We start from the raw sequence: 144,179 nt of genomic DNA on the forward strand, positions 1-144,179 counted from the left end.
TAATGGCGTTCGCGTAAAGCTTTTAAGAGATCATCTCGAACCCAGGCATGGGACAACCGCTCCTTACGTGAGGACGGGCGAAGGGAGCTTTCAGAGTACGCTTGCTTCCTCCATCGGTCCTTTGCTGTAAGGATGCCTCACGTAAGGTTAGGAAGCGCTCGAAGGAAAGGAACGTTTCATTGTTTGGACCTAAGAGTGTTTTTCCGAGCGTGAAAGAAGCCTGCGAATACATGCAAGGTGCCTCGAGCAGCCAGTCGTGCGGCAATTTTGAGTGTATTCGCGGGCTACTTTCACGCTCGAAAAAACACTTTTATGTAGCACGTATTGAGCAACAGAAAGCGTACCGGGAGTTTTTCATGTTGCTCTAGAATTTTCTCATTGACACTTTTCATGTAAATATGATAACTGAGAAGTTGAATAACCAATTAAGACTAATTATGTAATTAGGTGCAATGCAAAAAGATTACTTGAGCATCTCGAAGCGGCGGCAAACAAGTTTACCTAGGTTCGGACCAGCTACGCGGCATTTACATATTTTTAAAGTTTGGCTCACGTTACGTGAAACGCCCTGTATATACCTTGACAGTAAAAAAAATGTAAGCATATTGTTACGTAGGAATATGTTATGTAACATATTTACAACGTAATACGCCACACTTGGCCAAGAGGCAACAGCTCACGCTAGCCTCCAATCGTCGTCGTCGTCTTCTCACTGCACGCCTCTTCGTCATTGGAAATACTATTCCGTAGCACTACCCCCGGCGGCAAAAGCGCCGTCCCGGAGCGACTAAAGGCCGGATACGGAAGCAGTGTAGTAGGCCTTGAGCCTACTGACGTTCACGACATCACTAGATGCCAGAGTAGATGACGAGGTTGAGCTCACAGGAGCAATTTCGTACGTCACAGGCGTCACCTGGCGCAGCACGCGGTAAGGCCCTGTGTATCGCGAAAGGTTTTCTGAAAGCCCGACGTGACGAGATGGCGACCACAGGAGCACGAGCGCACCAAGCGAAAACTGTACGTCAAGGTGGCGGCCGTTGTCCTAAAAGACTTGCAGGAGTTCGCCTTGCCACATCTTGATGATGTAGCCATATTTTCGTACAGCTGGGAACAACACGTATCGCACCTCAAACAGGTGTTCTCACGGTTGAGGGAAGCCGGCTTAACCATGAAAGCGGAAAAGTGTAGATTTGGTTGTTCGCAGGTTACTTATCTGGGCCATGTAGTCGGCCAGGGCACGAGACGGCCGGCCGAGCTGAAAATAGCCACCACGATTGGAGAATTTTCTCAGCCGTGCACGAAAACAGACCTTCGTTCATTTTTGGGACTTGTGGGGTACTATCAGCGGTACATTCCGAATTACTCGCAAATGACAAGTCCATTAACGGACGCCCTCCGAAAGGGAGCACCGAAAAGTGCACACAGGGATAAGGACAAAGAGAACGCTTTCCGAAGTTTGAAAACGCTATTGGTTTCTCGTCCTGTGCTTCGCGCGCCAGACTACAAAAACGAATTCATAGTTCAATGCGACGCAAGCGACAGAGGTATGGGCGTGGTACTTAGTCACGTCGGCGACGATAACGAGGAGCATCCTGTCCCCTATGCCAGCTGTAAACTAAATGTAAGAGAGGAAGCATACAGCGCTTCAGAGAAGGAACGCGCTTGTTTAGTTTGGGCCGCCCAGAAGTTGTCGTGTTACTTGCACGGAGCGAAGTTCATCTTCGAGACGGACTACTGTCTTCTGACGTGGCTCAATCAAATGTCGCACAAGAATGGCCAGTTGCTCTGATGGAGACTCACTCTCCAAGAGTACAACTTCTCCGTTAGATATAAGAAGGGAAATTTGCATAGCAATGCGGATGGTTTGAGCAGGCTAATTTGAATGCTGCGTTTAAGGGTTTCGCCTAAATTTTAGGGTTATTATTGTTAATTTTGTTAAGCCAAGAAGATCCCCTCTCATTTAGCAGGATTCCCTCCATGATTGCTGAATTTGTCAGCACGAAATTGCTTCAAAAATTGGCATAGCAAAATGCAGCAGTTTTTGTTTCTGCACTTATGTTTTCTTTGAAGTCTAGTGGGTCTAAAGTGAGATCCAAGGTACGTCATCTCGGCGCAGAGCCGTGTTGTCGGGTTCGGTTTGTAGTTGCCTGTCCTTGTTGGAGGTTTTGGGGCAGTGACATCATTACACAGTGGTCGCTGCGAACCAAGGCTTCACCCCCTGGCCACCAGCCGTTCTCTTCCTGCCCAGCGGTTGTCAGCGCTGTCAGCGCAGTCGAAATTTTCCGGGCCATGGAGGCGCTGTTAAGAACGGCCTGCTGAGGAGCAAGATTTGCCAGCCAGTTGCGACAGCGGCGTCAACTTTTCTTAGAAAGCCACCATTACGTTCTAGCCTCGGCGCCGTTGGGACTAAACACGATCGGTGGGCCAACTATTGTTACTGAACCCGCCACCGCCGATCTGATCTGCTATGAGCGGGGGAGTTGACGAGGGAATGTCTCCGGAGGCCCCTTCCCACGCGCAGTTCAAGACGCAAGACAATGGACAACCGGCGGTCGCGCTGCGGTGGTCAGTTCGGGGAATCGGATGTGCCGTTCCCGACGTCAGCTCCGAATTCTGCGAAGGCCGTCTGACGTCGGTTGGGGACCGTGAACCTCGCGCAAAGAGGTGTGTGTGTAAGCCCTCGTCTGCGGTGCCTGGTCGAACGTTTCCCTCACCTCGGGATCGAGGGGGGACCGAGTGTTTATAAACCGCTGTTGTGCGGCTGCTCAGTGTACTTTCGCTCGCAGTCATGCTAGACTGATGAACTGCAACGTCCTTATGTAGATACTGTAAATACCCATATTCCAAGTTCTCGATGAGAAGCAGTCCTTCCCTTCAACAACGTCCTCAGCGTGGATAAGTTGGACGACGGCATGGGCCAGCTACCATCTAATTCATGCCCAACTCCAATCTTGGCAACTGATTACGAGTGATGGGATTGACCCCCTAATCATAACAGTACTGCGTATACATGGTATGGTTTTCGCTTGACAACACATAACCAATGTCTTGTTGCCTTACAATAGAACTTTTTAAAAGCAATGCACTTTTATCATAAACAGTAGTCAACTTAGATTTATCTTCTGGAAAGCCAACACAATTAAAATCACTCAGTAATATGACATGCCTTTCACAAGTCAAGTACTGCTGAACACCACCAAAAAAGATTTCCCGCTTACGCGCTACCTTCGGAGCATAAACACATATAGCCCTCCAAGGCATCTCTGAAAGAGTAAGATCGCAGGGGACCGTTCTACCATCCTCGGATGACGGGGCGGCTTCAACTACAACAATCCTGCTACGCAAAAGAATAAGGCAACCCATAGACCTACCCGCCGCGTGACATACACTTACGGTATATCCGGGGCGGAAAACGTTAACCATTTGCTCCGTGTATTCATCAGTTGCAATTTTTTGTTTCTTGAATGGCCAATAAGTCAATATTATTTTCAAGAAGAATACGCTTAGCTTGGCATTGCCTACTACACCCGCTAAGTCCACGTACGTTCAACGTTGCGACACAAAGACCAGTCGAAAAATTAGCTACCATTTAACGAAAGGAGAATCTAAACCAATTACCGCACATTGTCTGTCTCACATCTGCTACGATAACTCGACGGTCTAGAGAGGCGGACCATGGTTTTCTGGACTTCAAAGCACAATGACGACGGCCGACACACATCCTACCCACAAACCCCCGTCCCCTGACCCCAACAACAAATTTTGCTATCCCAGAAACGCCTCCGCGTTAGCGGAGGCGTCTGAGTTGTACAACGGCGTTTGGCTCGAGCGCCGGGCTTGGGCTTGAACGCCAGTCGGCCTCCCGGGGTAGCTTTCGGTGGAGGCTCGTCATTCCCTGTCTCTTGATCCGCTTGTGATCCTTTTCCTCTTGCTCATCCGCCTCTTCGTGAAGCCTCTTAGCAGGTGCACTACTTGACGTTAGCATCACGGTGTCGTCAGTGTCGTGCTGTTCCCCGGTCGTCACTTGCACTGATGTTTCTATCAACTAATGCTATCGAATTAGTTGGTTTCTACCGTGTCATCCCATGGGTCTTTCCAGCCATCCGATGGCTTCGTTAACAGTCGTTGCCTTCTTCAGGGGTGTTAACACCAAGGGCTGGGTTTCCTTCCCTTCGCCTGCAGCTTCCACTGCGTCGACCATGTTCATCAAGTAACCTATGACATCTTCCTTCAATGCCGGGCCTGTCACTGTGGCATAGATTCGGACGCACTGGGCCTCATCGTGGCCGAAATGACGACAAAGCCCACAGCGTGGTACACGGCATAGAGTTTCCTACAAGAATTACTAGAGGGAACTCTGGCGCTAGTGTCTACGTGAGCTACAATGGGAGCGGTTGTCCCAGCATGGGAATTATGGGAAGTACATGGATTTGCCTAAACTTCGTCCTTTTTGGCTTCAAACGGCTTTGTGACTTTGTAAACTCGTCTTTTTGAACAGTTTATTGCGTAAAAAATAATTAAATAAACATCATTAAAATTGCCCGACGGCAGGATTCGAACACAGGGACTCAAGTACAGAAGCCTGATATTGAAACCATTAAGCCACGGATGCTTTTTTTTTTTTTCGACAAGCGAATGAAACGCACTTATGAATTTGTCGAGGGCATGCCAGTGCTTTGAGACGCTTGGTGCGTTTCGATTCGGGCACATAGACAAGCTTAATCGTTGCAATTAATAGCAATTGTACGCGTTCCCGGCGTCTTCTGCACTTCGAAGAATAAAGATTGCGCTGAAATATGCGACAATAAGATTTATATAGCGTAATATACAAAGCCACAAGAACATCTGAATCCATAAGCATGAAGATCAGACAAATCCATGTACTTCCCATCATTCCCATGGTAGGACAACGACTGCAGCGCCAGAGTTCCCTCTAGTAATTTTTGTAGGAAACTCTATGGCACACGGCACTCGCGTCATATGTGCCCGATGCCGCGGCATCTGAGGCAGAGGGGAGCTCTGCCAGGGACGTGCACGACCGCAACATCTTCCGCCACTCGCAGCTGGTGGGGCAAGTTCTCAGCGCTGACGCCCACCTTCAGCTTAATAGTGACAGAACGGGTGGTTGACCCTTTGTCGACGCATCCTTGTATCCGCCTTCTGTGACTGGTGATCTCAGTCACCTTTCCAAAAGGCGACAAAGCATTGCGAACGTCATCGTCAGGAACACCGTGAAGAAGCCAGTAGAGCTTGATACGGACGCCTCTGTCACACGGGTCGACGACCACACAGCGGTGGATCTCGACATCAAAAGCGTCTGCAGCGAAATTTCTCTTTTTCCTTTTTTTCGTCCTTGAAAGTAACCACCCACAGATGGTACATTTGATATGCACCCAACGCAACCACTTCCGGCATGAGACACAGCCGTGTAAAAGCATCTCGAAAATGTTCCACTCTGTAAAGCCTCGCCTTAACGTCACCATGTAAAAACAACCGTATGCAGGACGGATGCACCTGTTGGCGGCGTTGGTAAAATCATTCGGTAGTCCTGGCCTGGCCCTTCAGTAAACTCGACACCACGGTCCAAGTGGGTCGCTGAAGCGGCTCGTGAAAAGCCCGACATTCCGCGTCCGCTCACCTCGGTGGCTGAAGAGGAAGTCACTCCACGGCGGCTCCATGGTTCTGGTTGACTAAACGTGTGGCCATATGGTGTGGCCAAGAGCGTGCGTCATCGCGGACGTCACGTCGCAGCCAGTAGGTGGCACCACGTCACGAGTGTATAAAATAAGTGTAATAATAAAAATCATTTGTCTCCAAATGAATGGCGCTGAGCTGTCCGAGTTATGCACTCCTCGCGGGCAAGCGAATGCGTCGAGACGCTTGGCGCGTTTTCATTTGGCATTACCGAGGCGCAGCTAAAACGCAGGTGAGGGCTTGCGCGGAGAAGGAACGCGCAGAAAACGAAACATGTCACCAAAGTGGCTATAATGCTTTAGCATTCCCACATGTATGCAGTCTTAGGTGTATCTGCCCAATTTTCACGTGTAATACATAGCAGGGCCTTTATGACAGTAAACTTTTTAACTTAATCATTGCATGTTAAACAATAAGCACCCCGCAGCATGCACGCAAAATGTGAGTGCATTCTGTGTGGCATAAAATTTGTATTTGAACTTTTTATCGCAGTTGAACTGTGCAGCCGTCTGGCAACACTAACCTGTGACGAAATGAAACGCACGCCCAGCAATGGCTCCCTCGAAGTAAAGCAAGGCATTTTCGATGGCCATCCTTTGTTAATGTTTTTGTGAGGGTACGAAAGGTTTTTTTTTATTCACTGCAAGCACCGTAAGAGATCGGCACAAGCCGGAAATACGTCATGATCGCCATAAGTACACGTCGTGGTTGCTTAGCGACTATGGTGTTGGGCTACTGAGCACGAGGCCGCGGGACCGAATTCCGGCCGCAGCAGCCGTGTTTCCATGGGGGCGAAATGCGAGAACAGCCGTGTACTAAGATGTAGGTGAATGTTAAAGAACTCCAGGTACTCCAGATTATTCCGGAGTCCCCCACTACGGTGTGCCTCATAATAAGATCGAGATTTTGGCACGTAAAGCCCCATAACTTAATCGCCGTGCGTGATTGCCGGTCAGTCCGAGATATATTTGAGTAGAACTTGTTGCGCCAAAAAAAAATGAAAATAAGGACTTGGTAAGGAGGGTACGCAACGACTTCGTTACGTACTTTGTTACGCGTAGAGTCGTTACGTACTATCCCTCCGAATTCTTTATTTTCCTTTTTGGCGCAACAATGTATTCATTAGTCCGAGATAGTTTCTGCCGGCGTTTTCTGGTTTCTGATGTATTTGTTGCTCAACCTAAAGAACTGCGGGCAGAAATCAACGGCGACAACCTTGCTGTACCGTTGGTTGCTAGAGCATGAGGAGCAAGCCGAACGAATTGGTTTAGGCTGTTTCAGAGAAGGCGACACAGCAGCGGCCTCACATTTCCTGATTTTCTGGCCTCAAACAGCTCATGCCATAACGTCACTCGGTGGGAAAGTCTTTGAGGAAGTGTGTGTGTGTGTGTGTGTGTGTGTGCGCGCGCGCGCGTCTGTGTGTGCGTGTGTGTGAGTGTATGTGTGCGTGCGTGCGTGTGTGTGTTTGCGTGTGTGTGTGTGTGTGTGTGCGTGTGTGCGTGCGTGCGTGCGTGCGTGTGTGTGTGTGTGTGTGTGTGTGTGTGTGTGTGTGTGTGTGTGTGTTTGTGTGTGTGTGTGTAAGCGCGACTATGGGACACGGGCGATGACTGTCGCCCCTATACCTCGAAACATGCACCCCGAATTTAATCGGGGCCGACGCCAGGCCCGTGCCAAGGCACTGCTGCGCTCCTTGGGTGGAAAGAGGACTACGCGCTTTGTAGACGCCGCAGAATACACACGAGAACACCGGTTCACGGCGGTAGTCGTAGACGTTAGCTCCCGGCTTACGCACGCGTGTAGTGTCGCAACAGAATACCCCGAAACAGCAGAAGAGGTAGCAATTGCGCTTGCGCTTACCGACCCCCTCTGCGAGGTAGTTTTTAGCGACTCGCAATCCGCAGTTCGCAACTACGCGCGGGGGCGCATTTCCTCCGAAGCTCTCCAGATTCTAAGGAAAGCTGGTCGACAGCACTTAGATAACACCGCCATCATATGGTTTCCAGCGCACGTCGCCACCCCCACCGATGAGGGCCTCATTAACTTGAACGAGGTAGCACACCGCTCTGCGCGAGAACTGACCCGCCGCGCAGAATCGGAGACCGCCTCTTCGAGTTCAGAACTGCTGGCTCAAAACACGCGAGAACGCCTGGTCAGGTACAATGACATCACCAAGCACTACCAGCTAGGCAGGCGGTTGCTGCCCCCACCTCACCCCATGCTGAAACGTCGCCAGGCAGTCATCTGGCGACAATTGCAAACACAAACCTTCCCCAGTCCGGTGCGATTGCAGCACATTTTCCCCGCGCAATACCCGACTGCTCTTTGCAAATTATGTCAGGCAACTAGAGCGACGCTGCCACACATGTTGTGGGAGTGTCGGGTTACATCATCTACAATGACAGTAGCTCCGGAGGCTCTTGCGTCGAAGTGGGCCGCCGCTCTGCGTAGCTCCAACCTCAAGACACAAGAGTGGGCTGTCCAGCAAGCCCGAGAGGCGGCGACGAGGCAAGGCCTCGAAGTCCCCTCATGGGAGACCTGAGCCCGGGTCGTCAAATTTGCCGGATTCAGAATAAAGTTGTTTCCATCCATGACTGTGAGTGTGGATGTTCAACCAATTAGCCCGTATTTGTAGCAGCAGGAGTGGGAGCAGTCTGATGGAAGAGGAGGAAGATATAATTTCTGTGTCACTGCTTATTTGCTGCTCTTCGTTGATTTCGCTGAGTATTAAAAGTTCATTCGGTTAACGTGCTTTTGCCTGCGCTACTCGATTCCCCTCCTATCACCCTTAGCGGGCACACGCCAAGGTTTGACGTCATCATCATCACCAGCAGCAACAGCATCAGTAGTATGCAGTAGTCAACAGCCATGTGTTCGCGTTCTAATTCGACCGTGTCCAGCCCACGTCCGCCAAATTCTGCATACGAGATTGGAGCCGAAGAACACGATTCCAGCTTGTCATGCTCGATGGAAACGGAAGAGTTCGAAGAAGAGCCAAAGGAAAGGATGCTTGTACAAGTACTCGAGTATGGATGTGAGTGCGTTTCCGTAGTTCACGCCTTGTGTCTCGCGCAGCGGTGATTTGTTTGTACAGAGTGCGAAAGGCGCGGATCACTTGCAGAGTATCAGAGAAAATACAAAACGTAATGGCCTAAGGACGACCGTGTACAGCAAGCGTACTTGAAATAGGCAATGCATATTGAGCAGGGCCACTGACATGCAATTTCTGCCTTTCACTTTACCGGCTTGCTAGCATGTTACTCATTCTTACTTACGTAAGGCGCTTTCGACCCGAAAAACAAAACTGAATCGGGAGGACATGCGCCGCTATTTACAATTACACAAAACAGGTTACTATGCGTAACGTTAAAACAAATTTGTAAAGGTCAAAGTTGTGCGTGTTAAATTTATACGAAAGCTTTATTTGCGAGAAAGCATTTCAATGAGAATAAATGCGTTCTGTGGGATTTAAGAAAGAATGCACTTTTATTGCGATAGCAATTATGTGGCAGATGCATTTCTGCCGTCGCCGCGAGGTTCCGTATGAGTGAAAGCGTGGGAGGGTGAGCCGGCGAACGCGGTTCAGTCTCGCGAGCGAGGAACGCCGCCCAGATGCTCTCAGGTGGCGCGCGATGCCGGGCGGGCAGGCGAGGGAGGAGGGGCGTTCTTCTCCGGCGGCTGCTAGGGTGTCTCCTCACCCGCCGCACCGCACAGAGACAACCACGGCGTCTGGTACGGCGTCCGCGATTCGCATGGCCAACGCTGTAGTAGACGCCACTCGCCTTGGAACAGCCACGTGTGGGCAAATAAAAATGCATATTTATACATATTCCAGTTAAATATTCACAGCAAGCTTTAAGTCCTCTCCAACACGTAAGCCTTGCATTATGTTTGCTCACGAAGGAAACGGAGACGTGCTATTGAAACCGGCGCGCAATGATCGTGGAGTGGTCTGCCCCTTTGGTCATATTTACCGGACCACCAGCAGGAATGTTTATCGATATAATTGTAGACCCAATGGCACGAGTATGCACTGAGGAGTGCATACTCATGCACTGAGGAGTTTTTGCAATGTGTACATGTTATTCTTTTCGCCGCTAACTAATATGTAACTTTGTCAAAGGTGTATCTGTTCATTTCGTTTCTTATTTTGGGGGGAAGTTTGTAAGGTGCATAAAATCCAAACCGATTCGCGTCCCTGCTGAAATGTCTGCTGCTGTTCATTTACTTGCTTTTGTTGTCATACTGTATCCTTGTATGTGTTTGTATTTTCCACTCCTGTAAAGGCCCTTCATGGGCTGACAGTATTATTAAATAAATAATAAATAAATAATAAATAAGCATGTTTTATAAGTATTTATTTATTTATTTATTTAGTTATTTATTTATTTATTTATTTATTTATTTATTAAAGTACACATTTCCTAATGTTCGAAATCATATCATACGTATGCAACTTAAAAATGCGTACACTATACACAACAAGGCAATCTTCTGCCATGGAATGCGTGGAAAACGCCTAGTAGGCCTCGCAAATATATTAATAAATGATGTAGCGAGAAAAATGTGCACGCCGTTCAGATCGAGGCTAAAAGGTTGCAGCCGGTGGTGTCGCCCTCTTTGCTGCGCTTAACGAGAGAGACGCGCGCGCCACGCAGGCGCGGCGGCCTGCTGCGCGACGGCGGCGGCGCTGGCCCTCTGGATCCTCTGGCTGGGCCGCAGGGGCGGCTCGGAGCACGCGCGCCAGCTGCGGTCGCTGGAGCTGAGCCACTCGGTGGTGACCAGCAGCGGCAGCTTGCGCGGGCTGTGGGTGGACGACGGCAGCAACGGCAGCGCGCTGGCCTTCTACGGCGTGCCCTACGCCGAGCCCCCTCTCGGAGCCGCCCGATTCCAGAGGCCCACGCCCGTGCGACCGTGGACCGGGGAACTCAGGGCCACGTATAAGGTGCGAGAGCTCATCAAAGCGAGCCCCATCCGAGAATGCCTTTGCATGTTGCGGGAGGTGGTTGTTTCCGGCGCTGTCTTGGCAGTATGTGTTATGAGTGGCCCTCCCCTTACCACAGTGCCTTCCTTGCCCGTATGCGAGAGCCAACCGGTACGTATAAGAACGCCACCAACTCTGCAGGACCAGTTCGGTACCCTGCGCATCGTCTGCGACCGCCTCTGGTAGCTGCGAGAAGAGGCGCAGCGTCTCGAAACGCTATGGGTGTCGCGAGCGAAGAATGTCAGCACGCGGTCTACCGCGCGTTTCCATCCGCACCAGTCACTGTGCAGTTTCTACTGCTGTGTTAGACGGCGCTATACCTTCAGAATCGGCCCGTGAAAACGCTTACACCATCGCAAGAAGTCGCGGCTAGTTCGAAAAGATTGCTAAACGCAATTAAAGTGCCAAAATTTTCCAGACCCACAAATCAGAAAGCGCGGATTTGGGAAAGTGAGGATTTTCCGGTGGAATTATGGCCGGGAGACGTTATGACTTGGACTTGGCTCATAATATTTGAAATATTTTCTTCTGTATTATGCAGACGACTTCGCGAGAGTTTAGCCTTCTTATGTGCAGGCGTTGATGGCAGAGATTCTGGGACACGGTTTTCAGAGCGCGGCGTCCTCCTTATAGGGACCCTGAACCATTTCTCCGGCTTGGTTGAAAAACACATTCTGCAGATAGCATACGCTGCTGTGAGTATCTCATCAAAATTATGCGCTCGTGCGCGGAACGTAGAGCTTACAAACGGAGCGCGAGGTCACCTTTTTCTCAAACACTCTTGTTTCTCAACAAAGGCCTTCTCCTCAACCGTTTCGGGGCTGCTGGCGCTTGAATAGAGTTGTCGACAATTATTGTATGAAACTCTGTGGGCGGCTGCCCCATGACGTCAACGGGTGAATTTCCATAGAGTCCTGCCATTGGCCCATAGCTGAAATCAATTTTAAAAAATGTTTGGATCAGTGCGCTCCTTTCCGCTGTTACTGTGTATATTTAGTGGCGCAGTTTACTAGAGAGGCTCTGCGCACTATTGCATTTTTAATTTCGGTTTAAGAAATATGAACTTACGGAGGAAGTCGACTATGTCTGCTCACGCTCGGCGGCGACCACCCTTGTAGGAACTAAACTTTGGCCACTGCATGAGCCAAACTGGATGACGTGGCTCCAGACGCGTCGCGAGCCTGCCTGAGCGCCGTTATGATTGAGGGCTCAGTCCCATCGCTCGTTATCCGTTGTCAAGATTAGAGTCCGGCATGAATTCGAAGGTAGCTGGCCCATGCCGTCGTCCAACTTATCCACGCTGAGGCCGTTGATGAAGGGAAGGACTGCTTCTCATCGAGAACGAGGAATATGGGTTTATTTACAGTATTTATATCAGTCTAACATGACTGTTTGAGAAAGTACATCAGTCTAACATGACTGAGAGAGTCTCAGTCCAACATGACTGCTTAAGAAAAGTGTGCCGAGCATCCGCACAACAGCAGTTTTTAAACACTCGGTCCTACCGCGATACAAGGTGACGCGAACGTTCGTTTAGTCATCGCAAACTAGCTGCCTCTCCGTAGGACGGTTTACACACACACATGCACACACACACGTGTTCACGGTCCGAAACCGAAACCACACGAATTTCGTAGAACTCGGAGCCGTTCCGGGTAGCGCGTTGTCTTGCTTCTTGGTCGGTGCGTGGGAAGGAGCCTCTGTCGGCGTTCCCGCGGCAACTGCCCCGCCCGTAGGAGATCAGGTCCGCGTTGTCGTGTTGCGCACAAAGCCTGCTTCGTGGAACTCCTTCAGTCACAACGCATCCTAGCTGAAGCGACGCAGAGTGGAGGATGCGCGTATTGTTATCGACACAAAGTCGACTTAGTCACGCCGTGGCTAGAGGTTGGCGGCGACGCTCCCGAAATGTTGCCTCCGCAGTCGCAACTGGTCGGCAAAACTTGTACTGCAGCTGGTCGTTCTTAATAGGACCAACATCCGACTAGAACAGGTCGCCTGCTTCCCGACCTGCACACCTTCTAGGTGTGTCGCAATCATTGTCGAAGCTCGTTGCGAGCGAACGTAAAGGCGACGTTTCTTTCTACCCTCGGAAAATGTGTAAATGCCGTAGATATAAGTGCGAAAGGAAATGTGCTACTAGTGTCAATCGCCGCGAGAATAGCCACGCGTAGCTATCTAGTACACTGTAGCACAGTAAAGGGATGGGGCACCATGAACTCAGCCGTAAGTCGAGGAATAGCCTCAGAGTTAGGAGCGTAGCAAGCGCCAGCATCGGAAGTAGTGGCCGTCTCCGTCAACATCCAAAACCAAATTTGAACTGCGCGCTAAGGTGACGTTCAGTAAGCGGAGCGTTGTGGGCAAGCCCCCTTGCCAGCAACCTCCGCAGTGCAAACCATTGAAGAAGGAACCAGAGCACCGGTAAGGGGCACAAGAGGCGATCGTTGATTACCATTACCAATAGCTCCGCTTCTGCTGAACACATAGAAGTACCTCTTGCAGCAAAGTATTCCAGCGCTTCCCTTCTATTGGTACCCATTCCGTGGCCCTAATGCTCCACCGGTTATCTAACCTACGCATTATATGACCTGCCCAGCGCCATTTTTGTTTCTTAATGTCAATTAGAATATCGGCTATCCCTGTTTGCTTTCTGTTCCACACCGCTCTCTTCTTGTCCTTAACGTTATGTCTAGCATTCTTCGTTTCATCACACTTTGCGCGGTCCTTAACTTATTCTCGAGCTTCTTTGTAAGTCTCCAAGTTTCTTATCCATATGTCAGCACCAGTAGAATGCATTGATTGTACATCTTTCTTTTTAATGATAATGCTAAGCTTCCAGTCAGCATCTGACAATGTCTGCCGAATGCACTCCATACCATCTTTATTCTTTTGTACATTTCCTTCTCATGATCAGGCTCCGCTGTGGGTAATTGACCTAGATAAACGTATTCCTTCACAGACTCTAGAGGCTGACTGAAGATCCTCAGCTCTTGTTCCCTTGCCCGGCTATTGATAATTATCTGTGTCTTCTGCATATTGATTTTCAGCCCCACTCTTATACTATCTTTGTTACGGTCCTCAGGCATTTGTTGTAACTCGTCCCCAGTGTTGCTGAACAGGACACCATCATCTGTAAACCGAAGGTTGCTGAGATCTTCGCCGTCGATTCTTACTCCTAATCCTTCCCAGTTTAATAGCTTGAATACTTCCAAGCACGTAGTAAATAGCATTGGAAGGATTGTGTCTCCTTGTCTTACCCCTTTCTTTACAGGTATCGTCCTACTTTTCTTGTGGAGAATTACGGTAGCTGTGGAATCTCTCTAGACACTTTCCAAGATATTTACGTAAGCGTCCTGTACTCCTTGATTATGTAATGCATCTATGACTGCTGGTATCTCTACTGAATCAAATGACTCTTCCTAGTCTATGAAAGACATATAGAGAGGCTGATTGTACTCTGCGGATTTCTCGATTACCTGATTGATGACGTAGATGTTATTCATTTTAGAGTATCAATTCCTGAAACCTGCCTGCTCCGTTCGTTGACTGAAGTCCAGTGTTGACCTTATTCTATTGGAGATTATCTTGGATAATAGTTTATATTACAGTGGAAGTAAGCCAATGGCCCCATAATTTTTCAATTCTTTAACGTCTCCCTTTTGTGGATTAGTACAATATTGGCAGTCTTCTATTTCTCTGCGACTCTTGAAGTCGATAAATAGTTCATACAAAGGGCCGCCAGTCTCTCAAGCATTATGTCTCCACGATCTTTGATTAAATAGGCTGTTATTGCATCATCTCCGGTCACTATTCCCAGTTTCATGTATTGCAAGGCCCTTCCTACCTCATAGCAAGTTATAGAAGGAGTCTCTGCAACCTGTTGATTTACTCTTCGAATGAAGGTATAGTGGCTCCTCTGGCTACTGTAGTGGTGAGCGTAGAATTCGTCCACCGCTTTTACTATACCTTCGAGATTGCTGATGATATTACCCTTGTTATCTTTCAGTGCATACATCTTGGTTTATCCAATGCCAAGTTTCCTTTTGACTAATTTCAGGCTGCGTCCATTTTTTACTGCTTCCTTAGCCTTTCTCACGCTATAATTTTGAATATCCCTTATTTTCTCCTTATTGATCAGTTTTTACAGTTCCGCGAAATCTATCTGATCTCTTGAGTTGGACACTTTCATTTTTTGTCGTTCCTTTATTAGGTCATTTGTTACTTGGGAGAGCTTGCCTACTGGTTGCCTTGGTGCCTTACCTCCCGTTTCAGTTTCTGCCTCTGAAGCCACCGTAGTTACGGCTTCCTTATTTACCTCTATGTCACCTTCATCTCTGTTCTAAGGCTGCATATTTGTTTGGAAGTGCCAACCTGAATTGGTCTGCTTTGACCCTTACTGTGTCTAGGTTGGCCTGTTTCTTCTTGACCAATTTTACTCTTTCTCTCTTCAAATTGACGTGAATCCTAGCCCCCGCTAACCTATGATCACTGCACTTTACCCTACCTAACACTTCTACATCCTGCACTATGCTGGGATCGGCAGAAATATGGAGTCAGTTTCATTTCTTGTTTCACCATTAAGGCTTTTCCAAGTCTACTTTTTGTTCCAACGCTTCGTCAAGAGGGTGTTCATGACTCGCAGCTTATTCCGTTACGCGAATACTACAAACATCTTTCCTCTAACGATTCTAGAATCGATGCCACAGTTGCCAATTGCCTGTTCACTCGCCTGTTTTTCCCCACTTTTGCATTGAAGTCACCCATTACTACTATATACCGAGTTTGCACTTTTCTCATCGCTAATTCAACATCTTCATAAAAGTGATTAACTTCCTCATAGTCCTCACTGGATGTTGGAATGTAGGCTTGTAATACCTTTAATCTATACCTCTTATTAGGTTGGTTACGCCTACTGCCACCCTCTCGTTAATGCTGCAGAATTCGTCAATGTTGCCCGCTATGTCGTTATGGATTAGGAATCCTACCCCGTTTTGCTTCTTAACAGGGATACCTCTATTGCAGAGGACATGGCCGTTATTTAGCAATGTATAAGCCTCACCAGTTCTTCTAATCTCACTAAAGCCGATAATATCCCAAACAACGTCTGACAGTTCTTCAAAAAGTCCTGCTAAGCTAGCCTCACTCGACAGAGTTCGGCTTGAGAGGGTCAGTTTCCATTGACGGCCTCTCCGGAACCAGAGACTCCTAGCACCCTCTGCTGCGTTACAGGTCTGACCACCGCCTTAGTCAGGTGCTACGCAGCTGCAAGGGACTGAGGGCCATTTTTTGATCGAATGAGTAATTTGCGAGAGAGTGGCCGAACACTGCACCAGGGAGGCCAATTCCTGTTCTGGTGAGAGAGTGTCTTGTTGAAGCTTAGTGGGTCTTCCTAATTTGGTTGTACCTGGATTAGTATAGCCCCACTTGCTCTTCGCATTTCTGCCGTTGTCAGCCGCCACTCAAAGCCTGGAGATGTAGTGTACTGGAGGTGAACTCAAGTTTTCCCCCTTCCAAAAAAAAAAAGCGAGGATTCAAACTTTTGACTGTGGCAACCGAACATCCAAGCTGGCTCAGTCAGATAACCCTGCGGGCTGTCAGACCACCTTATGTCTGAGATTTGCAGCCCAAAGGATCCTTCGTGGTAGAAAACATGCTTGAATTATCTGTGGTATACGTGTTTTGCTGATCGCAAGAGGTGGCACAACACAGTATTTCTCAATGGTTCTAACATCGTGCATTGAGCACGTGCTGGTGGGCGAGTTGGTTATGCATAATTACAAATAAGGCGCCAAATAAAACAACGGTCGAAGGAAGGATACACGAGACAACCATGTGGTTGTCTCGTGTCTCCTTCCTTCGTCCGTTGTTTTATTTAGCGCCTTCGTTGTAATCTAACATCGTGGTTTCGGAGTCTCCCGCACGTATGCAGCCATGAACGTCGCTAGATACATGATATATTTTTGGTGAATTTGAACAACACTTAAAGGTAGTGTGGAAAAAGAAAAGAAAATGAGAGAAAGAAGACTTTCTGCGCTTACCGGCAATTCACTAGTTGCGTATGAACGGAGGTACACCAAACAGCTTACGGTCGCGTCTGCCTGCCTCAGACATCGGAGAAGTCTTTGCCAACGAGACGGAACTGATACTGATACGCCACCCAAGGCTGAGATGTCGCGTGTGACGAGGCTGCATTGGCAGGTACTTTCGCTCAAATCACAAATCCTCAGAGTCGCGATACGGGCCACCAGAACAATTTGGTCCTGAGCCGCGCGTAATATAGGCGACCTTGGAAATGGCCTTGCTCTATGCTTGGAAAGCGCTTATACGATGCCTCCTTTAAGCTACAGTGAATGCGTGTGCGATCAGTTAGACTCAGGGCCAAACAATGAAATCTTCCTTACCTCAGTAAGGAAGCCTTCATTGCGGTGAGGCTACCTTATGTCACTCTGAAAGCTTCCTTACTGAGGGGCCCTCGGTGAAGGCTTCCTTGGTGCTTCCTCAGCATAAGGTAGCTCCAAAGCTACCTTCATGCGTCCTTACGCCGCTCCTGGCCCTGAACGAGCGCTTCACCTCACTGCTTAACCACGTGACGTTTGCTTGCGCATTTGCGTTGTCACCCACCTGCGGAGATGCGCGAGCACGGTACGTCTTGCCAGGCATGTTCCTTTCAGTCACGCGTGCGGCATGAAAGCGTTGCTAAGCGTTGCTAGGCGTTGCACGACGCCGGCGTGCCAGCGTTGATGGAGTACATCAAGTTTTGCACTGTAATGCGCTACTTTTTTTAACTGTAGTAAACAAAACTAGAAGAAAGCGTCCACGCTTCTCTATATTATCTCATCAATTTAAAAATTGTGCGACAATACAACATTTTTTCATAGAATAATGGTGTTCGCGTAAAGATTTTAAGAGATCGTCTCGAACCCAGGCATGCGGCAACTGCTCCTTACGTGAGGATGGGTGAAGGGAGCTATCAGAGTACGCTTGCTTCCTCCATCGGTCCTTCGCTGTAAGGAGGCCTCACGTAAGGTTGGGAAGCGCTCGACGGAAAGGAACGGTTCATTGTTGGGGCCTTAGATTTAAGCGCACATTAAAGAACCCCAGCTGGTCAAAATAATCCTGAGTCCCCCCCCTATGGCGTGCCCGACAATCATATAGTGGTTATGACACGTAAAAATTCAGAATTTAATCTAAAGAATGATTCAGTCTTTACAAAACAATCCACTCATTCCTGATTATTGCCACTTATTATGATTCAATCTACAATATCAGCGCTCCTATTTTCTCCTGTCGGAATTTAATCCTTCATATGAGAATGTTTACGTTCATAAAGTGGTATTAATTAAAATAATTACCAGCTTTAAGGACTTTTATTGTGCGACACAAGTGGTCATCTTTCTTTAGGACCTGCATGCTAATCTTGGCTCTACATTGTAGAACGACGCTTCATTCAGGAATATGCTAAGGTCTTTGGTAAAGCACAGCCCTTTCTCTTAATCTTGAAAATATTACAAACTATGAAAGCGTCAAGCAGGACGGTCAAGCTGCTACCGTGGCTGGATGCTTTAAGACGGGAACGCTTGCAGTCTAAACCGGTAGACCTTGTCCGTGATTAGAAGAATACGCCAGACAATACTTCCCGCACGTGTCACATCTCCTGATGCTGACAGCGATTGCGTGTCGAATCACCGTCGATGACCAAAGCATATCTTGCTTGCAATGCACCCTGAGATGTGCACAGATTACGCCTACTATGGCGACCACTATATCAATAATAATAATAATAATAATAATAATAATAATAATAATAATAATAATAATAATAATAATAATAATAATAATAATAATAATAATAATAATAATAATAATAATAATAATAACTTTATTTACCATCGCTGTCGATGGGGGCGGTACAAAGAAAGAGCTAGGGCATACTTGACTGACACTCTCCTCCTCCTCCCTGAACGAAAGAGGCATTTTTTTTTTTGGCTTGCAGCATCAGTGTGATCAAGACATACATAAACAAACATGAAATATAACAAAGAAATGGCAGAAGAAAAAGTGACAGTCACTTTAGCATACTCTACAGAGGCTGAAGCGTAGTACGACCTTCGACCACCAAAGGTTGAGGATCGGATGCCCCTTTTGATGCCATTGAATATTGGTGGCATAACGCCGAACGGTCGAATTTTCGACCCATGAGCCATCTAATGCGTTCGGCTTAATAATTAACCACAGCATTCCAGTGCATAATATTTCTGTTGAAATATACCGCATGAAGTGGCACAGATTCGAATACACAGAGCAGTGACAATGCATGAATAAAATATATAGCATAGCAATCTGTAATGCAAACACCAATGCATGTACAATCACTATAGAGAAATACAATTAGAACAAGAAATAATGAGAACGCTGGTTTGATGATGTCAAGTAATACTCAAGGCGAAACATAGTATCTCTCACACCGACACACCGACCGATCGTACGTGCGGTTAGGATTTCACCCAACACAGCCGTTGTAATGTTGAGCAACCGCTGCGGTTTGTCCACAGCCTGCAATGCAAATTTGTTTTCTGTTCGCAGGCGCCACCCTGTCCACCCCAATGGCTGCGCGCCGCAGAGCGTCCGCAAGGCAAGCTGGGACCAGACTGGACCGAGGACTGCCTACACGTCAACATATGGACTCCGGGACTGAGCCCGGCCAAGCTGAGGCCAGTGGTGGTGCTCTTGCACGGCGGACACTTCACGCACGGCTCCAACAGGCTGCGGCAGTACGACGGAGCCGGGATGGCCACGCGCTGCGACTGCGTCGTCGCTGTGCCCAACTACAGGTTCGGTGATGCGGCGGGCACGCTGGCGTCTCGCCCCTTTCGCGCTCCTCTAGCCGAACGGCCGCGCGACGCCTGCTTGAAGGCAGAGCACGTTCGGGAGAGAGCATTTGCTGCCACGGCCGCTATCGTGCCGAGAACGAGTGATTTTAAATCTGGCATTGTGCGCCGCACTCAGCAGGAACCGCGCTGTGATAATTAAGGAGGTGCTGGAGCATTTTAAAGAAGGAGAGACAGATTACTTGTGAATGTGGGATCAGTTTTGATTCGGCGCTTATTATACTGATCGAGTATCTTAATTTTCAGTAGTTCACAGAAACATGCTGTAACAAGTATATGAAGCCAACAGGCAGCGATGCGAGGTATAGCGCAAGAAAAAATTTATTTTAATTTTAATTGCAACGTGTAACTATAGAAAGCAAGGGAGAAAACACATGCTACCGGTGAGAGCCACAACATCCTCATGACGCGTGCAAGGCGTACGACGGCGGCTGCCCTTTCTTGGTCATTTGTGAAACAACCTGGCAGTGCTGGCCAGATCCACTCGCGGGCGTGGCGGCGGAATTAAAATGTGCTATCAACCGCAGGTTGTGTTGTCGTACGTGGTCTTGGGAGCGGTAAACTGGTCATTCGTGTGCTACTTCAATAGGCTGCCAATGTAGAGACTATGCAACGTGTGATAAGAAAAGGAGAACCAAGGGAGATCCCTTGGTTCTCCGCGTTCTTGCGTCTCCATAGCAAATTCATAGCAACCGAAGTGCTTTCTAACGAGCACACGGTCTTTCCATGCTTCCTTGAAATTATGGGGTTTTACGTGCCAGAACCACGATCTGGTTATGAGGCACGTCGTAGTGGGGGACTCCGGAATAATTTGGATTACCTGGGGTTCTTTAACGTGCACTTAAAACTAAATACCGCGGGTGTTTCCGCATTTCTCCCCCATCGAAATGTGGCCACCATGGCCGGGATTCGATCCCGCGACCTCGTGCTTAGCAGCCCAACACCACAGCCACCAAGCAAGCAGCGACGGCGGGTCGCGCTTCCTTCTACCTTTGCATGGTTCGACGACTGTATGGCGTTCCCGTTGTAATCGCAGACTGGGGGTGTTCGGCTTCCTGTTCGGCAACGTGTCCAGCTTCCCCGGCAACCAAGGTCTCTGGGACCAGCACCTGGCCCTGCAGTGGCTCAAGCGAAATGCGGCCGCCTTCGGTGGGGACCCGCGCAACCTCGTCCTCTGGGGCGTCGACGCGGGCGCCATCAGCGCCGGCCTCCACATCCTCTCCCCGCTCGGTGGCGTCTCGCTCTTCTCCAGAGCCGTGCTGCAGGCAAGCAAAGGCGCACGTTTACTCCCGAAAGGGAGGGGTGCCACACGAGGTTGCCTTTCGCAGATTATCTCTTCAGTCACGCGCTTCAAGCGGGCGGCGTTTAATTAAATCACGGCATTGGCAGCAAAGTTATTACGACAATGACGTGTCGATGAAATACGAGGAAGCATGTCGAACTGTATACGAGAAGCCGTATACTGTTTGGGCGTGGGTATACGCGTCTACGTATGGTGCGGCTTGAGTGGCGGTCGAGGCTGGCACAGTGGCACTCGTGCAGGTGATACGTGAGAGGATTTGTGAAAGAGACGGGCGGCGACTTGATGCAAGGCGGGGAAGATTGGCTTGCGATGTGAGTACCAACGAGCTAGACGTGTGTGGATAGAGAAAATGAATAGTACTGCATGGCTAAGCGCGGGTCTCAAACATGTTACTGTGGTTAGATTGATAATTATCCCAAGGAGCACATGCGTACACGAGGGAGCAGTAAGATTAAATTTGATGTATGGAGAACATTACAGCTACATTTACTCTATAATGCTCTCTTTAGGGATTTACAGAAACTCCAATTATGCGAAGGCATAACTGAGAACGCGATTGGCTTCATTTGTCATGCTGTTGCCTGTGTGTGTGAGCCGAGAGATTTCAGCGGACAGACTGATTCCTAAGCATATTTTCAGGTGCTAACGAAGGAGCTCACGAAGTCAGAGCTAACGTATTCGCAAGTATAATGCAGAAGTGCCAGCGGAAGAATGGGAATAACAGTAGCCACATGGGCGCAGACGAATGGTTTGCGGTTCATATTCGGATTCAGTTTATTATTCTGTAAATGCAGTGTATGGGCTTGAGATTATGCACAGACGATGGCCCCAAAGTCAAAGACTGCAGCGGGAGCCTCCGTTAATTGCTTAGAAGTTGCTTAGACTTACTCGGTAGCTTAAAAAGTTGCGTATGCACTCGAATATGACGTAATGGATGTTTAACTGCCTGATTTTTAGGAATATCCCGTTATGTGATGCGTTATCGAATGCGCTCGCGAAGTCGTGGAACAGGGTGTCAACGCGTGCCTGTATCAAAGCTAGAACTGATGACAACTGTATATCAATATTGTGCACCATGTATAAGATAACAAAAATGATAGTGCTACTGCAAAAAAAAAAAAAACAGGCCGAAAGAAAAAAAGACGAGAACAGCAAACCAAACCTCCCCTGACGCATGCGCACGCAACACAAAGCTTGAGGAGTAACCAAACAAGAACGTCATCACGCTTCTGCAGTGAGACGGCCGACCCGCCGCGGTGGCTAATTCGCGGCTATGGTGTCGCGCCGCTGAGCACGAGGTCACAAAGGTGGCTGGGATTCCCTAAATGGGGGCAGAATGGAAAAGAACGCCCGTGCATTGGGGACCCGCTAATGATCCCCTTGTGGTCGAAATTATTTTGCGCTCCCCAACTAGGGCGTGCCTCAAAATGAAATCGCGGTTTCGGCACGCAGAACTCCAGGATTCAGCTTAATAAAGTGAAACGGCTGATCGTTTTCCTCATGTTAAGGCAAAGAAAAGTACCTGAGATTGTTAGATATCAATGCCCGCAGCATCATTAGCAAAAAGAGCCGGTCTGGAATTAAAGCTAATTGAGCATGACCTTCATATTTCAGTCCTTACTGAAACTTGCCTGCACAGCGACATAGGTGACGGCTTAGTCTCGTTCTTCTTATGAAGAAACTGGTGGTGGGGATGTAGCAGTTCTTGTTGAATTTTCCATTGAGGCCGTAATACTCGACGACTTTCGCGATCTGGAGTGTTTATGCATAAAGATATCTCGCTGGGTTCTCTGGTTCGCACTGATAGCATGCTACAGGCCACCTAACTCTACTCCTGATTAGCTAATTTAATTACGACAGTGTATGTACTTCTGTCAAACTAAGGAATTTCTTTTTGCTCGGTGATTTTTATTCATCCAGCGTTGATTGGGAGTGAATACAAGGAACAAGTAGGTTCAAAAGAAATGTCAATATTGCACATTATATTATTCTCACTCATGACCTGGTTAAAATTGTTAAAACGCCCACTCACATGCAAAATTCATCAAGCTCGATATTAGATTTCGCCTTTATAAGCCGAGCAATTACACAGCACACTATTATTGTTGCAGAAGATTTATCGGACAACTGTCTGGTATATACATCAATTCCTCTAGTGAAGTCCGCTCCTCATAAAACTAGTAATATACGCTATTTAGGAGATTACGAAAGAGCTGATGATGTTGCTGTGATTGTGTATATAAAGAATTGCCTGAGTGAACAGGCTGAAAAGCACGATGATGCATCTTTGCTATGGAAAAGGTTCGCTATGTGCAGTTATTGTTTGAATACGTTTGTACCAAACGACGCAAAGGAAGTGCACAAAAGTGCACCCTGAATAACGCGAAAGATTGTTCATTTAAAACGGAAACTAAAACGGGCTAAAAAGTCTTCTCTCGATCCTATTGTAATTAATTGTATCAGAAACACTCGCACACGTGCAGTAAATGATTCTAAGGACTTCTTTATCACAACAACATTACCCAACTTTATGAAAAAAGAGTAAAAAATATTTTGGGGTTACTTCAGCGCCACCGAGAAGCATGGGAAGCATATTTCGCTTGATGCTAACTCTGTTACAGATCGGAAGGTCATCGCGCAGTGTATTGGTAATTGTTTTCCTGGTGTGCTTTCTCAAGCAAGCACACGTGAACCTGCGTCATGGGACATTTTTAGCATCGCAAGTTCACTTCTTTACACACGACGGTGCAGTCGCGATGCTCTTAAACCTAAAAACAAAATCGACTTGTGGTCCTCACCGTTTACCCAAAATCTTTCTTCGTCGTTATGCCGAAACGATTGCTTAATTTCTTAGAGTTTGTTTCCATGTTCATTGTTAACTGCGAGACTATCTGATAAATGGAAGACAGCTCAAGCTATACCCGTCTATAAGAAACGTGTCCGCTTGTTATTAGAAAATTGTCGCCCAATACCTTTAACTTCTTGCATTAACTTATTGGAGCATGTTATAGCTAAACGTATAGTTGAATTTCTTGAGGAAAGCTCTATACTATCGAGCTTACAGCACGGATTCAGAAGAAATTTCTCTGCGACGACACAATTGGTCACGGTAGTTCATTCATTTGCAGCACGCATTGGTAATAATGGATCAATTGACGCAATATATGTAGACGTTAGCAAAGCCTCTGACAGAATTATTCCTGTGAAATTGCACAGTAATCTGATTAATATAAACCTTTCTGACATTTTAGTCACTTGGATTTCTGGTTACATGCGTAACCGAACGCAGTTTGTTTCAGTTGACGGTTGTGATTCCTGCAGTTTTCCTGTGACATCAGGTGTGTCTCAAGAAAGTATTCTGGAACTCTTTTTGTTTCTTCTATATGTAAATAACGTTGTCCGTGTAATTAATTAGGTTATTGGCGGATGATGTTGTCTTAGTTCGTAATATCAGAAATGTAAATGATCAGGTTGAGTTCATTTCTAACCTTGCTATGTATATAAGTGGTACAAATTCTGTGATGACAGTTAATACCAATAAAACTGTTCCTTTGTGTAACTGCACTTAGATATACTTATAACCTGACAACCTTTCCTCTTGAACAGGTTAAGTGTTACAAGTACCTAGGAGCGACAATCGATAATGACCTCTCTTGGAATCAGCCCATTGACAACATTTGCCCGCCGGCTTTCCGCAAACTCTGTTACTTAAAACATTAACTTCGAAATTCTCCTCCTAAAGTCACACTTCTGGGCTATTTCACGTGCATACGACCTAAGCTTGAATGTTGTTCTATTGTTTGGTATACTTAGACTAAACTTAACATTATAGAGTTAGAAATGATTCAGTGAAAAGCCGTCAGGTTTACCTATTCTAAATTCAGGTACACTTATTCTGCTTCTGAACTCATGAAGGCTAACATTGAACTACTTGAATCCAGAAGGAACTACCGATACAGCTTTCTGCTGCTCAATACGTGCTATATCAAAGTGTTTTTCCGAGCGCGAAAGAAGGCCGGGAATACGCGTAAAGTTGCCGCGCGATTTGCCGCTCGAGGCACGTACTTTGCATGTAATCGCGGTTTTTTTCACGCTCGGGAAGAAAGTCGCAGTTTCACGCAAAAGGCGAACCATCGTATAAACTTGTAAACATTCACCTACTAACTAAATTAGCAATGATAAATATGTAAGCGCGACCGGACGAGGAAGTGGAAAGAAACAGACACACAGAGACAGCGCTGTCCCTGTGTGTCTCTTTCTACGTGCTCGTTCAGTCGCACTCATACATTCTATTAAAGATTCGAACTACCTAGCCCGCCAACGTGTTTTAACTAAATTAACAAGCACGGTGTCACGCGCGCACAGGTAAACATGAACACGTATCGCTAGATGAGCACGGAAACAAGCTGTCAAAATGCTCGAGAGAGGAATTGCGTCACCAGCGGCGATCGAATGGATCTTCGCGCATCTCTCGCTTCAACGCGAACGAAACGTCGAGAGCACAGCGCATACGAAGCTACCGGCACTACGCGCACTCTGCAAGCATCGCAGATCGCTTTGAACGTAAGACCCGCGCGATTGAGCCGCATTCGCCGGCTCACCCTCTCACGATTTCACTCGCGCACGCAGCACACGGCGTCGTCGCCCGTGGTCGGAACCTCACGGTGACGCCGACGGCAGAAACGCGTCTGCGGCGTCCATATAATTGCTATAGCAACGAAATACTTTTATGCAGCATATTGTCACGTGGTGGTGACGTTGAAGAACGCAGTAGCAATACTGTGAACGACAAAACTAACTTTTATTGGGTGATTGAACCTGTGCTCACAATACAGGCTACACTTATAGCACAACCATAGCGGTGAACACGGTTGGCGATCGTCGAAAATCTGATCAGTGGGTCAAGCGCGTCGGCTTTTATAGAGCAGTCGTCGAATGTTCCAGACTAATCGTTGGGACTCGCGTGCCTTCCAGAAAGTTCTACGCCATTCGCGTCACGCGATGAAATCAGATAGCACAAGGTTCGGCGACAACAGGCAGCGTATAGAAGCATCGATAACTTTCCAGAAACTTCGGATACTTGCAGGCGCGTCTCGCGCTGTGCAATAACATATATTAGGCGGCGAAACGTGGTCGTCCGATAAAGATAACTACACGTGTCAATATAGAGGTACAGAAAACTGTATCGGGAGCTAGTTACAATATTTGAGAAGTTGATTAATTATTTAGGCTAATTATGTAATTAGGCAGAATGTAAAACAATTTGAGGACCTCGAAGAGACGGCAAACAACATTACTACGTGACATTTGCATATTTTTAAAATCTTGTTGCATGATAGTTGGGACACCCTGTATACAGGCACTTCGTCCCTCGATATCGAGAACCGATTTTTAAGGAGGCCGCAGAAAGAACGTTCGAACCTTACCGCCGATGTGGGATGAAGGTGCAACGACACCATTCACTTCTCGTGAAGGGGGAAACCGGTTCGAAACGAATAGCCCCCCCCCCCCCCCCGCGCTCTAAGTCTAATAGGGCAGGCTTTAAGCAGGCTGGGTGCTGCCACGTGGGGCGAAGAGGTAGTTTCTGTGGAACGCAAGTCGGCTGGATTCCTCGAGAAAAACCACTTCTGCGATCAGGACTTGTATCATGGTTTCTTCGAGCCTCTTTGCTAAATAATGTTTTGCAATTGGTGCATGCTCGTGGCCCGTCCGTTCTCTCTCATGATCTACGTTCCTCCGTTTCAATTCCTACAGCGTCCGCGACATCTTTGCCACGCACAAAACGCGCGTCCGCAGGGCGGGTCCCCGCTGTCCTGCCTGGGGGAGTGCGCGGACGCCGACAACGTGCGGCTCAGTGTGGCCAAGCTGTGCGCGTCACCTGACGAGGCCGAAGACGAGCGTCGCGCCTTGGCCTGCCTCCAGGCGGCGCTCGCAGCGGCACTGGTGACACTGCCCGTGGATGACTATTTCGCGCAGACTTTGAGTCCGTTCCTGCCCACGTACGGTGACCCGCTGGTGCCCGTTGACCCCAAGGTAAGTCAGTGCACTTCCCGCGAACATTTTAGAGTTCCGGGACATGCCTCGTGGATAAATTTTAGCTCAGGTATTATACGTAATGCCCATGCTGCAATCTAGTTAGCTGCTTTGACATATTATCGATATTCTTGCTTGAACCTACATAGCCCCGTGTCTCGTCATATACGTGGTACCAGCCATCAGCGTGCTAACGAGATGCTGTTTTCGAGTCGTCTTGTGCGCAGTGGCGTAGCTAGGTCATCTGGCACCCGGGGCCCGTAGGTCTTCTGTCACTCCCTCCCCCCCTCCCCCCCCCCCCCTCTCTGGGTGTAGTCGAGGAAGGCGAGGATATCGACAATTTCCCGGTGTCTTCAGACGTATACGACACCCCCCCACTGGCCCCGTGCACCCGAGGCCCACGGCCACCCGGCCGCCCCCCTACCCCGGTTCCAACGCCACTGCTTGTGCGACCTATGGTCGGGTACAACTTTAGAAAAAAGGGGCGCTTAATCACACCAGACGGACGAGCCTCCACCAATGGGCGCACACTCCCGCCATGAGCCGGACGGCTGGTGACCCCGCCGATGGCCGCCCGCGCTTCGAACTGCGACGAATCACGCCAATCGTGTGCGTCTGTCCCGCGTCAGAGGGGATTCCCAAACTGGTTGTGATGGTCTACCACGCCGGAAATATTATTGCGAGCTTAAGATGCACCATTCGTGCCGCGTGCGTTTATTCTGAGCCGTGATCATCCGGCGACGAAAGATTGCAGCGAGCATCGCTGACGCTGCGCTACGCTTCGTCTGAAAACAGGATCCCGCGACGACACATCACTGCAAACAAACATCCCGCGTGTTTTTTTCCGTGGTGTTTCTGGTGCCTAATGTTAGCGGCGGGTGTGTTCGTGCACTGTGTCACTGTACAAAAAAGAAAAGAATAAAAGAAGAGAAACGTGATAAGGAACGCAAGAAAAACCTATCACATTCTTGAAAATAAGTTTGTGAAACACAAGACCAAGAAATACAAATTTTATGCTATTTAGTATCTATATAAAACGGTGAACTAAGCATTTTTATACCTTTCCTGTCACGATCGTCTCCTCGTGGTTTGTAATGGTTTCGATAAATTCATTGTTTTTTTAAGTACTTGTTAAATAACTGCTTCATTTTAAGACCTCAAAGCGAGTAGTAAATGTGCTATTTACATGCAAACCAGCGCAAAGGTCATGCAGAGCTGCTCTTTCTACTTTTCTCCCTTGCAATGAAGCTAAAAAGCAGACAACGCACGGCGTTGTAGAAGGCGCGGGGTTATTTTTCTTTCGTGACCCGGCATGTGTTGTAGCATTCCAATTACGAGAGCTCTACCAAACCAGTAATCCAAATACAAATGTATTTATTTATACCGAAAATTACGCTTTTTAGAAGATCGGTTTTTTGAGCGGCACTATTTTAGTCGCGGAGGCAATCGCCTGAGCGGGGCCTCCGCGAGCGGGGCCTCCCCTTTTTTATAAAGTTGTACCCGGCTACAGTTGCACATAGCTGTGTGTTAAATATAAACGATGTTCTCCTAGGTTACAGATTTAGCAGCCGCGTGTACTGTAAGCGCCTCTAACTTCGAGCACAATTTCAGATTTATTAACCGGCACCAGCTGGCGCACACCGGAAGCGAAAGGTGCAAGAGAACACCAGACATTGTGCAAGCTTAGGCACGGTTGCTTGAGCGCAGTGGAAAGTACATAGCACCCTTGCCAAACGAATATTCAACTCCGCTGTTGCACAATTGCTCAAGTACCCATGGCCAGTGCCGTGCACGTCACCGCTGTAGCTACTTCCCTTTAGTAAGTTAAAAGAACATTGTGGGATTGTTACACAAGGGGTGGACAACAAAATAAAAAACAGTGTCGCAGTTTAGTCCGAAAAACGAAGCGCCGATTGCGATAGCAAATTATTAGATAGCTATGCAAAGTAAGGATAGTAGATTTATCGGTCGTGTAAACTTGTAAACATTCGCTTACTAACTAAATTAACAATTATATAATATGTAAGCGTGTCTGAAGGAGGACGTAGAAAGAAACTGACACACAGAGACAGCGCTGCCTCTTTGTGTCTCTTTCTACGTACTCGTTCAGTCGCGTTCATACATTCTATCACAGATTCGAACCAACTAGCCCGCCAACGTGTTTTAAATAAATTGAGGAGCACGGTGACACGAGCGCACAGGTAAACATAAACATATCTCGCTCGATGAGCGCGTAAACTCGCCGTCAAAATGCTGCAATGCGAAATTGCGGCAGCAACAGCGATCGAATTGACCTTCGTGCATATCTCGCTTCAAAGCGAACGAAACGTGGAAAGCACAGGGCATACGAAGCTTCCCGCACTACGCGCCGTCTGCAAACATCGCAGATCACTTTGAAGATGAGGCCCGCGCGGGCGCCCACTTTGGCCACGTCGCAGATCGCTTTCAAGTAGAGCCTACTCTGCTTTGAAGATAAGGCACCCGCATGGCCTAAAGCCCCTCAATTTTCCAAAAGTAGCGCCATTCTTAGATCTTTCCGCCACCCCGCTCACCCAGGCGCTTCCTCCTCCACTCCTCCTGTCGCCCCAGCCTCCTCCGCTCCCCCATTGGCCATTCTGTGTCACGTGAAAGCGGGCCCCGCGCTTTTGTATATTTTTTTCTTTCCGGCGCAGAGCAGGCGCCGCGCTTTTGTATATCTTTTCTTTCCAGCGCGCTGCGACCCCCAATCTTGGGCCTGCGACCCCCATTTTTGGGCCTCCGCGACGAAGTACGGCAGGCGGTTTGAAGGAGCGCGGTAGTTTTATACAATGTGTTAGGGCCGAGTGCTTAATTGCGATGCCGTGCTGCTGCGCCTACGGTTGCCACAACAGACCCAGTGACGGCAAAAAGCTTTTTGTTTTACCATCCGCCGGGCGCAATGCAAAACGAAGAAAAGTGTGGAGTCACAAGATCGGGCGGGCTGACTTCGAGCAAGTGGCAAAGAACGCGCGGCTTTGTTAAGTGACACGGCTCCTCCAACCTCTTCTTTTGACGCCCGTGTCAAAACGGGCCCGTGTCCAGTGCATTGGGGGTGCGTTAAAGAACCCCAGCTGCAAAAAAAATTAATCCAGAGCCCCCATTATGGCGTGCCTTATGAGATCGTGGTGTTGGGATGTAAAACCCAAGAATCAACTTTTCTTCTGTCTTGTGTGCCTTGACTGTTCCAGTTAACGCAACACTGCTTCCTTGTGAAAACTTACAACGCAAAAGAATACAGACGCACGTAGTATACAGAGATAAAATTAGCACTTCAACAAAAGTGTTGCTGGTGCCAATGAGGGAGGGGGATAATTATTTTCTGAACCTCTTTCCAGTTGTCCCATCAAGTTCCTTCTTTCTTTTCTATCAAATTCTAACCATTTGCACTGTAATAAATAAATAACGATTTCATATGCTGGTATGTTGTTAGAATTATCTATACCGCCTATGTGTGAAAACGTTGCTCATGGCCACCACAACCTGTGCATGAGCTACGTACATCTGTAAAAGGCGCGGAACAGAAACGGCCCTGCTGCCAGGCATTGCTGACCGCAGACAGTCGGAATCTCTCACGCGCCGGCCGAACAAAAGCATCCTGCAGGTACGTAAATTAACCTACGAAACCACGTGCACATACTTTCGTGCTGTCAAAACCTGAAACTCTGGTAATTACTCGCGTGTCTGAGCACACCGCGTGCTTGTGTCGTGTTTCAGCAACACGAACTTTCAACGTGCGCGCGCTTTACGCCTTAAATACGCCTTGAATAATGGTGCTTTTCTCTATTTCTTCCGCAAATCCGACACGACATTCTTAAGGCCAGTTACCGACTGACAAAGCAAGATCTAGATTGAAAAAACTGCTCCGCAGGACTCGAACGAACTTTTCCGCGGATTTCCTCCCGTAGCGTGTTAGCCGTCGTCTGCTACGGCAGGCCCACTGCCGGCGGCGCCACCGTCGAGGCCGCGCCGAGCGGAGGAGGAGAGAAGTGAATGGCGCTACTTTGGGAGATTGAGGGGCTTTAGCATGGCCGCGCCATAAGCGCCAGCTGCAGGAAAGCTCCCCTTCTCCAGCCTCACCCCTGTGCCACGCGCGCGACAGAAGAGGGCACTCTTCCAGGCCCGCCTTCCTCGCTCGCACACGCGAAATTAAGCCGCGTTCGCCGGTTCCATTGGCACGTTTTCACTTGCATGTATTCAGCACACGGCGCGCCGCGACGATATCGCTCTTGGACTTTCCACGGAACCTCACGGCGACGGCAGAAATACGCCTGGAGGGTCCGCATGATTGCCATCAGCACTAATCCTTCGTGCGCCTCGCTTGGGAGCGTGCACACGCGTGCCGTGCTCCAGCTAGTGGGAAGCTCTGCTCGCGCCACCGAGAAAGAAATTTCAACAAGAGCGGACACTCCCATAGAGCCCAGCGGCCGAATTGACTGTAGCACACCAAGCGGATGTTGTTGACTCCTTCCGGTTTCGGTTTTGGCCGCGCGCGTTTTGAACACCAGTTGGTACACGCCACGCCGGGCTCCGCTGCTCAGCGCGGCATTCATTTTTTTTTTTTCGCTTCTGCTGAACCTTGCGTGGCCTTGGCGTGGAATCTTTTCATTATTAAGTAGAAATGATTGCGATTGACCTTTACAAGACTGCACCGAATCTGTCAGGTGCAATTTCATAAAGAAAACGAAAAACGTCTTCTGAAATGATGAAATGTTTATTTTGCTCTATATAAATGCTCGTTCCGGGCTTCTTCTGCATCCATCCAAAGTTGTGGCACTAGGTAAGCAGCAGTTGTTGCCGTACGATGCTCCACCGGATGCCATCAGCTGAAAAAGTAAATTACAAGCATGTATCATTTTGGTATATTGACCTAACAGGAGTATTTCGTGTAGAGGCGAAACGTGCGTAAGTGCTGAATGAGCGGCATTACAGATAAATTCACTTTTACGTACGTTTCGCAGCAGACTCCTCCCAAGCAATGCCATAAAATGTGAACATCCCATTTTCAAGCACACCTCTTTTCCCGGGCATTATTTCCTGCACTTTAAGTGCACAAATACACGGGTGACTGCGCGTTTCCAAAACAACTTGGCCTCAGTCCACACGATGGTACGCCAAGTACACACAAAGGCTCAGCCAGACCATGTTACACTCTCGCAGAATGCCTTCTAATCGCACTCAAGTGAGACTCGTGGGTGCAAGGACTTTTTTCAGTCGCTCAGAATATATAAATGTCATGTTCTTGAGCTCCTCCGTGTTATCTTTTACGCGTCCTGCCGGCGCATGCAACACTCCCGTGTTATCACTCTCGGCAATCGCTCATCGCGTTTTCGAGAAGCGTAGAGAAGCGTAGAGCAAGAGAAGCATAGAGAAGGACGGGAGCCCAATAAAATGGGCTATATCCAAAACAGACGGGTCGCCGAGCACGCGAGCTTTGCACGTACGGCCATCCTCGCTCACTCCTGCGGCTTGTCTGGCGCATGACGTATGCACGCGCGTCTGGCGTGCCGCCAGCTTGTTGCTAGGCAACGCAAGAAAAAGTTGCAAAGTATAAGTTCATTTACATGCAAAACTCTTTCACTTTTAGTGGGAAGGAATAAAAAAAATAAAACGTTGTCTGGAAGTTTATTTTACATTTTTTTTCTGATGCTCGCGTCAACTAACGGATGTTGTTGAAACTAGGCGTGACGTGTTTCCTGTTGCCAGTTTTTGAAGAGTGTCCCCTCTTGTTGAATTTCTTTCTCTATGCCACCGCCTTCAGGTGCTGGCGTACCAGAGGCGGCCCCTTGTGGCCTCTGGTGGCGCAGCGGGCCGCCACGTTGGCGCGCCGCTGTCTGTCCTGGTGGGCTTCGCTCGGGGCGAGGGCCAGCACTTCCTCGCGCGCTTCTTGGACGCCTCGACGAACGGCACCTGGGCGCACTTCACGCCCGACCAGCACCGCAGCACCGCCTCCGCCCTGTTCACGTTCACCTTCGGCGAGGAGATCTTGGAGGCCGAGAGCCTGCACACAGACCTCGAGTCGCTGAACGACCCGCAGCGCGTGTTCCGCCACTACGGGGCGCTGCTGGACGACGCGCTGTACGTTTGTCCCGCGCTGGCGTTCGCCGAGTACCTGTCGGACGCTGGCCTGGTACACGTGTACGAGTTCGCGCTGGTGGACCACGAGAACGGCACGCCGCCGCAGGCGCCGCAGCACAGTGACGACTTCGACGCTGCCTTTCATTACGGCGCCGATGACTACCTCGAGCCTCAGGGTGCGGGAGCCTTCGCGGACGCCGTAATTGCCTTCATCAGCGCAGGGTAGGGCTGCATTCGCTCCTGTTGCAGATTTCTACCTGAAACTGAGGCTACTTGCAGCACATTTTATTGAAATAACAGTGCAATAGGTGCATTTCCGCCGTCGGCGCCACCGCGGCCATCTTTCTTCCTTTCTTTCTTTCCTTCTTTCTTTCTTTCTTTCTTTCTTTATTGCTTCCTCAGACACAGTCTAAGAGGGGGCCGAGGCTAAAGGCGACAAAGCATCTGACAAGGGCCCCGGCCCTCTTGCACAATATACAGAGACAAAAGACAACAACAAAGTTGAGTCAGACAGACGTCATAGGTTCAGACAGTGGGCAACATTAAAAGGGGACTGGTCACTGCTCGATCGCCCACCTGTTAGCCGCTCGCACGAGCCTCACCAACCGTTGGCATAAGCAACGTCACAACCGTCGCCTGCGCCGCCGCATCGCATACCTCGATCGCGAGATCGAGCATCACACAACTGTGCTCGCCCGCCAACAGTGGGAGCAGCTTTGCTCAGGGATCTCCGGTCAGTTGGGCTGCAAGCAATCGTGGTATCTCCTCCGCCACCTCCTCGACCCTGCTTCCGCCAAGTCAGTCGCTCGGCAACAATTACAACGCGTTGTCCGGGCCTACCCCGGCGACACACCGTCGTTGATAGCAGACCTGGCCGCCAAATACCTCCAGCTGCCACCCCCTGGCACCTCTTCTCCCCCTCTCGCGTCCTACTCCGGGGCCCTCAACCCCGAACTAGATGCCGATATCACGGAAGCTGAAGTCTACGCGGCGCTACACAAGCTCCGCACCACCTCTGCCCCCGGTCCAGATCGCATTCCCAACAAACTTCTCCGAAATATTGATGCCCCTTCGGTCCTTGCCCTCACTTCGTTCCTGAATGAGTGCTGGCGCTCCCGGGCAGGGTTGCCAGTTCCGCTTAATATAAGCGAATGTGGGCTTCTTTTTTCACCGAGTCGCTTATAAATTTTTACAGTCGCTTGTCGCGTTTTTGGGGGGCTTACTCGCGCTTTTCCTGCAAATATTGTTATTTTAATGCCCGTCGCGCCCGTTCGTCGTTAAATATAAGTGATAATAGCAGGAGTCACAAAGTACGAGACTATCCCTATCCATTCATCGATGTTTTGACGCCTTGCCAGCTCTCGTGGTCGTCTATGTCGTAGTGTGTTGGCGGTGTTCTTTGTGCAAAATGGCTTCGAAGTGTCGAAATATGGCAAACGATATTGTAAAGAGTAGGGAAAGGAAGCGCAGCTCAAGGACTGGTTACGCCCAGTCACCGGAGACGATAAAAAAACTGCGTGCAAGTATTGCAACTGTGAAATCCGCACTCATCATGCCGACCTCGTTCAGCACATGGCAACAGAAAAACACGCGAAGAACTCCCGGCCACTTTCCAGTGCACGTTTGACAACCATGGGCTTTACCAAATCATCGCCTCCAACGACAACACCAGAATTGGAGCTCAAGCTGGCATGTTACTCGGCGTGTCATGCCACTTTCAACTCTGTGGATCATCTCAGCGAGCTGTTACAGTCCTCCACGGCGTGCGAGGTAAAGCTGCACCGAACAAAATGTGCAGCACTAATAACAAAAGTTCTTGCCCGTTGCCTGCTTGAGGATCTCGTGAAGGATATAGGTGCCTCGCAGTACTCATTATTGATTGACGAAAGTACTGACGTAGCAAATGAAAAGCAGGTCGCTGTCGTGGTTCGCTATTTCAGCACCTCACTAAAAAAAGTAGTGTCCACGTTCCTGGGACTGTTCACGCTCGAGGGTTCAAGTGCCCAACAGATTGCACGAGGCCTCTTAGACTTCTTGATTAGTGTTGGTCTGGATTTCATGAGGTGTATCGGAATTGGAACCGATGGCTGCATTGTTATGGTTGGGAGGAACAATTCTGTGTACACACACTTGCGTCGAAAAAATGAGAACCTCATGCTAGTCAAGTGAGTGTGTCACGCGATTCAACAATGTGCAAGCAAGGCAGTAGAAGTGCTGCCCCGGAGCCTAGAATTCCTGGTTGGCCGTTCGTACAGCTGGTTTTCGCACAGTTCACTGCGGCTTCAGGAATACGGCCAAATTTACAGACTGATGAACAACGGCAAAGAACCAGTAAAGTTGGTTCAGCTGTCCGGAATGCGGTGGCTGTCAATCTCCGGCTGCTGTAAACGTATACTGGAACAATGGGAGGGACTCAAGCTTCACTTCACCATCTGCAAGGACAAGTACCGTTGTTATGACGCTGAGATTCTGTCCGAAATGTATCGGGATCCTGTCAACAAGCTGTACCTTGTGTTCCTGAACCCGTTGCTGCAAGAATTCTCAAGAATCAATAGGCTGTTCCAACTTGAAACTGGAAATCCACTGAAACTGGTTGATTGCCTTCAGAACCTTTTCCGGTCATGATTTGCAGAGTGCTCAACCCATTGTACATCCCAGCTGCAGGAGAAAGACTTCTGGAAGTCAACCTGGAGGACAGTGCGACCCACCTTCCACTTTCTGCTGTGGACTTTGGAGTGCTGTTGAACATCGAAGTGGCAGCATCCAAACTTAACGCTGAGCAAGAAAAATACGTTAAATTGAGATGTCGGGATTTCATTTTTGAGGCTGCAAAGCAAGTGCTGCTTAGGCTTCTTCCCAACATTCAACTATGGCATTCCATGAAATCATTCTCGCCCGAGAACGTATTGAGCCAGGTAAAACTGCCCATTCAGGACGTGCCTCTCCTCAAACTGTTCAAGGGAGATGTAAGACTCCTGGATACACAGTATAGACGGCTGTGCCTCCTTCCTTGGAAAAATGTAAACAACAAGGACGGCGCTTCTTTCTGGGTAGAAGTGCTAGGTTTCAAGGATGCAAGCGGCGAAAGTTGTTTCAAGGAAATAGCAGAGTTCGCTCTGTCGTTGTTGGCCATGCCCCTTAGCAATGCCGGTGCCGAGCGCGTGTTCTCGCACATGAACCTGGTGAAGTCGCGCCACCGAAACAGAATGAAGAATCCAATGTTGAGCAGCATCCTGCACGTACGTTATGGCCTAAAGTTTCGAGGTGTTTGCTGCCGGGACTTTCAACCGACATTAAAAATGTTGCAGCTATTGAACTCTAAAAATATGTATGGTTCCGAAGTGGACGCGGAGGATTTTCCTGATGAGTCGAACACATCCGACGATGACTGTGTGTACTTGAGCCGTGAAATGAACCATAGGTTGGATGAGTCAACAAGTAACTTCATTCATGTACAGGCCAACGCGCAATGACCGGGGTGCAGACTACCCTGGGGACAATGTTAAAAAAATTCATGAGTGTTTTCGCTCATTCTTGCGGATATTCTTGCTGTTGAAAATAATTAAAGTGATTTGTTCGCCTTGCCTTCGTATTTGTGTGATTTTTTGATACTGTAATTAAACGATTTGCAAAAATCAGAACATTTGTTAACGTCCGCTTCTTTTGGGCTTCATAGCAAAAGTCGCGCCGCTTCTTTTGGGCTTGTTTTGGGGTGGTTATTTGCGTATTTGCTCGGCAGCATCTGGCAACTCTGGCGCTCCGGCAACCTCCCCCAGTCGTGGAAACACGCTCGCGTGGCTTTCATCCCGAAGCCGGGCAAGAAACTCACAATCGAGAACCTCCGGCCCATCTCACTCACTTCGTGCGTCGGCAAGCTCATGGAGCACGTCGTCCTAGCTCGCTTGCAAACGTACACAGACGCTCACCACCTCCTTTCCCACACCATGATTGGTGTCCGCCCCCGCCTCTCCACACAAGACATCCTCTTGCAACTCCACCACGACCTTCTCGATCCGCCCACCTTCTCGGACACTAAGGCTCTCCTTAGCCTCGACCTTCACAAGGCGTTCGACAACGTCTCCCATTCGGCTATTCTTACCGAACTCGCCACCATCAACCCCGGCTCTCGCACCTACCACTACATTCGCTCCTTCCTCACGGCCCGCATGGCCGAAATCATCGTGGGAGATCTCTCGTCTCCCACGTATGCGCTTGGATCTCGTGGTACCCCTCAGGGCTCCGTCTTGTCGCCTTTTCTTTTTAATCTCGCCCTTCGCTCACTTCCCGACAAGCTCGACCGTATCCCCGATCTCAAACACACCCTGTACGCGGACGACATAACTCTTTGGGTCACGTCTGGCTCCGACGGGCATATTGAGCAGACGTTGCAACGTGCAACTGACGTCGTCACAAGTCACGTGCACGCGGCCGGTCTCGCTTGCTCGGCGGCCAAATCGGCCCTCCTCCTCATGCGGCCACCCGACCGGCGTCGCCACAAGACGCCTCACCCCACCATCACGATTCACGCCAATTCCACTCCCGTTCCCGTCGTCTCGCATCTCCGGGTGCTCGGGCTGATAGTACAGTCAAACCGCCATAATGCTCACACCATCGACCAGCTCTCGCTTTCGGTTCAGCAAACCGCGCGCATGCTTGCTCGTGTCCGAGCGCGGCGCATGGGCATGCGCGAACACGATCTCCTCCGCCTAGTGGACACTTTCGTCGTTTCCCGTCTCACGTACGGCCTTCCTTATACTCGTCTTCTCAAATCGGAACGCGACAAGGTCGACGTCCTCATCCACCGTGCATACAAGACTGCTCTCGGCCTTCCCCCTAACGCGTCCACGGCGCGTCTCCTCCGCCTGGGAGTCCACAACACGCTCGACGAACTGATCGAAGCTCACCGCACCGCTCAGGTGCAACGCCTTCATCGTTCGCCGACCGGTCGCTACATCCTCTCTTCCATCGGTCATGACACCTCTTCTCACCCGCCAGACCTGGTCTCACTACCGCATGCTCTTCGGGCAGCCTTTTCTATCAAGCCGCTACCCAAGAATATGCTCCCGGGACACCACGACGCCCGTCGCCAAGCCCGTGCGGCCATGCTTCACGCCAAGTACGCCGACCACCCGGCCATCGCCTACGTGGATGCGGCCAGATACGCCTCGCCCGGGGACGCCTTCGCAGTCGTCTCCGTCTCGCCCTCCTCGGTACCCTCGGCACCCTCGGGGCCGACAATCACGGCCGCCACCGTTCGAACGCCCTACGTCGTCGAGGCTGAGGAGGCGGCCATCGCTTTAGCCGCCACCTCGACCAACGCCAGCGTCATACTCTCCGACTCCAAGCACGCCATCTCCAATTTCGCCCGAGGTCTCGTCTCGCGTTCCACCTTACGACTCCTTCGCCCACTTCTACTGGAGGACGAGCCGTGTCACATTGAACTGGTCTGGGTCCCCGCCCACTCGGGTCACCCCGGCAACGAGTCGACTCACCAACACGCTCGAGGATTCGTCGACCGAGTGGTGGGCCCCTCCGCGTTGGACGCCCCGGTGCCGGAGCCCCTGGTTACCTACCACGCCATTACCCAGCACTATCGCCTCGAACGGTACGCCTACCCACCTCCACATGGCAGTCTTCCCAAGCGGTCCGAGATCGCCTGGCGCCGCCTCCAGACCCGCACCTTTCCGTGCCCCCTAGTGTATTCGCACATCCACCCTGGTGTCATTGATCCACGCTGCTGCCTGTGCGGCGACGTTGCCTCCTTGAACCACATCCTCTGGGGCTTCCCGGAAGATCCCCCGCCCGCCGACCTCGTCTCGCCACCCCCCACCGACGAACAATGGGAGGCTCTTCTCTCCAGCACCGACCGAGACATCCAAACACGGGTCCTGGCACGAGCTGAAGACTCCATCGTGAAGCACAACCTGGAAGCCTACGTAGCTTAGCCGCCCTTATCCCTTACCCCTTCTAATAATAAAGTTGACACTCACTCACTCACTCACTCACTGCTCGAATGTGAAGTCATCGCATCAAATAATTGGTAGAAAATATTTACATACGCAACATAATGTCTGCTACATAAATACAGAGAACAGCAACTAGGTTACCCGTCAGCATGTTCAACACCATCATTCATAGCCATGGCACTCATCACAAAAACAGACACAAAAACCAAGCGCAATTTCACAGCCGTGTATCAAAATTGCAGTAGCTGAGAGGAGCATGGCAAGGGAGAACAAAGCGCACATTTTGAGTAATGAAAACATAATGTCGCTGTTCACAAGAAACTTCCTACAGTATTTCTTAAATGTATGTACACCTTCATTAAAGTCTACCTGCATATCTTCTCTGTTTAGAGCATTGCTTATTTGAAAAGATAATGCCTGCCTTCCGTAGATGGTTCTAACCGGCGGCATTTTTCGTTTTGAGTTTTCGGTACTGCATGAACTTGAGCTTGGCACTGTGGAAATATGTAACTTGTGTTATGGATCCATTGCAATATCTTAAAGTAGTACACCTGTTCAGCCTTCTGCATGTTATATTTGGTAAATAACGACTGTGTTTTCAATAACTGCTTGTTGCTTTTAACATTTTCCAGTATGCACAATATTTGCTTTTGTAATATATTCAGTTTGTAGTAGTTAGTAGCAGTTGTTCCCCAAGTCAAGATTCCATACCTCATTCTAGAGTAAACCAGCGAATAGTATACTGCCTGCTTTAAACGTGTGGATATCAATGTTGTACTTTGTGAATGCACTCAATGATGCGAGACACGCTTGATTTTAGTTGAACAACTTGAGTATTCCGTGAGAGGTTGTGGCTGAAACAGACACCTAAAAACTTTTGTTCAGTAACCTGTTCCAGCAGGCGTCCTTCAAATCTAATGTTAACCGGGTAGCAGTCACGTTTATTAATTGGCTTAAGAATAGCGTAATTCGTTTTATTGATATTTAGACTCAAGCAATTTCTATGAAGCCATGCAGACAACTGTAACGAGTAGTCATTAAGACAAGTATCTACATTGCATGGTTTCTTGGGTGAAAAAACATTAGTATCGTCTGCATACATCTTTAATTGCGGGAATCCATGTATTGCTATAATATATTTTATATAGACAAGAAAGCGCAGGGGTCCCAGAATAGAGCCCTTGGGTATGCGCTGTTGTACTTCGAGCTCGCTGGAGGCCCAATTGTTAGCACACACATATTGATAACGTTTCTTTATATAACTCTCCATCAGTTTTAGCACCACTCCTCTAATGCCATAATTTTCTCATTTTCTTAAAAAAATATTATGTTGAACAGTCTCGAAGGCTTTGCTGAAATCTAGAAATAAGCCAAGAGTGAGCAGTTTTTTTTTCTATACTTTCAATGATCTTATCCTTGTGTCAACGAGAGCAATCTCTGCTTATTTGTTTGCTTGAAAACCGTATTGAGCTTCTGTTATTACTCGGTGCTTATAAGAACCGCTTAGCCTGTGATTGACGACGTATTCAAATACCTTTGAAAACACTGCCAGAACTGAAATGGGCCTGCTAATATTAATGTTGGTCTCACCACCACCTTTGTAGACAGGCGTAACTTTGGCGATCTTCAATTCATCTGGAATATCTCCGCTAAGAAGCACCTGATTTATTATATGCGATAATATGGGGCTTATCAAGCATAGCACATACTTAGTAGGCAAAACTTTTAACCCGTCGTCACCACAAGCGACTTGGTGTTTTACATTTCCTATTATTTTTTCAATTTCATGGGACGTTGTCGGGGCAGGCATGATTGACTCCACCAAGCTATTTACACGTACTCAGTCTCTGGAAGTGTCATGCCCCGTCTTGTATAAACACCCAATTTGACGAAGGGCCGATTCATTGCTTCTACTAAATCATTCACAGTTAGAAGCACATTGTCAATGCAGATTTCCTTCATGCCACAGCCAGCTTGGTTTCTTCCTAATGTGTTGTTTAGTTAATTTGTTGTTTAGTTAACGTTAAGGGATGAGAAAAGAGCAGATTGGGTGAGGGAACAAACGCGAGTTAATGGCATCTTAGTTGAAATCAAGAAAAAGAAGCGAGCATGGGCAGGACATGTAATGAGGAGGGAAGATAACCGATGGGCATTAAGGGTTACAGACTGGATTCCAAGGTAAGGGAAGCGTAGCAGGGGGCGGCAGAACGTTAGTTGGGCAGATGAGAATAAGAAGTTTGCAAGGACAGCATGGCCACACTTTGCACATGACTGGGGTAGTTGGAGAAGTATGGGAGAGGCCTTTGCCCTGCAGTGGGAGTAGCCAGGATGATGATGATGATGATGATGATGATGATGATGATGATTGTGATGATGATGATGATGATGATCCCGCTGCCCATATCCGCCGGGAGCCGACACGCTCTCGAAAGAACTAGACGTCGTTTTCCGTCAGCAACAAACAAGCACGTTCCCACGCCCCACGAGACTGCGCGTCATCCACCCCCCAACCGCAAAAATATAGCATGTAAGAATCCAGTTATGTGGGGGGGGTACCATGCCTGCCGCGGTGCGACAAGTATGTCCCAAACGGTGGCTTTATATGACTTTTACAACAGTTACCTTGGTTTTATTCCGCGAAAATAGGTTTGCTGACGACGAGTAGTTCATAATATAATATCGAATTTTTGCACTTCTTCAAAGAAACGATCGGCAGTAACACGAGCATTAGCACGGCAGTTTAGATTCTCCCAGCACCACTTACTTCCTCAACTGCTTCTCAAAATTAGGCGGTTTTTCACGTGTTTATTTTAAGTGGCGGTAATTTGAAGTAAAGCTAATTGAGGCTTACAGCTGTTTGCAGAATACAAAAAGGAATGTACCAATATATATTCCCGTTTTGGTGCTACACGCTCAACTCACTTGAGCAATTTACTAGTGTTTGTTGCTTGAGGAATATACATGACGAACCTGTTTGGCGAACTGACACAGGCCGCTCGGCCCAAATATTTTAGTGATATATGCCTTGTGGGTCGTATGGCTGCAGCCAGAAAGAAGCCGAAGCGTCATTGATTAGTAGTATGGGACATATTGAATATGTCATAATTCGCTGCTGAAGAGTAAAAAATCAAGTGAAATATGCAAGACTTGTGGTGTCTTCCTGTGGGGGTATTCTTTAGGAGTCCACCTAGTGGACTGTCCATTTCGGCCGCTGCTGGTTGGCTAGGGCCGCTCGTCTCCTCCTCGCTCGTACAAATACATCCAGTCAGCAGTGGCCGAAATTGACAGTCTCCTAGACGAACTCTTACAGTATACCCCTCTATGAAGGTTCGCGAGGTTTTCTTTTATTTACTCGTGAAGCGAATAGTTATCCGTTCATAACTAAACAATGCTAGATCAAGACATGGCGAGGAAGAAGGTGCTTGCTTTTTTTTCTTTTCTAGGCACCCTTAGTACCTCGATTATACTTTAGGCATTGAATTGGTGGTGTAAAGAACGGCTTCGTGGTTTCAATTCGAAGTTGTAGTTAACTGATGGCTTTCGCGAACAATGCGTGCCTCGCCATAACGACAGTCGGTTGCTACAGTTGAGTGAGGGGTGTGCCATATTTTCGATAAAGCCTACTGAGGACCATCATGAATCATTTCATGGCTTTCAACTGATTGGCTCTCGATCTTAACCACAAAATTTTCTTTCAGGTGATTGCCACTATGAAATTTGTGAATTAACTATACATGTAACCACTCTATATATATTAAAGTGGCCATATTTGACTATAAAAACTCACCAGAGTAATAAGAATAATGATGGCAGCTTCGCTGGGCAGTGCCTTTCTAACACGGATAACATGTAGACACCAAACACCAAGTATTTTCTTCCATGTGGAATGAAATATTTCTCATAGCTAAGTACTAAGGAAATGTTAACTGTTTAGCAAAGCGTCATACACAACTTCGCGTGTTGAATTCGGAGACATTCCTTTTACGCAAAATTTGTGGACAGACACGGCGCATATATGCATTGCAAAACCAGTAGACCCCTTCAACGCTACATAGCTTGCGATATTGACGCCGCAAATTTTCTCGACTCACGCGCTTTTGAAGAAGGAACTCTGGTTCAGGCATGGCAGCAGAAAGAAGCCGACATATCCTTCAATATGTGTGGCCCAAGCCGCCAATACTCCTAGCACACACGAAGGGAACAAGCTCGCACGGCAGCCGAGCGAGCCGGAGCGAGCGGCGTCCTGGCCGTGTCGTCACTCGCGAGAGGAGGCCACTCCAAATTTTCTACGCTAATAGATCACCCAGCGGAAGCGGATGGTACATAAATACAGCAGTCGGTGTATGCTCGTTGGAGCTATTCTCACTTCGCATTGGTGAGTAGTGCAGTAACTAGAGTAACAGCGAAGAAATGCTGACGCACACGAACCTCATTTAATCAAATAATTAGGAGTAAAATTCCGTATGTCTTGCTTTAAAAAAATGAGTTTTCGTGTTTTAGGTGCCAAAACCACGATTTGATTATGAGGCATGCGGTAGTGGGGGGCTCCGGAATAATTTCGATCAGCTGGGGTTCTTTAACGTGCACCTAAATCTAAGCCCAAGGGTGTTTTCGCCCCCGTCGAAATGCGGCCGCCGTGGTGGGGATTGTTACGAACTTCCAACCGGTGCCACCAGTGTTACGACATCCCACCGCTGCCGCCAGTGTTACGAACTTGCACCGCTGCACCACGATTACGGCTTTGTGGTCCCGTAGCGCTCTTCACCCGTTTCGTGACAGAGCGTTGGTAGCGAAGACTCCGAGCCTGGCGTCGATGAGAATAACAAAAGGGACTTTATACATTATATACAGGTTATCATACAGGACATAAACGGATCGGCACTGGGGCCGAGAGCTCACACAAACGCGACTGTTCTCGCACGACGACGTCCGGCGAAAACGCGTTACACATCTCACCCCAGTCGGGAGCGACACTCTCTCCCGGTGGGGTCGGCAGATCCTGTTTTCGAGGCGGCCTGTCGCGGCTTTTATAATCCCCGAGGACCATTGTCACTCAAACGGCCCAATACAAAGTCAGCACACGACGGTCGTCCGAGGGGTCCAACCAGCGACCGCGCTGGCCACTCGGTTCAAAGTTCGCGCGCGCGGTGACCTCCCGGCAAGGGAGGTGCGGCGCCGGGCCGTCGGGCACACGCGGACACGTCAAAACACGCTGCTCCGCCGAGGCTTCTCCCGCACGAAGGCGCAGCATCTTGACTTGTGAAGGGAGAATTATGGCGCTCGCAGGATAGATTCTGCATCTTGCAGATTCGGGATCCGGGCTTGTGGTAATGGCACAACAGCATCCCCGCCCTCAGATAAGGCGCCGGGAAGACGAGCTGCCTCCACGTGGCTCGGATGCCAGGCGCGCACGTTCGTCAGGCTCGTCCAAGTTCACGTCCAGTGTCGGGACGCCAGGTAACCTCACGTGCCCAGGTCCGACTCGCCAGGACAGGAGCTCTGCTCACCACGTCGTCGCCAAGGCACCTTGACCAGCTCCGCTCGGGTCGTTCCTAAGACCTTGCTTCTCGCCACTGGTCCCGCTTGGTCGTTCTGCAGCTTGCAAAACCGACCGGCAAAAGGCAACACCCAACACGAACAAGTGCCCTCTGTCTCCCGTCAAACACCAGACAAGGCCATAATTCAAATCAACCTAACTAAATTGTTTTCCCCTTTTTTCTCCCGCTGCAACAAGAGGCAGGTGTACGATCTAGCACACAAGGCTTAAACAATCAGTTTTCAAATCATCAACATAACAAAATAGAAACAATTAATAATCAGCAAAATAATTACAAATAGAATGGTCCCCTTGAAATCGCTTTGGACCGAAAACATACTTCTGAGGAAGCAAATGAGGTCATTCATTTTTCCCGGCGATATTTTCGCGGAATCCGAAGCTGCTTATATTTGCGACCCTGCTTATCCGTGTAGCGGCGGTACAATAAGCCAGATTCCTTGCCAAATGAAACCTCTTTTTTTTTCACTCCCCGTTTGACGCTCTTCCTCAGATCGGCTAGTGAGCAATCTTCCTGTTGTTCGCGAATCCGAGTTTCCCTTTCAACTGCAGCCTGCTCCTGCCAGCTGGCGGAAACCGGAGCGAGCGTGGAGCCCGCGTCGCCTAATTGCGGCGTCGCGTCTCTATCGCGGCTAGCACTGCACGCGTCACTCCCACTCACCTCCAGGACCCGCTCGTCTAGGCCAGCCTCCGAGCTCTGCCTCTCCCGTGACTGCTCGCCACTCAAGTTACCGTGATCGGTCCGTGTGCCGCACCGCCTTTCGCTCACCGACACTAAGTCAAGTTCCCTCGACAGCGGGCGCGCTTTGGATCGCGTGGGGGCCATGTACGCCACGTCGGCAAAGAATGATTTGCCCTGATCCCTCAGCAGCTGCTCCGAGCTATTTGAGAAGAGGTAGGAAAATTGCTCCGGGAGGGCGGCTGACACAGCGGCTTCGGTGTTAAGTTTTCCAAACTCTCCTTCAATGATAACCGTTGCGATCGGTAAACAGACACTCTCCTTCTCGGCCACTTGCCGTATCCTAACGCACTCTCCCGTAAAATCACTCAAGGAGACGAAAGACGGGTGAACAACGTCCATAGTTGCTGCAGAGTCCCGCAGTGCTCGGCACTTCTTGCCGTTTACCTTAATTTCCTGCACATAGGGCTCCAATAGACGTATGTTCTTGTGAGTTTCCTGTATCGTTGCAAAAGCAATTCTCTCTGGGCAGCTTGCAGCGATGTGCCCTTGCTTTTTGCAATTGTAGCAGGTTAACGGTTTCCGTTTTTCAAAAGAACGCGTCATTTCGTTTCGCTGTTTCGGACCATCGTCATCATTCTGAGATGCATTCTGTCCTTCCCTTACAGTTTCTTTGGTAAGGGATTCGTCGTCCCGAAACTCGCGACGCGTGATTTCCTTCCGTTCGTCGGGCTTCCCGTAAAACCCATCTCTTCTATCAGCTTTTTCTACGCGCACTGCCTTGCTGTGCAAGCTGCGGCGGGTGTAATACTCTTCCGCTAACTCTGCTGCCTTGTTTAGCTTAACCTCCTTTAGCCTATCTTGCAGCCAGAGCCGGACATCCTCATCAATGCAACGGTAGAACTGCTCCAACGCGATGCATTCGACAATTTTGTCGCGGTCGTCGAAAACCTCTTCGCCCTTCAGCCATTCCACCAAGTCGGCTTTTAGACGAAACGCGAAGTCAACATTCGACTCCTTACCCTTTTTTGCATACCGGAACCTCTGCCGGAAAGCTTCGGGCGACAATTTGTACTTCCGCAGTAGCGCTTCCTTCACATCACTGTAGCTCTCAAACGCCTCTTTCGATAAGCAAGTTATTACGTCTGATGCCTCCCCAGGAAGCAAGGCTAACAGATTCTGTGCCCAAAGGGATCGCTCAATGCTATTCCGTTCACACACGTGCTCAAATTTCACGAGGTATTTGGCCATATCCTCTCCGACGACAAAGGGTGGAAGTTGATCGCGTATACTGGGAACATTAGAAGTGAGACTAGGCGCTGGCGAGCTATTTCGGGTCTCCAACTCTTTCATTTTAAGCTCGTGCTCACGCATCTCTCTCCTTTCCTCCTTTTCCTCCTCGCGACGTTGCTGTTCTCTCCTTTCCTCCTTTTCCTCTTCGCGACGTTCATTGATACCCGCCAAGGCCTCTGCGGCTTCCTCAGCCGTTACGTCCTCAGTCCTCATGACCTCAAGGATCGCATTCTTTCTTTTGGTTAAGCCCAACTCAATGCCCAACTCCTCACAAATTTCGAGAAGTTCCTTCACCTTGTACTTCTCCATCGTTCACACTGTCCTCCTGCTGTTTACCCTTTTTGAATATACCTGCCGTACGCTACTATAACACTACTAGTAAGACATATGCAAGTATTTCACACACTGCCCTGTTTACCCCCTCAGCATCCCCTGGTTTTCAAAACACTCTTACTAGGCTTGAAACACACAAGGTTATCACAATGCAACACCAAATCCTTCCCTAAGCTACTATAACCTGTGTCAGAGAAAGTCTGGTGTTTGAGGTAAACTTCAGGCACTCACCGCGCCGAGGTAGCTGATGCCGGTCAATCCCGTAGCTGCCATCCAGTGTTACGAACTTCCAACCGGTGCCACCAGTGTTACGACATCCCACCGCTGCCGCCAGTGTTACGAACTTGCACCGCTGCACCACGATTACGGCTTTGTGGTCCCGTAGCGCTCTTCACCCGTTTCGTGACAGAGCGTTGGTAGCGAAGACTCCGAGCCTGGCGTCGATGAGAATAACAAAAGGGACTTTATACATTATATACAGGTTATCATACAGGACATAAACGGATCGGCACTGGGGCCGAGAGCTCACACAAACGCGACTGTTCTCGCACGACGACGTCCGGCGAAAACGCGTTACACATCTCACCCCAGTCGGGAGCGACACTCTCTCCCGGTGGGGTCGGCAGATCCTGTTTTCGAGGCGGCCTGTCGCGGCTTTTATAATCCCCGAGGACCATTGTCACTCAAACGGCCCAATACAAAGTCAGCACACGACGGTCGTCCGAGGGGTCCAACCAGCGACCGCGCTGGCCACTCGGTTCAAAGTTCGCGCGCGCGGTGACCTCCCGGCAAGGGAGGTGCGGCGCCGGGCCGTCGGGCACACGCGGACACGTCAAAACACGCTTCTCCGCCGAGGCTTCTCCCGCACGAAGGCGCAGCATCTTGACTTGTGAAGGGAGAATTATGGCACTCGCAGGATAGATTCTGCATCTTGCAGATTCGGGATCCGGGCTTGTGGTAATGGCACAACAGGATTCAATCCTGCGACCTCGTATTTAGCAGAATAACACCATAGCCACTAAGCAGCCATGGCGAGTAACCCATGTTTTGTTACGTGAACGTGGAATTGCGCCCCCAGTCAGTGTTGTAGCAAGATGATATACTTTTCTCCCAGCTTCCATTCTTTGTATTAGCATCCAAGGTGCGTTGAAGTGTCATCAGACCCATCCTCTATTAACAAACAAATAAACAAAGTACAAAACACCAGCACCTTCTGTTCGATAGCCTTTGGTCGGGCTGCGTTTAAAGGGACCCTGAACCGCTATTTCTCGAAGGGGACAAATGGATTTGAAGTTAAAATAGGCTATTTTAGAAATACTCTGCCACGAAAAGTACTAGAATGCGTTCAGCAGAAGCGGAGTTATTGTCAATCAAACATGCCCTTCGCGATGCTTCCGCTCCTTCTTCAATGCCTTGCACTGCGAAGGCTGCGGCGGAGCCGGTTGTGCCAACAAAGTTCCGCTTACTGATCGTCACCGTGGCGCGCAGTTGAAATTTGATTTTGGATGTTAGCGTACATACGCTACTACTTCCGATTTTGGGGCCTACGACGCGCCAAACGTTATCCAAATGTAAGCCAAGCGCTTAGGCGCAGTCACGATAACGCGCTTAGCGCTTCATTAGCGCTTATTACGCGCTTAATGCGCTTAGCGGCCGCGGTATTACGGTACACAGCAGACCGGCGCCTATTCAACTGTAGTGCGCAGTATTTGCTTTGTGCACGACAGGGCTTGGATACGTGCTCGCGCTCGTATAGTCGTCTGGCCGTGCTACGTCGTGCGGCCCGGCTTTGACCTTCACTGGCTTGTCCGACGGATTGTAGCCACATCCAACTTGCGCATTCTGAAGCGCTATCAAAATGTTTGTCAATGAGTCTAACCAGGACCAGGAGTGAGCGCGCGCTGGCAAGAGCTATAGTGCGTGTGGTCTGAACTTAAAAGTTTCGCGTGGTCCGGGGCTGGAGGAGCGTTCAAAACGAGTCGAAATTAACGAGACCTGACGCCTGTGACGCCGATTCCTACACGGGCGAACGCGGCCGAGCGTGAGCTCGGCTTCTTCCGGAAGTGCGTACTTACTGAAATTTCAACGATTTTCCCTTACTTCAGCCTGTTTATTAAAACTTGGTAAACTTCGTCAATAAGTATATACACGTATCCCGGCCGCGGCGGCCGCATTTCCATGGGGGCGAAATGCGAAAACACCCGTTGTACTTAGATTTAGGGGCACCTTATGGAACCCCAGGTAGTCAAAATTTCGGGAGTCCCCTGACGATGACGAAGACCGGCCGTCACATCTTGCGCGAGCTCGGGTACTTCCCACTGAACACCCAGGATCCACCGGAGCTTACGCCGGTTCCCCGCGAGCTCCGCGACCTGATCACGGTCGCGCCCATTCCGCGAAACGTCCATCCGGAACACAATCGAGGCAGGCGCCAAGCCCGGGCCACCGCGTTCCTCAAACGAGTAAACAAGAAAGCGGATGACGTCGCTTTCGTGGACGCCGCCGCCTACCGATGCAACCGAGCCTTCGCCGCGGTAGCGGTCTCGTCTTCGCAACGAACTTTAAACGCCGCCACGGTACGCACACGTGATCCCGAGGTGGCGGAGCAAGTGGCCATAGCCCTGGCAATGCTCGACGATAAGCGAACCACAATATTTAGCGACTCGAGACCAGCCATCAAAGCGTTCGAGAGAGGAGTCATCTCCGTCAAGGCATTACGCATCCTCCGCGGCGCTGATCCAAGCACCCTCAAACACCACACCGTCATCTGGTTTCCCGCCCACCTGGGTCGGATTCCGGGCGCCCCGCCCAACCTCAACGAGACAGCCCACGACGCTGCGCGCGCGCTTACCGACCGCGCCGTCACCCCCGGGCAACTACGTCTCGATGAGTTGGAGGCGAACAGGGATGCCCCAATAACCTACAATGAAATAACCAAACACTTTTACTTGGGACGACGCCTCTTTCCGCCCCCGCACCCCAAACTAAACAGGCCGCAGGCGCTAACGCTACGCTTATTACAGACGGATACCTATCCAAACCCGGCCACCTTACACATAATCTACCCGGACGTCTACCCAGACGATGCGTGCCCCTCGTGCGGGGTCACGGCGACACTCGCACACGTGCTCTGGGAGTGCAGAAACGCTCCGCCCGACTCTACCTCCGACAAGTGGGAGAAGACCCTAAGCAGCCCGCTCATACAAGACCAGCAATGGGCCGTCCAGCAGGCTCGCGCAGCGGCCGCCAGGTATTCCCTGTCGGTCCCTGCGTGGGAGACGCCCACGGCGCGCTGACGTGCGTCCTGCAGGACTTTTATTAAAGTTTTTCCAATCCAATCCCCCACTACGGCGTGCATCATAAAGAGATCGTGGTTTTGGCGTGTAAAACCCCATAATTTAATTTTTTAAATAAATATACACAGTAACAGTAGGAAAAAATACACTAAGCCAAACGCCCATCTTGATTGACGTCAGCTATTGGCCAATAGTAGCTGCATATGGGAATCCGCTATATTAAGAAATAAAGCAACACGCTTCTGTTGAAAAGAGAGCGTTTGAGAGAAAGGGGATTTCGCGTTCCGCTTGCGAGTTCCACGCGCTGCGCACGACTGCAAAACTTGGCTGCGATGTTCACAACAGCGCATGCGATCCCCGGACTGCTCTTTCACCAAGCCCGAGGGGTGGTTCGGGAGCTATTTAAGGTGTACAGCGTGCTTACACTGCAAGTTGCATGAATTTTCTGTGCTTCCTGGATGATTTTCCGGCCTTTCTTGATGGTCTTTCTCTCTTTACGCACGATTTCATGGTTGCTGGTTGTTTAAGCACCGATAAGAGATCTCGTGCGTCTCTACATATATGTCAGGGTCTGAATACACTCTGCCGCTGACCAGCGGCGCTTGTGCTGCGCCCACGTTTTCTTCGTCCGCGTGTCTTGGCACAATTATCTCAAAAGCGTGGTCGCCACGAACGCAGCACCGCAGATTGGCCGGCCTACACCAGGACGGAGCCGATGACACGCTACTTCACCGCCCGCCGGACGGTTACCAGGCGATCGCCCGGAAAGTGCAAACCTCGCTTCAAGTGTTACCCAGGAAAGGCTCACGCCGACTAGTCGCCTGCTAGAGCGAGGCCGGCGAGCGGCCTGGCTGACTCTCGGCGACAGATGGTGCCCCAGTTTCGGGCATGTTTCAGATACTGTCACTTAACGATGTCATAGTACGCAGCAAGAAACGTACAAGGGTCGCTATACTTCATGGTCTATTTGTGAACACAGCACTAATACGCAATTTTATCTCGTCCGAAACTGCATATCTCTTATGTGGTAAACGCATGCATTAAATAAGTTATTGGGATCACTTACACTTTCAAGGGTGTTTTTATTTGCACTAAAGTAAGACTAGCGAATGGTTCTGCTACATTATGAACTGTAAGCGTGTTCCCACATTATGGAGCCATGACGCCATTGCCGCATTCAGTCTACTTGCTTTAAGTTACAGTAGCCGCCTTTGCAGTCTGAGCAGCATGTAGCAGTTCTTTTTTTTTTACGATTTCTTATCTCTTATTAGTACACGCTGCTGGTACTGAAGCTCCTGCACAACAGTACATTTGAGAAGAGGAAATAGAAATGATTGTCAGCATTTCTTCGTCGACCTTGCCTTACTTTTTTAGTCCTTACTTTTTTGTGATCGTGTTTTTGTTGCTAAAATCTTTTGTATTCAAATACTTTGGTCCATCGTTTTAAAACTACGAGTGTGATTATCTCGCTAAAGAATCCGAATGCCAGACGGAATGTCTTTCCTTTCGGTGTTGGTTGGACCGTCATATTGGCACACGATCGTTGCTTGTTTTTCCGGTGGCCGTTTTTCACCATCTCGCCACTGTTACAACGTTGTCGCTCGGTGCGGCACTCGGGTACCTACGCTCATCCGAAATTTCCAGAATGCTGGTACCGATTCTATGGTGAAAAAGCCTTTGCAATCCTATTGAGCACGCAACGCAAGCAGCAGCGTTCATTCTCGAACATGCACAACCGCTAGCGATTACATTGGAATTTACGATGGATCATGTATAAGTATATAAATAGCCGACGCACTTGATCCCCTTAAATCGGATTTCGACGACCGACGAGTGTTCTTGTCGCTGCCATTGAGCTTTCTTTTTCTAGGCAAAAGTTCGACTAATGGCGATTTAAATTTGTCATTAACTGTTTCGGCAAAGTGGGGTTCCTAATCGTCACGACAGTCTGACAATATCCTTAAATAAGGAGGTTATGCTGATGGAAAGCATGACATCGTTAAGCATGAGATATTCATGAGCGAGTATTCGTCGTTACTAGTGCCGGAACTAAACTGAACGTTATATCAATGGAGAGTTTGGCTTCAACCAAAAAAGGCAACTCAGCGAAACTCGAAGTAAGAAACGTTTAACAAATAGCGCTTAATTTATACTTTTGGAGCGGCCTATGTGGGAATTACAGGCTGCTGAACATTGAGCGTTACTTCGGAACGTAGGTGGCCTGCATAATGTGTTCCGGTCTGCTTGGCGTGGCCTGCGTTCGATTTCTGGGTTTCGGGATGGGAAACTAAGTACATCGCGAAAACTGGCTCCATGGTTGCGGTCATATCAATCAATAGTTCAAGTGAAGCCCAGTAAGACAGGCTAATAGGTTTTATATGATGAGGCAAGGGCACAGTAAGACTACGCCTCTGTGAGACGTGTTAGGTCGATTTTCTTTTTCTTTCTTGCACTTGATGTCGCTGCATACCGTTGAAATTCAGTTTCTTTTTGAAGGTACCGGTCACCCTGATGCCACTGGTTGTACATAAGGTAATCAACATGGACTAACTTGCTGCAGGACACGCTTTACCGCGAAATCATTTGGCCTCTGTTCGCCGCTGCCTGAACCAATTTCCTAAACTTTTCTCCGAGGTCAATCGTGTCAACGCGGTTTCTTACGACTATGGGAATTAATCCAGAAAATGTTAGGTATTCCCGTCCATTTCAAATGCGAGAGCAAATTTCAAGATATATGGCACATCGCACGTTTACGAGATGCCTTCAAGAAATCCGCTCGATCCATCGAATACGCGAGAAAGCATCTTAATGCTAACTGCATCGGTGTAGCCTGCTTAGCTAAAAGGCCAGGACAATGAAGTACCCATAGGTCAGTGGATGGACATCGTCATGTTTGAAATACGGATATGTCATATTCGACTCGTCATTTTTTTACCTCTTTGCGTTAAGTGAACGTACAGAACCTCTAAGCCTTAAAAATGATGCTGGCAAGCGCCAGGGCGCCTCGAATAATTCGCTACTTGATTCTACGAACCAGCTTCATTTTCCGTACCCAGGAAATGGTTGCATCATGACGTCACAACACACTGGATTGCTCTGTTAGTGCATGCTATTCCTGGGACTTCCACGCGGCTTGCGAGCTTACAAGCTAACCGCCGGTGAAGACAAAGTACGAAGTCTGGGTCTGATCTCAATCATGAAAAGCAACCAGCCCGACTACGCTTTCGGCAGTCGATGGCTTGATCGAAAATGATGTGCAAGACGAAGGGTGTGCGAGAGCCTTCGGAATCTATCGTGAATTTGCGATTCTGGCTGTCGGCAAGCGCCCGGACGGCGAGCAAAAAGGGATTCACTCCTTACTCAGAAAAAAAGAATAACGCCATTGTGCCTGCCTACAAAGAGAGCGTTGCAGTGGTCCTCGGCCGTTATACATACAATAGCCTAAAATGGAGACGCTACTTAAGTGCAGCGCTCAATAAGCTAAAACTGACGAGGACCCGACTAGGAAGGTCAAAATGGGCCTGCAAAAGCTCATATCGAATAGCATCTAGTTAGGAATTTCCCTATAAAAAACAAGCCTCTACCGTATTTACTCCCGAAAAGCTCGCACCCCCAACATTGGCCATGAAAAAGTTTCAAGTGATGACTTTTTTTTTCGTCGAGCAGTCATCGCACCCTCGAAAATTGCTACAGAGACAGTAGTCTGTTCCGCGTGAATGCTGATACCGCTTCTGCATAGGTAAGGCCGGAGCCACATTATTTATCCGTTTAGTGAGTCTAGGTATAGCTAGCGCCTACAAGTAAGTTATTTGCAGTACCTGCTCGTGTACAAGCTGTGAAAAAGGCAAGTACCATGTGAAAATAATATTTTGGCTGCGTTCACAGCGGCCGTTATGAGAGCCCGTTTTTCTATTTGGCACCTAGAACGTTCGCAGCCCCGAACTTTTCCGCGAGAAAAGGGCGAGAATATGCGAGTACATACCAACCGCTGTACACCAATCGTTCTGCTCCCGCTATCTACGGCTTGCCAAAAAGAGACCTTCGCAGATGTACGCCAATTCGAGAAGCTGGTACGTCAAGAACAACGAAGCTTTATAACGGAGTTCTCGCACCCTTCTAATGGTGCGCCTTGGGGATAATGGAATCGGGTGGCACATGTCTCGACACCGTGCTCGCAGGTCCGCCAGGAGATAAGCCGGCGATGAGCTGGACTGAGATTAGCACCAACCCCGGTGCGCGCCGAAGGCAACGCTCATGATTCACCGATGATACGCTGGCGGAACGCTGACCGCACGGGAACATGAACGCTGAGGTGCTCGGTGTGCTTCGAAGTTTATGGATACCAATCACTAACATATTTTTGAGGCTCAGAGATGTCAGCTGTCCAACACTAAGCCAGTGTACATAATTTAGAACTCATCGGAAAGCGGTGCTTTTGCGGGAAAAAAACGCGTTGGTATTAAAAAAATACGAGCATATCTTCATGGACAGGGTGTGGTCCTTAATAATGTACGACAGAAAAATAGTGCTTGCCGCCGCGAATTTCAACGAAACGGGTGCGCCTTAGAAAGACGTCGACACCATTGACCTCTAGCTTGTGTGCTGGAGGCAGTGCCATATAATCGTGCATTCACACTATAATCGGGGCCGGGAACGCAGCTCTTGCGTTTGTTGTCGGTGGGCTTCCGCGTGGCGACGGCGTCGCCAAATTGCGTCGTGTCTACCCGCGCAAAACAGCCTCCGTCTTTCTTTTCGCGACACAGTACCTGCGGAAACCAAGTGAGCGAAGCTCTTGCTCTTAGGAAGCGCGGTTCAGGCGCAACCGCAATATTACGCGTCGTTTGCACGTTGGGTTCACGTTTCTTGATTCTTTTTGCATACGTTATCTATTGTCCGTGTGAAATAAGGTTAGCGAAAAGCTCGAGGCAGTGTAACCTGAAAGCGTTTCTGTGACCTTGAGGTTAAAGCTTTGCAGCTCACTTCTTCTTCGTCGCATTTAACACGGCCTTTGACTGCACTGCCACAAAGACGGTGTTCCGCTCCTCCTACCACAGCAAAGGCGAAGTTCTAACTGCTACGTATTCCTGGCACGCGCCGCTTCGGCACTTCGACAAAAGCGCTCACTGCTGCGTTCCGCTTTCGTTTCTTCTCTCCAGCCAAGGACAACAGCGCGCAAACACGTTTTCCAGATACAGCAAACACCGCTTGGAGCCTGACAGGAGCGCTTTGGCGAAAACCTTGTGTCACTGCGTTTTCGCGGCACGAATGGCAGAAACTCGATCGACCTCGAACCACGCCTGTCACACGATAGCGGTGGCATTAAAAAAATAATAATAAGACTGTATCTGTGGCGAGGTGGGGGCTGAAGCGAAACGCCGTTTGGTTGCACGAACTGTCTTCGTGTGGCGCAACTTCAGCATCTATTCGAGCCATCACTAAATAGGAGCACTAAACACTGCGTACAGCCGTATTTTATATAATCGTCAGCAGTCGCCTATTTTTTATGCCCACTGCAGGACGAAGGCCTTTCCCAGCGATCTCCAATTATGCCTATCTTGCGCTAATTGGTCCCAACTTGCGCCTGCAAATTTCCGAATCTTATCACCCCACATAATTTGCTGCCGTCCTCGACTGCATTTTCCTTCCCTTTCGACTCATTCTTCAGATCTAATGGTCCACCGGTTATCGGCCCTACGCATTAAGTGGCCTGCTCAGCCCCGTTCTTTTTCCTTTCTCCTCATGTCAACTAGAATATCGGCTATTCCAATTTACTCGCTGATCCACACCGCTCTCTTCTTGTCTCCTAAGGTTACGCCTAGCCTTTCCTTCCGTCGCTCTGTGCGCTGTCCTTAACTTGTTCTCGGGCTTCTTAGTTAACTTCGAAGTTTCTCCCCCGCATGCTAATACCGGTAAATTGTAATGATTGTGCACTTTTCGACGAGAGTGATGAGCTTCCAGTCAGGATTTGGCAATACATGCCGTATGTGCTACAACCTATTTTTTATTCTATAAATTTCCTTCTGATAATCAGAGTTCCCTGTGAGCAATTGACCTAGGTAAACGTATTCCTGCGCCAGCTCCATGGGCTGAATAGCAATCATGAATGCTTGTTTCCTTACCAGGCTATTGAAAATTACATTTGTCTTCTGCATATTCATATTCTACCTTACCCTTACATTCCCTCGGATGAAGACATGAATTATATGTTGCAATTCATCCTCAGTATTGCTGAACAGGACAATGTCATCTGCAAATCGAAGGTTATAGAAATATTCTCCGTTGATCCTCACTCCTAATCCTTACCAGTCTAATAGGTTGAAGACGTCTTCCAAGCATCCAGTGTGTAGCATTATAACCAGGCAAGCAGACACAGTCTGCTTGCCTGAACCGTTTTTTGATAAGTACTTTTCCACTTTTCTTGTGGAGAATTAAGGTAACTGTAGATTCTTTGTGGATATTTCCCAACATAGTCACGTATGCTTCTTGTACTCCTTGCTTGCGCGACGCCTCCATGACTGCTGGTATCTCTACTGAACCAAACACCTTTTCAAATTCAGATTCATATTTATTGGTTACGAAAAAATAGTTACAACATCACAAATATATGCAGACGAGGTTCCCAAAGTAAGAGAACTGTAGTGGGAGCCTCGGTTAATAATACAACAGCACGTTTACTAAACATTGAGGGTGATACCTACAGACAGCCAATAAACGCTATTATCGAATAACATCGAAAAATTAATACGTTACTAGATATTTCATTTTAAATCAGAGAGAGAGAGAAAGAAGTTTAATGACACGAAATGCCGAGAGGTCGGCCTGAGGTATATTCCTCTAGCCAGCTACTCGGCATTGGGGGAAGGGGAAGAGGGAAAGAAAGAGGGAAGAAAGCGGTGCATGATGGGTGACGAAGACGATAGAAGGAAGATGTAGAACATATGGCAAGCAATTTGGCATGCTCAAAGTCTGCAGTCCAGGCCCGTAATTTTTAAAAAGTTCAGTAATGCCTTGATGGCCTTGAAACTCGACTGAGCGTCTGGCCAAGGGCCTAAAATAACGTCCTCCGACAACGGTGCGCTGTCGAGACGCGTAAGGTCCTTGACCAACCTATCACACTCTTCCAGAAACTTAGGGCAGTCAAAAAGCACATGACCTATAGTCTCAGTCACATTGCACACCTCGCAGTGTGGAGACTCGGTGCGTCGCATGAGGTGCACGTATCCGCGCGTAAACGCTACCCCCAGCCTTAGTCTGTGCAGAAGACTGGCATAGCTTCGTTGAATTTTCGGTGGTAGCCTAAAATTCATGGTGGGGTCCAATCTCTGGAGTCGTCTGTGGCGATTATCCGGATTGTCCCAGTGCTTTGCTGTCAATTTTCGGAAGACACTGGAGAGGAGACAGTTGGCGTCCGCTCTTGAAAAAGGAATTGAAAGCAGTGACTCTCGTTCTTCGAATGCTTTCTTCGCTTCGGCGTCGGCCAGTTCGTTGCCCTGTATACCACAGTGACTATGAATCCACTGAAATGTGATCTGGTGGCCGTTTTCTTGCGCTAAAGTGTAGAGCTCGGCAGTTTGAAGAGCCAACACTCTGCAAGCGCTTTCTTTCAACTCCACTCTAAGTAGTTGAAGAGCCGATTTTGCGTCACTGAAAACTGTCCATATTTAAGGAGGCTGTCGCGCAATATATTGAACGGCCTCTCTTATTGCCACTAATTCCGTAGATGTTGTAGTCGTCTTGTTATGCAGACGAAACCGTCGAATGACTTGATGCGCAGGCACGACGAAAGCCGCACCAGGCGCATACGATGAGACCGAGCCGTCTGTATACACGCTCACCGAGGAGTCATATTCTTTCGACATATATTCAAGTGTTAAATGTCTGAGGCCGACGGTAGGTATTCGCGATTTTTTAGAAATTCCGCGAATAGATAGACGTACCGGTATTTTGGACATTACCCATGGGGGCATATGTGGAAGGTCAGCCGGGGCAAAGTATGCTGGTATGGCAGATGCTTGGCATTTAACGGCTCTTGAAAAAGTGGAGTCCGGCCGTATATCGGGTAGTTTCGATAAGGGATGACGTCCATGACGGCAAAGCAGTCGCAGGAATACTCGAAGAGGTTCGCATCGTAGATAGACAGGTAAAGGGGTGACGCGAGCCTCCTCAATTGTTCCGTAGGTTGAGGTGCAACGTGGAACACCGAGACATGTTTTCAGCATCTGCGCCTGGGCACTTTCCAGCGTACGCAAACATGACGGGCTCATACCTGATAAAACTGGCAGGCTATACCGAATGTATCCGACGTGGAGAGCCTGGTACAGCCGGAGTAGCGAATGCTCAGATGAACCCCATTTCATACCGGCCAGAAAGCGAAAAACTTTAGCAAGCCCAGTTAATTTTTTTCTTTAACATTGCCATATGTTTCGACCATGAAACACCGCGGTCAACGACAACGCCGAGGTATTTGTGGTGGGTGACATATGGGATGGCATTTCCATTGATCATAATTGGATACCAACACATAAGCTTCCGTGTGAACGCTATCGCAGCGCGCTTGTCTGGGGCCAGTTGCAGTCCTTGGCACTGCAGGTACTGAAACGTTAAAGAAACAGCTCGCTGCAATCTGGCACGAATTTGTGGTCGCGTGACTGCGGATGCCCATATGCATATGTCGTCTGCGTAGGTAATGATGCGTACTGTATCAGGAATTATTTCCGCAAGGCCAATAAGGGCAACATTGAAAAGGGTCGGGCTGAGAACTCCTCCTTGAGGCACTCCACGGACCACAGCGTGTCTTGTCGTTTCGCCAGCATTCGTGGACATGAAGACTGTACGACCATCTAGGTAATTTGCAATCCACATGTAGAGACGGCCGCCGATGCCTAAATTACTGAGGGCATCAAAAATGGCTTCGTTCAGTACATTGTCATAAGCTCCTTTTATGTCTAAGAAAAGTGCTCCTACCAGTCGGTGGCGCTTTTTTTCGTGTTCGATCGTGGACACGAGATCAATGACCCCATCTATTGCCGACCGGCCACGTCTAAATCCGGTCATCATTTCAGGATAAAGCTCATTCTTTTCCATGAACCATTCTATTCTAGTGAGTACCATCCGTTCCCTCACCTTACCGTCACAGCTAGCTAAAGCTGCTGGCCGGTAAGATGACATTTCGTAAGGCGATTTTCCTGGCTTTAGGAGGGCCACCAAATGGCTGGTTTTCCACTGCTTCGGGACTGTACTGGATGACCACGTGGCGTTATAGTATGACAGCAGGAATTTCCGACCTTCCATCCCAAGGTGGCACAGAGCAGTATACGAAATACCGTCAGGTCCAGGGGCAGAAGATCGTCTAGAAGCAGCAAGTGCAGCTTCCAATTCCGGCATCGTGAAAGGAAGGTCAAGACGATCATCTTTAGGAGGTAGCACGGGTCGATGCAATGTTGGACATGCTGAAACATCGGTACGGGTTACTCTCTTACAGAAGTCTTCGGCAACCTGCACTTCCGTAAGACATTGGTGAAGTGCTAGAGCACGGAAAGGATGTTTTTGCTGAGGAGGGGCACGAAGGCTTCGTACTACCTGCCAGATCCTGGAAAGTGGCTTTCGAGGATCCAGAGATGAACAGAAGGTCATCCACCGTTGTTTTCCCATTTTTTGAAGGTGACGCCGTATTTTTCGTTGACCTCGTCGACATAAGACAAGGTCTAATGACGATTGAGTTCGCCTAACCTTCCTTTCCGCTCTACGACAGATCGCTCGGAGTCGTTCATATTCAATATCAATCGCCGTTCTGGATGTAGGTGCACTGATGAACTTAGTTGTCTTCTGCATTGATGATACAATAATGTCTTCTATATCAGATGGCGAAGTGATGTCTCCGCAGTACTCTTCGACAGATGTAGAGAATGTGGACCAATCAGTGCAGCGTACAGCAGATTGAGTTGATTGCACAAACCACTTCATCTGTACATATGTTGGTATATGATCGCTCCCATGCGTTTCTATGTCCAAGCACCAGTTGACTAAGGGCAGGAGGCTCCGAGATACAATAGTGAGGTCTAAGCAACTTCCGTAGGTAGTGCCACGGATGTAAGTTTGAGATCCATCGTTGATGACAGCCAGACCTTCACTGTCTATGAAGTCCATCAAGTTCCTACCCCGACAGTTCATTGCGGCACTTCCCCAGTAAGGATGATGAGCATTGAAGTCTCCAATAACAACATGAGGGCCTGGGGAGCTTTGTAATACAGTGGATAGATAAGAGAGTTCAAGTCCTGGTCTAGGAGGTATGTAGGCGCCGATGATCGAAAACACATGTAGTTTATGTTTTAGTGTCACACACACATATTCATCGCTGTCATGTGGAGTGATCGCGTTCCGCACAAACGTCATGTCACTGCGTATACACATTAACACTTTGCTCTTGGGTCCATCTTCACGTGACCAGAGCTTAACTTATCCGGAAAGGCGAAATTCCGACGTGAGATTTGGCTCGCATATCACGATCACTGGGAAGCGGTATTTGAATACTCGTTGCCTAAAGTCAGACATGCGGCCGCATAGACCTCGAGCATTCCATTGCATTATAACAGAATGATGCATCTTCTGTTCCAATGTCCAGTTTTTATCGTGAGAGCCATGATTAACACCCTTATTTTAGAGCCGCTAATAGCGGCTCCATAGCATCTAACGCCTTCACGACCGACAGTGCAGTTGGCGTTGCCAATCCGGAGAGTAATATACGCATAGTGTTTACTAGCTGTTGAAGCATGTCTATCACCTTTTCATTTCCAAGCCTTTCATTACCCTCCCGGCACTTGGGGAGCGCCGAAGGAGTATCTCCTCCGGAAGCCCTCAGTGGTAGCGAAGGCCACTCAATAGCCGAAGAGGTTGGACGCACGTTGGATGACGCCTCATTCCTTGACGGGCGCGGAGATACTGGGGGAGGCGCATCTTGTGTGTGCCGGCCTTGCTCTCTCTGTGGCACGGTTTGCATCCAAGTACTCAAAGGAAGTGCCTCTTTACCCCGAGGCTTGCTCTGGGAGCGGCGACGCCTTTGCCGCAACCGGCGCCTTTTCTTGCGGACGGAATCGGCAGCCTCCTTGTGCGTGGAGTTCTCTCTCACCACTTTTCTCAGAATTTGCCTCTCCTCTGCCAGTCTCTCCTCTGCCAGCCTCTCCTCTGGCGTCAGTCTCACAGGAGTCTACCTGATGAGCACCACCACATCTTCGGCACGACGTAGGATTCTTACACACAGCACTCACGTGGCCCAGTTTGAAACACTTGTGACACTGTAACGGTCGTGGTACATATGGACGCACTGAGTGCCTCACATAACCTACTTTGACCGATGCTGGCAAAGAGTCTGACTCGAACACCAACTTGATGCACTGGGAGCGGCCGAATCGGTTGATGTCGAGGATTCGCACTGTCGACGATAATAGAGATCGCAGGTCGTCATCCTTTATGTCAATGTCCACATCTGATATCACACCAGTGCAGGTATCTTTGCCGTACGCTAGGAATGAGCGAAGTGGGATGTTGCCAACCACTTGAATGCCTTTCAAAGCCTCCAATACTGGTTGAGAATTCACGTCCACCGTCAGAATGTTCTTCCGAGCATTAATGCGGATCTCTCTCACATGTTCTGAGGCTATTCGATCGAAGTATTTGGTCAGTGATTGTCTATTCAACGAATTCATATTCGTACCTTCCGTAGTTGGGGTGTAGCCCACGGAGAAGACCCATTCGTCACATCTGCTTTTATGAGTAGAATCACTGCCTGCTGACGTCCGGCGAAGCTTGCGCTTCAAGTGGCGCGATTGGACTAGCATGTAATCACTGTCCGAGTCCATCTCTGCCGCTGTTGAGCTGTCAGATGAATCGGGAAGCCTATAGTCGGTGATGTCGTGGTTTCCCACGGACAGGGCTATCGCCGCGGGGCTCGCCTTGCCATGAGGGCGCGGAGGTCCTCCGTCCTCCATTCTGGAGGACGACGTCTTCGGGGAAGCTCCTGATATGCAGAAGGCGCACAACTTTGAAGAACCACAGAACAAGATATACCGTTCCGCACTTCTTCGTCTTCGTCTTCTCCATTTCAAATCAAGCAAACATGAAAAGCGCGACCTCAAATAAACCCGAGAACAAGCATGGATGAAAACAACATCAATGAAACACAAAAGGTAACATGTTAGAGGGAAGTATAAAATACACCACCAGGATCGTAGTATAGTTCTCGCAGGACATTAGACACATTAATATATACAAATAAAAGCAAAAGACCTAGAGCTGAACCCTGTGGTACAACTTGGTTAATATATCATTTTACAGAGAAAGTATTTGCTACATGCACTGCGCATTGCCGGTCAAGAATGTTAGCACAGGACCGGTTATATTATAAGACTCAAATTTATTAAACAGGACGGTATGGTTAACCGTGTCAAAAAGTGAAGTCTGAAAAAACAGATCCGAATAAGTTTCCCGAATCGATATATTTTTCTATATAGTCTGTTAGAGACAGCACAGCTAGATTAGCCGAACTTCTAGGGTGGAAATCAAATTGGTTGTTTTTTAGCAACTTAAACTTTAAGTAGTCATTACGACGCTTAGCAAATTACTCAACGAGTTTAACAAGGCACGAAAGTATTGCACTTGGCCGGTAATTAGTAACTGTTTGTTTGTCGCCTTTCTTAAAAGCTGGAATAATCTTAGCGTTTTCTGAAAATGAAGGGAATGAGCCGTGTTTAAACGTAAGCTTGATAATGTTACCGAGCGTGTCGGAAACTAAATGTGCAACCAGTTTTAAATGCCTTACACAACCTTTATCTAAGCCAGGCCCTGTATTTTTAATATAAGCAATCGTGGAAAACACTTAATTTGGATGTTCAGCTGGTAACAGGAAGAATGATTGTGTCGTACGGCTTAAAGTATTATACAACTGCGCATGTAGGTCGTTATTAGTATGAACGGAAGAAGAGTAGTCCGAGAAAGCATAAGCACTTTTGTTGGGCTCAGAAAGAGTGAGATTATTGTAATATATTTTGCCTATGGCTGTAGTGAAATGAGGTCAGTAGCTGCCACTGCTTTTTGAGGTTATCCTGGTCAAATTTATTTTTGTAGTGCCTTTTTTTTTCGCCTGTTTGGGTAAATTGTTCAATAATTTACAGTACCTGTTATATCGTTTAGCCAGTCTAGCATTAAAAGGTTCACGTTTACTTTTCTGTATGTGATTTTATTCCACCTCAAACTTTTTAAAAGACCATCCGTCATCCATGGGTTGTGTGGCTATTTATATTTTCCCTACATCTTGCAGTGCCTTAGTCGAGGCGGCAAGAGAATAAATAAATAAAGAGTAAAATTTGTTTAATGCTGCTTCGGTATCAAGCATAATTAATTGGCGACTAATCAGTTTTACTGGTGGCTTCAACAAAGGTACCTGAACGAAATACAGAAGTAAAGTAGCTGGTATTGTTCACGTGTATTTTTTTGTTAAATGTAAGAAAAATTGGAAAAGGATCGTTATGTCAGTATCAACAACCCCGCGACAAGGCGATGGCGATATGTTAGATAACACGTGATCAGTGAGCGTACCCCCCCCCCCCCCCGAGAGGATAATCTAGTGTGACAGTCAAGTGTGACATTCAATGTGTGGTTCAAAACCTAAAACAATCAGCGTTGTAAGTTGCGCACGAACTGGCATCAGTGTCAGGTATGTCAATTATAAAAATTTCACCTACACTCAGTGCATCCCTACTTTCAAAAGTTAGCTTTGTCATTACGACATCAAGACAAAGCAAGAAATGGTTTAGGGAAGACGACGGTAAGCGATAAGTGCAACCAGGAATCAAGTCCTTATTATTGTGATTAAGGAATGGCCGGTCGACTTCTATCCACACTGACTCACAATGATTCACGTTAACTGCCAGAGCAAATCTGCACGTGTAGGTGACATCTTGTGAAATAAAAACGGCGGCACCAACATGACTATCAGCTGGACGATGACTATACTCTGGTTAATAAGATGGAAATTCGCTCATGTTGTTGCCGGCATCAGGAAAGCGTCTCCGATATGCAGGTGAAAAGGAAGACATGCTGAAGTAACGGTACGAAGTTGCGCCTGTATTCTTGCGAAGGCTACAAGCATTGCAGAAAATGAGTGATCGCTTTTCTTTCTTTCTTTCTTTCTTCTTGCGGTAAGACAAGATTTTGCGTCAACGAGGTAGAGCAAGGCCATCAAAAATAAAGGGGGGAAAGCAAAAAACAAAAATAAATACAACGCATCACATGAATATTTGAAGGTCCTATTCAGTAACAATGCAATAGACCCTGCTGTCATCAGCCTTGCGGTAGTTTTACCCGTTTTCTGTCCATAAGTATTTATCTTATTTTCCTTCTTTGAGTGCCAGCACCTGCGAGAACACTTTCTTGTTGTCAAGTGGTCATTGACATAGAATGGCATGTTAGTGCCGCCGGTGAAACCAATGTGGTCAGTAAGCCTAGCCTTCCATGCCTTCTTGCAAGATAGCTCATTTTTCTTATCGCGTGAGCAGAAGAGGATAATGATGCTATTTTCTTTTGACTTAAGGGCAACAGGGTAAGCCATGTCGATATCAGCAGATAAGCTAGGGCACTCGATATCACAAATTCGCTTCAGAATGGCTCCGCAATATTCACCCTGCGATGTAGGGATTCCCTTAATTTGCCCAATATTCATTCTCGAATATAGCACTAAACCAGCCACTCTTTTTGAGTGCTTCATTGCGTGACAAAAGCATCTTGCTTAAGCTCAGTAGTTCTTTCTTATTTAGTTTCATCGTGTCGAATTCTTTGTTGATGAACTGAACACTTTCGCAAACAGTGGAACAAGAGGCTCGGGCAGCAGTTGCGATAGCATAAACCTTTAAACAGTACACAGAAGTAATGATCCAGCCTGATGACAAGAAGAATTGTCTTAGAAGGGGGACCTGTCGCCGCAACTGCTGCTGCCAAATTGAATCAGTGCCGTTGTGTGCGTCCTTGTATGGTCCTCGTTGATAGTCACGTGCATTCCGCGCAGACGTAGCAAGCAGTACAGGGCGCCGACGCTCGAATGCACTCGCAGTGAGTGCAAGCGCACGTGGAAATCAATTCACGGTGGCCGTAGACGACGCATGAACCAAGGACGAGCAAGGTTCCAGGCAAGTCGTCAACCTGGTGGCAAGAATCATCGTATTAGAAGGGGGACATGGGCGCCGCAACTGCTGCTGCCAAATTGGTCACAATTTATGAAAGTCACAATCAGGTAGGGTCACGATCTATGAACGCCATATAACGAGGTTGATTGTACTCCTAGGATTTCTGCATTGATAGATGGTACGCACGTGATCCATCGTAGAATATCCCTTCCTGAAGCCGACCTGTTTTTATAACTGTACGCGGAATCCTACGTAAGCCCATTGTTTGATCCGCACCGATGGCACCGGCTGTTGGAACCTCAGCGCTGCCACCAGCTGTCGGAACCTCAGTGCTGACACCCGTAGTTGCAACCGGACCGTTGGCGCCCGTTGTTGCAAATGGGTCGCAAGCCCCAAGGGTAGCGTTGGCCTGGTGGCCTGGGGCACACTGGAAGCATCCGAAGGTCCCAGCAAAGCATGAGGCGACTGCTAACAGAACAACTTGTTTATTATAGCATCGCAAAGAGCGGGCGGTCAGGTCGACCGAAGTAGAGAGACGGGAGAGCACGTTACTCAACAGAAGAAATCGGAGCCTCTCTCCTGGCGTCCGGGGGCAGCTGCTCTTATACTCTTGGCGTCGCGGGCAAGAAGGAAGGTCATGGGACGACACCACGTGACAGCGGCGACGGACGGACTGAGAGACACGTTGGGACAAGGAGGTGACGCATCAGACGGGCCGGCGCCGGTCAGACCTCCTCGCTTCACACTGGGGGAGCTCCTCTCCCCGGCTGCCGCGCTTTGACAAGCGTGGGCACACACACACACACGCACACACAAAGACACGTGGCACTGAACATGCCGGGACGCGCTCGGCGGGGATGCGTCGCGGCCGCTCCGAACGGGCCAAAATGTCCGCCGCTTTGAACGAAGCTCCGGCGTACGTTGCATCCGCGCCGGCTTTAGCGCGCGTCGTAGGCGAAACGTAACACCATGCTAACGCCATCCTGCCGTCTATGATGTGTCACCGAGTTCAGGTAAAGCCGCGGGTGTTTCCTTATCTTTCAAAAGATGAAGCGCCAGCAGAGACAGCCCACTAAGAAAGAACAAAGACAGGACAAGGCGCTACTCGCAAGTGTTCATTGAGGTCAAAAGCGGCTGAATTTATAGCCATGGTGAGAGGGGGAAGAAAAAAGAAAGAGCATTGAACATGTGAATGCGCACGCGCGAGAACAAAGACGTATAGGAAGGGAGCTACAAAATTAACCAAAATCTAAAACTCATCCAAAAACGTGATTCATTGGTGTAAGTATTCAGAGACGGGGTGCTCACACAGGCATCCCCTGTTTTCTTAGTTGGGTTGGCCTCCAACTTTTAAATATGATTGTTGTATCATGAAGCCTAGCTTCACATACTTGCTTATTCTCATTCCCGCAGGCCTTGCAATGAAGCGGCTAGTTTGAGCCATAAACATTTTTCAGCGAAAGCTTGTGATCCCGCAGACGTTCATTAATACATCGGCCAGTTTGGCCGATATACTCTTTCCTACGCTTCAGCTGTATGTCGTACACGACCCCTTCTTCGCACTTCACAAAAAGATTTGTATATTTAATAGAACACGCCACTTTCTTAGGGTCATCAGATCTAATCAGGTGGCACAAAGCAGTAAGTTCCCGGGGCGTGAAAAAAACAAAAAAATTGTGCATTTCACGGCGACATGTTTAAAATTATGCGACACTTAGTGAGAATACGGTATCACCACTGCCTTACCTTTCTTTTTCCAATGTTTTAGCTTCTTCACTGTTTCTGTTTTCTTTCTCTTGTCCCCGGTGTCCGGGGAGAATACCGGACCGAAATCCGCTAGAGGTGAAGCAAGCGTTAAGGACGCCCCATACGCGTGTCCATCCCGAAAATTGTGCAATACCGGACCGAAATGCGGTGGAGCTGAAGCATGCGCTAAGCATTCCCCATACGTATTCCCCATACGCATAAGCATTCCCCATAGCACTCCTTCGATATATTCCGTTGCGATCGTGATGTGAGGCGAGGAGGAGGAGTGTTAATAGCCACTAACCGCAACCTTCATTGTTTCAAAATTGATATCGCCTCTCCATTGGAAATACTGTTTCTGTGCACTAAAAATTCACGCCCACCCTTAATATTCGGATCTTGCTACCGTCCTCCTGATGCCGATTCAAGCTTTGTTGCATGCTTCCATGAGGCACTTTGCACTCTGGCACATTCTTTTCCTAACGCGCCAATCATTCTGTTCGGCGATTTCAACTTTCCAGCAATAGTATGGTCTGACATAGCACAAACATTATCGAAGCGCAATGCAGAAAGTGAATTTCTTGACACGTGTTTTACGTTTGGCTTATCTCAACTCATCTTCAATCCAACAAGGCATATAAATGAATCGTTCAGCTTGCTCGACCTCTTGTTTGCCACGCATCCTGACAACTTTTCTGAGATAACATTTTTGCCCGGGCTTAGTGATCATGCTGTAATTCACGCTACTTATCAATTTCATATAACATATCCCCCCAATATAAGAAAGATCATAACGCTCTACGACAGAGGGGATTATGTCGCGTTCAATGAAAAGTTAACTCAGTTCAGTTACTCCTTTCTTGAAACGTTCACTTGTCGTTCCGTTGAAGATAACTGGTTAATGTTTAAATCCAAAATGCAGGAACTAACGAAAGCCCATATTCCTACCATCACTGTAACTGAACGGCCCTCATCCCCTTGGTTTAATAACACATTAAAACGCCTGAACAATAGCAAGAAAAGGCTTTATCGTATCGCCAAGCAATCTAACATGTCGCGCGCATGGGAAAAGTACCGCTGCATTGACAAAGTGTTTCAGTCTCAAGCTAACAAAACTAAGCGATCATTCTTTTCAACCTCACTTCCTGATATGCTACGTAATAACCCTCGTCAATTCTGGAAGGTTGTCAATCCATGCCCAAAGAAATCGATAAATATACTTGACCAAAATGGCGTCCCTATACCTGATACTGAACTTGCAACAACACTTAATTCAACATTCTGTTCAGTTTTTACAAAAGAATCTGAAGGCAATCTTCCTTATTTCCCAAACCCTCAATATCCTCCCATGCCTGCCATCACGTTTGAACCTCATGGCATTTGCAGACTAATAGAATTTTTGAAGCTAACTTCATCGGCTGGCATTGACGGAATTAACGCGAAAGTGTTCAAGAATACAAAAGATGTCACTAGTGTCATCTTATCACACATTTTTCAACAGTCACTCTCGTCTGGAGTGGTGCCGCAGGACTGGAAGACAGGTAAGATCATTGTCCCCAAAAAAGCTTTTTCAACGTCATGTCTTGACTACCGGCCTATTTCTATTACCAGCGTTTGTTCCAAACTGATGGAGCATGTAATCTTTTCCCACATCATGAGATTTCTAATTTCTAACAACTTTTTTCATCATAGTCAGCACGGATTTCTTAAGAATTTATCTTGCGATACTCAACTTGCGCTCTTTGTAAATGACATCAGTTCCCAATTACACCTTAATGTACCCGTAGACTCATTGTTTTTAGACTTCGAGAAAGCCTTTGATAAGGTACCCCACAACCGTCTTTTCTTGAAACTTTCAGTCCTGAATCTCAATCCCTTAATTTATAATTGGTTGCGCAGCTTTCTGACCGGCCGACAACAGTTCGTTTTTGCAAATAACTTTTCATCCCCTCTGTCTCCTGTACTTTCTGGGGTTCCTCAAGGTTCTGTTCTTGGCCCCTCTTCTTTTTAATCTACATTAATGACCTTCCTAATGACATATCTTCTAACATACGCCTATTTGCGGACGACAGTGTTATTTACCGACCCATTAACAATAGCTCAGATATTCCTGCCCTGCAGCGTGACTTACAAACGGTTGAAAAATGGTGTAAGACATGGTTAATGTCATTAAATGCAAATAAAACCTCATTAATCTCTTTCAATCGTCGGCACTCTTATGTAGCACCCTCATATCTCTTAGGTAATTCAATAATATCATCTGTGACCTGTTATAAATACTTGGGGCTTATCTTAACTCAAGATCTTTCATGGTCCTCTCACGTTCGCTAAAATAACTCTAACCGCACCTTAGGCTTCCTCCGGCGACATCTGAAATTTGCCCCTCCTCCAGTAAAAACTCTTGCCTACAAATCTGTGGTAAGGCCCGAACTTGAATACGCATGCTCAATTTGGGACCCTCATCATACTAATCTTTCTAACATGCTTGAATCTGTCCAAAACCGCGCAACCCGATTCATCTTCCATGACTATTCTTCATATACAAGTGTCACAGCACTAAAATCTAATGCGAATCTTCCTAGACTACAAGCGAGAGGTCAAGTGTCCAGACTCATTCTATATCACAAGTTTTATCATGCCCCGATTGGTAACAGCGTCATATCGCCTGCTCACCGCCATTCATCCCGGACTAATCATTCAAAGTCAGTGTACCCCCCGCATGCGCGCACATCATCCCATCTTCATTCGTTTTTTCCACGTACAGCGAGAGACTGGAATGATCTGCCTGAAGAAGCAGCGGACCACTCCAGTGTGACTGCATTCAGGACTGCCATCGAACGCATTTTCCTTTGAAGCAGCCCACCCATCATGTAAAACCCCTCTCCAGGGGCATTTGAGGAATAAATAAATAAATACGCGGGCCGATCCCGAAGATCGTGCTATACCGGACCGAAATGCGGTGGAGCTGAAGCATGCGCTAAGCACTTCCCATACGCGTGCCCATCCCGAAGATCGTGCAATATCGGACCAAAATGCGGTGGAGCTGAAGCATGCGCTAAGCACTCCCCATACGCGTGCCGATCCCGAAGATCGTGCAATACCGGACCGAAATTCGGCGGAGGTGAAGCAGGCGCTAAGGGGCCCACATACAGAGACACAGCTTCACTGATCATCCTTCCTCACAGAGTAGAAGCGCACTGAGATTTTTCAATGTTACACGATACCTCTCGATGTTCAATTGGCAGCGTGCCAAACATCTGAGCTTTCTTGTCGAGCTTTCTTTACCGCGTGCGGGTCTGTCGCCTCGCATGGTAGGCGCAAGGGGGCGCCTGGCCACACTTACGTTTCTCCAACAACTGCGGCTTCAGCGAAGCATTGCGATTACCTCCCGCTGGGCACGCCTTAATGGCCAGAACGAAGCCGCAGATGTGCGAACACGACACGTAGTGACACATGGGTGAGGTTTATTCGGGGAAAAATTCTCCCCACTTCCACGTACAGCGATATATGGTGCCGTAGTGTACGCGTTGCTACTGAGTTATGTGTTAACTCTTCTGTCAACTAACATCAATTTATGTCCAATATCGGCTGGTTAAATTCATGCGGCGGTCTACTTTGTTGATCGGCGCTGTGCACGCAGGCACAAATAGGATTTGAAGCGCATGACTCGAGAACCGTCAAATGTGGCTCGTGTGAGTGTGCCGCACGCTTGCCGCTCGACTGCGCCCGGCGGCACCACGGCCGCCAACGCATGGCGCTCGAGCGGAAACAGCGCGAACGCAGCAGCAGCGGGGGCCGCTTCGGTTCGGAGGCCGCCGGGCTGAGCGGACCCGAGCGGAATTCCGGGCCTTCGGGGGCGGACTGCTGTGTCCCGCACGCACAAAACCAGACGTAACAGCGTGCGAACAAATGCCTGCACACACGGCATCGGGGCTGAAGTGAAACGACTCTGAGCGCCTCTGTGCGCGCTGCATAAATGTGAGCGAAAAGTTGGACTCAGAAATGATGTGGACAGCGGTTGTCGCTAAGCCGAGGAGAATCGGCAAGCAGCGCTTTCCAGACGTACGATAATTTGTTTAAAGGGGCGCGACTATTAACACTTTCAGATACGAATTTGGCAATATATTCATTCAAGTATAGATCACGGCGCAACCTATGGCACCGCGCCGCTATTTTTCACAACATGCCTGCCACGAGTGCTCATGTGTGTCCGTTGTTGACTAACTGAACTGCAATGACTTTTCACTTTTTTCCTAAACTGTCAAGCTATCCTGTTGATCAAACTTCTGAGTAGCATTGCACGTATTCGATGAACTGAATAACATATTTTCTGTGTCTATATTATTCCCTTCCGGGTTTCGTTTTTTGCTACATGTGGGGCCAGTTGCTTCGTCAAGCTGCCATTACGACTGCCGGCCCCAAATACAGGGCGTTTTCTCTTCTTTAGCTGTACCTAATTTTTGAAAATTGCCTGTCGCAGATAGCACAATTATAATCCCAATTCTATTTCTTGATCCCAACTACTCGATCAGGCGGTCATTACTTCTACGAGAAAATAAAATACTTAAACCGGTGATTAACATGATTACGTTGATTAAAAATTTAATTATTAGGATTACGGCCCCTAGTTCAATCTACACTGTAAACGAAAATAAACCCACCTGGGAATTTTCAACAGGTGATGTGCCCTAAGACCTTCCCTCCTCGAATATTCTTTACTCCGATGTATGAGAGCAAAACAGCGCCACTCCCTCGTTTCACTCCGTTGGCTAGATGCGGGAGTATTAAGGCAACATGACGCGATTTTATTCCGCATCCACTTCTTGTTCTCCTGTGAAAAGCTCGGACAGGGAGTTTTAAAAAACTCCCCTCCTCCGAAACAGGTTGGTCACGTGGCGCTTCCCATGAGGCTGTGCGCCTCGCCAGCGAACTGGCGCGTTCGGCGTAGTCGGCAGTGCTCATGGCTTTGTGAAGTGTCGTTCCGTGACATCATTTCGTAAATTTGTTTCCCGCATTTCCTTCCAGAAAATGTTATAGGCGTGCCTGAAGCTCACTGTATCTCAGCTTCACGTACGTTAGCTCCGATCACTTCTTACTTCTTGAGTATCGCGTGTTCGTCGGATGTCTTTCAAAGTTCTGCAATGGGCGTTTCTAAAATGTTTATGAACGTCATGATTTATGTGCCTTCATTGCCTTGCTTCGTTGAGTTTAAGGCGGTCTTTTGTGTATATTTCGACATTTGAGCAGTGGCCTCTGCGTATGAAAATCTTCACGCAAACTAACGCAGTACTTTTTTTATACTCCCGTTGCAACTCGGAAAAACTCCGTCCATCGCAAAGCAAAAACTAAAAAAAGACAGAACAAAGCTCCCATGGTTCCGCGCAAACATTCCGCTCGCACGGAGTAAAAATTCTACTCCAATCATACCTAGCATAATAGACTTCCAACCGGATGGTCTCTAGAGGACAAGCATCATACTTCCCCCTGGCTGTTATTTCCGTTTACAGTGTACGAATTATAGGCGGTGAGCTCGCAAGGCGTATCTACTTGGAACGAATTCTCTGGACTGCACCATTTTTCCAGATATTAATTTTCCAAGTGTCCAGCGAAGTGCATTGGCGTTCCAGTTACTTTTTTCAGGAGAATGCTGTTTTACTCATTCTCGCACACAACTAGCTGGAACACCAAAGCATTTCGTCGGATAATATGAAAATCAATATCTCGAAACTGGAGCAGTCCTGAGAATTCGTTCCAAGTGAATACGCTTTGCGAAATCACTGGCTGTGGTTCGTGAACTGAAACAGTGTCCGTAACGTTCCTAATTAAAACGTTTTTAACGTAATTATAATACTTTTTAAGTGTTTTGATTTATCGTAGAAGTAATGGCAGCCTGATCGAGTAATTTAGGTCAAGGATTGTAATTGTGCTATGTGCCACAGGCAACTTTAAAAAAAAATGGTGCAGTTAAAAATAAAAACCCTCTATATTGTAAGATGTCTTGTAAGTAAACATTACATTACACTGCGTTATATTTAGGTGCGTAAGAATACTTGATATTACGCGTAGTGTTAGCTTAGCGGCTATGGTGTTGCGCTATTAGGCACGAGGTCGCGGGATAAAATTGCGGCCGCGGCGGCCGCATTTTGATGCAGCCGAAATTCAAAAACGCTCGTGTACTGTGCATTGGATGCACGTTAGAGACTGCAGTGTGGGTTGAATTAATCTGGCCTACGGCGCGCCTCGTGGTTTTGTCGCGTAAAGCCACAACAATAAATTAAAACATTTGTTATGGGGTTTTACGTTTGAAGCACGTATTTGTGAAACACGTGTATTCGAGTCGGCTCAAGCGTTTCACCCCACCCTAGCACTACAGGCTTGAGCAGCCTGACGACCACTTGACGTTCTTATTGTGCAGACTGGAACACCTTCCCTCACGCCTTCCAACGCATTTTCGGCCGACAGACAGATCAACGCAGAGGCCACATTTGGGGAGTTTTGCCGGCATTCGCTGCTGCTTGAGCTGCACGGCGGCACCTGTGGTGTTCCGTTCGACGAAGCCGTCTTTCCGGCCGTTTCCAACCTCGACTGGCGCCGAAAGGCAACTGTACGACTAGGAGCGCCTTCCTTTCGATCACAACCACGATTATCGACAATAGTGTAACATACAACGGTGGTAACACCTTGTTTATGTGCGGAAAATGTCGCTCTTGGACCTCTCAACAAAAATTCCCCTTCCCCGAACATTCTTGTAGCACTTAGCTTAAGAAAGTCACAAAGTAAGTGAAGTGACTACCCAATCCTCAATATATGAGCCGCTGCGCAAGGAAAACAACATGCGCAGAGAATATACACGACGCGGCACAGGTAGCCTATTTAATGCAAACGTGACGTGAACGTGGGTATATGCAAAGTAAAGCACGCGCTTGCAAACAACTTGAACACACGCGTGCACGTGAATGGGGTATTAGACGCCAGTTCGCAGTCCTCTATGATAAAGAGCTTTGTTGTATGCAAAGGTCGTATTAGCATGGCAGCACTGTTCTTGAGTCGCACAAAAGCAGGAGGCATTCGATGCGTATATTTTGCTTTGAACGACTGATTAAATCTTACGTTTTTTTTTCACTTTTTTTTCTTTTCTTCACATTACACCATCGGGTTGCTCGTAGACGCTGTGTCCTGCATTTCGCCGCGTGCTTCTTCTATGCCCTTACAGATGATAGATTGCCATTTGAATACTTGTTAGAGACAAGTGAAAGTAAGCCATGGCAGCACGCTCACGAAAGGCTGTCAATCTGCCGTGTCGATTTAAGACGATATAGAGTTAGGCAGGACGGTAATACATTATCGCTAACCAGTACATGACAAGGGACGTGGGCGCGAGGCTTTAATCTCTTTATTTCCTGCGTTATGTCAACGTGCCCATCCCATTTTCGCGCTTATAGAGGGGAGGAATATGGGCATAACTAAGTCACGTATAGCTTCAATGGTGCTTTCTCCTCCTCAGTTAAAAGCCTGTAAGCCTGAAAGCACGGTAGGCGGATAGGAGACAAACAAAACAGCATTGTGCATTTGCTTTGATTTTGTTTACGTTGACTGTCGCGCGCTTTTCTTCTCGTGAAATTGTGCCATTGCATCCGATTGTCCGTTTATATTTGACGTATCAACTTGCTCAAACAACACATCCTTTGCTTCCACGCACACAACTGTTATCATGCTAATTTTCGCAGAGGCCCGTGTTTTCACATTTAAAGACAACTGCTGTTATTTTACATATAATGCCGTCGACTGTGCTTGTTTTCAGATTACTATTCCTGGGATTTTGCAAGAGCTGCGACGCTGCAGACTTCGTACTGCAAAACATATAGACGCCATTCATTTTCTTGTAAGTTTCACTACTATTTATCTTACTTTTGGACTTGTTAAAGAAATGCCCACGACATCAAAATATCGAAAGGCTGCAGGGGTTTGTCAAGGCTGCGTGATAATAGTGCGCGCGTGTACTTCCCTGCTTTGCCTGACAACGCGCGCCGCACGGTGCCGTTCGCTGCTTCTCGCCGTCCGGGACGAGAGTCAGAACGAGGAGGCTGGGAAGAAGGCGTTCCGCTTCTTTGGGCTACAGCTGCGCTCGTTGACCTTTTGAGTCGCGCGTCTTCTTGGCCCTTCGGAATCGGAACCACGATGATTTGCCTTCGGCATAACTGTAGCGTGCACACTGATTAGGAGCTGGGCGATCACCACCATGAGCCTCTCTTTTGTCATCATAGGTTGTACCTTGATATGTCTAACTGTGCGCGTGCGTGCACCTGTGTTATAATGAAGATAAATTCACTTAAATTGTGGAGCTTAACGACCCGATATTGCGCAATGAATTATGGTGGACGCATGGTATGAGGCTCCGGCTGCATTTCGACAACCTGTGGCTCTTCAATGTGCACCAAAGGCACGGTACGCCAACGAGTGATCGTGCGCTTTGACCCCATCCGAATGCGGCTAAAACGGCTATAGGACGGAACCCGCGATCATAGGCGGCGACAACAGACAGCAAGATTCGAGCCATCTCTTACTTTCATCTCACAATGTGGTCAAAGTGTATCAGCGATTTCGTGTTGATATTATTGGGATAATCTGTCTGTTTTGACGCTGAGGCCTAAGGAGAGACCTCATTTCTAACCACTAGTCGGCGCCACAACATTAGCGTTGGTGATGCGTTCGCGATGCGCAACACACATCAAAAGTCACATTCTTGACTGCATCATTCATATTGTTTTACCCTCTGGCGCAGTACAAGAGGACTCTATTGTAAAACGTTGATCTCTCGGCAAGCTTACCATGATTTCGCTGGGAGGCGGTGCATTCGCAGCGGGTCTCACGTGTTACGAATCACGGTAACGTATCGCGCAGCTAAAGCCCTACAGTAATGGTTCGTTCCCAAACTCATCGTAGATGGCTACTGTGCCCCCTTCGCCAAACGGCTACCATTTCAAGCCCTGTACAAGATACATGATATAGACAGAAAAGAAGACAGCTTCGAGGAGGGAGCTGCCTGCTTAGCTGTCCATCGAGCAGACGACACAGACGAGTGCTAGAATGGCGAGCTGCGAAATGGAGCGCAATAAAGCAAAGCGCAGTCAATCAAGCTGTGATGAAGGCCATTGCGTAGCAAGCACGTGATACATTAAGCGTGAATGCTGTTGTGGCCAGAGGCACCACTTGAGAAAACGCAGCTTAAGAAACAGACAAAGCGTCAAATTGCAGTCACCAGTGTTATTAGCACAGGTCGGCGAAATCACTCGTAAGGCGACTATCTCACACTCGCACCGACTGGTGAGCTTTAGTGTGATTTCGGTGTGTGAGCGCGAACGAACCTGAGGAGTTGAATTTCTGGTGAGTCCGAGTCAGTGCTTTGAAGGGAAGCGAACAGCGCAAAATACGGGCGTATGGTGACGACACAGCATCGTGCCTGTCGCTGGGTCGGTGCACTATTCATCATCATCATCATCATCATCATCATCATCATCATCATCATCATCATCATCATCATCATCATCAGCCTGGTTACGCCCACTGCAGGGCAAAGGCCTTTCCCATATTTCTCCAACAACCCCGGTCACGTACTAATTGTGGCCATGCCGTCCCTGCAAACTTCTTAATTTCATCCGCCCACCTAACTTTCTGCCGCCCCCTGCTACGCTTCCCTTCCCTTGGGATCCAGTCCGTAACCCTTAATGACCATCGGTTATCTTCCCTCCTCATTACATGTCCTGCCCATGCCCATTTCTTTTTCTTGATTTCAACTAAAATGTCATTAACTCGCGTTTGTTCCCTCACACTATCTGCTCTTTTCTTATCCCTTAACGTTACACCTATCATTCTTCTTTCCATAGCTCGTTGCGTCGTCCTCAATTTAAGTAGAAGCCTTTTCGTAAGCCACCAGGTTTCTGCCCCGTAGGTGAGCAGAGAGAAGGGAACTAGGCGTCGGATTCCTGATTAATAAGAATATAGCTGGTAACATACAGGAATGCTATAGCATTAACGAGAGGGTGGCAGGTCTTGTTGTGAAACTTAATAAGAGGTACAAAATGAAGATTGTACAGGTGTACGCCCCTACATCCAGTCATGATGACCAGGAAGTCGAAAGCTTCTATGAAGACATGGAATCGGCGATGGGTAGAGTGAAAACTAAATACACTATACTAATGGGTGACTTTAATGCCAAGGTAGGCAAAAAGCAGGCTGCAGACAAGGCAGTGGGGGAATATGGCATAGGCACTAGGAATATCAGGGGGGAGTTATTAGTAGAGTTTGCGGAACAGAATAATATGAGGATAATGAATACCTTCTTCCGCAAGCGGGATAGCCGAAAGTGGACGTGGAGGGGCCCGAACGGCGAGACTAGAAATGAAATAGACTTCATACTCTGCGCTAACCCTGGCATCATACAAGATGTGAACATGCTCGGCAAGGTGCGCTGCAGTGACCACAGGATGGTAAGAACTCGAATTAGCCTAGACCTGAGAAGGGAACGGAAGAAACTGGTACATAAGAAGCCGATCAATGAGTTAGCGGTAAGAGGGAAAATAGAGGAATTCCAGATCAAGCTTCAGAACAGGTATTCGGCTTTAACTCAGGAAGAGGACCTTAGTGTTGAAGCAATGAACGACAATCTTGTGGACATCATTAAGGAGTGTGCAATGGAAGTCGGTGGTAACTCCGTTAGGCAGGATACCAGTAAACTATCGCAGGAGACGAAAGATCTCATCAAGAAACGCCAATGTATGAAAGCCTCTAACCCTACAGCTAGAATAGAACTGGCAGAACTTTCGAAGTTAATCAACAAGCGTAAGACAGCTGACATAAGGAAGTATAATATGGATAGAATTGAACATGCGCTCAGGAACGGAGGAAGCCTAAAAACAGTGAAGAAGAAACTAGGAATTGGCAAGAATCAGATGTATGCGTTAAGAGACAAAGCCGGCAATATCATTACTAATATGGATGAGATAGTACAAGTGGCTGAGGAGTTCTATAGAGATTTATACAGTACCAGTACCAGTGCCACCCACGACAATAATGAAAAACAAAATAATCGAGAGGAATTCGAAATCCCACAGGTAACACCGGAAGAAGTAAAGAAAGCCTTGGGAGATATGCAAAGGGGGAAGGCAGCTGGAGAGGATCAGCTGGACAGCAGATTTACTGAAGGATGGTGGGCAGATTGTTCTAGAAAAACTGGCCACCCTGTATACGCAATGCCTCATAACGTCGAGCGTACCGGAATCTTGGAAAAACGCTAACATAATCCTAATCCATAAGAAAGGGGATGCCAAAGACTTGAAAAATTATAGACCGATCAGCTTACTGTCCGTTGCCTACAAACTATTTACTAAGGTAATCGCAAATAGAATCAGGAACACCTTAGACTTCTGTCAAGCAAAGGAACACGCAGGATTCCGTAAAGGCTACTCAACAATAGATCATATTCACACTATCAATCAGGTGATAGAGAAATGTGCGGAATACAACCAACCCTTATATATAGCTTTCATTGATTACGAGAAAGCATTTGATTCTGTCGGAACCTCAGCAGTCATGGAGGCATTACGTAATCAGGGTGTAGACGAGCCATATGTAAAAATACTGAAATATATCTATAGCGGCTCCACAGCCACCGTAGTCCTCCATAAAGAAAGCAACAAAATCCCAATAAAGAAAGGCGTCAGGCAGGGAGATACGATCTCTCCAATGCTATTCACAGCGTGTTTACAGGAGGTATTCAGAGACCTGGATTGGGAAGAAATGGGGATGAAAGTTAATGGGGAATACCTTAGTAACTTGCGATTCGCTGATGATATTGCCTTGCTTAGTAACTCAGGGGACCAACTGCAATGCATGCTCACTGACCTGGAGAGGCAAAGCAGAAGAGTGGGTCTAAAAAATTACCGACGATTACGTTACTTCCTAATGCGAAATTTGAGCGCAGCAAATAAGCTGTTTCACCTTTTCGATAGATTGAGGCAAAGAAATCGAGCAACACATGTATGCGCTATCACAGAATTTTTTTTTTATTTTTCACACGTATTCCTTTAACAAAGACTCCACTAACAGTTCTTGACAGTCATGAAGGAAGCTTTGTGGTCGGAGAAATAGACTGATATATGTTCGACTTGGTACACCAATGCTTGATTCTCAAAGACGAGATCTATACAAGTGCCTCGCGAGGTTGTCACAGCCGTGGGACGCGTTACGAGCGAGAGGAACGGGATGTTCTCCCGCATAAGTGTTAGGAAATTGCTGTTTGTCTTTATGTCAACATTAAAGTCCCCCACTACTAACATCGGTGTGGATCGATGGACGGTTAATGCGAGTTGCAGGAAGTGCACGACGTCTTTCGTGAGTGCGGTAGGGGCGAAGTAGGTAGCTACTACCAGCAAGCCGTTGGGCAACTTTGCGGCGCACAGTTCGCCAACTTCAAAGTTCGAGCCGGCGCTTTGACAACCGGAGACTCGCAGGAAGAGGTGGGAGGGGGGCGGCGTGTACACCCAGCGGCAAACGATGGGGGCAGAAGCGCGTGCAGCAAGCGGACAACACGATAAAGGGAGGAGGGAAGAGATAGCAGCGACTGACTGATGCCGCTGACGCCGATAGTGAGTCAACCCCAGCTGCGGAGTTGGTTTCAGGGACAACGCCGCCGATGCCGACACAAACAATATGATACCCTCGCTTCCGCAGCGCTAAGAACCAGGGGGGGGGGGGACCCTTTCCTCCTCTTTCTGCATGGCGGCGACGGTGTTCTATGCAGTCACGTTATCTTGACTCTCTAGCGGCGTCAGCGGCATCCAGCGGTATCAGTCGGTCGCTGCTAGCGCTGGGGGGATGAAAGGGGGGTGGAGCTGGTTACGAGGCCGACGACAACGCCGACGACGACGCGAAACCCAGGAACGGACGCCAAAGAGCTGCGCTCTAAAATTAATCTGCAGAAAACTAAAGTAATGTTTAACAGTCTCGGAAGAGAACAGCAGTTTACAATAGGCAGCGAGGCACTGGAAGTCGTAAGGGAATACATCTACTTAGGGCAGGTAGTGACTGCGGATCCGGATCATGAGACAGAAATAATCAGAAGAATAAGAATGGGCTGGGGTGCGTTTGTCAGGCATTCTCAGATCATGAACAGCAGGTTGCCATTATCCCTCAAAAGAAAAGTGTATAATAGCTGTGTCTTACCAGTACTCACCTACGGGGCAGAAACCTGGAGGCTTACGAAAAGGGTTCTACTCAAATTGAGGACGACGCAACGAGCTATGGAAAGAAGAATGATAGGTGTAACGTTAAGGGATAAGAAAAGAGCAGATTGGGTGAGGGAACAAACGCGAGTTAATGACATCTTAGTTGAAATCAAGAAAAAGAAATGGGCATGGGCAGGACATGTAATGAGGAGGGAAGATAACCGATGGTCATTAAGGGTTACGGACTGGATTCCAAGGGAAGGGAAGCGTAGCAGGGGACGGCAGAAAGTTAGGTGGGCGGATGAGATTAAGAAATTTGCAGGGACGGCATGGCCACAATTAGTACATGACCGGGGTTGTTGGAGAAATATGGGAGAGGCCTTTGCCCTGCAGTGGGCGTAACCAGACTGATGATGAGGTGAGTACTGGTAAGACACAGCTATTATACACTTTCCTCTTGAGGGATAATGGCAACCTGCTGTTCATGATCTGGGAATGCCTGCCAAACGTAGCCCAGCCCATTCTTATTCTTCTGATTATTTCCGTCTCATGATCCGGTTCCACAGTCACTACCTGCCCTAAGTAGATGTATTCCCTTACGACTTCCAGTACCTCGCTGCCTATTGTAAATTGCTGTTCTCTTCCGAGACTGTTAAACATTACTTTAGTTTTCTGCAGATTAATTTTTAGACCCACTCTTCTGCTTTGCCTCTCGAGGTCAGTGAGCATGCATTGCAGTTGGTCCCCTGAATTACTAAGCAAGGCAATATCATCAGCGAATCGCAAGTTACTAAGGTATTCTCCATTAACCTTTATCCCCATTTCTTCCCAATCCAGGTCTTTGAATACCTCTTGTAAACACGCTGTGAATAGCATTGGAGAGATCGTATCTCCCTGCCTGACGGCTTTCTTTATTGGGATTTTGTGGCTTTCTTTATGGAGGACTACGGTGGCTGTGGAGCCGCTATAGATACCTTTCAGTATTTTTACATACGGCTCGTCTACACCCTGATTCCGTAATGCCTCCATGACTGCTGAGGTTTCGACAGAATCAAATGCTTTCTCGTAATCAATGAAAGCTATATATGAGGGTTTGTTATATTCCGCACATTTCAGTATAACCTGATTGATAGGGTGCACTATTCGATTGCCTTCAAAATATGCACCAACCAGCCTAGTTCACCACACTCCTGCTGTCGGAGTGTCTTTATCTTGTTTATTTTGCCGACGAATGCCCATTACTTAGAATAAAATGTATACAAGGAAGTGAATGAAAGGGGAAAATTGTAGCACGAAGGTACAAATTAAACCCACACGGGTTTCTTAGAAGGAAAGCTTCGCAGGTGAAGAAAAATTCGTCCTTGTCCGGGAGTCACTGAATTGTAGCTTCGTGCTACGATTCAGGTGCGGGGCAATTTTTACCTTTCATGTATTTTCCTCCACCTTGCGACCTTCCGCAGAATTAATTTGCGAAAACGTATATAAGCTGTACCTGCTGACTGAATACCGCCTGCAGAGTCATTGTTGGCTGCGCGTATTTTGTTTCTCATCTATGGTTTCTTTTCGTGTATTTCTGCAGATGCTGTCTACAAGCTGCGTACTTCGTTGACTTTCTCCAAATTGGCCGATGCTACCCGAATATGTTTGCCCTGTTTTTGACTTGACGTGAAACTCGTCCCGAAAGTGCAATACGGACGCCGTTCTCGAGGCGGAAAATGAGGTAAACACCGGCGCAGCCTGCCAGCCGAACAAAGCCAACCGTGTGGCAAGCGTGCAACTCGCGCGCTCGCGGCCACTTGCCCCGAGCAGCCGCCGACCTTATTCGCACCGGGGGCGTTACGCGAGCGCAGCACTTACGACCGGTGAGCGCCGGCTGCATTGAGGGGGCGATGCCTGCCTTTCTTTCCTGTCTCTCTTTGGCTTCGGCGCACGTTGTCCGCTCTGGCAGGTTAATACGTGCTCTAGGCTCGTGTTATGTGAGGGGCGATGCCCCAGGATCTGGCGGCGCATTGTGTTGGCGAGCTAGTGAAGGAGCGATCTATACTTGTCTGGCACTTAGCGAAAGCTTGGAGGTGATTTCGATATTGAAAGTTAGTGAACTCGTGATCATGAATAGAGGCATGAGTATACGGACTGTCCGGGATGCACGAACGCGACAGTTCCTTACGTTGCAACATTCGCGCGCGAGTATATCGAGTCTGGGTGGGCGAAGGGAGCCCGCAGCCAACGCTTTCACAAGGGGACTTGTCCTAACACCTCCTTGGTTCCGGGCTGAGGCTCCGCTTCTTCACCCGCTGTTTCAAGTCTTTCTGAGAACACTTGATTGGACTCCAGGGGTAGAGTTCAAGGTCGTTATAATGTAGCGATTCTAAGAGAAAGAGAAAGCTCTTTGCTGAAATACAGAGAATTGTGGTGGTGTATATCAGGGCGCGTAAATGAACGAGAAGAAAGAAGGTTAACCAAGGGGCCCGATTTTTATTAATCATATCATAAGGAGCCAACAAACAGAGACTCCAAATTAACACAGGGGAAATTACTTGTGCTTACTAATTGAAATAAAGAAACTATAAATAATTGAATTCAAAGTGGATGAAAGAACAACTCGCCGCAGGTGGGGAATGATCCTGAGCCTTCACATTACGCGTGCAATGCTTTAACCAATTGACCACGGCGCCGTCTTCCCATTCACTTTCTGCGGTATTTATGTGTTACCATTAGAACTAATCCTGGGAGCGTTAGCCAGCATTAGTAACTCAATTCGTAGAGCATCGCACGCTTAATGGGAAGACGTAAGATCGTTTCCCCCCTGCGGCAAGTTGTTTTTCTCATTCACTTTCAATTCACTTAATTTATAATTTCTTTATTTCGATCAGTAAGTACAAGTAATTTCCCCTCTGTTGTCCCTGGTGTCTTTGTTTGTTGGCTTCTTATGATAAGGCGCATAAATGTTACTCTGCACAGAGAATGGGACCGGAGACACAAAGACCCTGGAGAAGGATGACGGGAAAAGAAAAAAAAATACAGTAAAATATATGATCAATGGTATGCACAGGTGAAACAAATGGGATGATGTTGATGTAAACGGACTAGAGATTATCAATAAAGCCATTGTCTTCATGAAATATAAAAAAATACTTCGAAGCTTGACCTTGATTTGAAGGGGAGGGCATTGAGTTAGTATTTTCCCTAGGTCAAGTCGTTCTTGGGAAGCAGAGCCCATTCTGCTGCTTTAATAAGTTATCTCGTCTCTAACTTTAACATTCCACCAAAATATATTTTACAGTTCTTAATGCACCGCAGCTATCACAATACTTACTGGTGGTCAGTCCAAGGCGATGTTCACTATTGGTTTCACGCAATGCTGCATTCAGTATTGGTGAGTGAGGCGTTCGGATGAAGTCGATGTTACATTGTATCAAGGGGACGGGGAAAATGATCGGTGCGTATTAATATTAAGATTGTGTCAGTTCAGAGAAGATAGCGATTCCTTTCCGCGTGGACGCATTTCTTTCCCATTACTGATCAGTTATATCTTGTTACATAGATTCGCCGGAAATTTCTTAAATGTAAGCATCTATCTAGCTAGATTCAGTTTTTCATTTCTGCGTAAGCCGCAGTGTCCGGCAATTTACTGGAATGCAATAGCGTGGCCAGTGACAGTGGCTAATGACTAATGTAGGCAATGTCTCGAGTCAGAGGATGTTGGTTACGAGCCCTGTCCTGTTGCTCATGTGTCATTTGCAGTGCAAACCACGAACGCGCGCAAAAAAAAAAAAGCCGCCTCGAGAACACGGCCACCTAACTGGAAACTAAACTTTATTGCAGAAAAAGAACCGATAACAATGCGCCTTGAAGAAAACCACGCATGCGCCGCGATGAACAGTTGATGAAACTAGCAAGAAGGAACTAAAGCAGTGATCGCAGCCTCATGTCGAAAAAACTAAACTCAATCATAAAACGTGATAGATGGCACGCTGATACAACTATCTTTCTATTTTCTGATGAAAAATTAATTATTCCGTCATTTCCCTTGTTAACTAATCTTTCCGACTTTTTTTTTTTCTTCTGCCCTTCAATGCGCATGCGTGGCTTTCTTCTAGGTGCGTATTTACACCTTGTTCTTTTCAAAAAAAAGTCACGAATTCAGCGTCGTGTTCAGTACCATCTTCCTGCCGGTTGCCTAAGAACGTGAACGGCTTCTTTTATGCTATAAAGTTCGGCTAGATGTGGTCGCTGTTAACTATTCCTTTTCGCACTTTATGTGAAGTTTGAGTGGCGCTCCGACCCCGTTATTAAAGGGATCGACCAGCCGTAAATGGCAGATGATGAAACCGGAATAGAACCGAGCAAATGGGATCCTTACATTATGCCCACCCAATGGTCACCGGCTGGTGCAGGTTGTGGAGAGAATGACACTAAGAAGAATCCATCACTGTTGTCCTCTGCGTTTCCTTCATTGCACTCCTTGGACGCGCTAAACCACCGATGGCCGGGTCCCATGTTTTACTGACGCTTCTTATGGGTTCTCACGGAGCAGTAATGCTCGTCGCAAAATCTTCCGGCTTTCCGGAAATAGATGTCAAGCGCTTCGCCGAAACGTCCTCCGTTTCCTCCTCGGGCAGGCTGATGAACTTTCCGACGCGGCGAAACTTTGCGAGCCCGGGTGTCGGCGTCAAATGAGACACGAACAACGAAGCGCGTGGCCGAACGGGGGCATAATCGAAAAGTACAGTGCGCGCCGCCCAGTCGTGTGTACGTCACACCATTGACAGCCGTGCAGGCTAAGCGACGGTAAGAGGAAGCTGTAGCTCGGGTGCTCCTATCTAAATACGTATAAAACGAGAACTCATTTTTCTTTCTCAAATTTTTCGAATTGAAATTTGCACCAAATTTGACGAGGTTTCTTACACTTAAAAGAAACACTTAAAATCTAGTGACTATGGGTTCCGAATTATTGATTTAGGTCGTCAATTGTTTATTAAAGATTGGCAAAAATCGAAAATCTTCAGAAAACGATACTATCAAGCTTGCAACTCTGTAACTCAGCAATGAAAAATGATATCACAATTCTGTGAGTTGCATATAATAGTACAATTAAAGCGGACAGAATTGGTACGTTACACATGAATCACGAGAAATCTAGTAATATGAAAATGCAGCTTTTGCATACCCGTTGTACACAACGAAACAAATTCACGTAAGCTATAAATTGACATATCGAATTTGTCTGCTTCGAATGGTCTGATGGATGCCATTTACAGAACCGCGATATCTGTTCTTGATGCAGAGCTATGAATTTGTAAACTTCGTGCTTCTATATGTTTTAAACTTTAGAATTTCCGAATATCTTTTAAAAAAGATTAAGGCGCTAAATCGAAGTTCCGCTACCAACAGTCACTAGAAGTTAACTTTCTTTCTCAAATGCAACATATTTTATTAAAATCGGTAGCGGGGTTATCTCAGAAAAACGTTTTTGCGTTTTACATGTATTTGAATAGGCCGCGTTGAAGTTGGGCCCGAGCTATAGATTCCTTTTTATCCCACTACACCGATATTTATTTTTTTCTCTTTCATGGGAAAGCGAGAAACAATGACGGCGCAAACTGAAGCACGCGCATCGCTGTTCGCGCTTCATTTGGCGCCGCGCAGTTTCTCCGCCACTGTGCGATAATACTCGCCCAATACTGCGATATTGTAGTTAATGTTTTAGTTAACTTTCTCGCTTTCAAGTACGAGGGAACCCGAATAGAAATTAAAATGTCGCAGTTTAGGGGGCGCTTCTTGCGCATTGTTGTAAAACCAGATGTGTTCGCCTCTCAATCAATGGTGATGACCGGACGGCGCGCACTTACATGCACAGGCATCCTGCAACACCTTGTGTTCCCCGACGGAGCAGTTATAGCCCGCAAACAAACTTGTTATCGCTTTCTTAAGTGATTGGTCTGATATACATGTGGGGAAACACCACATTGTTTCTGCAAGAGACGCTCGGGTGGAGCAATCATTGATCGCCAGGCTAAACGCGCCTGTTGCTAGATCTCTCCACCACCGCCAGTTATGCTTCGGCCTCGCGTTCCGCTGTTCGTGTTTCATCTGATGCCCGTAGTGCCTCACTTTCCCTATGCAGACGCTCACTATTCTGTCTAGAACGCTCGTGCGCCGCGCTAAGGAACAAATAAAGAGTATTATACCAAGGAAGCTGCGAAGTGCCAAGTTCACGGTGCCGGCTTACTACATGTATGTGGCTCCCGTGGACGTGTGGCATCCACTGATTACAACATATTTTGTTTGTAATATCAAGCACTAACGCAAATAAATGGCGATTTCTATGCTCAAAGCGTACCGTTTAAGCGCTGTATATATAGGATGATTTCCTGATTTATGTAAGTGCCGAGATACCGTTTTGTGTTCCCCCTGTAGCCCTTTCCAATTCTTTTTTGCTTGCATTTGCAGTAAACTACCAGCGTGATTATACGTATGCCATTGAGAAAGTTCCTCCTTCGGAACTCTTTCATGGGGACATTACCTACACTTTAAAGCAATGCAGTTTTCTTTTCTTGTGCAGCTATGCCGTGTTGTACGGCCATCAACGCTACGCTCGTGTTTGTCACTGCGCCCTCGCCGAGTCGCGCTCTTGTCGACGCCATCTCGACGTTTCCCGCGAAGTCGCCGCCTCCGGTGAACGCGCGTGCTCAGCCGGAGGAAATGGCCTTCACGGGAGCCGGTCCTTCGGCGGGCACATCCCGGCACAGTGAACACGCCGTTTTCAACTCCGGGTCGCTGCACGCCACCGCTCCGCAGTTATGAAACAAAGTGTCGCCACGTTTGGCGGCGCGTGCTCTGGTCGCGTGCGCACTGTGCAGAAATTTGCACGTGGTTGTACTCAGCTGGCGGGATGCCGGCAAGCGTACATTGTTTCGCACGTTTCTGTCCTTGCAAACGTCACACGCGAGGCATTCGGAACGGAACACTTGTCATTTGCCGAGGTTGATTTTCGCCAGTCTGGCCACTCAGCTTTCCGTGTGGGAAAAATCGGCGGTTCCTGGACGTACCAATCGACAGAAGTCCATTTTGGTTGCCATAGGCAACGAAGCTATGCGGGAATATACCTGCAAGATTTCAAATATGTAGTTATAAGGGTGGATTGCAATCGGGTAGCAACTGCCGTCCAATGGTGCCTCTTCATAAAACTTACGTTGAAGGTTTGTTTAGAGTAAGTGTCAGGCAGCTGTGGCATCGATGTTGTATTTTCCGTTATGAGGTCGCGGGATTGAATCCCCGCCACGGCGGCCGCATTTCGATGGGGACGAAATGCGAAAACACTTGTGTACTTAGATTTAGGCGCATGGTGAAGAACCCCAGGTGGTCAAAATTAATCCGGAGTGCCCCACTACGGCGTGTCTCATAATCAGATCGTGGTTTTGGCGCGTAAAACACCATATTATTTTTAATTTTTCTATGTGTAAAATATTTAGAAATGTGTGTGCTGGGTTTGATGATAAAGTTAGGTTTTATTCTATGAAGTGTTTTAGTGGCTTCTCCAGTAATAATTAGGATATGTATTCAAAATGTCGTACTGGTCCCGCGTATAAGTTGTCCCTGTCATGCGGCAGGGTGTATATCGGGCAGATGAGAAGTTGTGCTAATGTTCGCTTAGCGTGAACACAAAAACAGCTTGAAAGGTGTACCGACCTCTCATCTACCCGGTAATTGCCGTAACTGCGGGTGTGCGGCGGCCATCTGCTACACGACCATAACCGCAAGGCACAAAGACCAACGCACGCGGGGACCTACTGAAGTGTTGTGGATTTTAATAAAGCACAAAGTATATGCGTTAACCAGCCTTCTATCGCTCTGCAGGCTGCTATAGTGGACGGCTTGTAACGACCACTTTCGCACGTAGAATTTTCAAACCTCTCGGCACATACGACGCTACAAAAAGGTTGTTCAAAGAAAGCCTTAAATGCCACCCAAAACATTGATAGCTTGCCCGACGACGGTGATGGTGATAACGATGGCAAAGGCGACGACACGACTACTATTTCAGCATACGAAGACGACTATGACGGCTTCTACGTAAGGACCCGGGGTAGGATTCTGAGTGTACATAGTTTTCACACGACTTTCTTTTGCCATATAACCGTGGTAGCAAACATTTTCATGATAAGTGAGACAGAGGCCGGAATCTTGCCGGAATGATCCTTGACAACCATCACTGTAGAGTGACACCTGCAACAATATCTGGTCGATGACGCATGTGTACGGCGACATACAGTCAGCCGCAAGGCGATAGATCTTATCCTTCGAGTTCCTTCGCTGCCCACCTGTGCCTTGGCCCTGAGCGAGCAGTCATTAGCAATCAAGGGCCCAGAAGGCGGCGAGAAATTTGAAGTATATCGATAGAGCCGCACTCACAACGCACGCTCGCCCTATTGCTCTGGAGCCTATAGAAAGAGCTATTAGGGCGCCGTCTTATCAGCCAGCCTGCAAAGGCGCGTCAATTCGAGAGAGCCCAGTCGCGATCGGGTGCCCAGTTCGGTCAGGCGAGTGAACTGCGCGCGCGACGCGCCTGACGCGGCGCGACATTTATGCACTTCCTGCTGATGCACCACATCAGGGACGACAATCACCAAACAGCGCAGCACATGTTTCCGGCACGTAAATTGCTTTCCCACTCCGTCCCTTGTCGCCAAATCATGCGTGTGTGCGACGGCTGAGTTCTTGGGGAATTAGCGGCAACCTCGGCGGCACAGGGGAGCTCTGCAACAACTTTCTTTTCGCTTTAGTCCTTCACGATATATCGTGCACCACGTGGCGTCACAATGGGTGCTGTGCCATTCATGATTTTGTTCGGACTGTCGAGGGAAGCACATTTCTATGGCTGATCGGTGAACAAGAAAACAATGACGCAGAGTGGTTGTTCCTGCTAAAGGAAAAGTATCGCAAGCACAGGTCGAGTTGCACCGAGATTGGACCACCGCATTCGCAATGGTGAAAGAAGTCGGACACAGAGAGGGGGGGGAGGGGGGGAATCAGCTAACATCGGCCAGAAGTGAAGCCGGCAAATTTCAGATTATGGCTGGTATTTTTAGAATCCCACTTCGAGGTGATGGCACGTGTCTGCGGGTGCAGTGCTTGAAACCGTCAGCCTAGCGAAGTGTACGTAACCACACTTCGCTAGTCACGAGTAGGAAAGAAACGCTTGCTTCTACGCGCTGCTTTCTCATGGACGCGGATACCAATTCAAGCGCCTTTGTAGCAGACAAGGAAGCTGTCAGCTAACCATTCAGTTGAGCGCTGGAGCCTTGGTTTCCGCGTCTACCTTGCATTGTCATGCCTTGTTGTTAAGCAGCGGGCAAACATAATACATGCTGACTCGCAAGTTGTAGGTTCGGCGACGTCCGCTCTCTCAAGCGCTGATCCAGCTTGCTAACTGTGTCGTCTCCATCAAGCCTTACCAAGCAAACCAATACAAACGACTGGAATATGCAGCGAATGCATCAAGTTTTCCGTTCCATGAATGAAACAAAGTGTTCTTTACGTACGCAATCAATAAACAGGAGCTGTTTGGACACATTAGAAGGCGCATATTACCTCTGCGTTGTAAAGCTGGCACATCTTATCTTTACATCGATGGTCTGAAGACATCAGTCATTTCTCTCATGCATCTCGGAGCTACATTTACACCTCAGAATTCATCGTATTACTGTGCATGTCGAGATAGCGTTTGACAAACGTTGCTAATATTGTTCTTGGTGAGCATCGTCTAAGCATAAAAATGTTGGCTTTGCTCTGAGCGATGTCACAAGATGTGACTTAGAATACGAAGAAAGCAGAACTGAGATATGCAGTGACAGATTCAAACGTGAAATTGCGCACTCGCTGTAAGGACTTCGAGCTATAATAGGCAGGCGATTATCATCGACTGCCGGACTTCAACCATGTGAGGCCTAAATGAGGGCCCTGCAAAAAGCCGGCCCTATGGGAATCGATGTTACGCGAAGGAGTGTGCGGGGAGCCTACCGAGCTAACGAAACGACCATGAGAGCACCAGACGTAGGCGGCTGTTTCATGACCTGCATCACACATATGCCATGATATTCATGCCATGACTGATAGTTTGTTTGTCATATACTATTGTCATACTACACCAATTTTGGGACATACCAAGTTAACGAAATGACCATGAGAGCGCCAAGACGTAGTAGGCGGGCGGGCGGGCGGGCGGGCGGGCGGGCGGGCGGGCGGGCGGGCGGGCGGGCGGGCGGACGGACGGACGGACGGACGGACGGACGGACGGACGGACGGACGGACGGACGGACGGATGGATGGACGGACGGACGGACGGACGGACTCGCATTTAACAGCTCACTGAGGGAGAGCAAAGAACAAGACAGTACAAAGCTCTGGCAAGTGACTGATACTTTGTTTTGACGCATTCCTGTCTAAATACAGAAAGCAAAAAAAATTAATCAGAAGGAAACTAGTGGAAAGAACAAGACGAGAAGCACACGTGTGAAAAGCGAGCCGACATATGAGAAAAGAAGCGGGTGGTCATCGACCCCTTTCTCGTCCCGTCCGGTGCTTGTGGAAAAAAACAGCGAGCGCGTGCGTCTTGTAGCTTTCGATTTCAAAGATAAGTTGGCTGTGCATTCATCCTTTGGAGACTATTGGTGAGGTTAATGCGATTAGCGGCACTTCTTATGACGGTCGCGTAATGAGTTATTATTTGTTTTATACGCTGCGAAGACGATTATTGGAAGTAGCGAGACAGAGACAGAGTTGATCAAAGAGCTTGACGAGGCACGGCATGACGAGTGCGCCCTGGGGCTCCTTTCTCGCGCTTCCGTTCTTTTTAACGCGATAGCGTTAAGGAGCTCGTGTCGCAGAAAAGCCGGTGTCGTCGGCGTCGGGTGTCGGCGTCGGTGTCTGCGGCGTTGACCGTGAGCGATAAATCACGACAGGCACTTCATAAATAAAAAGCAACTTCCACGATGGGCTGGGTGGGAATCGAACCAGGGTCTCCGGAGTGTGAGACGGAGACGCTACCACTCAGCCACGAGTTTGATGCTTCCAAGCGGTACAAACGCGCCTCTAGTGAATGCGGTGTTGCCTTCAAAACGAGCCGTGGAAAGTTATACTGCAGTGTATATCGGTAATTATGAACATGTAACTTACAGAAGTCGCAATTACACGAGTAGCGAAGTGCGTTTCCGCTGCATTTCTTCTGCGCTTTCCGCACACGCAGAGCCATCTTGCGGCAAACACAGAAGACCCCCTCCTCTCCATGTAGGGCGCTGCCTCGACAGATGGCGCGCCACGCGCGCATTGGAGCTGTGGAAGGACCGGTGCGAGGGGGGGTCGTTGCCCGGACTCTCTCTCTCCTGACAACGCTTCGCCTTGCTCCCTCAGCAGAATCAAGCGTCCTTCCTTTCTTTAGATCACTATCTGTCTATCTCTCTGCCCGTGCCGATCACGACGTTTGGCTGGCGTGCATCATTTCCCCCTCCGAGATACCGAGTTCTTCGGTTCGTTCCGCTTGCTCAGGCGCACGTTTCGTTGCTGCGCCGAACGCCGCGTTGCTCGACCATATGGCTCAACGTTCACCGCGTCCGATGCGGGGCACCTCGTAAGTGATGGCTGCCCTGTAGCCCATTGTCTTACACCCCTTGGCGGGTCGACGGGAACGCTGTCGCGTTCCACTCTTGAAGGCGAAGCTTAAGCGTCCTCCAATTTTTTTTTTTTCATTGAAGGGCGGCACATACATACTGGCACAAGTTGGCCTCAAAGAGCGGAGCATACCCAGTGGGACATGCCCAGTTGCACATACGCAACATCCCAAGTCTATTCCAAAATTAGAGAGTTTTAAAACTGGGGCCCCAATAAGATAGCGGGCCACAACTGAGCATGCGCAGAACACAAGGCGGCCTTCGGTGTTTGCGTTAGGGTAAACGCAAAGACCCTAAGCTCAAAATAGCGTGGGTTCCCAAGCCATCTTGGGTGGCTCGCGCGGCCGACGAGCAGTCATACGAGCCGCAGCCATCCAGAGCTCGGATCGCTCAGTCAAGTTAGGGCGCCAAGCATGACTGGCCACAAAGCTTCCTATGTGCGGTCGCGTTTCACTCAATCTTAAATCAGTATACAACAGTTGCACAGCAAATTTGCCATGTAACGGGCGATTTTCGGCATGTTTAGAGGCAAGAGACCCAGCGCAACGTAAGAAGACGCTAGCTGAGGTCGGGGGAGGTATTCTGTAAGAGTCCACCTACACTCTAAGTAATGTTTACACCCTTTGGAGTGTATATCTGCCACGCAAGAATAATCATCATCTGTCTTGCCCGCATTTCCTTTCTTGAAAACGCTGCGCTCGTTACTTTCCTGTCGGGAATTCTATGCCATGCTGATAACGCGCATGCCGTTCGTTACTAGAAGGTACCGGGCTCGCCGCGTTAAAGAAAAGAAATGCGGACAAGACAGATGACGACTATCGTTGTGTGGCAAATATACACCCCAAAGGGTGCAACTGTTTTTGGAGTGTAGTGGACGTGTCCATTTCATCTGCTGCTGAAGTGCTGATTGGCTGTGGCGCCTCGCTCCTCCAGACGCGCAGCCCAGCCCAGCCAATCGGAACTTCTACACCAGACGAAATGGGCACGTCCACTAGGTGGACTCTTACAGAATACCTCCGGCCCCCACCCCCTTTCCGCGACTTAGAAAGGGCAGGTACAAGTCGTACAAATAATAACGTAGTTATTATTCTTTATTACAAATTATATTCCAAGCCTTCATTTTTTTCTCAGAGAAGTGAATTCCTTTAGCCTTTCGCTTGTAAAAAAACTTTGCTTTTTCAAGCTTCTCCTATTGACACCACTCCCGAGCGCGCAAACCAGCGCTGCTCCTCCGAGCCCTGTCGATCAACCGTCGCAACGCCGGCTTGTGGCTCCAATGTCGAAACGCTCTGTTCAGGCACATACCCAGTCATAGAGTTAGTATAAGCGACTCTAGAGGAAAAGCTGGCCCGAAACAGTGGGAACCGCCGCCCTGTTGCTACTGGTCAATGTGTCCAGCGCAGTTACGATTGAAAGAGCTGGAAACAGGTATAGAGGTCACTTTATGCTTTGTCATTTAAAAACGCATACCTTATGGCTTTATGAAGGTGATACGTTAATATTAAGTTTACAGAAAGCGCTTGATAGGTGCGTGACATATGTAAATCACGATGTACGCATTCATGCAATAAAGAATGACACGAATTTCGGTTTCGAATATCTGTTTTTCGGATGCGTATTATACTTTCGTGCAGTTTAGGTATGACACGCGATCGCGCATATACATCGGACGCTATGCCTTTTGCTATGCCAACATCATGCCTTTTGTGCCACCCAAGCCCCGAAATGCTCTGGCGTACACCTTCACATGTAAGTAAACGAATGTATCTTCTTGTTCAGAACATCACGCCAGTAGACAGCTCTTGTGATGCATCACAATCGTTTGAGAAACGTCACAGTAGAGCATTTTTTTACATGCGGAGCGGGGTTTTTATTTGCAGGTTTTCCTTCAGTAGAAAATTGCTAGACAGGTGGACCAGCGCACCAGAATTGTACTGGCGAAACCACAGGCAAGTCATAGAATCTGTGTAACTGTCGCACTTTGAACAATCATGCTTCTACAAAGGCCACAGTAGAAAAACAGCCCGATGCCGAGTATTTCTGTACCACGAAGTAATCAACAAGCGAGTGCCGAATACGGATGAAATTGAGTGCATCAGCCCACATATTAACAGCGTAGGCGTTTTATTAACTGTGCAATATTTTCAACACTTCCTTGCATGCCATTTCATGTGGCATATCTTTTCTGGTCACAAATTTGTGCAGCGAATCTATTTGCATGATCGACTCCGGGCATGCGGGACCGTTCACTTGCACTTGATGCTGAGTATTTTACATGTATCCATAAACTGCAGATATGCACATGGGATCCCTACGAGCATTTTCAAAATTCAATTATTTTAAGCAACACGCACATATGCAATACTGACATATAATCTCAAATACCACTAAACAGCTGGGGCACATTTTTGTTGAGTATACTCGCAGGTAAAATAGGTGGATCATGTGGACAGCTTCAGCTCATTTTCCTTAAATCAGTGTGTACAAGGGGTATGCAAAAGTAACTTTTTTCTCGCGCACCGATTATTTTGCTGTATAAGCAAGAGAACCCACCACGTTAGTGCAACATATGTTGTACATCACACTAATATGTGCTGGTATTTAACAAGTGAGATGAGTTACTTTTATGGCTCATTCAGTCAAATCACGCTGCCAGCTGCTTTCATCAATCTTCTATTGGATATTGCAAATGTTCAATGAAACATGTTTCTCTGTTATGCAGATATGCAATGGCGAGCCCTTGTGTGTGTTCCAAAGGTAAAATTTAAGTTCTAAATTAAAGAAGACATTTCTAGTGAGAAACAGGAAGCAAAAATGGTGAATGCATAGTATCAGAAGCCCAAGGTACAGAAATTATGAGAAGTGTCGAACAGGGGCGTAGCCAAAGGGGGGGGGGGCGCTTATGGGGCTTCAGCCCTCCCCCCCCCCCCCCCCGAAATTTTTTCATGCTGTCCATGCACCGCCGACGAAAGCAACCCCCGGCACCGGAAATAATTCTGGATTCCGTCTAGAATGTCTTTTTGACACTCGAAAAGACACTGAACCGCAAAGATGGCGAACTCTGGCTGGATTTTGCGGCAACGCCCATGCGCCGGGAGTCACATAACGCGAAGCAGCCCCACCCGGCCACAATGTTTCAAGGGCGTTTGATGATGAACGGGCACGCCGCGGCATCTCGCTGAGGCCGCGGAATCTATGGAGCGCATCGATGTCAATTCCGAAACGTTATGGGTATAAATCTAATGAACTCTTCATGTGAAAGGTGCAATGACATTTCCGAAGTTTTGCTTTAGATTTTCAATTGCGGAACTTTGTGGGCTTAATGTTGTTATCAACATTTGACGCCAAAGGTCCATTGAATTTCTAAAGTCTTACATCGAAACATACAAGACAAGCCAAATCAACACACTAGCAGACAAGTTGACAAAGCACGGAGCGAGGTTCGATGAGACGAAGCGTTGCGGTGGTTTATTCGTGCCACCATGTCACATAAAAAAAATATCAGCATTTTTTATAAGCTACGCGATAACATCCATGTCAAGATACTAAAGCCAGCTAAGGTAACTACGTTCTTATTTATTTTTTCTACTTTGACTTTTATTCACGAGAACACATTGAGCCTATTAATTTTTAACGCGATAGCGTTAAGGAGCTCGTGTCGCAGAAAAGCCGGTGTCGTCGGCGTCGGGCGTCGGCGTCTGCGGCGTTGACCGTGAGCGATAAATCACGGCAGGCACTTCATAAATAAAAAGCAACTTCCACGATGGGCTGGGTGGGAATCGAACCAGGGTCTCCGGAGTGTGAGACGGAGACGCTACCACTCAGCCACGAGTTTGATGCTTCCAAGCGGTACAAACGCGCCTCTAGTGAATGCGGTGTTGCCTTCAAAACGAGCCGTGGAAAGTTATACTGCAGTGTATATCGGTAATTATGAACATGTAACTTACAGAAGTCGCAATTACACGAGTAGCGAAGTGCGTTTCCGCTGCATTTCTTCTGCGCTTTCCGCACACGCAGAGCCATCTTGCGGCAAACACAGAAGACCCCCTCCTCTCCATGTAGGGCGCTGCCTCGACAGATGGCGCGCCACGCGCGCATTGGAGCTGTGGAAGGACCGGTGCGAGGGGGGGTCGTTGCCCGGACTCTCTCTCTCCTGACAACGCTTCGCCTTGCTCCCTCAGCAGAATCAAGCGTCCTTCCTTTCTTTAGATCACTATCTGTCTATCTCTCTGCCCGTGCCGATCACGACGTTTGGCTGGCGTGCATCATTTCCCCCTCCGAGATACCGAGTTCTTCGGTTCGTTCCGCTTGCTCAGGCGCACGTTTCGTTGCTGCGCCGAACGCCGCGTTGCTCGACCATATGGCTCGACGTTCACCGCGTCCGATGCGGGGCACCTCGTAAGTGATGGCTGCCCTGTAGCCCATTGTCTTACACCCCTTGGCGGGTCGACGGGAACGCTGTCGCGTTCCACTCTTGAAGGCGAAGCTTAAGCGTCCTCCAATTTTTTTTTTTGTCCTCGATACCCTATCGGCGGGCTGCCAGAGCCAGCCAGAGCGCATACGTTTTTCTCGCGTGGCCCCGACCACCGCGCGGCGCACTTCGGTGCGCGTTCGGTTTGCTCTGGCCGAGTGGATTTTCGCCTCGCATAGTTTTGGACGCTTTCTGGCTATCAGACGAGAAAAATAATCAATGGTCGCTCGCCGCCATCACTGTGGGGATTCGTCGGATTGCACCCCGTTCGCTTGAGCGGAACCTCTCCGGAAAGTCTTGTCTCGCCGGTCTAGGATACCGAGCAGTATGCGTAGGGTTCTCAGTGGACCAAGCGTCTCATGTTTTCTTCGATATTCCTTCCGTAGCGACATTAGGTGCCCAAAGTAGGCATTCGATTGTGGCCAACATAATTTCCTATGCGTTTTTTTTTTCATTTCGGTGCCTCCGCCCCACAGAAGGAAAAAAGATACGTTGTTGCGGCGCAGCGAATTGTCGCATGGTGAAAGTTCGATTTTTTTACTTCTTCTTTTGTGGGAAGTAATGGGACACGGGACGCTTCATTTGCCGGATACTCTTATGATATTATTGCGATAGCAATTCTATGGACACTCCAGGCGCATTCCTGACGTGGCCGTCGCCCTCATGTTTCGCATAAAGTCGAAGGGCGATAACATTGTGACCACGCCGCATGTTGTATGTGCGAGTGAAATTGTAGGGGGGGTGGAGGGAGGTGGAATAGGTGAGCCGATGATGGTGGCGCTCAGTCTCGTGTGCGCAAAGGAGAAAAGCGCGAAGCAAGCGCGCCGCCTTCCGTCGCGCGTGATACAAGGTCGACTCAAACAGGTCGCGAAGCCTCGGGCGAAAAGCGGTTCAGTACAGATTGTCACCGACATCAGCATGGGGGGTTATGGGAGCAGCGATTGAAGCGCGACTATGTTTGGAGGGAACAAACATTGGGAAAGAAAAACGCGTTTTTTTAATTCAAACGAGAGGCAGTTAGATTCATTCAACGAAAATAAAATTCCTAGTCAACTTTATATATTCGTGGTGAGTTCAAAAAATACGTTTAATTTTATTATTATTAATAAATGCATTTCTTTTCAGCGCCCATCGCTACAGGGGGCGTTGACGCCACTATCACTCGCAGTGCGATGCACGTCTTGAAAGGGGCAGAAAGGCGCACTCGTATTACCTGTTGAAATACGCCCCCCTCACAATTTGCGCTTTCTTGCTTGTCGAAGTTTGTCTGAATTTGGTGACGCGGGTAGTTTCATTGCTTCTTAATCTGTTCAGTCAAAAGTAGTGAGTTACGACCGCCAGATAATTGTGTAGTTGTTTTCGTGCGACTGCGCTGGCCGACGGGCTTGGCATCCGACAATGGGATCAGCACTCTACACCTAAAGCTTTCGTCGGCCTCCAGAGAAAGTATGTTCTGTGCAGGGATGCGATTTCGACAACCGTACGGCTGGCCTTTTCCTGCATCACTTTCCACGCTGAAAGCTCGAAACGCCCATCATGTCGAATGGCGGGGCATTTAAATATATAGCTCCAAAGGAAGAACAACAAAACAAATTTCGCGCCTTCGAAAACAAAATGACGTTACTTCTGCTTTTAACGGACATGGCGTCACGTTATTTTTTCTTCCGCCGGAAGTGTTCCCACCACATACAGATGGCGCTAAGCCCCATGAATCGGCGATGGACCGCCATGTTTTGAACGTGTGGTCTCCTATGGAAGCTTCGCTACCAGGTATATTTACCTTGCGTGATACATCGGTCTGAGTGGATGGAATTGGGGCGGAATCTAGGATTCTGTGAATCTGTGATTGCGCAACATGTCTATTTGCCTTGTTTGACGCCTTGTTCGCCTTGTTTCGATACGTAGATTTATTGGAGACTTATACGTATATTTAAATATCTTGTTGCGAGTTTTCGTGCATACGTGCAGTGAACTTTGTTTCCAGTGACACTTTTTTGCCCTTCATCAAGCTGTATCTTCACATTCATCTACATACATCTACATCATACATCTTCACCTCGACTCGTCGGAGCTCTCGGCGAGACTATAGGAAATTTCTACAAAGACGGATGGCCTCACGGCCATCCCACCACCTCGGGCTTCCTGATCCGCCACTACTTCACTTCTACTGGGCCACCTCCTATCCGCTCTACCTCCAGCCTCCTCCTCCGGTTGAACCCACTGGGCCCTACCGGCCGGGCTGCTCTGATACTGCTGGGACGACCCTCTACCTTTCTCCCTCCTACCCTCTCTTTCTTTTAATCCCATCTCCCTCACCCTGCTCGCGCTGAGCCGTGCTCCCGCATGGGCTGCAGAAGATAGTGCCAGCCTTTCCTCCTTTCCCACAAGAACCACTTCTCTCTCCGTCAGAATGTCACGCAAACGAACAAACTAAGGCGCTGCCACCTTCCTTTAACTGTTGTTTCGAGGCACTTATTGTCGTTGCAGGTGTCACTGGTGCTGCCGTTGTAGCCGAATATTGTCCGCCCCTCTCTATTCTCTGGTTCCGTAATTTCCTCCTCCCTGTGACGCAATTGGCGCGAACACTCTCCTCCTTGACTGATCCAAGCCGTGGCCCGGTTGTCACGAGCACGTTTCGCAACCGTCAGGCAGCGCGCGCCGACTCGCTCGCAGCAAGCGTCGCGCGTTTGTTTCCTTCCCCTGCGCGCTGTTTCGGCGCATGTCTGCACAACCGAGCAGGGGTATAGGGAACCTTTTCGAATTTTATAATTGCTATGGCCAGACGCGGCTGCGTGCCGCCCTGATTCGAGGCGTAATCATTACGTTTCACAGCGACACACATTCGCGCAGGCCCGCGACAGCGAATGCTGAAAGCAACAAGTCGCTCCCGCAGTCTCATTTTCCGGTTCTCCTTTATGCACGTTCTTATTTTTATTTTCAAAGCAAGTATACACTTTTAGAACCGAGAGAAGTGGGCAAAAACAAGAAAAAGAAATCGGGCATCATTCGCGTTGTCTCGAACGGCGCCGACTGGTGGCCTGTTGGGGATGGAAGCGGTGCTATAAGCAGCTCTGGCCCGTAAAGTACACTCTGAACGAATTCCTATACGAAACCAGGAAAAAGAAGATAGAACCAGACGCAAATTGAAACAGCAAATGAAACAGCAGTTGACTGTTTTCTTTCTTTCTCAACTCTTTTTCATCTTGCGCTCACTGAACCTCCGCGGTTCAGTCGATTTGAGACAGCCAAGCGAGAAAGACATTGCCGCCGTAAGTGCGCTTCCTGGAGCGATCGGGGAGCGATTCTCGAGTGCAGTCTTTTTTTTATTTTTTTCCTCTCTCGCGCACGCAGTGTGCAGGCGGCAACCGAACGAGCGTTCATGCGCGGCTGGACCGCTCGACTCGCTCTCTCACGATGGTCGGTCGCGATGCTTTTTGCCGTCGCCTTAAACCGGGCGCTGCAAATTTTGCCCTTGTTCGTTCTTTCCTGCTTTGTCCGGGAAGAAAATGCCGTTCCGGAAGCTTCGGTCTGACGCCGTCGTGGCGCCCCTTTTATCTAGCCGTATAGGGGAACCTTCTTCGACACGACGCTGACCGCGGGCAGCCAGCCGAATGAGGCGGACGGTAAAAAGCGGCGCGCAGAAGCACCACCGGTGAAACCGGCTGCGTTGAGCGTTTCAGGCAACAACTCACATTACGCAGTTATGGAGAGCGCTGAATAATCTATGTACACCTCGAATGACATATGAAAAAAAAAAATGGCTGTGGCTTAGCTAAGGTTAAGCCCTGGATGCGAAGCATACTAGCCTTTATTTTAGTTGTTGAACCACTGTTTAGCCTGGTGAACTGCTGTTGCTTGGCTATATTTGGTTCGGCTAGACGAAGAAACAACTCATGCGTTAATCTGCTTCGCTTTCAAGAGTGGAACGCGACAGCGTTCCCGTCGACCCGCCAAGGGCTGTAAGACAATGGGCTACGGCGCAGCGACTACTCGCCCCACATTGGACGCGGTGAGCGTCGAGCAACGCAGCGTTCGGCGCGGCAACGAAATGTGCGCCTGAGCAAGCGACGCACGCCTGAGCCTTAGAAACAGCTCGTTTCTAAGGCAACACCGCATTCACTAGAAGCGCTTTTGTACCGCTTTGAAGTATCGTACTCGTGGCTCAGTGGTAGTGTCTCCGTCTCACACTCCGGAGACCCTGGTTCGATTCCCAGCCAGCTCATCTTGCAAGAGTTGAGCCAAACCCACCCTGAAACAAGCGCAGCTGCTTATATACAGCCGCGACGCCGCGAGCGACGGCGCGAGTTTGGAGCCCCGTTTCTCCTCTGTCGTGACGTCATGGTGTCACGTGGTATAGCATGGGGTCAAAGGTCATTGAAGGCGACACCACCGCGCCTGAGGAGCTGGGTTGAGCTCTCGTAATATGCATCGCATAAAAAATAATTTTAAGAACCGCATGACCCCTGTTGGATTCGATCTCAAGCCGTCCGAGCTTGCAAGCGACAGTACTACCAAACTATGCATGGGTGGATGCCAAAGCTTTATTCAGGTTAATTAGGTCGTGCTAGTTGACTAGCCCAAGCGGGCCGCTCCCACGTTGGGACCCATGGCTGTTCTAACGTGAGACTGCGTATAGCTGCGTCCCATCGCTTTTCAATGTTCGTCTTTTTCGCTGCGTAACGCGGAGCAACGCCAGAGCGTATTACTAAGATCCATGGTATCGCTACATTTATCGCATACATGTTGTAGGAGTAGAGAACTCCGGATAGGCCTTGTGGATTTTTAGCGGGTTCGGAAAAGTTCTTGTTTGCAAAAGCCTTGGCGTAATGGCCTGCGCTCTATTTAGTTTACTGTGCGGAGGGGGAAGACCATGCGTTCTAGGTGGAAGCGCTTGGTTAGCTCGTACGTGAGGACAGTGGCGTAGCAACAGGGGGGGGGGGGGGGGGGGGGCAGTGAGGGGGTGTCATATACGTCTGAAGACACCCCTCTTTCCGCCGGCTTGACTGGGCGCAAATAGCAAAGAATGCTCCGGTATCCAGTAGCCCGAGTTCGTGTACCCGATGGGTTGCGCCGCAGAATTGTCGGTTGCAGCTCTATCAACACCCCACGAAATAATTGCACGAATGTGCGGGCTCAAAAATTTACTTCGCAAAATGGTCGCTGAACTATTCGCCTTAGCGGAACGTTTCATGTGGGGTGCGCCCGTGCCGTGCGTTCATGCTGGGAGCAGGCGTCGCTAAACTTACAGTCAGGCGTTATAAGGCGTTGAGGCTCCTGGGTCCCTCTTCCGTTCCGAAGGCGCAGCGAAGACGAACAAAGACAGCAGCAAGAGGCCGTTCAAGGAGCGTGCCCGGCGCTCGCGTTTACGGCGAAGCGTTCGTTGAGAGCGACATTGCATAAGTGCGGCCGTGAAAAGTCGTGAATGGGATTCTCTGGGTCGTCTTCAGACTCAGTCCCTGGAGTTCCTAGAATTTATCACCAAATGGAACTTCTTACGTACTGTTATATTTCGCTTGTTCCTCACGCTCCGCGTGTCAGTTGCATCATGCGAAAGGAACTTTTCCAAGGTAAAGCTGATCAAAACGTCTCTGCGCTCCACCATGAGTAATGAAATGCTCTCAAACTTGGCGATACTGACATAGTGACCATAGAAAAAGAACACGTAAAAATATATAATCTTTACTACTGTAATGAGTTTGCAGAAGCGAAGTGTCGGAAAAAGTACTTGTGAAGGAAATCTGTCCTTACCGGTCATTACTTTAGTGCAATAGGCTCGATGTCCCACCATGGTTTGTGCATCGGCAATACGTATACTATGTTATATTTATCAATTTTGAATCGTTGTATTCGTTCTTTATCAGTTTCGCGGTGTTCAATAAAAGATATTTTTCCTAGTCCTATAGCTAACTGTTTATCATTTTGTTGTTGTGTGACTTCATGTCAGAAGTACAGTGCCTGTGTCAGCTACACGGAATTTTATAAATAAAGATTAATTTTGTAATAATATTTCCCGATATTCTATGACGTTATGTGTCTTTGTGATTACTAGGAACTCGGTAGCGTGAAAAATATGGCAGATAACTTATAACCATATCCTGAATAATTCTTTAATTAGTCCATATAGAGGAAGCACTTCAATTCGAGAATCGAGGACTCAGTCATATTATTACCTCAAGAAAAACTTCTTAAACAAAATCGTTTTGGGTGCTACAGCCTACAGTACTTTGGCACTGCTGGCGGCGCCCTGTATGGCAGCAGCGACAGAAATATTAAATAGTGGACCAGTGACGTTGATCCCTCAATCATCTCCATTGCGAGTGCAGACCAACAGTAGTGCAAGCTTTAGCTTGCACGAGCTTCATCATGGCCTTTTTTTTTATGGTGACGGCAAGAATCGACGCGAAGCGTGCTCTATTCTGTTCCCAACCTTGTGGTGGTACCGCAGCTCGGATAATCACGTTTGTCCGTATAGCAGCATATAAACAGGTTTTATTGATCCGAATGAAGAGAACTCGCAATTGTCATAGCATTGGCGCCCACGCCGCAGGGAGGCAGGTGGCATTTTTTAATAGGGTGGAGAGATCAGCGTCACTGACACACAATTTAATTTTCGTTTTCGTTCAGGGCTGCCCACAGCCAAAATACTGCGCGCCATAGTACCTACGACGATTTTTGTGAAGTTGTTGTAGGGCAAGATATGAATGTCGGACTTCAATTTTGCAAATGTAATATTGCCGCTAAAATTGGTAATTAATACATTATAAAGATATTTTTTGTTACCTGTGACGTGAGCCACATTTTCCATGATGCCGCATTTGTATTGGCTGCCAAGCCTTACACTCTGACAGAAGATGTGCACATGCGCTTATCGCAAGTTATCAGTGCAGCACCCTGTGTTATTTGGCGCAGAAAAAACAGCGTGTACATCTGCTGCATTCGCGATCTCTGGGAAAGAAAGTGAAGGAGAGGGGGACCCAGGGGACGTGCGCGGTATCCAAGGTGGCTGTAGGGGTGCTGAAACCCGGAAATTGTCGACATCCTCGCCTTCCTCGACTACACCCGGGGGGGGGGGGGAGGACAGAAGACCTATGGGCCCCGGGTGCAAGACCTCCTAGCTACGCCACTGCGTGAGGAGATGGTCCCTGTGATCGCGAACCTCAGCATCTTCTAGCCTTGTGGCTGCACGGTCGGCAAGTCCTCATGCATCATTGTGGGCTGATTCGTTGAGATTCGCGGGAGCACCGGTGCTTTTGTCCCACATGAGCAGGAAACCAGATGATCGTGTGGGGTTTGACGACCTTTCCGTCGAGAATTGCCAGGGCCTGTCTAGAGATGACTCCTTTGGCAAATGTTCGGACGGCTGCTCTAGAATCGATGTGGGTCCTTGATCTCTTTGAGCCTAAAGGTGCCAACGAGATGGCTGCTTGTTCTACAATTTCTGGTTGTGTGGTGTATCTAAAAATCCGAGTTGACGACTTCACCTTCGCCGTTCAGAAGGACCGCTCTGAAGGCCCGTTTATTGGACATGAAAGCCGCGTCGACCAACGAGCATTCTACAGCCTGATTTTTAGCTTTCTGAAGTAAGGCTTCGGCTTTGGCTTGCCTTTTGCCCACATTTGAATGGGGTGACCATTTCTTGCAACAGGCATGAGTGTGATATTCTTCCCCAGATCTCTCGGAATTTCTCTATGGTCATTATGCATTGCTGTAGTTGTATACCGATCCCTTTGAGGATGTTTCTTCCCGATCGCATGATCTGTTTCTTGCGCCTCGGCTATTTCCTCCAGTGTATTGTGCAGCCCTACTTGTATGAGTCTTTCTGTTGCCGTGTACATAGGTAGGCGCCGAGTTTTACAGGCGACGGAAATTTATGATTACTCATCTCATATGCTTAGGTATGGCAACAGTTGTAAAAGCGCTCTATTTCATGTATGTTGTAGTGTAGGCCACTCGTATGAGCGCGTGCGTGCTGGCCGGCTTCCGAGCTAGCTCAGTATGTCGGCGAGCCGGTCAAAAGCGACAAAGAAGAAGCAACTTTCTGTGATGGAAATCATCCAGCCAATTATTTAAACTGTTCTGTTAGGGCTCAAGAGTTAGAGGTGATTGAAATAATTGATCGTCGACGCTGCTCAAGGATGGAGGCCATAAACATTGTGAAAGAAAGGGTATCTGGCTATGCGAGGATAATAGGTAAACAAAATCTTACCACGGACCGATCACTTACTGCAACTATAGAGGCCGCTGTGGAAAAGGCTATTACAAAAGCTATGGAAAGGTTGGCAATGAGCCTTGGTGAATGTATCTCACAAGCCGTTTCTAGTCATTTATCTCATTTGATGCAAACTACCTGCCCAGCTCCTGTACCAACGCAAACAGTTGATTCTGAGCACCAAACTAACCATGAAAGATCAGACCCCAATCCTTGCAATGATGATATTGGACTTTCAAATCCCTCTTCTGCGGGCCCTACAACTTGTAATTTGATTAATGCAGATTTGGAGATGACAGAGTTAGAACAAAATGCTCGAGCATATAAAAGAACCATGTCGTCTATTAGTGAAGACTCCTCCCCCGGTCCTCACTCAAAAGCGAAGAAAAGTCAGTCCAGTGTTGTGCTAAAGGATAACATTCTGCAGAAGGCAGTTTCGACTGCGGCACTTTCCAAAAAATAGGATCACTAAAAGTGCTTCAGTGGAACTGCTGCTCTTTATATTCTGCATCAGTAGATTTAACTTGTTTAACTTCTAAACTTAATCCTGATTTAATTATGTTACAAGAAATGTGGCTAAAACCTGAGAAATCTTTTCAACTGAAATTCTACAGGTCATTTCGATTAGACCGTCCTACAAAAGGTGGCGGGTTACTTACACTTATCTCATCTAAAATTTGCCATAAGGCTAAAATTTCATTTCAAGTTTCTACTCCAGAGTGTGAAATCCTAGCTATAAAATTGATTCTCGCGGGATGTTGTCCTTTTACCGTAGTTAATGCATAGTTTCCATCTGGCGTACAGGACACTAGCACACTGGATAGTCTTATTAACTCTTGTGGACGTGACATTGTAATCTCAGGTGATTTCAATTCTCACCATATCTCATGGGGTTTAAGAACAGATTTGTGCGGCACCCGATTGTGTAACTGGTCGTTGGACGATCGCCTCACGTGTGTAAACTCCGGATCTATCACGTTTGTTAGAGGCCGATCTTACTCTTCACTAGATCTTACATTCTCTGGCCCGTGTCTCTCCGTAACTTCTTGGTCGACTATTGACTGTTCGACAAGCAGTGATCACCTTCCGATAGTATTTGACGTTGCACGTGCGGTAACATTTATGAGTGATCAGGTTCGAACCTTCATAAATTACACTTTTTAAAAATGCTTACGAAATGTTCTTTCATCTCTGTCTGATGCAACTACAGAACAAAAAACCACGATTATCTGTTCCGCTTTGGAAAGTTCTCAAAAAAAGGCTCAATTTGAGATTGGATTGAATAAAAGAAATTCTTACAGTCCTTGGTGGAATGAAGAATGCACTCGAGACTACAGAAAGAGAAAAGCTGCTTGGAAAAAATTATTGTATAATCAGAATCCCCAAAATTGGAGCGACTATAAATTTTTTCGAGCTGTCTTTAAACATACAGTTTCTAAAGCCAAAGATGAATTCGACTGTAAGCATTTTGATTTCTTATCTAACAATAAAAATGGGCGTGCATTGTTCCGTTTTCTCCGCAGTAGAAAATTCTTCCGTGTCAAATTAATATTGACTCTATAATCATAAGCAGCGATGAAATGAAACAATCACTAGAAGAAATCGCGAAGAGATTAGAAATTAGATTTTCTTCTGTCTTGCCAAGTGGTTCTTGCTTACGAAGGGCATCAGATGATTTTACAGAAATCTCCATGTTAGAATTGGCTGAAATCGTGGAGTGACTTCCAGATTCAGCTCCCGGTGTGGATGGGGTAACATCTACTATGATCAGAATTTTATTTAAGGAAGCTCCTGATGACCTTTTAGCTATTGTAAATTACTCAATTCGCTTCACATGGATTCCGTCTGCGTAAAAAATTGCTAAAATCATCCCTATTCTTAAAAATCATGGGGAAGGATATACAATAGATAACATTAGGCCAATTGCGCTAGCTTCAAATTTGGTTAAATTAATTGAAAGAATTTTATATGCCCGCATGATTAAATTTATACAGAACAACGACTTGCTTAGCCCCTGCCAAATTGGATTCCGACCATCATGTTCAATTCGGCATGCTCACGTGGACCTAGAAAGTAGAATAAAATTAGCACGGCGACAGAGGCAAATAGGTGCTCTTGTGACATTAGACATTTCCAAAGCCTACGACAGTGTAGAACACTTAATTTTATTAGATATATTGCGAAATCTAGAGATTCCAAATTATTTTTCAAACTGGATTGGTGAATTTTTAAATGGAAGAACATTTTACTGCAGTCTGAGAGGCATTTCCTCGAGTATAGATAATCAATCACAAGGTGTTCCTCAAGGAGCTGTCACTTCACCATTACTACTTAATATTCTGATGTGTTCCATTCCTCTTCATCAAGATGTACAAACATACGTATACGCGGATGACATTGCTTTCTTCGCATCAGACAGCGATATTCACTCTCTATATTATCGACTACAAAACTACCTCAACGCCATAGAAACCTGGTTAAACAAAATTCGCCTTTCACTTAACGTTAGAAAATCCTCGATATTGGTTTTCCCTCTTAACAATCCCGTTAATATATCGATATCCTATCGCCTCGAGACTATACCTCAAGTGGAGTCGGTGAAATACTTAGGTGTAGTATATGACGGTTCCCTCAACTGGCTCGGTTATATTGACCATGTAGTTTAAACAGGAGTACGAGCAGTTGGTATGCTACGGAAGCTGTGCAATAGTCGGTCCGGAATGCGGAGAGATCCACTTTTAATGATATACAAAATGTATGTGCGGCCCATTTAGAATTTGGATGTGTTTTATTTTCTGGTGCCCCATCTTATAAATTACGTCCCCTTGTTCAACTTGAGCGGGAAGCCCTACGACTGTGTTGCGGATTACCGAAATATGTTGCCAATAACATATTACACCAAGAAGTCAGGTTGCCCTCAATATTGTGTAGATTTCGGTTACTGACGGTTCAAACAGTCTTGAAATTGTATGAATCCCCTATTACAAGACTGAAATATATTCATTTCCCAGCCTGCACTTTTCTTCGGAGTACACTGGCATCGTTTTCATACACCACAGGTGGTCTTCGTACAAACATTGATAAATCCCTTAAATGTACGTCTCTGGGAAGTACCGCCTATTTGTGATGTGCGAGAGAACCTACAAATTATATATGATGACATCTACCCAAGTAATGCAAAACATCTCTCTTATAATATATTAAACGGCTTATTACAGGACCATTTATTGAGTTTATAAGTACGGTCATTGCGACAGACGCCTCACAGTGTGAAGAACAATCTGGAATTGGCATTTTCTCTACCGCTCTAAACTGGTCATTTGCAATCAGGATTCCGGACTTTTATTCCGTATTTTTGGCTGGATTTCTAGCTGTAGTCCTAGCCTTACGCAAACTAAATTTGTCAACATCGGCGGTAGTAATTATAACAGAGTCTTTATCCTTATGTTCCTCGCTCACACCAAATGGTGTCACTAACCTTTTACGTACATTTCATTTTCTAGTGCCTGCCCACATAAATTTAATTAGATTGCTTTGGGTGCCTGGACATAAAGGATTAGTCATGAACGAAATGGCTGACAGTCTCGCGAGAGCGGCCCTCAGTGGCCCTGTATTACCATTACTTCCTACAATAGCTTACCTGACGACTACTAGATTCAGGAGATAAACAATTACTCAAGACTTTTTGAACCCAGCTGTAGCAAATTTTTCAGAATATCGACACCTATTCCCTTGACCTAAAAATTCCTTTCACGCCAGAAAAACTGAAGTCATCTTTACCCGATTACGTTGTCGAATACCAAAATTAAACTTCTATCGTCACAGGGCTGGTCTGGTGCCCTCCCCTCTGTGCCCAGTCTGTGGAGAAGATGAAACAATAGATCATTTTTTCATATTCTGCCGCCGTTTCACTTCTTTAAGAAAAAATCTAGAATCAAGACTTACACAGCTTGGTTTGAGCTTTTCAATTATAAATATCCTTTCTCTAGAGCCTCCTCTCTTGGACAGTGCCACAGGGATATTTGCTCAACCGTGGAGGATTTTATAATTGTCTTGAATTCTTAAACATTTTATTTTTGTTCATTTCCTCCAGTTAGCTTTACCATTTTCAGTTTTTAATAAAGATAGCCTAATTTCATCCAAATCTTGGCCAATCCCCCACAGTGAGTGTGCGCCATCGCATAAGGAATACCATGGCAGCGACAAATAAGGCGAAGAATTGAAACGACAATCAGCATCAAGTTCTTGTCCGTTTCAGCTGTCGTCGATAAATGTCGTTCTAGCCGAGCGAAAGCTTCGACCGAAACAGCCACGGTGTTCACCCAGCTGCGTAGAAACTGCATACAGAAATATGCAGGACACATCACAATAGCCTAGTGCATCGCCACGTTTGTGTAGGCAGCCCGTATGCCTTTAGCAGGAGCCTGTCTGTCACGGGCCCCTTAGAAGTCGCAATCGTGGAAGTCAGGCCTGCTCGTCTTTTTCAGTCATGGCAAGGAACGTACATTTCGCTTGTTCTTCTTCGCCGTTGCAGCATCTCTGCTGTCAAGGTATCACGAAAGCGTGGGAGCTTAATGCAGTCAAGCGGGCCAGTCTGCGAAGTGAGTAAGACAGGAAGGTGAAGCGCGGTGTCGCAAGCGCAATAGCAGAGTTACTAAAGTTGAGTAAGCTACTCTTAAAGGCATCACGGGGAGAAGGCAGGCCTGCTCGGGGTTTGCAGTCATCGGAAGAAACGTGAATTTAGCTTGTTCTTCTTCGCCATTGCAGCGTTTCTGCTGTCACAGTATCATAAAAGCGTGGGAGCTTACTGTATTCAAGCAGGCCAGTCTGCGAAGTGAGTGAGACAGGAAGGTAAAAGGTGGTGTCGCAAGCGCTATAACAGGGTTACTACAGTTAAGTACGCTCCTCTAAAGGCATGACGGGGAGAGCTCTTTTTTTAACTTCGAAATGGTAAGCACTCTCCATTTCTGGCTCTGGTGATTTTGAGAAAGAGAGTTTTAATGAGAAGCCGGTGTAATTGACTGGTGGCCTGGAATGCCACTCTATGTGTACGCGAATGGTGCAAGACACATATAAAGCTATTCACAAGGACCCCTATACTGTAGGAGTAAAATTGTTATGAACACATTGGTGTGGCACTGTCTTTATGTAAATGTGGACCTCCAAGAAGAGCTCCGAAAATCGGGCGGACGCAAAAAAGTGTTAACTGTGCAGACTAGCCTAGTGTTAAGTGAGTGAAATGAGAAAGTCAAAAGTTTCTTTGACTGTGCTAATTAAAGGAGCAGATATTTCACCGGATGTACAGGGTGGATGTTTGATTTAGACAAAAAGTCAATAGCTATACAAGGTACAGCGTGAACTGAGTGAGTAGTGGGGGACACGACCTTACATAGTTCTTGATTCCTCCAGGCACAACTTAGAGATCCCGAATACTGTCCGGTGTTAGCCATGATCTCGCGTCGCTTTAAAAGAACTTGTCGCAGTTGATACTCAGCTACACATGAACGGTGGTGATCGAATCAGCTTCTCCAGCTCGAGCATTATTTCGTTGCTCACCTGTCAGGATATACTATGAGCCAGCAAGTACGTGTCGTCTCACATGGGGTTATCCCAAAATCAGCAAAGCAAGATCATTTGCTGGGCGTATGTCTTTGAGCAGGAAAACGAGAAATCAACTAAGTGTATTCACTTGCTCAATGTATTGGGGTTGCTTTTCGCTGGCGTTAGGCAACGGATCATCGTCTAGTAAATCCTGATTAATATTTTCCCTCTTCCCAACAGTTCCTGGTGATCACTTTTGGTCCCACACATTAATGCGGTCTTGAGGTCCCGGCGAACCACCCGACTATGATCACATGCTGTTCCTCATAGCTAATGCTTTCTACGAATGGAAAAGGATACGCGCAGATATAGGCTGTAGAGTAGTTGGGTTGCAGTAGCGCGCACTCGTTTCGAATGCACCTGATAGCGTTAGTTACACTGAACGATTAGCGATATAAAGAAATAGTTATATCGCTTTCTTTTTTTGTGTGCCTAACTCCAGCAGAAAGGCGTGGAGACAGATGGCTTTGCCTGTTTTCGACTTCATCCCCCTTCCTTCGTGCGATTGTTTCATTGTGAAGCTCCAGTCGCTCGTTTCGTAGCTGTTCTTCATGTATCGCGACCAACAGGCGTGCAAGAGCGTGACTGTTGAACAGTCAGTCATGTTTGGATGCCTCTTCGCTCAATGGTTAAAATATCAGTCTAAGCTGCTACATCTCGGCGATCATCAACGGCAGCTTTTTAATTGCGTATTCTCTTTAACAGCGAGCCATACGGTTCATCAAGAGGGACATGGATCAGGCAGTTCTACCTCAGGGCTTCTATTGTGAAGCTCGTAACGGGAAAACAACCACTTTCTGCGAGTTCCCTCCCGCCAGCTGCCCGACGCATGCAGTCGGCGGATGCCAGCGTATCCGCGTCTGCCGCCACTTAGGAACTCGTATCACTGCGGCGAATAACGCGCTGCTCCGCGAGCGACTCTTCCTTCCTAACTCGCGCACGCGCACAATCTCGCCTATCCACGACCCCATCTCTTGGCGGGCTCACGTTAAGGTCATTGCTGAGTCCCTCGCGGCGAAATTTCCTTGTCTTTTCCCAGACGCTCGTGCATTCTTTTGCATATCTCGCCTCGGTGAATGGCCGTATGCACGCAATATATATATATAACGCCGCCAGACGGCGCACTCCAAATAGACATCCTCCTTCTACTGGAGCGATAAAACCTAAACCAGGAGAGAGTTATAGGCCGGAAACCACGGTAGCAACGAAGACCAAGCGGGGCGGAAACTCCGGCATCGCCGGCCGGCCAGTGCGTGCGTGGCTGTGGCTCTCGCTGGTACACACACGGAGCTAATGGCAAACTCGCAGCTTCCGTGCCACAGGTGTATTCTCGTCATGCGTTCCATTTAAGGCGTTCCGATACAAGATGAGGCGCCGGCTCGCTTGGCTCGGAGCTGGCCAGGAGGCGGTTCCACGCTCTCCCGGCGGCCGCCAAACGGCCCGCAACCCAACCGGCCCGGGCCGGTCAGCTGCGCGTGCGAAGGCGTTATTTGGAGGAAAAATCTGTCAAGGCTTCACAGTGGACCGGTATCCATGCGGCGCTCAGCTTGCCCGGACCACGTGTGGCGTGCACGTGACACAAATATAGCCGGCCTTTCTTCGCCGGGTTCCCGTGGACAAAGCGGGCAGCCGATACTCTCCCCGCTTCCGTTGAGCCGCCTTGCGGAAATAAAAAAAAAAGAGAGAGAGGAAATGCAGCGAGGGGAGAGGTAACCTGGGAAAACTGGAAACGAGCAACGGACAAACAAACTGTTGCTCGGGAAAGGGCGGTGATTGCAGAGTCTAGCGCGAGGCGCTCTTAAGGTGGCAGCCAAAGTCAATCTTCGTGGGAGAGTTGAAGGAGAGGAGGGGAAATAGCTGCAAACGACAACATGAAAGCGAGAAAGGGCGAGGGGGTGTGAGTACGAAGCACGGTCCACGTGGTCTTCTACTGGCACGCCGATGAATTCCCTTACCAGCAGCAGCACGGTGCATGCACGGAGTGAAGTTTCGGAAGGGGCCAGCATTCGTGGTAGCCCTCGCCGCTCGAGTGGCCCATTCAATTGTCCGGCCGCCACGAGGCTTCGTTCGTCAGCAGCAGCGACAAGTGCTCGCTCCCTCGCCCACTGCGCAGACCAGACGACGCGCTCTCCCTCTCCGGGAATGAGGTCAACCTCGCACCACCCCCGCTTATAAGCACAGCGCCGCACTCGGTGGGCCTTGTTGTCCCCGTGCAAACCTCCATTTGGATCTGTTCAGAAACGCCATCGTCGACGACGCCACAGCAGCAGCCTCCTGTCAAAGGAACACTCACAGCTCAAAACATGCACGTGAGTGGCGCCTCTTCCTTGGATATTGCTTTCTCCGGCGCAGTGTATTAGACGGCGTTTTCGCTTCCACCAAAACGTCAAGGCATCAGCTCTGCTGATCAGTGGACACACAGTAGTACCGATGGTTTGGAAGTGGTTTACCGGCAGTTGCACTCAGCAGAAACTACCGCATCAGCTTGCTCTACCCGAAAGCTTTCAAGTAGCTCGTAGACTTTGGTCGTCCTGAAGGGGATCGTGCCAACGGAAGTTACTGTCGTAATTTATTTCTTTTTTTAATATGGGCCGGAGCGTCATGAGAGGTCACCGTAGGGTACGACTTGCACCTTCGAGTCAGCCAGCACAAATCGGTAGTGTGAGGTGCCAGACCGATTGGAGTATCGCCAGAAGAAATTCATACATCTGTAAGCCTGGGCCATGAAGTCTGACGCTGTTCATTTTGATTAATTAATTAATTAATTAATTAATTACTTAATTATGGGGTATTACGCAGCAGAACCACGCTCTGATTATGAGGCACGCCACAGGGAGGGACTGCGGAAATTTGGACCACCTGGGGTTCTTTAACGTGCACCTTAATCGAAGTACACGGGTGTTTTCGCATTCCGCCGCATTTCGCATTAAATGCGGCCGCCATGGCCGGGATTCGATCCCGCGACCTCGTGCTTAGCAACCCAACACCGTAGCCGCTAAGCAACCACGGCGGGACTTCTTTTTTTTTTTACGATTATGGAGCAACGAACGTCGCCTGGACACGGGCAGGGGCACCAAAATAGCGGATATTCATAAATGATGCCAGCAATAATCACCAATCCCAGTTAAGAACTTTTATAGCTGCATAATGAATTACGTGTTAAGCCTGCCGTGACGATTATTCTGCAGATTAGTGACTGTTGTTGTTCGATGGTATCTATTACAACAAATTATCTTGACTTTTCATCAAGCGTTGACGAGGCTGGAGTAGTCCTGGCACCTTAGCGTCGGAGACAGCATTCATCATTACTTTTCCTTGCCCAAAAATGACCGACGCGTGAACAGTCTTTCTAATGTGTAATCGCTGAAAGATTCTTCAGTTCGCGGAATCAGGCTCTCACTAATGACAGCTTGATAGCGCTTCCTTGGGGACATGGTGCGGCACGTACAAGTGGCATTTTTCGATGTAGCAATCTGTGTTCCCTTTTCAGCATAAATACATGCAACGTCGTGTTCTGCTCCCACTGTATCGAGAGGCTGCGTCGTGTACGAGATGAGCGGTAAACTGAAAGTGAGTCAGAAACGACGTGGTGATGACTTGATGACTCTCTCGGGGAAGGCACGTACGGCAGCAGCATTTGCTTCGAGGCGTACCGCATAAATGACAGGACATCACCACGCTAATCCGCCCTGTAGAACAATAGGCTCGCATGGTAATTACACGAGCCGTAGCTCCGGTTTCTTTCCACCTTTAGGCGTGCGAGGGCACTGCTAAATGTGCACATGCACAGCAAGGCACAGCTCAGTGCACCGCTTAGTGCGCGTACCGGTTCGCGCCGCTATTTAAGGCGACGTGGGCGCAACCTGAGTAACAGAAATAGTACGAGGTAAAGGCGGCCTAACTGGGAAATGGTGCTCGGCAGTAGCGTAGCCTCACGGTCCAGCCAGCTATAACTGGGTTTCACGCGCCGTGTATACGTCTGATAGCTGCGCTGTATTTTGCTTCTCGGGGGAGAGGGGGGGGGGGGGGGGAGGATAGAGGCGTAAGAACATTGCAGGGCGTGAGAACAACCCTGTATGTCTATGCCATCATATATGAGTTCACCGTGAATACGTAAAGCTGCAATATTCCTAGTGCCCGAGCCCTGAGGCCTTACGGAAACACACAGCTTGAAGCTCGTGTTGGCGACTACATATTCGGAGATCATGGCCTTAGCAGTCCATCTTAAGAATGCGGCCGTCCGCGAAAGAAATATCAGCCTGGCACAAGACAGCGTGCAGGACCATGAAGCTCGTTTTGAAGTAGCGAGGCTCAGTGGTCCGCCTTCGTTTTACTTGTACTTCGTCAGTCACGTACATAGTAGTGAATCCGAAGAAAATTACTGCGCACCGCATTAATGTGACGTTTATTCATGGCCATTTTCCTTTCCTTGTTCGCTTCTTTTCCGACTTGCTGCACCATCTTCCCGGCATCTTGCAACAGCGCGCATCGTCTTCTGGGACGCTTCGCCTTTTCTGTTTCTTTTTTTCTGAGCTTCTTTCTGCCTTTCTACCTGGGTCAGTCAATGCGGAGGCTGCGGTCATATCTATATACACACACACTCATCCCTGGGCTCCCTGCCGCAGTTCCGAAACTCTTTCATTCCTACTACACATCGTTTGGCCCAGCTCAGCCGGCTGTGGACATTTTTAGCCCATTTCCTAGCTTATGTGATAGATCGGAGCGGCGGAAGGCGTACGTCGGATAGTAGTTAGGGGCCGGCTTGAAGATGTATATTTGTTTTTTTTTTCTTTTTTCGAGAGAATCCGTCGAAATTCTTGCAAACAGACGGGCACGCTCGACAAACTCTTCATAGCGAATAACGTCTGTTCTCAGCAAAAGCTGTCCGATGCAGTGTCGTTCCAGGATAAGAGCGGGAAATAAAAAAAAGATAATACTGCGCTCACCAGCTGATATTGCGACCGACTTTCAGCGCCTCAGAGCATGATGCCTGCCCTAAAATACGTAGAGTTGCATTTGCATCGTTGCTACGTTGTAAACACTAACCGCGCTGGTTATTGAAGCCTGTTGTGGGTATTTTAATCATGTGTTCTTAAGCTGACAGAATGAGAAGGAAGGAACCCAAGGCGCCCGATTTTTATTCATCATATCATAAGAAGCCAACAAACAAAGACACCGAGAACAACATAGGGGAAATTATTTGTACTTACTGATTGAATTTCACAAATGATAAACTAATTGAAATGAATATGCGTGACAAAAAGAACTGGCTGCAGGTGGGGAACGATCCCACGTCTTCGCGTTACGCGGGAAATGCTCTTACCCACTGACCAACCGCGGCGCCGTTTTTCCTGTCCACCTTAGGGGGCATTTTATGTGTTACTACTAGAACCCTGGAAGCGTCAGCCAGTTCCACCACTCACAAACCTTTAGCTGGCAGGTGAGATCAAGATTGATCCTACCTGCGTGCACGGTGTTTGAATAGCAACCTGCTTGGTTCAACCACTAACTCGGCAAGAATAAGTAGAAACACATGCCTAATGAAAATGACTACACTATTAAATATTATCGTATAACCTCAGACTCATATGCGTGAGCACGACAAAAATGCAAGAAATAAGGCTCAAAATACGAACGGGACAATGTCGCTGCGTTCGGGACATAGGACGCGCTGTACAACATCTTGACCGGAGAGCCGATTCGCTACTGTAGCCGATGTGCAAAACTTGCGAGGCAGTTTCTACTTGCGAAGCGGATTTCCCAGCGTTTAACTTTCTTTCAGCCGCGAGCAGCAGTCGTTCACGCGCTTTCTTCCGGCTTCGTCAGTCGAATGTGGGTGGTCTGTGCGCGCTATGAACTGCGCCAAGGACGGCAAGGTAAGCGTTTACAAGAGACTGTATGCATTTCAATAAAGTTGGCTAGCTCACAGGACCTGTTTCCCAGCTTGTACTCCACTTCAACAACAATGTGAATGGCAACAAAATGCGCCTAAATGAGGTGAGTCGAGTGGGATGTCATGAATATATCCTGCACAGTGAATGATCCCGCTGCAAGTTGCAAGCTACTCCGGAACAACGACACTTGCCTCCGTGCTTTGTTACACAGCGTGACACATGGTAGACATTCAATGAGCGATGTAAAAATAAAGCATAGCAAACTTGAGGCTGTTACGAATATTTGGGAATGTTTCCTTGAAGATTTCATTGATTCAAGTATTTTACCTTAATCCAAACCTCATATGTATTAGTACCTCTTGAAGTACACGTATATGTTGCTGCTCATAATGACAGTTATCACATAACCGTGGCTCCTCAGTATTATTATTTTTTTACTGATCCATCAGAAACATTACAGACGCATTTGCCACAGTTATTCCGTTCGGGAATAACGAAGAAATTATGAAGGGAAGAAAAATGTCCGTCCGACAGTAGCCCTGAGCTCGCCTTTGCACAAACATGTTGATTCACCTAGTAACGATTTGCAGAATCTTGCCCATAGGATGTCAGTTAGCCAGCTATATATACCTGTAATATTTTCCACATAACATCGAATCTCCCAGTGCGCGGGATCTGCATTTTTATTTCTTCCTTCAACTGCAAAGCTTTGTTTCGAGAAACGTGCCTGGATGGGTTTCCTCAGTCGCTAACGGTACTGTCGGATGGATGACAATTTTTTTTCCACTTTCATCGAACCTTTTCTACCCAGTGGACTTCAGCAGAATTGATTTGCCGACGATGAACTCAATTCGCAACATTGTCGCAACGTGTTGTCCGATTCTCTTCGCAGAGGAATCTATACAGCATAGCGCTGGTCTGCGCTGGCTTCTCGGCGGTGCTTGCCCAGCAAGGATACGGCGGAGCGGGCGCCGGCGGAGCTTACGGTGGTGGCGCCGGATCTGGAGGCTACGGCGGAGCCGGTGCCTACGGAGGTGGAGCGGGGGCCTACGGAGGTGGAGTGGGGGCCTACGGAGGTGGAGCGGGGGCCTACGGAGGCGGAGCGGTTGCCTACGGAGGCGGAGCGCCCGGCGGTGGAGCTGCCTACACCGGGTCGAGTTAGTATTTGTTAATTGATGCGGCATCAACACCTCACAGCTACGCCTAGACTGTGATCGAGAAACACCTTATCAAAGGAGGGAAGACCCCGGAAAAATTTTACCAGACTGCTCATGAAAGCAACTTCATGACAGTTGAATGTTAACTGGCTTGTTTGTTGAGAGGAGAGCTCTGAGCGTCTGGTCCTCTCGGTCACGTCCATCATCCTGAGTAACGTGAGCCCGATCGAGGCACCTCAATTGGGCAGAAACGGTGCGAATTGGGGAGACTTGACCGGTGAATCTGCGCGCCTCCGGAGGCGCGCGCATCGAGGCATCCTAGGCGCGAAGTTCTCAGTTCGCATGGCTGAAGGAAGGCTTGCGTCGGCCAGACCAACAAAGAATTATCGGAATCGAACTTCTAGCCTCATGTTGAGTAGGAGAGAACCATGATTCTCGAGCCTCCGCTACACCCTGTTTTTGTAGGTCCTTCAGTATACGAATAGTGCTCATCACGGCGACCAGTGTTGACAACGGAACAAGGAACATACGAGCAAAACAGTTATGCGCGGCTTTTTGTCTTCTTGCATATGCCGCTTGACTTCTTTTCGAAGTCGAACATTGTGTAAAAGACAGAGATGGTAAGCTTTCAGACACAAAATCACAATGTCTAGGTCACTTGCTCAGCTGGCCAGGAAACAGGATATTGTCCCGTCGTGTGCCGTGTCCGCCATCTAGAAACACTTCCATGTTCGAGCTCTCGTGGATGACGTCATTGCGTATATTTGGACCAAGGTGTGAGGCTTGTGCTCTCTTTCTCCTCCCGCGATAGGTGTCGCTCCTGCCGGAGGTTACGGTGGAGGCGACTACGGCGGAGCCGCGACGGGCGGCGCGGCAGCCTATGGAGGTGCTCCCGCAGCCGGTGGAGCGTACGGCGCCGCGAGCCCGTACAGCGGCTCCTTCGACTTCACTAACAACGTGAACCACGCCGGGTACGGTGCGGGCGTCGGCGGTGTCCAGGCAACCGGCGGATACGGGGGTGCCCAGGCGACCGCGACCCAGGGCTACGCCGCCTCCGGAGGACTCGGCGCCCAGGGTGCTAGCTATGGTGGAGCGGCTGGCCTTGGAGCTGGCTATGGCGCCGGAGCCGCTGGAGCTGGCGGAGCCGGACTCGGGGTGTCCTACGGAGGCGCCGGTGGCTACGGAGGAGGGTGAGTGCATAGCTGTCGGGGCTGGAGAGAACTATACGGAGGAACTACTTTCCTCATCCGTTTCTTGGACTTGGGGAGATATTCATCCGGGGTGTTGAAACCACTTCAAGTGCTCTATAGTATAAGACTCCGCAATCGTGCCGCAGCTGGTATACAGCTCAGCAGTTGAGCTCAGATGGAGGTACGCAGCATGGGGTAAGACTTAAGCTTTTGTTTCAGCCTTCGGCCGATATTCCTTACGTTCATAACGCATTTCATTATTTATAGTTAGAGAATTGCTCTTAATAGATATAATTTAAAAAGCGCTTTTGTTACCGGCTGTTTTTCCTACTAGTGCCGTTGCGCTGTAGTGCATGTCAGTAACGTAATGTCCCGAGTTTGCGTTTCTCATTTCTGATTAGGGTCATTCTTCCCAACGCTAGCGAAAACAATAAACCTCAACCATGTAATATTTTGTTGTTTACGAATAAAGAATTTCATTCCGTAGTACTTCTGGTGCTATAATTGCCGCTACTGTTAAGTGTTTCATCACCGACTCTCTCGGGTCCATTGCGCAGCGCCGGAGGCTATGGCGCAGCGTCTGGTCTGGCTGGAGCTGCCCAGGTGTATGGCGGTGGTTCCTCAGGAGCCGGTGGATACGGAGGCGGATTTCACCAGCAGGGAGGCGCCGGTGGCGGATACTGAGCGACGTCAGTTGACGCCATCGCGAGCGACACAAGCCACTAAAGAAAAGACAGAGAGAACGTGCCGAGCCGACAGGCGCGGGTCTCGCAATCTTGCTGGTCGCGGTCCTCTGCTGAAAACGAGTCATTCTTTGTCACTCACCCCTTCCCCCGCCCCATTTGCACACTTTGTTTTCTCGTTCCTTTTCCTCTCCACGTAGAAGCCACGACTCTTGCCGGCAACCCCCCCCCCCCCCCCCTTTTTTTTACTATGTCTTGCTTCCTTTCTGTCCTTAAGACGTTCAGCGGGATATTCGAAACCACAGCGCTTAGTCCAGAGCACCGCGACTCGAAACAGTGCCGGGCAACGCTCACAAAGGCAAGAAACAGCGCCAAGTTACTTTGTTCTATTTGTAAAGGTGCGTCTAGAGAATAACCGTGACCTTCAGATAATTTTCCCAGCTGATAGACGTATGGAGCATGGTCGACTTTGTCGAGGCAGGTGAATTTACCTTTTCAAGTCTTCGTTCCACACTTGTAACGTTCAGCGCGGATTACTAGCGGCGATGTCTGACTTCGCATGTGAATGTCGGAATTTCCGGCCATTTCGAAACAGTCATCAAAAGTACAAGTCAATTTTGCTTACGTCGCTCTGTCTTCTCGCGACAGTAGCAAAAACTTCACCTTTGTTTGTATATTATTCGCCGATGCACTGCAAGATGACGCATCTTTACTTGAGACGTTTCTACGTGACAGGTGTAGTCTTTCTGTCACGTTAGTTTGTGGGAGTTTGGTTTTGGAGGGAGAACGCGGCTAGTGTTATGGATAGATCCTGCAGTCAAAATCCCACGCAGACCTACAATTGATCACATCGTGGGATTATCGCTCTCGTTTGCTGGTCTCAACAGACTTTCGCTCGTAGGTAGTAAATGTGCGCCTCTTTCCAAAGACCACGCAGTGTTTTTCTTCGTATAACCATATGGAAGTCAGGCATCAGCACAGAGTAGCGCTGGAGGTAACCTACTTATAGAATGCGTGACAGCGAATGAATATGATTCATTGTTTAGATTAGGAAAAGTGCCAAATGTTCAGAAATAGCTCCTGCTTTAAGAAAAAATGGCTGTGGCTTAGGTAAGGTTAAGCCCAGGATGCGAAGCATACTAGCCTTTATTTTAGTTGTTGAACCACTGCTTAGCCTGGTGAACTGCTGTTGCTTGGCTATATTTGGTTCGGCTAGACGAAGAAACAACTCATGCATTACTTCTTCGCCTTCAAGAGTGGAACGCGACAGCGTTCCCGTCGACCCGCCAAGGGGTGTAAGACAATGGGCTACAGGGCAGCGACTACGCGCCCCGCATTGGACGCGGTGAGCGTCGAGCAAAGCAGCGTTCGGCGCGGCAACGAAATGTGCGCCTGAGCAAGAGACGCACGCCTTAGAAACAGCGCGTTTCTAAGGCAACACCGCATTCACTAGAGGCGCTTTTGTACCGCTTTGAAGTATCGTACTCGTGGCTCAGTGGTAGCGTCTCCGTCCCACACTCCGGAGACCCTGGTTCGATTCCCACCCAGCCCGTCTTGCAAGAGTTGAGCCAAAGCCACTTCTCCTCTGTCGTGACGTCACGGTGTCACGTGATTTCATGGTCACCGCCGCGCCTGAGGAGCTGGGTTGAGCCCTCGTAATATGCTTCGCATAAAATACGAGACATGCGCGAGGAGGCGCATGGGAAGAACGGAACCTTGGAGGCACCGTGTGTTTCAGTTGGCGCCTTGGGCGCGTTGGATTAACTGGACACAACACTGGAAGGTGCAGCCACCCGGTGTCGTAGTACATAAACCATCGTTAACGCAGCATACTATCTTACACCTTTGGTGCCATTCGGTTGACCTTTATTAATTACATAGGATGTACTGCTTTCAATTTATTGAACCTTACAATCAATCTGTTGGTGATTTCTACAGTGGTGAAATAACTAACGCTGACCTTTCCTTTGTGACCGTGCGGTCCTCGACATGTTCTCTCTACCATGTACAAACTTTGTATATAGAAATAGTAGTCCAAAAGATTTACTGTATGCGCTGTGATCAAATTTCCCGATAACTATTCTTTATATGCTTATTTGTTCTAATTTATGAGCTGCCAGGGTTGCGAGCTCACAAAAAGAGCTCCTGCGCTTGCCGCAAACCGCACATAACGACTGTCGTCGACGTTGTATGTTTTATATGTGACCTCTGTGTTGGAGCGGCAAAAGTTCGTTTGGTTTCAGCTAGCGAAGAAATGATGCTATTCTTTTTTCTTTAATTACGCATTCGCTGTTCAAGGTTTCTAAATTTAAGTCAGAGCGTTGGATATGGTGGCATGTATCTTGCCAGCGTGCGTACAACTGCTTAAGGTAGTTTTATAAGTGCGGGTGTCAAGCAAAGAAGAATAGAATAGAACAGGCTTTTATTCAACGTTGAAGTGTACGTCATGGACATAGTCAGTGCGCATAAGCCATGTGGCTTGTGTGCGTGGCTGGCCAGTGTCGGTAGAGGAGTGCACTGACCCAGCAAGGAAAATCGGTTTGTTGTGGTTTCGGCGCGTAGCGCTGGAATTGCAATGAGTGTTGCGCAGTGCGACATTCAATTCCTTGTGGCACGCCCAGGAGGGGCGTCGAGAAAGCGCCTCGCTTTGTCACTTCCGTGCTCTGACAAGCTCCGCGAGCAGCTCTACCTATCAAGTATATTGGTACCTTGCTATCAACGAAATTGTGATTGAAAAGTAATAATGTATTTCCCAGCTTTGTGGGAACACCTGGCCCGCGCTGCTTCGATGCCATTTTGTGGTCGTTCACGTCTCCGGCAATATTTGTGTGATTGCCTTTTGATTTGAAAGTGGTCTGTGAAATGTTACTGAAGTGTTAGACTGAGCCAGTTGTTTATTTAATAAAGATCTTGACAAAATATATGTACGTGTACTTTCTTTTAAACGGCAAATTAGTTGTTGCCTTTGGTGCGAAGGTAAACAGAGAAATAGCGAAGGCACGAAAGTTGGTCTGCTACACTACAACAGGCGAAAGAGAAAGGAGCAGCGAAAGAGTTAGGAACTGGTGTGAGCGGCACACACGATCCAGTTGGAACGGTTCTCGCTGCACTTGTTGCGTTTAAGAGGTGATATGGGCACTTCACCATGATAGCTTAAGATATTCACGATCCTTCCACACTAGATGAGGCGCGGATGCATCGTCATTGCCACGAATGACGACGAAGCGCAAATGAGTTCGGCGAGAAAGCTTTAGAGTAAAGGCAACCGCGCATTAACGAAGCTGCATGGGCACCGGCACGCTGAAATGTCTCGAGTCGGACTCTCCTATTTCCTATCTCAACGAAAATATGAAGTATTAATAGAGGTTTCAAAGAGCAAATGTTAGTCGTCAACCAGAGGTGTAGCCACCACCCACATCACCCAGAGCAGCACATATACAGACGCTTGGCTCGCGCTATTGATCCTTCTCAGCCCTGCTGTTTCGTCACTTATCATTGCAGGAGATCACTACGACTGTCTGCAGGCAGTCGGCGGCTCATCGCCATAAAGGCGTCCGTCAGCAACGACATTTGCAGCGTGAAATGACATTTTACTCCGCGTCTATGCTCCCTGGGCAAATGCCCTTTACCAACGTCGCAGCCGACAGACAGTTACAGTCCCTTGAAGCCCGACAGAGGACTCGATGTCCCCTAGATGACCGCCACATGCACGTCGTGGGCGAAGGTTGGCTGTACCCGGAGCTGAAGGCCAGCGTTTCCTGCAACCGCAACCTGCAGTATGAAGGCGGCGTATGCGGAAGTTGCCTGCGCCCTTCATGACCATCACTGTAAGCGTCCCGCCCTTTCCACGCTCATGTACCGGTCCGTCATGAGCTTACATGCTCAAAGAAGAACAAATGCGCGCTGGGAAGATAAAACATTGCATATCTGACTTGCATCGTCAGAATACATTTCAGGCGGCAATAACTAAAATTCAACCGATGCATTCCGATATTAGCCGAATGTGAAATTCGCTATATTATATAGGATATTAGCCGAATGTATGTATGTATGTATGTATGTATGTATGTATGTATGTATGTATGTATGTATGTATGTATGTATGTATGTATGTATGTATGTATGTATGTATGTATGTATGTATGTATGTATGTATGTATGTATGTATGTATGTATGTAGCGCCTTCATATAGAATGTCCCCTTCTTAGTGAACCAACATCTGCAAATTTGTTTCTTTAAGCAAATCTTGAGAAGACCAAACGGCAGAAAGCCCAGGCTGGTCGATCGGAGCAGCGCTTGCTACTCCACGTCGAAGACGGAGAAAGACAGGGGAAGCAGAGGTGAAGTTGCAATTGCCGCAGTTTTGGCAGCCAGCCAGAACATATTCCCTAAACGTTTAGCTTTAGCTGAAGCACGCGTAAAGACGAGAAATCCTTTTCACCGGGACAAGAAGCCCACTTGCGAAAATATACAAACAGTGAGGTCTCAATGCTTGTTAGGGGAACTACTCCGTAAGAGTACCTCGTAAACATTACTAGCGCCTCCTTCCTTGGTAATGAAAAGTGGACATCGACTGCAGCATTGGAACTTTAAAAGAAAACAGACGAGATGTTTCGGAGAATTGTATGTTGCATCAAGAACAAAAGCGGACACCGACTACGGCATTGAAACTTTGAAACAGACGAGATGTTTCGGCTCCCATACCTTTCTAAAGCTAACCTGAGTACAGTACAGCGGAGAATTGTATGTTGCATCAAGAACAAAAGCGGACACCGACTACGGCATTGAAACTTTAAAACAGACGAGATGTTTCGGCTCCCATACCTTTCTAAAGCTAACCTGAGTACAGTACAGCGGAGAATTGTATGTTGCATCAAGAACAAAAGCGGACACCGACTATGGCATTGAAACTTTAAAATAGACGAGATGTTTCGGCTCCCATAGCTTTCTAAAGCTACCGTGAGTACATTACAACGGAGAATTGTATCTTGCATCAAGAACAAAAGCGGACACCGACTACGGCATTGAAACTTTAAAACAGACGAGATGTTTCGGCTCCCATACCTTTCTAAAGCTAACCTGAGTACAGTACAGCGGAGAATTGTATCTTGCATCAAGAACAAAAGCGGACACCGACTACGGCATTGAAACTTTAAAACAGACGAGATGTTTCGGCTCCCATACCTTTCTAAAGCTAACCTGAGTACAGTGCAGCGGAGAATTGTATCTTGCATCAAGAACAAAAGCGGACACCGACTACGGCATTGAAACTTTAAAACAGACGAGATGTTTCGGCTCCCATACCTTTCTAAAGCTAACCTGAGTACAGTGCAGCGGAGAATTGTATCTTGCATCAAGAACAAAAGCGGACACCGACTACGGCATTGAAACTTTAAAACAGGCGAGAAGTTTCGGCTCCCATACCTTTCTAAAGCTAACCTGAGTACAGTACAGCGGAGAATTGTATCTTGCATCAAGAACAAAAGCGGACACCGACAACGGCAGTGAAACTTTAAAACAGACGAGATGTTTCAGCTCCCATACCTTTCTAAAGCTACCGTGAGTACATTACAACGGAGAATTGTATTTTGCATCAAGAACAAAAGCGGACACCGACTACGGCATTGAAACTTTAAAACAGACGAGATGTTTCGGCTCCCATACCTTTCTAAAGCTAACCTGAGTACAGTGCAGCGGAGAATTGTATCTTGCATCAAGAACAAAAGCGGACACCGACTACGGCATTGAAACTTTAAAACAGACGAGATGTTTCGGCTCCCATACCTTTCTAAAGCTAACCTGAGTACAGTGCAGCGGAGAATTGTATCTTGCATCAAGAACAAAAGCGGACACCGACTACGGCATTGAAACTTTAAAACAGACGAGATGTTTCGGCTCCCATACCTTTCTAAAGCTAACCTGAGTACAGTACAGCGGAGAATTGTATGTTGCATCAAGAACAAAAGCGGACACCGACTACGGCATTGAAACTTTAAAACAGACGAGATGTTTCGGCTCCCATACCTTTCTAAAGCTAACCTTAGTACAGTACAGCGGAGAATTGTATGTTGCATCAAGAACAAAAGCGGACACCGACTACGGCATTGAAACTTTAAAATAGACGAGATGTTTCGGCTCCCATACCTTTCTAAAGCTACCGTGAGTACATTACAACGGAGAATTGTATCTTGCATCAAGAACAAAAGCGGACACCGACTACGGCATTGAAACTTTAAAACAGGCGAGAAGTTTCGGCTCCCATACCTTTCTAAAGCTAACCTGAGTACAGTACAGCGGAGAATTGTATCTTGCATCAAGAACAAAAGCGGACACCGACTACGGCATTGAAACTTTAAAACAGACGAGATGTTTCGGCTCCCATACCTTTCTAAAGCTAACCTGAGTACAGTGCAGCGGAGAATTGTATCTTGCATCAAGAACAAAAGCGGACACCGACTACGGCATTGAAACTTTAAAACAGACGAGATGTTTCGGCTCCCATACCTTTCTAAAGCTAACCTGAGTACAGTGCAGCGGAGAATTGTATCTTGCATCAAGAACAAAAGCGGACACCGACTACGGCATTGAAACTTTAAAACAGACGAGATGTTTCGGCTCCCATACCTTTCTAAAGCTAACCTGAGTACAGTACAGCGGAGAATTGTATGTTGCATCAAGAACAAAAGCGGACACCGACTACGACATTGAAACTTTAAAACAGACGAGATGTTTCGGCTCCCATACCTTTCTAAAGCTAACCTGAGTACAGTACAGCGGAGAATTGTATGTTGCATCAAGAACAAAAGCGGACACCGACTACGGCATTGAAACTTTAAAATAGACGAGATGTTTCGGCTCCCATACCTTTCTCAAGCTAACCTGAGTACAGTGCAGCGGAGAATTGTATCTTGCATCAAGAACAAAAGCGGACACCGACTACGGCATTGAAACTTTAAAACAGACGAGATGTTTCGGCTCCCATACCTTTCTAAAGCTACCGTGAGTACATTACAACGGAGAATTGTATCTTGCATCAAGAACAAAAGCGGACACCGACTACGGCATTGAAACTTTAAAACAGACGAGATGTTTCGGCTCCCATACCTTTCTAAAGCTAACCTGAGTACAGTGCAGCGGAGAATTGTATCTTGCATCAAGAACAAAAGCGGACACCGATTACGGCATTGAAACTTTAAAACAGACGAGATGTTTCGGCTCCCATACCTTTCTAAAGCTAACCTGAGTACAGTGCAGCGGCGAATTGTATCTTGCATCAAGAACAAAAGCGGACACCGACTACGGCATTGAAACTTTAAAACAGACGAGATGTTTCGGCTCCCATACCTTTCTAAAGCTAACCTGAGTACAGTACAGCGGAGAATTGTATGTTGCATCAAGAACAAAAGCGGACACCGACTACGGCATTGAAACTTTAAAACAGACGAGATGTTTCGGCTCCCATACCTTTCTAAAGCTAACCTGAGTACAGTACAGCGGAGAATTGTATGTTGCATCAAGAACAAAAGCGGACACCGACTACGGCATTGAAACTTTAAAATAGACGAGATGTTTCGGCTCCCATACCTTTCTAAAGCTACCGTGAGTACATTACAACGGAGAATTGTATCTTGCATCAAGAACAAAAGCGGACACCGACTACGGCATTGAAACTTTAAAACAGGCGAGAAGTTTCGGCTCCCATACCTTTCTAAAGCTAACCTGAGTACAGTACAGCGGAGAATTGTATCTTGCATCAAGAACAAAAGCGGACACCGACTACGGCATTGAAACTTTAAAACAGACGAGATGTTTCGGCTCCCATACCTTTCTAAAGCTAACCTGAGTACAGTGCAGCGGAGAATTGTATCTTGCATCAAGAACAAAAGCGGACACCGACTACGGCATTGAAACTTTAAAACAGACGAGATGTTTCGGCTCCCATACGTTTCTAAAGCTAACCTGAGTACAGTGCAGCGGAGAATTGTATCTTGCATCAAGAACAAAAGCGGACACCGACTACGGCATTGAAACTTTAAAACAGACGAGATGTTTCGGCTCCCATACCTTTCTAAAGCTAACCTGAGTACAGTACAGCGGAGAATTGTATGTTGCATCAAGAACAAAAGCGGACACCGACTACGGCATTGAAACTTTAAAATAGACGAGATGTTTCGGCTCCCATACCTTTCTCAAGCTAACCTGAGTACAGTGCAGCGGAGAATTGTATCTTGCATCAAGAACAAAAGCGGACACCGACTACGGCATTGAAACTTTAAAATAGACGAGATGTTTCGGCTTCCATACCTTTCTAAAGCTACCGTGAGTACAGTACAATAGACAATCGCATGTTGCATCAAGAACAAAAGCGGACACCGACTGCGGCATTGAAACTTTAAAACAGACGAGATGTTTCGGCTCCCATACCTTTCTAAAGCTACCGTGAGTACAGTACAGCGGAGAATTGTATGTTGCATCAAGAACAAAAGCGGACTACGGCATTGAAACTTTCAAACAAACGAGGTGTTTCGGCTCCCATACCTTTCTAAAGCTACCGTGAGTAGATGTACAGAACAACGGCGCAGTAAGAAGTTGACGAACTCGTGTTTGCATCCGAGTTTGATTGCCTTCCTGTTTTTCTGATGCTTTTTCAGGTATGCGTATTCCGCATGCAGTCTGTCCTGCAGCGCCGACAGTGCGAAGCTTGAATTCGTATTTCATAGTATTCGTTCTTTTTTTCAGGCTTTTGCACGCACGTGTTGCACATGCAGCCTTTCCGGCCGCGCTATCAGTAACATAGAAAAGATGAACGTGGCAAGAGCCGTCCAGTCCATGCCTCCAAGTGTAACAGCTGACTGTGAACATCTCAAGGATCAGGCTGGACGCACTTGCGCCCTGTCATTTTCAGCCGCAGGCCCAACAATTACGTTCACGAAGAACGTTTATTGGTGGTTCGTGCTTCACGATGTCAGCAACACGACGCAGCACATACGCCACAGTCTTTCGGATGGCCGTCAATTTGACAACAGCGCTCATCCACGGCTTCGATGACCTAAGGTCCCTTTCCCTATAACCACTAAGAGACATTAAAGAAAAGATCTGGACATGTCCGTGAATTCCTCACAGCCGAAACCTATGAAGCAATTCTGTTAACCACCTATTCGACATTGGCGTTGGCAGAAGAGAAGTTTTCTTTTGTGCTCACTCTAAAATTCAACAGCGATCCCATTCAATCACACTTTGGAAATTTGCGAATGTCATCTGGGTGCAACGACATGTTGGACGTTCGGTCTGCACTGTCAGGTCCCCAAAAGCTACTGAAGACCGCGATTGCTGCGCCCAATGCAGCCTCCAATATTGCCCACAAAGAATGTGGTGCAATGTCGGAACACATACTTTATGATGCACTTTCCTCTGCGCAACCAGCGTCTCCTTCAGCTTTAATGCCTCCCCTGACGTCGGCTGTGCGAGCAGTTCCCCCGCTCTCGAGAGCAAGATTGGCGTTGCATAGACTTAATACCGCAATTTTGCCACAGCAGCTGTCATCGCTACAGATTTCGGCTGTTTCGGTTGTAGGCTAGCATATTGACTGCGAGAACTGTGCTACTTGTGCTTGTGCTACTGTGCTACGAAGCCAGTGAGCAACCAGCCGCTCTTTCAGCTCACTCGGAGCAAAGATCGAGGTGGGCTGCTCTACCCGTCGGATCAACTTCTCTTTGTCCTGGACTGTTTAAGAGATTTTTCTGACCGTGCCCTGCAGGAGCACCGGACCTTGCAGAAGCCACTGACTACCTTAGTGGAGTACGCCGTCCCAGCTCTTTGTTCTTCAAAGTTGCTCAAGTGCAAGAGCAATGACAGCAACGAGCACAGGATTAAGCTCATGAACCTCATATCGGTTCGTTTCCTGAGGCCGCTCCTGTGCAACTACGCCTTCAATGTTACTGATAGGCACGACGCAGTTAAACATTTTGTAAGAAAGCCCTTTCGCGAAAGCACGCGAAACTGTGAGAGTGGCATACGCTACAATGACATGTGGTAGTTTCCCTCCGCAATAAATGCTTTTATTTCCACCATTGAAATTGTAAAATCAATGTGAGCCATGGCTGGCAACACATTGCTATTGAAAACATGAACCTCTCTATTTGCGGAGTAATGTCTGCATGCAGGTTCTGCAGAGCTTCACGTGTTGCAGGAAGCGCGCGGCAGAACGCGCTGTTTTTGTTTGTTTTTGCACCAACACGATTCAACTGGTTTGAGTTCCTAAATGACACGGCACAGCTCCTCATTTTCTGACGCCAGCTGTGGCTTTCTTGCGGTGGCAACAAGTGTAATTCTCAAAAACTTTAAGAAGGGGACGCGGCATCACGTTTTGCTGTACAGCAGTCTCACGACATTACGTGCCATTTAGCGCATGAACTCCCGGCTTACGTGCAGTCTGCTACACGAGTAGACGTTAGGACGCACCGGGGCTCTTTCAGCGCCCAGGCTTTCCCATTATATGGTGGCAAGCACTGCTTTCAAATATCGACTTGCACATAAGCGAACGTAACGATGACAGAACATTTTTCCACCCATTGGATTTCAACTGGCGGGCGCTCTCGTATCGGCGCAGCAGACGACGCGCGAGCGCATCGAACAGCAATAGCCGCGAACGACGCATGCCTCTAAAATAGGCTGGTTGCCCAGAGCGACAAGTGCTTCAGGGTTCAATTTTACAAAAGTCTTGATTGTACTTGAAACAATGCGAGTGCAGTCGAAAGCTCATCCATTTAACAGCTGCGAATACCGCCGCGCCCTGCGTTTTGATGAGCGACGATGATCCTACTCCGGCGGCGGCTCGTGGCGGCGAAAAGCCGTACTAGAGCCGACGGCCGGTTCCCTTTGTTCTCCGCTCCATTTCCCAGGCACCGACAAATAGAGGAGGCACTGGTACAGTACAACGGAGAATTGTATGTTGCATTAAGAACAAAAATCATGGCTCTCATGGCTCTCTCATGGCTGTTCGTCATGTCTCTTACTATATGAATGACAGAAACAGCTCCTGAATATTAAAAAAAAAATCTAGTTGGCTACCCAGCACATATCGTTGAACGATTAATATGTCTGGGAAAATACGAAGCATTCCTCATGAACAAGTTTATGAGGTTTTTCGCCAGTAATTCGCCAAGGTGGCCGCAATTAATTTTTTGTCGACCAATGCAAGAGTTTCAAAAGCCACAGTTCGCGACATTTGTTCGTTAACATAGCATACTCGACATAGTCATCAACGAATGAGATGCATCAGAGCCTTCGGCCCAGCTGTCAAATCTGGTTTTGAAATAAAAAAATTCGAGGACACCTGAGCACTTCTTATGAGTTGTGATGCGACAGCATTAATGTCCCATTGAACGCCGCTGAACGGTCCTTCTATTTATGAACTTCTCGCGGGCAAGTGAGCGCGTTGAGATACGTGGCATAGCAAAAGGCCGGTGCGCTTCAATCCATGACATCACGCTGGTTTGGTCCAGTGAGTAAAACACTCGGCTTCGGAGCGTGCATACGCAGGTTCGAAACTCACTACCGCCAATGTTATCGAATTAGTACTGTTCTATACATTAATTCCTACATAGCAATTGCCGAGGCGAAGTTATAACGCAGGCGAGAGCTTGCGCTGACAAGGAAAGCGCGGACAACACAGGATTCCGAGAGTGATGGTGACATGGTGTCGCGGCAATGTCCTCACTGTGGATTCGTCTGGAGCATAGTTCGCCACTTTTCTGCATCACGAGGCAAAAGTGGCGCTACGCTCAGTACAACGGTTCTTAGCGGCGTATGTCGTCTGGTGCTTGTGGCAGCCGGCGCACAACACATAAAGTATGCAGAGTGAAAAAGAAATATAATTGTCAAATGTGCCATTTAAAAAAAATGACTGGGGCTTAGGTAAGGTTAAGCCCAGGATGCGAAGCATACTAGCCTTTATTTTAGTTGTTGAACCACTGTTTAGCCTGGTGAAGTGCTGTTGCTTGGCTATATTTGGTTCGCCTAGACGAAGAAACAACTCATGCGTTACTCTGCTTCGCCTTCAAGAGTGGAACGCGACAGCGTTCCCGTCGACCCGCCATTACAATGGGCTACGGCGCAGCGACTACGCGCCCCGCATTGGACGCGGTGAGCGTCGAGCAACGCAGCGTTCGGCGCGGCAACGAAATGTGCGCCTGAGTAAGCGACGCACGCCTGAGCGTTAGAAACAGCTCGTTTCTAAGGCAACACCGCATTCACTAGAGGCGCTTTTGTACCGCTTTGAAGCACCGTACTCGTGGCTCAGTGGTAGCGTCTCCGTCTCACACTCCGGAGACCCTGGTTCGATTCCCACCCAGCCCATCTTGCAAGAGTTGAGCCAAAGCCACTTCTCCTCTGTCGTGACGTCAAGGTGTCACGTGGTATTCAAGGCGACACCGCCGCGCCTGAGGAGCTGGGTTGAGCTCTCGTAATATGCTTCGCATAAAAATCACCGATGCGCCACAGTCATTTTTTTAAATGGCGCATTTGACAATTCTATTTCTTTTTCACTCTGCATACTTTATTTGTTGTGCGCCGGCTGCCACAAGCACCAGACGACATACGCCGCTAAGAACCGTTGTACTGAGCGTAGCGCCACTTTTGCCTCGTGATGCAGGATTCCACAGATGACTAGCCAGCGAAGCTGAAAAATGCGGCCCCAGTGTTTATCACTGGGTTAATCTCGACGGCTCAATAAACGGTGCCTTGGTAGGTTACAGATCCTCGATACGCAGTTGCTGATCACGCCCGCCTACACCAGCCTGCTCTTGTGCCCGGGCTGCAGCATCGGTACGGCGTAGACGAGCTCGTTCCCGGTTCTGCTCGCGGCGTTGCTGATCGAAAGCTGCCTGCTCCTAAGTAGTACCATATGACGCTTGGCCTACCAATTTCGGAGCCGGAGAGAAGTTGCTGCGCGCGTGCTTGGCTGCGACGGAGAGCAAAAATGTCACTACTGGCACAGCAAATAGAGCACCTCTCTTTCACTTTCTTTTCTCGCGCATGCGCATGGGGTTGCGCCGGAGGAGTTTTTGGCGTACAGGCGACAGAGGGACGGACGAATCGGCTAGCCATATACAGCTTCGCTGTAAAGCTGTCACCTGTAGCCGTCATTTTGGTCAATCAGCAGATACAGGTCTCTGTTATTGCATGTTTGCGTGTGCTAAAATATGTTCAAACTTCTACGACGAAGAGGTTAGCGGCATGGTTAGCGGAAGCTCATGTCCAATGGCGAATAAAGGGAGCCCGCACTAAATAGTGGCGGTATTTCTGCTTCAGAGGCGATCAGCAAGCGCACTTATTACTTCGCTCTGAACAATAAATCACGGGGGTCGAATGCAGCAAGGGACACCGCTTGTGGGCGAAGCACGCCTTTAGGAATAGTCCCTCAAGCGCGATTTCACCCATGGTGTTGACTAAGATACGTTTACCGAAGATGCAATAATATGGTGATTCCGCTTATCTATATAATATGATTCTCGAAAAAGATAACTGCGAACGTTATTGAGGCTGTGATCACACAACGCGATTATGATGGCAAACCCGGATAGATCAGAAAAACAAGCTGCGAATGAACCCTGTGCAAATTACGACGTGGAGATTTCTGTAGATCGTGGAGCTGGTCATAGCCTACGTGTTAAACTATGCTGAAACACTGGATCTAGAAGTGGAAGGTTCCACGGCTGCCGCATTTTCTCAAATTAGTTTTTAACATCATGCTCAATAAAGTTCGATTGGAATTGTGTGAATTTATGTGCAACGCTGCAAACCCATAACGCTGCAAGAAAGGTAAGTACGCTTGTTTCTGAATATATATACGAAATATTGTCAGCCACAGAGTATACGGGTGCAAGGATATCTTACAAAGCTTTAGGAAAGGCGAACGACGACGAGACTTTGCCACGGGAACTGTACATTCAGCAGCAAGTGCAACATTGTTGCTCCAAACGTAGTCCTTACTCGCTGGGATGGCTCAGATGTTATCGTGGTGTTGCTGATAATTGTGTTACTTTTGTTCTCAAAGCCCAGGGTGCGAAGAGCGAGACGCCTGGCTGAAACGGTCGGCGTGTGTTGTTTTCACGTTGAATTGTTAAATGTTTAATGTTTATCTAATGTATTTCTGTTGATCTGTTACTTTATTGCTGAGTTAGCTATTTGTACGTTTGCCGCATTTTCTATGAGTTACCGTGCATGCTAGTATTTTTTACAATACGTTTGTCGAGACATCTAGTAAGCATACATTAGTACTTTACCCCGTTTACTCTATTCTTTGTATTCTTACCCTTTCGTACGACGTATTACGCTATTCTTATTTCTGATGATTTGTTACTTTTAATGCTCTGTTACCCACTTATAGGTTCACGGTTTGTCATGGAGATCAAGGTCGGGCACCGCGTGTGCATGTAGTAAAGCCCTCCCTTGTATCCAGTTTCTGGGCCTTTGTCAAGCTGCTGACCACAGCTTGACAGAACCATTCCAAACATGTTTGAAAAAAAAAAGAATATGAATTTGAATTTGCACATTGTTGCGAGCCATAAGTTTACGTTCGTTTCAGTGGCAGCGAATCGAGGCCTGTGTGTTCACAAAGTGAATTGACCTCCGCGCGTGCATCAGCAAGTGAAGCCTGTGGAATGATCTGGCACTTTTCAGAGAAGTGAGTTGGCCTGGCCGCGCTGACATTGTAACGGGTGTTGCGTGTGTCGAGACATGCGTGGTCGGCAGGAGTTATGGACCCCGCTTCACGCAGAGTCAGAGACGAGGAGAGCTTTCTCGGCGAAGAATTCTTTCTATACAATATTAACACGATCTGGTGGTTACAAGGGGAGCTCAACAGAGAAGCTGCAAGTTGCTTGAATAACACGTCTGAGTCCTCAGATTCCCCGGACAGTTCCTAAGGACAAAGCAAGGTCGAGGGAGCGAGGGTCCGGGCAGCCACCATGGTCCTAACGCCACTTTCGGTGGCCGGCGCTTCATGGAACCACGCTGCGGCGTCAGGCCGATCTGGAGGTCGGTAAGAGTAAATCCAAACATCGGAGCAACGCCACACTGCGGTTAACGAAGCAGCTCTTCCCTCTAAGATTCGCATCCGCTTCGGGTGCACTTGTAGATTCGATCGTGTTACTCAAAGGAAGTCGTGGCTCCATGGAAGTAGCTTTGACGAGGGCAGGTATTTAGAGCGCATTTGTTGGGCCTAAAATACCTGGGAAGCTTTATTATTTTACAGCGAAAGCTGTATATGACTAACATTCCGTAGCTTTTTCGGCGCCGGGCAATAGAAACGGACTTAGCTATTTCTAACGAACCCCTACGGGTGCAATGCGGCTGCGCAGGTGTCAAAATACAGCACATATTAGAACGCTCGCCGTGAACAATAGGGTGACGTCAAGGTAATCGCAGTATATAAGCAGGAGAGGTATCGGCACTAATAAAAGCTGTGTTATAGATGGGGCGAACATGTATAGTTCATACACCCGACGAACAACGTGCGTACGAGGAGCGCCGTAGAGAACCGCAACGAGAATGTAAAAGGCACCGTCACGAAACGACCACCGACGAAGAACGTTCCCGCGATGCTGAACGAAAACGACAATCGCGAGCCCGGGGCCCTCCGACCGAGCAACGACGCCTGGCTAGCAACGTAAAAAATGACAGCCATTCCACTCTACGAACATGGAATGGCAGCGAAACTACTTTGATTTTCGTTTGAACGCTTTGAATGTCATTTTGTTATAGCGCAAGCTTGACAAGGACAAAAGAAGGCACATCTGACACACACAGCGCATGTGTGTGTCAGATGTGCCTTCTTTTGTCCTTGTCAAGCTTGCGCTATAACAAAATAAGATAGAATGTCATCTTTCGCTGGCACCCCATCTTCAAAGAGTGGAATGGTTTTTATTTTTATTTAACATATACAGCGACTTAAGGCCAACCATGAGCTTACTTTAGTTGGCGAACGCGAGCCAATCAGCCTTCCGGCCGCGCAGCTCCGTCTGCTTGCAATGGTGGAAGTCCTCGGGATTCGTTGACACCCAACGAGCAGAAATCCGTCATCAACGTCCATACACACGCTTCCTGCGACGCCAAATGTCGTGTTTTAGAGAATATGTGCCCTCGTCTTGAATTGGCGAAAGCATATTTACTCTTACCCTCAGGAACAAAGAAGACAAAGATTAGCGATGGCTGGCGTGCCACAAGAGCTGGAGCCTCAGTTCAATTGCAACAAAGAGATACGCCGCACTGGGTGCATAACTTTCACTACTCAGCCACCTGAGTCATAAATAATTCAGTTGTGTGACCGTTTTATTTATAATTTTTCCAAGAAAACTATACTGTGCCTATTCGCAAATTTATCGCGTAAATCGGCATCGACACATGCGTCGGGAGTTATGTATGCGAACAACAAGTGATTTCAGGAGAAAAAATTTACACGGCTGAAGCGATATTTCCGTGGGCGTACGTTTTTTGAACTTTTTCGATAAAATTATTCTGCGACAATTCGTTTATTTGTCCCTTAAATCGGCATCAGCCATTGCGTGGGGAGGGATGTATGCAAACAACAACTGATTTCAAGAGAAAAAATTTACATGGAAGAAACGATATTTTCATGGCCATAGGCTTAACATTTTTTGAACTTTTTCGAGAAAATTCTTTATTTGTCACTTAAACCGGCATCAGCCAGTGCGTGGGGAGTGATGTATGCAAACAACAACTGATTTAAAGAGAAAACATTTACATGGAAAAAACGATATTTTCGTGGCCAAGAGCCTTAGCGTTTTTTTAACTTTTTTCGAGAAAATTATTATGCGACCATTCGTTTATTTGTCACTTAAACCAGCATCAGCCATTGCGTGGGGAGTGATGTATGCAAACAACAACTGATTTCAAGAGAAAATATTTACATGGAAAAACTATATTTTCGTGGCCTATAGGCTTAGCGTTTTTTGAGCTTTTTCGAGAAAATTATTCTGCGACAATTCGTTTATTTGTCACTTAAACCGGCATCAGCCATTGCGTGGGGAGTGATGTATGCAAACAACAACTGATTTCAAGAGAAAAAAATTTACATGGAAAAACTATATTTTCGTGGCCTATAAGCTTAGCGTTTTTTGAACTTTTTCGAGCAAATTATTCTGCGACTATTCGTTTATTTGTCACTTAAACCGGCTTCAGCCAGTGTGTGGGGAATGATGTATGCAAACAACAACTGATTTCAAGAGAAAATATTTACATGGAAAAACTATATTTTCGTGGCCTATAGGCTTAGCGTTTTTTGAGCTTTTTCGAGAAAATTATTCTGCGACAATTCGTTTATTTGTCACTTAAACCGGCATCAGCCATTGCGTGGGGAGTGATGTATGCAAACAACAACTGATTTCAAGAGAAAAAAATTTACATGGAAAAACTATATTTTCGTGGCCTATAAGCTTAGCGTTTTTTGAACTTCTTCGAGCAAATTATTCTGCGACTATTCGTTTATTTGTCACTTAAACCGGCTTCAGCTAGTCCGTGGGGAGTGATGTAGGGAAACAACAACTGATTTCAAGAGAAAATATTTACATGGAAAAACTATATTTTCGTGGCCTATAGGCTTAGCGTTTTTTGAGCTTTTTCGAGAAAATTATTCTGCGACAATTCGTTTATTTGTCACTTAAACCAGCATCAGCCATTGCGTGGGGAGTGATGTATGCAAACAACAACTGATTTCAAGAGAAAAAATTTACATGGAAAAAAACGATATTTTCGTGGCCTATAGGCTTACCATTTTTTTAACTTTTTCGAGAAAATTATTCTGTGACTATACGTTTATTTGTCACTTAAACCGGCATCAGCCAGTGTGTGGGGAATGATGTATGCAAACAACCACTGATTTCAAGAGAAAAAATTTACATAGAAGAAACGACATTTTCGTGGCCTAGAGCCTTAACGTTTTTTGAACTTTTTTCGGGAAAATTATTCTGCGACCAACCGTTTATTTGTCACTTAAACCGGCATCAGCCATTGCGTGGGGAGTGATGTATGCAAACAACCACTGATTTCAAGAGAAAAAATTTACATAGAAGAAACGATATTTTGGTGGCCTATAGGCTTAGCGTTTTTTGAACTTTTTTCGGGAAAATTATTCTGCTACCATTCGTTTATTTGTCACTTAAACCAGCATCAGCCATTGCGTGGGGAGTGATGTATGCAAACAACTGATTTCAAGAGAAAAAATTTACATGGAGGAAACGATATTTTGGTGGCCTAGAGCCTTAGCGTTTTTTGAACTTTTTCGAGAAAATTCTTCTGCGACTATTCGTTTATTTGTCCCTTAAATTGGCATCAGCCAGTGTGTGGGGAGTGATGTATGCAAACAACAACTGATTTCAAGAGAAAATATTTACATGGAAAAACTATATTTTCGTGGCCTATAGGCTTAGCGTTTTTTGAGCTTTTTCGAGAAAATGGTTCTGCGACAATTCGTTTATTTGTCCCTTAAACCGGCATCAGCCATTGCGTGGGGAGAAATGTATGCAAACAACAACTGATTTCAAGAGAAAAAATTTACATGGAAAAAAGGATATTTTCGTGGCCTATAGGCTTACCATTTTTTGAGCTTTTTCGAGAAAATGGTTCTGCGACAATTCGTTTATTTGTCACTTAAACCGGCATCACCCTGTGCGTGGGGAGTGATGTATGCAAATAACAACTTATTTCAAGAGAAAAAATTTACATGGAAAAAAACGATATTTTCGTGGCCTATAGGCTTACCATTTTTTTAACTTTTTCGAGAAAATTATTCTGTGACTATACGTTTATTTGTCACTTAAACCGGCATCAGCCAGTGTGTGGGGAATGATGTATGCAAACAACCACTGATTTCAAGAGAAAAAATTTACATAGAAGAAACGACATTTTCGTGGCCTAGAGCCTTAACGTTTTTTGAACTTTTTCGAGAAAATTATTCTGCGACCATTCGTTTATTTGTCACTTAAACCAGCATCAGCCATTGCGTGGGGAGTGATGTATGCAAATAACAACTTATTTCAAGAGAAAACATTTACATGGAAAAAACAATATTTTCGTGGCCTAGAGCCTTGACGTTTTTTGAACTTTTTTCGGGAAAATTATTCTGCGACCATTCGTTTATTTGTCACTTAAACCGGCATCAGCCAGTGTGTGGGGAGTGATGTATGCAAATAACAACTTATTTCAAGAGAAAAAATTTACATGGAAAAAAACGATATTTTCGTGGCCTATAGGCTTACCATTTTTTTAACTTTTTCGAGAAAATTATTCTGTGACTATACGTTTATTTGTCACTTAAACCGGCATCAGCCAGTGTGTGGGGAATGATGTATGCAAACAACCACTGATTTCAAGAGAAAAAATTTACATAGAAGAAACGATATTTTCGTGGCCTAGAGCCTTGACGTTTTTTGAACTTTTTTCGGGAAAATTATTCTGCGACCATTCGTTTATTTGTCACTTAAACCGGCATCAGCCAGTGTGTGGGGAGTGATGTATGCAAATAACAACTTATTTCAAGAGAAAACATTTACATGGAAAAAACAATATTTTCGTGGCCTATAGGCTTAGCGTTTTTTGAACTTTTTCGAGAAAATTATTCTGCGACTATTCGTTTATTTGTCGCTTAAACCGGCATCAGCCAGTGTGTGGGGAATGATGTATGCAAACAACCACTGATTTCAAGAGAAAAAATTTACATAGAAGAAACGATATTTTCGTGGCCTAGAGCCTTGACGTTTTTTGAACTTTTTTCGGGAAAATTATTCTGCGACCATTCGTTTATTTGTCACTTAAACCGGCATCAGCCAGTGTGTGGGGAGTGATGTATGCAAATAACAACTTATTTCAAGAGAAAACATTTACATGGAAAAAACAATATTTTCGTGGCCTATAGGCTTAGCGTTTTTTGAACTTTTTCGAGAAAATTATTCTGCCACTATTCGTTTATTTGTCACTTAAACCGGCATCAGCCAGTGTGTGGGGAATGATGTATGCAAACAACCACTGATTTCAAGAGAAAAAATTTACATAGAAGAAACGATATTTTCGTGGCCTACAGCCTTGACGTTTTTTGAACTTTTTTCGGGAAAATTATTCTGCGACCATTCGTTTATTTGTCACTTAAACCGGCATCAGCCAGTGTGTGGGGAGTGATGTATGCAAATAACAACTTATTTCAAGAGAAAACATTTACATGGAAAAAACAATATTTTCGTGGCCTATAGGCTTGGCGTTTTTTGAACTTTTTCGAGAAAATTATTCTGCCACTATTCGTTTATTTGTCACTTAAACCGGCATCAGCCAGTGTGTGGGGAATGATGTATGCAAACAACCACTGATTTCAAGAGAAAAAATTTACATAGAAGAAACGATATTTTCGTGGCCTAGAGCCTTGACGTTTTTTGAACTTTTTTCGGGAAAATTATTCTGCGACCATTCGTTTATTTGTCACTTAAACCGGCATCAGCCAGTGTGTGGGGAGTGATGTATGCAAATAACAACTTATTTCAAGAGAAAACATTTACATGGAAAAAACAATATTTTCGTGGCCTATAGGCTTAGCGTTTTTTGAACTTTTTCGAGAAAATTATTCTGCGACTATTCGTTTATTTGTCACTTAAACCGGCATCAGCCAGTGTGTGGGGAATGATGTATGCAAACAACCACTGATTTCAAGAGAAAAAATTTACATAGAAGAAACGATATTTTCGTGGCCTAGAGCCTTGACGTTTTTTGAACTTTTTTCGGGAAAATTATTCTGCGACCATTCGTTTATTTGTCACTTAAATCGGCATCAGCCAGTGTGTGGGGAGTGATGTGTGCAAATAACAACTTATTTCAAGAGAAAACATTTACATGGAAAAAACAATATTTTCGTGGCCTATAGGCTTAGCGTTTTTTGAACTTTTTCGAGAAAATTATTCTGCCACTATTCGTTTATTTGTCACTTAAACCGGCATCAGCCAGTGTGTGGGGAATGATGTATGCAAACAACCACTGATTTCAAGAGAAAAAATTTACATAGAAGAAACGATATTTTCGTGGCCTAGAGCCTTGACGTTTTTTGAACTTTTTTCGGGAAAATTATTCTGCGACCATTCGTTTATTTGTCACTTAAACCGGCATCAGCCAGTGTGTGGGGAGTGATGTATGCAAACAACCACTGATTTCAAGAGAAAAAATTTACATAGAAGAAACGATATTTTGGTGGCCTAGAGCCTTAGCGTTTTTTGAACTTTTTCGAGAAAATTATTCTGCGACTATTCGTTTATTTGTCACTTTAACCGGCATGAACCAGTGTGTGGGGAGTGATGTATGCAAACAACAACTGATTTCAAGAGAAAATATTTACATGGAAAAACTATATTTTCGTGGCCTATAGGCTTAGCGTTTTTTGAGCTTTTTCGAGAAAATTATTCTGCGACAATTCGTTTATTTGTCACTTAAACCGGCATCAGCCATTGCGCGGGGAGTTATGTATGCAAACAACAACTGATTTCAAGAGAAAAAATTTACATAGAAGAAACGATATTTTCGTGGCCTAGAGCCTTAACGTTTTTTGAACTTTTTCGAGAAAATTATTCTGCGACCATTCGTTTATTTGTCACTTAAACCGGCATCAGCCAGTGCGTGGGGAGTGATGTATGCAAATAACAACTTATTTCAAGAGAAAACATTTACATGGAAAAAACAATATTTTCGTGGCCTATAGGCTTAGCGTTTTTTGAACTTTTTCGAGAAAATTATTCTGCGACTATTCGTTTATTTGTCACTTAAACCGGCATCAGCCAGTGTGTGGGGAATGATGTATGCAAACAACCACTGATTTCAAGAGAAAAAATTTACATAGAAGAAACGATATTTTCGTGGCCTAGAGCCTTGACGTTTTTTGAACTTTTTTCGGGAAAATTATTCTGCGACCATTCGTTTATTTGTCACTTAAACCGGCATCAGCCAGTGTGTGGGGAGTGATGTATGCAAACAACCACTGATTTCAAGAGAAAAAATTTACATGGAAAAACAATATTTTCGTGGCCTATAGGCTTAGCGTTTTTTGAACTTTTTCGAGAAAATTATTCTGCGACTATTCGTTTATTTGTCACTTAAACCGGCATCAGCCAGTGTTTGGGGAATGATGTATGCAAACAACCACTGATTTCAAGAGAAAAAATTTACATAGAAGAAACGATATTTTCGTGGCCTAGAGCCTTGACGTTTTTTGAACTTTTTTCGGGAAAATTATTCTGCGACCATTCGTTTATTTGTCACTTAAACCGGCATCAGCCAGTGTGTGGGGAGTGATGTATGCAAACAACCACTGATTTCAAGAGAAAAAATTTACATAGAAGAAACGATATTTTGGTGGCCTAGAGCCTTAGCGTTTTTTGAACTTTTTCGAGAAAATTATTCTGCGACTATTCGTTTATTTGTCACTTTAACCGGCATGAACCAGTGTGTGGGGAGTGATGTATGCAAACAACAACTGATTTCAAGAGAAAATATTTACATGGAAAAACTATATTTTCGTGGCCTATAGGCTTAGCGTTTTTTGAGCTTTTTCGAGAAAATTATTCTGCGACAATTCGTTTATTTGTCACTTAAACCGGCATCAGCCATTGCGCGGGGAGTTATGTATGCAAACAACAACTGATTTCAAGAGAAAAAATTTACATAGAAGAAACGATATTTTCGTGGCCTAGAGCCTTAACGTTTTTTGAACTTTTTCGAGAAAATTATTCTGCGACCATTCGTTTATTTGTCACTTAAACCGGCATCAGCCAGTGCGTGGGGAGTGATGTATGCAAATAACAACTTATTTCAAGAGAAAACATTTACATGGAAAAAACAATATTTTCGTGGCCTATAGGCTTAGCGTTTTTTGAACTTTTTCGAGAAAATTATTCTGCGACTATTCGTTTATTTGTCACTTAAACCGGCATCAGCCAGTGTGTGGGGAATGATGTATGCAAACAACCACTGATTTCAAGAGAAAAAATTTACATAGAAGAAACGATATTTTCGTGGCCTAGAGCCTTGACGTTTTTTGAACTTTTTTCGGGAAAATTATTCTGCGACCATTCGTTTATTTGTCACTTAAACCGGCATCAGCCAGTGTGTGGGGAGTGATGTATGCAAACAACCACTGATTTCAAGAGAAAAAATTTACATGGAAAAACAATATTTTCGTGGCCTATAGGCTTAGCGTTTTTTGAACTTTTTCGAGAAAATTATTCTGCGACTATTCGTTTATTTGTCACTTAAACCGGCATCAGCCAGTGTTTGGGGAATGATGTATGCAAACAACCACTGATTTCAAGAGAAAAAATTTACATAGAAGAAACGATATTATCGTGGCCTAGAGCCTTGACGTTTTTTGAACTTTTTTCGGGAAAATTATTCTGCGACCATTCGTTTATTTGTCACTTAAACCGGCATCAGCCAGTGTGTGGGGAGTGATGTATGCAAATAACAACTGATTTCAAGAGAAAACATTTACATGGAAAAAACAATATTTTCGTGGCCTATAGGCTTAGCGTTTTTTGAACTTTTTCGAGAAAATTATTCTGCGACTATTCGTTTATTTGTCACTTAAACCGGCATCAGCCAGTGTGTGGGGAATGATGTATGCAAACAACCACTGATTTCAAGAGAAAAAATTTACATAGAAGAAACGATATTTTCGTGGCCTAGAGCCTTGACGTTTTTTGAACTTTTTTCGGGAAAATTATTCTGCGACCATTCGTTTATTTGTCACTTAAACCGGCATCAGCCATTGCGTGGGGAGTGATGTATGCAAACAACAACTGATTTCAAGAGAAAACATTTACATGGAAAAAACAATATTTTCGTGGCCTATAGGCTTAGCGTTTTTTGAACTTTTTCGAGAAAATTATTCTGCGACTATTCGTTTATTTGTCACTTAAACCGGCATCAGCCAGTGTGTGGGGAATGATGTATGCAAACAACCACTGATTTCAAGAGAAAAAATTTACATAGAAGAAACGATATTTTCGTGGCCTAGAGCCTTAACGTTTTTTGAACTTTTTCGAGAAAATTATTCTGCGACCATTCGTTTATTTGTCACTTAAACCGGCATCAGCCAGTGCGTGGGGAGTGATGTATGCAAATAACAACTTATTTCAAGAGAAAACATTTACATGGAAAAAACAATATTTTCGTGGCCTATAGGCTTAACGTTTTTTGAACTTTTTCGAGAAAATTATTCTGCGACTATTCGTTTATTTGTCACTTAAACCGGCATCAGCCAGTGTGTGGGGAATGATGTATGCGAACAACCACTGATTTCAAGAGAAAAAAATTACATAGAAGAAACGATATTTTCGTGGCCTAGAGCCTTGACGTTTTTTGAACTTTTTTCGGGAAAATTATTCTGCGACCATTCGTTTATTTGTCACTTAAACCGGCATCAGCCAGTGTGTGGGGAGTGATGTATGCAAACAACCACTGATTTCAAGAGAAAAAATTTACATAGAAGAAACGATATTTTGGTGGCCTAGAGCCTTAGCGTTTTTTGAACTTTTTCGAGAAAATTATTCTGCGACTATTCGTTTATTTGTCACTTTAACCGGCATGAACCAGTGTGTGGGGAGTGATGTATGCAAACAACAACTGATTTCAAGAGAAAATATTTACATGGAAAAACTATATTTTCGTGGCCTATAGGCTTAGCGTTTTTTGAGCTTTTTCGAGAAAATTATTCTGCGACAATTCGTTTATTTGTCACTTAAACCGGCATCAGCCATTGCGCGGGGAGTTATGTATGCAAACAACAACTGATTTCAAGAGAAAAAATTTACATGGAAAAAACGATATTTTCGTGGCCTATAGGCTTACCATTTTTTGAACTTTTTCGAGAAAATTATTCTGCGACTATTCGTTTATTTGTCACTTAAACCGGCATCAGCCAGTGTGTGGGGAATGATGTATGCAAACAACCACTGATTTCAAGAGAAAAAATTTACATAGAAGAAACGATATTTTCGTGGCCTAGA

General features: G+C 47.4%; 2 protein-coding genes across 5 annotated transcripts; both read left to right on the forward strand.

Moving 5' to 3' along the window:
- Positions 1–8,510: 8,510 nt before the first annotated feature.
- Positions 8,511–87,512, forward strand: LOC135919824 (para-nitrobenzyl esterase-like). 4 transcript variants are annotated; one of them, XM_070537854.1, is made up of 11 exons: positions 8,511–8,725; positions 10,350–10,636; positions 19,256–19,503; positions 20,597–20,825; positions 26,660–26,896; positions 32,673–33,211; positions 68,531–68,570; positions 73,445–73,633; positions 74,831–74,911; positions 81,832–81,972; positions 86,818–87,512. In XM_070537854.1, exons 1-10 carry the CDS (start codon positions 8,560–8,562, stop codon positions 81,859–81,861), a joined length of 2,046 nt encoding a protein of 681 aa, XP_070393955.1. In that variant the 5' UTR covers positions 8,511–8,559; the 3' UTR covers positions 81,862–81,972; positions 86,818–87,512. The 4 variants fall into 4 exon arrangements, with proteins under 4 accessions (XP_070393955.1, XP_070393956.1, XP_070393958.1 ...); XM_070537855.1 differs by lacking the exons at positions 68,531–68,570; positions 86,818–87,512 and having other exon boundaries at positions 81,832–81,969; XM_070537857.1 differs by lacking the exons at positions 68,531–68,570; positions 73,445–73,633; positions 74,831–74,911.
- A 24,721-nt stretch (positions 87,513–112,233) lies between these two features.
- Positions 112,234–122,049, forward strand: LOC135919818 (uncharacterized). Its single transcript, XM_065453757.2, has 4 exons — positions 112,234–112,511; positions 116,989–117,253; positions 118,065–118,443; positions 119,001–122,049. Exons 1-4 carry the CDS (start codon positions 112,506–112,508, stop codon positions 119,125–119,127), a joined length of 777 nt encoding a protein of 258 aa, XP_065309829.2. The 5' UTR covers positions 112,234–112,505; the 3' UTR covers positions 119,128–122,049.
- Positions 122,050–144,179: the final 22,130 nt, after the last annotated feature.

The sequence above is a fragment of the Dermacentor albipictus genome, chromosome 4 (genome assembly GCF_038994185.2).
Source record: "Dermacentor albipictus isolate Rhodes 1998 colony chromosome 4, USDA_Dalb.pri_finalv2, whole genome shotgun sequence".
NCBI classification, from domain to species: domain Eukaryota; kingdom Metazoa; phylum Arthropoda; class Arachnida; order Ixodida; family Ixodidae; genus Dermacentor; species Dermacentor albipictus.

Bases quoted from the DNA above. Each gene is read 5' to 3' on its own strand.
- LOC135919818 (XM_065453757.2), top strand. The intron at 117,254-118,064 runs GTTAGTATTTGT...CTCCCGCGATAG, and splicing joins AGCTGCCTACACCGGGTCGA to GTGTCGCTCCTGCCGGAGGT. The intron at 118,444-119,000 runs GTGAGTGCATAG...TCCATTGCGCAG, and splicing joins GCCGGTGGCTACGGAGGAGG to CGCCGGAGGCTATGGCGCAG.
- LOC135919824 (XM_070537854.1), top strand. From the start codon at position 8,560: ATGTGTTCGCGTTCTAATTCGACCGTGTCCAGCCCACGTCCGCCAAAT. The intron at 10,637-19,255 runs GTGCGAGAGCTC...TTCTGTTCGCAG, and splicing joins AACTCAGGGCCACGTATAAG to GCGCCACCCTGTCCACCCCA. The intron at 26,897-32,672 runs GTAAGTCAGTGC...CACCGCCTTCAG, and splicing joins TGGTGCCCGTTGACCCCAAG to GTGCTGGCGTACCAGAGGCG.